The 126,285-nt window shown below is 47.5% G+C and overlaps 2 protein-coding genes across 3 annotated transcripts; both read left to right on the top strand.

The window, feature by feature from the left end:
* The first annotated feature begins 863 nt into the window (after positions 1-863).
* Positions 864-48,726, top strand: LOC144174602 (adenosine deaminase-like). Of its 2 annotated transcripts, XM_077703373.1 has the most exons (10): positions 864-1,121; positions 25,800-25,926; positions 28,098-28,159; positions 28,739-28,861; positions 34,615-34,874; positions 39,232-39,377; positions 41,765-42,006; positions 43,121-43,174; positions 46,660-46,786; positions 47,943-48,726. In XM_077703373.1, the coding sequence occupies exons 2-10, from the start codon at positions 25,906-25,908 to the stop codon at positions 48,153-48,155; spliced, it is 1,248 nt and encodes a 415-aa protein (XP_077559499.1). In that variant the 5' UTR covers positions 864-1,121; positions 25,800-25,905; the 3' UTR covers positions 48,156-48,726. The 2 variants fall into 2 exon arrangements, with proteins under 2 accessions (XP_077559499.1, XP_077559501.1); XM_077703375.1 differs by lacking the exon at positions 43,121-43,174 and having other exon boundaries at positions 868-1,121.
* A 12,544-nt stretch (positions 48,727-61,270) lies between these two features.
* On the top strand, positions 61,271-84,496 carry Adgf-b (Adenosine deaminase-related growth factor B). Its single transcript, XM_077701770.1, has 6 exons — positions 61,271-61,388; positions 65,702-65,964; positions 71,791-71,936; positions 79,209-79,450; positions 81,641-81,767; positions 83,235-84,496. The coding sequence occupies exons 1-6, from the start codon at positions 61,363-61,365 to the stop codon at positions 83,328-83,330; spliced, it is 900 nt and encodes a 299-aa protein (XP_077557896.1). The 5' UTR covers positions 61,271-61,362; the 3' UTR covers positions 83,331-84,496.
* The last annotated feature ends 41,789 nt before the right edge of the window (positions 84,497-126,285 follow it).

A 126,285-nucleotide genomic window follows, 5' to 3' on the forward strand; every position in this document is an offset into this window, starting at 1 on the left:
CTCGACGTTGTACGCCGAATCCGGCTCGAAGACACGACTGCCATGTCTCTCGCTAATGATAGCCTGCGATGGAGACTTCACGATCTCACCCGGTTGCACGGTTCTTTAGTTGAAGCTCAGCTTGTGGGGAACCACCACTGACAGCGTGAAGGGTTGCCTGGCGGACGCGTAAAAAAAGCATTACAAAGGAATAATAAAAAAATAACAGTTGTAGTCGTTCCAGCGTGCGACGCAATGTATGGCCCGGATGCTCGCAGAACGCAAAAAGAAAACAAATGAAGCCACGAAGAAATAACTGCTATAACCAAATTAAACTAAAATAAACCTTTTTTTTTTTTGTTGTGCGGACCTTGACCATTAGCTTAATGGCACCAAATAGCAGCCGACTCCGCGTGCGTGTTCCAGGGTTTTTAAAAGGACGATCGCAGTGCTCGTACGAAGATGAGCGGAGAGGTGGAGAAAACGTTTGGACGGAGAGAGAGAGAGAGAGAGAGAGAGAGAGAGAGAGAGAGAGAGAGAGAGAGAGAGAGAGAGAGAGAGAGAGAGAGAGAGAGAGAGAGAGAGAGAGAGAGAATGCCCATAACGGCTTCTTCAAAAGGCATTACTGGCTTCACACACGCACGATACGCTGCGGTGTAGTGGGCGAAAAGGCATGCAAAGCTTCACGGAGCAGATGCGCTTTCAGGTCATCGAGATGAATCACCGAAGAAAAGAGCAGAAGACAGAAAAAAAAAAACAGAACAATTGCGCGAAAAAAAATAATACGGAGAAAATAAGACCAAGGAGATGAGAGAGGGAAGAATGGCTGGGATTAGGTTAGGTAACAAAGCTCCAGCTGTCTGGCCGGGAGTCCGTTTTGCGGCGGCGCATCGCTCGCCGCCCGAAGCGCTCCGCATTGAGCGCGCCTGCCATGACATCACGCGGGGCGAAGCAAAACCATGGTAACGGATGGGGAAAGCGTCAGTGCAGGCGCCGTCTAACGCAGACGTCCACAGACGTCGCTGCGGCCGCACACCGTGCTGCACGCTTTCCTGGGGTCTCCCGCGCAGCCGGCTGACGCGACGACGCCGCTACCTCGGCTCCTGCACTTCCGACGGCGCTTAGGCCTTGCCGGCTACGAGGTAAGAACTCTCCGGCTCTGTCGGCGAGCGCGCAAGCTTGACAGGAGCCGGGAAGCGCTACCCTTCATCGCCGATGCAGCGTAGATAACAAAGCCGGCCGGTTGTGGCGGTATCTGTTCGCTCGCGTGCCTTCCTTTTTTATTCCGAACTAGTGCGCCACTTCAAAAGCGGCGTTATTAACCTGAGCGATTTACAAAATCGGCCCCTAAAATGTAGCGTTGCACGGCTCTTTTCTTTGCGTTTTATTTTCCCCTGCATTGTGTTGATATCTCTTTACCGCCTAAAGTGGGCCCTCTACCGTTTTACGATTTACGTGCAGCGTTTTTTTTTTTTTTGGACTTCATGCCAGACGTAGCACGGGCGTCCTCAGAAAATTTTCAGAATGACCGAACGGTTCCTCGGTACCCGGTGTGGAGCACCACCAAACCATCATTTTCAGAAAAAAAAAAAAGAAAAAAAAAAGAAAAAAGAAAAAAAAATGAAATGCGGCAAACCCTCCGATTTATTTAAAATCTGGCTTTATCGGAAGCGTTTCGTGGTCCCTACTTCAGTGTTTTTAAGCAAAGCGTCCCCGCTTTTAACGAATTACCGCTTAGAACGAAGCCAGTTTGCTGTCCCAAAGACTGGGTTATAACGAGGTTTTACTCTCTTAGGAATATTATGACATAAATTTTAGCGGTATTTGTAAACGTAGCAAACCATTCACTTAGCTTCAGCTCGTATATATGCCCCTTACAGCTTCAACCTGTCCCCTCTTGCCTCCCCCTCGCCCACTCCACTTTTTGAGGGCGCACCGGGGTGTTAAAAAAATACTCAGGAAAAAGGGGTTGTGATGGGCGGAATCGTCGACCGATTGAGCGAAATAGAAAGAGGAAAGGAGAGACAGAGTGGAGAGAGGGAAAAAAGAGAAGAATATGGATCGATTGAGTAAGGGAACCGTCGCGACGGTTCAATAGCAGAGGAGTTGTGGTGCCGTGACCGAGGACGTGGGTTAGATCCCTGCTGCGGCGGCCGTTTTTCTGATGAAGGCGAAAAACTGAAACGCCCGTGAGCCCAGATTTCGGCGCCGTTTAAGATCTTCAGAAGGTCTAAATTGATTCTTAGCCCTCCACAACGACGAGCCTTATAGCTCAGGTGTAGCGTCGGCGCGTCAGCTCCCCAGAATTGAATTTTTCTTTTTTTTTTTTTTTGCAGTGAGGAGGAAAAATAATCTGCCCTTTGGAAAAAAGAACGGCCATTTTGGTAGTTTAACGGTCGGCGTCGCGCAACAAGATGGTGCTCTTTTTCGGGATTTTGTGTGTGTTGGATGTCGATCCCGCATTGGTGAAAGCGAATTATTTCAGACTTCATTCACGCCTGCTGAAATTGTTCGGAAGGGTTGCCTTCTGTACACACAACACAACTCTAGATCGAGATTTTAAGGGCACCGACGTCTGTCTCGACATCTGACACTTTTCTCCAGGTGGGCTTCTGCTCACCTGGACGACTATCGCAGGTGTTAGCAGAAATTCGCCCAAGCGAGGGCAAACAGTACTCGGTGCATTCACTACTGGAGGGGGTGTGACAAAACTATTGTCTTAAAAAAAGAACGAATCAACGAAAACATAAAAAAAGTAGGAGTCTGGGCTGGTTGGTATTTGCCTCGGTGGTCCAATGAAGCGCCCACAAAACAGGGGACGAATGAAGAAACCGGTGACAATGTCGTCTGCTAGCGCCGTGTCGTTTTTTTTTTCCCCTTCGTGCCTTTTTTTGTGACCGCTGTTGCGTACGTTGTCATCCCATCGCTGACAACCCGTTGCTGCATCTGGGAAGGCGTACCCGAGACGAACTCCGTCGCCTCCGACATGCGTGTGGTAGCGTGGTGAAGCGAGCGGCCAGCCAATGTTGCTGCCTCGAAGACAAGCGTAACTTGTTTACTTCATGGCGAGAGATGGGCGAAGCCGGACAAGAACAACGCCATACGGTGGGCTGACTCGTAACAGCGCTTTGATCACACAGCTAACAACCAGTCGAGTTATTCGTTTTTTTTTTTTTTTCTTCTGGTTGGTCCATTTTAAACTTGCGGAGACAGCACCACGTACGGGACAAGGAAGGACAACGGAACAGCGCATTGTCCTGTTGTCCTTCCTCGTGCCGTTCATTGAGCTGTTTCCGCCAGTGCGAAAAACATCTGTGCACTTTTAAGGCGTTTCTGAACAATACGAGCAACCAAGTAACTTCGCTATTCTTCGTAACCGCTAAACTAAGGTTCTCGACAGCTTCAAACGTTGCAGCCTGAAGTAGTTATTGAGATACCACGGCGACTCCGCGCCGTGTTTTTGAATGAATTCCCCACGCCAAGGAATTCGCTGTAATACCGCGAAATGTGTTAGGTAATTGGGTGCATTCGTACACGCACAAATGCGCGCGCTCGCAGAACCCATGCGAGTAGGAAAAACCGCCGGAGGATCTCGTTCACAGAAGTTTGAAATTCTACGCTTGCTTTCGTACGCTTGCTTTCAGTACGCTTGCTTTCTTTGGCTTTCTTGCATTACTGCGTCTGCCTCTGCTACAGACTTGGCAGCAATGAATTTACAGTAATTAAATTACACCAATAAATTATTTTTTTGCTGCAATGAGTAATGTAATGAATTACTTTTGAGTGTTGGTAATTTAGTAATGTAATAAATTACTTCAGGCCAGTAATTTCGTAGAAATTACTCACTACTTTTCCAATTACTTTTGACTACTATATAGCCTGTCCGCTTCTCTTACGGCATAAAAAGTTGACCAAGAAAAGTTACCAAGTAGAGTTGTAAATAAAAATATCTAACATATCAATGTATAGCGCTGTACAAACAGTACATAATTTGGTGTATAAACAAATATTTTTGAGATTGCAGTGTATATTTATATGAGTGCAAATAAAGTGTACATAAGTTGTTAGTGTATGAGTGATGTTTTTTTGTTAAAGTAATGACAAAGTAATTTCATTACTTTTGAAAAGTGATAGTAATTTAATGTCATTACTCTCTGCCAGCTGTAATTTCTAATGTAATTTAATTACATTTTGGAAAATTCTAGGAAAGTAAGGAGTAATGTAATTTAATTACTTTTCAGATGAAATTTTGCCATATCTGCTCTGTTATTCTAGGTCGTTTTGAGAAAGGCTCATCATATAGCAGCAAGTTTTCGAACCGCTGTAGCGCTTTCGCCGTCTGCTGTATCTTCTTTTTCCTTTACCGTGTTTGAGTGCTTTTTTATGTAAACTTTTCTCTGCGATTTCACGTTCCGTGTACACTTTATCATTGCGAAGGGACTGTCCTTCCTTGGCATTTGTTGTTACTCTTTCCTTACGAATCCCACCTGCGTGATCTCCCGCAATATACTTGTAAATAAAAGAAGTATAAAATAAAAAAAATGCAATGGCGACTCTGAGAGTACACAAATAAGCCGATTGAGCTGAGAAACAAATTGACGTGACTGACAGAAGTAACCTCGTGTAATGGTTTGTGGCCACGGCGACGCTAGTTGAATGAGGTGACGTCTCGCGAAGCCCGGCGTGCGTCTGCGATTTCACTTTCCGTTTCGGTTTCATTCAAATACTGCGGCTGAATTTCCTACTTGAAGACAAAGTACATCATTGTTCAATAAGAACTAGCCTTTGATAACTCTCCAAGCGCCATTCCAGCCACGAAAGTCGTTTTTTAAACTTAAAAAAAAAAAAGAAACTCAAGAGACATCTTCCACCACATCCCGATCTCACCAAGGAAGAAAGCGTAATCTTTCGTCACCTCCAAACAAGCACATACACACACGGAATAATCATGAACCGCATCTACTCCGCGCTATTTCCGTATCTCTGGCCTTACTGCGATATACTCGACACTTTGGCGCACATGATCCTGGAGTGCCCTTGCGATGACCGCCGCCCAAACCCGCCTGTGGATAGCCACAAGATAACTACAAGATAATGCAAGCGCCCATACAACCGGTCAATACGACATTGCTGAGAGGTGGAAGGCACTGCTCGTCGACGAGGACCCGGAGAACCAGAAGAGTTTGGTGAACCGGGCGAGCACTGCAGCCACCGCCAGAGGTTTCCTGGACTGAGGATCGAAACCCACCACCTCGGACCGGCAAGGACCAAGTCCTAGCTCGTCTTTTCAGCCAATAAACGTTTATTTCTCTCCCCCCTCCCTCCCTCCTTCAAATTTCGCGCTGCAGTGATAGAATATGGGCACAATTGGTGACGTGGCCAGCACAAGAAACATAGTTATCAGTTATTTAACTGCTCGTTAACGTTCAAGTGATACGATCAAACCGAACTAGAGCCCAAGTACATCGCTTAGTGATATTTCTTGGCGGTCACTAGGTCGAAGGTCGCAAATCGCACAAGCAAGATCTCCGACGCCATAAAAAAGCAGAAAATGGCTGTGGGGGTGCCACTGCTTCATCTGGGTTCTGTAATATCTAGGTTATCTGTTTGAAGTTCGCAGCAAAATTGGTATCATTGTTATCGAGACAAAGCAGTATTTTTAATGAACCAAACTTGTTTCAATGAATAGAATTTCGGTCTGTCTGTCTGTGACTCGATTCAGCCAGCTGAAACAGAAACAGATGCTGCGGAAGTGAAACAGATGCTGCGCAATAGTCTTGTATACCCACAACCAAATCTAAACGTCTACGTCCGGTGTCAATGTTCATACTTGTCAGTATTGCTGAACAAGAACAGGAAATTACGCACTTATAGGCAGAAACTCAATAGATAAGTGTTATTTCCACTGCTCTTTATTTAAAAAAAATTCATGGATGCTTGGTTTTTGCGATAGCAAATGAAATACTACATCAACGGCAGAAAACCGTCGCCTGCTGTTGACAGCGCTACCTCCTGGCGGCATTTAAGAAATCAAACGGCAGTAGCAACGAAATGTTCCACTAGATGAAATTCACGTTCCGCTTGGAACGCTCGTGGAGTAGGGCAATGTGGTTCTATAAACGTTGAAGTAGGATGCCTCGATTCACCCGCGTCTCCGCCGCACGGCAGCGCTGGCATTGAGGCACCTGACTTGGAGCAGTGGAACGCGGTAAATTTAAATTTACTTGAGCAAACCTCTAGCGTGTTATCTTGGGAGGAACGAGACGGGAGAGGAACAGCACGAGAGGTGAGCGGGAAAGATACGGGGGGCATGTACTAGGCAGGGTCGCGAGTCGACTATCGTCTTTCGTCGACATTTGCAACGAAAGGAGCAGATACGCGGCCATATTTTTACGGGCGAGACAAATGAGAATCGATATAAATATTACACTCCGAATGGAAGTATTGGAGATTTGATTCATGGACCGAATCGAAGAGGCTGCTCGAAAATTTTAAGTAAACAATGCACTTCTATTTCGCTCAAATCTACGAGGAGTTTGGTGTGCTCCACGCCGCTTTGATCACCATCCGTGCTTCTGATACAAACAGATTTCGCTTTCAAGCAACCGTAGCACTAAGCGCGGATGCAGAAAACTCAAAGCTCAAGTGAATTTTTGGAAACTTAATTCGTCACCAGCTGCGTACTATCGACGCAGATGTCGTGCCAAATCCTAAACACCTGTATACACAACGGGAACGATCGACAGGTCAATCGACATTAAGCGTTTTTCGTACTCCGTTTTTATATCTTTAGCGAAATATTTTCGCGTTGCCGATAAGCATAGTACAGTGGCGCTATGACTGCAATACTTTCGGAGTACGAGAAGGCATTCCTCAAGTTCGCCTATACCTTCATTCATTTCTGCAATAAATTATTTTCGATAGCTGAAAAACAATTAAAATCAAGGACAAATTCCTATACTGAAGCCGACTGTGTGTGAAGACTCACTACTTGCTTTCAATATATCTGAAATTTCCCCGTGAAACAAAAAAATCTCGAATCACGCCTTTTGGGTAGTTAATAAGGTAACGTTCGTGTGCAGTTAGTCAATCGTATCTGCTTGTGCAGTCTTCACCGTGGTGGCAAAAAGAAAATTTGGCCGCGTATCTGCTCCTTTCGTTGCAAATGTCGACGCAAGACCATAGTCGACTGGCGTCTCTGGCAAGTAAACGCATCCCTTCTCTTTCCCGCTCACCTCTCATGCTGTTACTCTCCAGTCTCGTTCCTTCCAAGATAACACGCTGCATGTTCGCTGAAGTCAATTTAAATTTACCGCGTTCCACTGCTCCAAGTCAGGTGCCTCGATGCCAGCGCTGCCGTACGGCGGAGACGCGCGTGATTCGAGGCGCCCGACTGCAACGTTTATAGTACCACGTTGCTCTACTCCGCGAGCGTTCCAAGCGGAACGCGAAACCTATCTAGTGGAACCTTTCGTTGCTGCTGCTATTTAATTTTTTTTAAATTCCGCCAGGTAGCGCGGACAACAGCAGGTGACGGTTTTCTGTAGTTGATGTAGTATTTTATTTGCTGCAGCTAAAAGCAGGCATACGTATTTTTTTAAAATAAAGGAACACTGAAAATATCAATCATGTATTGATTTTCTGCCTTATATTTGCGTAATGGCTTGTTCTTGTTCAACAATACTGACAAGTATGAACATTGACACCGAACTTAGTCGTTTAGATTTGGCTTTGAGTTTTTAAGACTATTGCGCAGCATCTGTGTTTCTTTGACAGGCTGGCAAAATCGAGTGACAGAGAGACAGACATATAGACAGACCAAAATTTTCCCGTTCAAGTAACCCAAGAAAGACTATCGTCTTTAAAGTGCATTCCAGTTTCCGTCTCATCTGAATCGCCGCAGTTCACTTGCACACTTACGGTCAGTGGCTAATTGCTACGCGAACCGACTGCAGATGTACGTGTGCCTTTCCGCTAAGCTCTAACAAAAAAAAGAAGAGAAAGGTAGTGGGATGCTGCGTTCGCAGCGTTTGATGTTTCGCGGAAGAATGCAACTTTAAGGTCGAGTTCACTCCCGCCTGCTCAGCATCCGGTTGCATCAGTTTCCTTGTGGAGTACGCGGCCACCTATACATTATTTGTGAAGGCAGGATTATGAGTCAAGTGCGACTCTGTTGACGGAAGAAAGCTCCACTGCGCTTTCGTTAGCACGCGGATGCTGACGCTAGAAAGGCTGCTGGCAGACTCGCCGTGATAGACATACCTGGCTTCCTTCCAGGCAAGCCTTTTTCTACAAACTATTCTCGAAGACCACAGCGGTGCTGCAGTCTTGTTATGTAACCAGAAACGAATGCTTCAAAATTTAAGGAGAGAGAGAGAGAGAGAGAGAGAGAGAGAGAGAGAGAGAGAGAGAGAGAGAGAGAGAGAGAGAGAGAGAGAGAGAGAGAGAGAGAGAGAGAGAGAGAGAGAGAATTCTTTAATGTTAACTGGAGAGGTCAGCTCAACAAGCAGTGCTTGCTACGCTAGATGGGGGTGATTACAATGCAGTGAGGTGACTGGGAGGCTTCTTAACGAACGGTTTACGCAAGCTGGTGCAACGGTCTGAGCAGACTCCCTTGGATATGCTTGGATACAGCTATAAGGCTAGGTTGAAAATTTCTACAAATTTTAGGTGTCTATACGACGAAGCTACCTACATCTGGGATATGTATCAGGCGAGCCGTAGTGAAGGGTTCCTGGTTAAGTTTGACCGCCTGGGGATATTTACGTGCGCCGAAATTTCAACACGCGGGCGTTTTCGTACTTCGCCTACATCTGAAAAGAGGTGAAGTGCCCTTTCGGTGCCCTTGGTCATCCAGTGGTCGTTTTTATCGTGTTTATCAACCATTTTATGAAACATAACAGCAGTTTATAATACACAAAAGAAAATTCTGTATTAATACGCGAACGCAAGCGTTCCTCACCAGAGCAAAATCTGGCAGTGCCGGCGCAGTTCTGTTCCGCAATAAGAATTTGTCTGACATTTGTTCCGGAGGTTTTGAGAGCACGAGCCATTAGAAAGCGACGTGAGGCTTTCAAAAAAGCCAAGTTTTCTCGACGCTCAAAAAAAAAAAAAATTTGCTTCAGCGCCAGCAAGTGTCGTTTGAAATCCTTCCTCGTCACTTAAAGCAAAAAATAAATGGCTGAGGTTGAACACTTGAAAACATAGTTGCCACGAGCGAAAACAAGGACTGCGCACACAGTGTTTCGGGAAAGTCTGACTTGGTTTGGCTTGGCTTGTCGCAGTATTCCGTCTCGCTATATCTACTGGATGATTGGATTCATCATTTCGCTTGACCTGAAGCGTACGCACAGACGGCCCACGCCGGCGCTCAGCGATTAAAGGGGCCCTGTAACACTTTCGATAAGCGCTCTCACTGTTTCCTTCGCGTCTGGAACCACTGCGAAAGCTATAGTTATCGCCAGCACGGAGCGGCACTGCGTGATTTGCCCGTCGCACCAGATACGCCTTCCATTTCCACTTTGTTTTTGTGGCTTTTTTTAAGTTGCTATCGAAAAGCGCTCATTGCTGCAACTGAAGGAAAACCGACCAACAGCCGCTACATGGCCTCAGGGACGTAATGCGAGCCGTTGAAGAACGTCAAGACCGGGAAATAGAGAAATATTTTTTGAGCGAGTTTACAGGTTATCTGATCAGTGTAGAGCAGTAGTCTTTGGCTGCGGTGCTTTGCGACCCCCTAATCCAGGTACTGGGCGTGTTGGGTGACTACGTTCTGCAAGCATGTTAAGATTTCAAAAAAAGTTGAAGAAAGTGTTGCAGGGTCCCTTTAAGCGCAGGCGAAGCAGTCGTTTCACCTTTGCCTAGTCACGTGGTACCGCAATGGCGACGCGGCTTCCAGCGAGCGAATTCTGCACAGCTTGTACGCCGGGGCTGAAGGTCACTTGCGACGCGACGAGTGACCTTGAAAGATGTAGCGTAGTAGAGTTTTGCCCCTGAAGAAATAAAAGGTTTTGCTAAGTAGCGTACGTACCGACAAGGCCATTGAAACACTCCTGTTCGATGTTAGCGCAAGCGGCGCTAAGTGTGGTTTAGAAATCCCTTCTTCACAATTTTTGGCAGCTACATATAAAGCGGCCTTAATCACCCTGCTTACGAATCAGGCAGTTGAAATGCTGAAGCGCCGCGTTCGCTTCAGCGGCATCAGTCGCCGTTTGGAAATCCCTGCATCGTCATTCATGTATAGATATAATGTGACCCCAAGCACCCACACGTCCCAAGAAGGCCGTTAAAATGTAGGTGTTGTTTGGAAATCGTTTCCATTGCGTCTTCACTACGCACTTGGCATTCAGCGTCTAACAAGCTCTCCGTACATACTGTATTTATATAGTACCTCTAAATATAGAATAACGGCGCAGTTCTTGTATTAGTAGACATTTCAAAAATAGCTGCACCAGATTTCTTGTGTAAAATAAGCAGGCACCAAGAGGATAGGAATGCGGTAGTTTGCGACGCAGTAGGAAATAAATGGGAGAATACAACACAGATCGCTTTCAGCAGCACTTGTGCAAGTTAACAAAAAGTGAATATGCAAAAGCACACATGCCACGCCGCTTTCTGAGAATTCGCGTTGCAAGAGACGCAAAATTGTATGCTGTGACACTTGCGGAATGGTATGGAGAGACAAGGAGAGAATGGTGCAATACCTCTGACATTAGAAATTTAAAAGCAAGCTGCGTCAGAAGCATTCAGTCAGGAAAATGGAAATAATAATATGCGAGCGACAGGAACTGTCCAAGTTGAATATATATATATATATATATATATATATATATATATATATATATATATATATATATATATATATATATATCGCACCAGACCGGTATTCTGGAGGTCGTGGGTTCGGATCCCACCCGGCGGGCATTTTTTCACCACTTTCTTTGCGACTCAAAAAATTCTTCACCTCTTTCTATCACTCACCACAACCTCCCCTTTGCTTTCCGAGGTTTTCTTGACTGCCAACCCTTATTTTCTATATATATATATATATATATATATATATATATATATATATATATATATATATATATATATATAGCGCTTCTCAATAAGTCACGAAGTCCAGATATCGTTACAACATTTATGTATATTCGAAAATAACGGAGGGGCGTACAATATAAATTTTGGCCGTAAATCGCATGCGGAACAGTGTAAAGATCGATATTTTATACTTTGCTCGATCGTTCATGCGTCATGCTTGATTGAAGTAGTTCAAACGCGACGTAAACAAACAAATCTGCAGCAGAAATTACATTTCGGCTGGGGGTAAGCAACAACAGCGACCAACTTTTCTATAGTTCCAGAAAGTTTTTTTCGTTCTTGTCCGTATATTACCGTCCCAATCCTGTTTGTTAATAACGGTTATCCGACGAACCGTGTTATTCGGTGAGGGGTCAAGGACGTTTCGGCGCTATAACCTATTCATTTAAGCATAACATAACGGTTCTTCTTTTTCTCCACGCTTTTTCTCGGCTGGTTATTAAGCGGTCTGGCCCTGAACTGTCCTACCGTGTCATTAGCTTTTGCAATGCTGTCCCCTACTGCTGGAGGACCGCATCATAGCACTTGCGAAATTATAGTACTACACTGCCTATTTTCCGTACGATACGATTACGATACTGGCAAACCCCGCGCACTTTTTACCTTGGCAAATCGCCTGTAGGTAGCCGTTCATTACATTGTTCACAGGAGCTTGGAGACAGGCGACGAGGAAGCTCACCTTAACGGTGCGACACATGTATATATGCATTAAGATGTAAAGAAGCACTTTCTCTACATGTACAGTCTTGATCAGAAGTTCTCAGGACACCCTCACAAAGTTCAATAACAGAACGAAACATGGGCCTGCTGCAAAATCTTGCACACTCACCATTCCAAGGTTTCTTACCGAACACGTAGAAGATAATGACGTTCTTCATCCCTAACGCCACGGCTTCCGCCGCGGTGTGTCTGCTGTTGGGCAATTAGTTAAACCTCGCATGACCACCCAATAACATTTATGATCAAGCGCAGGTTGATTATTTTTTAGACATTTCGGGGGCGTTTGACCGTGGTTCACATCGCACTGATTTTGAAGCTCACAAGTATACTGACCGATGGACATATATCACCGAGTTGGTTAAAAGTGATTAGACCGACCGTTACCATTCCGTGCAATATTGTACCCATGTAATATTGTACCCTGCCTAAGACGCGGGTCGCGGTCCCTTCCTGCGACGCACTTCGCGCCGCGACGCAAAGGCTCATCATCGCTGCCGCCGAGAGAACCCAAGAGAGAGTGCTGCCTCAGCGCACTGCTGCTGCGCCCAAATATCGCGTTAGGGAGCATCGTAATCGCCAGCCATTTTTTTTTCTTGAACGAACTCATCGCCATGCGACACCAGAGCCCAAACTTCTTGCGTACATCATCATTATCCTTCCCATCCTGGAATACGCTAATGTGGCATGGCTCGTTTTCACGAACAAAAATATACTGGCGCTCGACAAATTAAACCTAGTTCCACCCGGTGTGAAATCTGCTGAAACAGCAGAGATATGGCTCTCTTGTGTCGGCGCGAACGTCAAGGGATGCTTGCCGAAGAACGGCAGCGCAGTCGCCGCGCAAACTCTATATATGGTTCGCGCAAAGTAATGGGCAGTTAAATGTCAGCAACTTGAGGGTAGCTCAAAGTTCAAAGAAAGTTCAAAGGAAAGCCATACGACTCATACATAACAAACTTAAACATGAACAGTCTCCCACTAACCTTTTAGCTATTTATAGACTTCTTGCGCTAGAAGCACGAGCGAAACCGGCACGCTGAAAATTTCTTTGTCAACTCCTGCATAATTATTACAAAATTGACATTTCAAAGTACATTTCTTATTTACAAACACGAGCTACCAGGCACAGACATACAAACACTTTATTAGAGTATAAATGTAATAGCGATGCCTTTAGATGCTCTTTTTTTCCGGTAGCCATCCATGAATGGAATATGCTAGACCCTCTCACAACTAACGCTAAAGCGGGAGACACGTGTCCGTCTGAGCAATCCGGTTTTCGACGCGGCGCGGCAAAATATCTATAGTTCTTTCCGCAAGCTGCGTGCGGCACTGTGGAGGCTACATTGTTGTCAACAGTCCGCCCACCGAGGGCGCCTAACTCACGGTGAAGGCCTTGCGGTTCCACCTGCCCAGAGGGGAGAAGGAAATATCGTTCCAAATCCCCCGTTGAAAACAATGTAGCCTCCACAGTGCTGCACGCAGCTTGCGGAAAGAACTATAGCAGATCAAATGCGCGCGGGAGCGGCCGACGTGGCGGGCCATCCGGCAGCTAAACCGGTTCTCGAGGCGCAGACGCGTGCGGGGACGCGTGCCTTTCCGCTCATGCATTCGACCCTTAAGTCGCTATCTGCTTTCGAGAAAAGAAAATAGAAAAGAAACTAGTGATCTTCTGTGGATAGCCAAATACCGACTGCCGTACAACAAGATAATGCAAGCGCCCACAACGCGACTGTGACGAAAAGTGGGATGCATTGCTCGTCGACGAGAACCCGTGGAACCAGAAGAATTTAATGAACCGGACGAAGACGGCAGCCACCGCCAGAGGTTTCCTGGACTGATGAGACCTACCACCTCGGACCGGCAAGGACCAAGTCCTAGCTACCCTTTTCAGCTAATAAACGTCTCTCTCTCTCTCTCTCTCTCTCTCTCTCTCTCTCTCTCTCTCTCTCTCTCTCTCTCTCTCTCTCGTCATATAAAATCTTATCGTGTTTACGTACGTTTTAAAAGGACTTTCATAATAAACACGTGAAAGATTTTAAAAATAGGTTCAGTTGTGTAAAACGTCTTTAAAAAAGCTGCGCAAACCCCAATCCAAAGCCCGCCTGCAGCGGATGCACGTCACAATAAAACGGACGCGAAACGGACATTTTCAAAACGAACAGACTCAGAATACCACCCCAGGACTGCCTTATCCTGTTCTGGCGACAAAAGCTTGCGTTGGCGAACTTACAAAACACTGTTTGGCATTACTGGGACGCAAACATTTCAGCCACCAGCCACAAGGCTAGTGGGGGGAATGCCGACCATCCCCTTGGAACGCACCTATTTCAGACAGCAGTGTTTCTAGAGAACAGTCGCGGCAAGAGGTGAACACGCCCGTGGCGAGATGATGCGACGGTCTGGTGGGATTGATGCGACAGTTGCACAAGGAGCCCGTAAATGGGCGATGCATCCGCATGCATTGTTTCCTCTTCTTATGTCGTATATTTGCGGGCACTGTGCGCGCACTGGTATGGGGCGTCCGGGATTTTCCTGGTCTTCGCCGCGTTAGAACGTGAAGCAGTTTTGCCTTCGTTCCTGTGTTTGCAGCAAGGTTTAAAAAACTCAGCAGAAATTCAGAGAATTATGTCCTAATGCGTAGCATTCTTATGGCGCCTGTCTTGATTGTGAGTTTTTTCCAGGCAATTTCCTGCTTTTTTTTTCTAAATCCTGTCCGACCAATTATCTCCAATTACCCTAATATAACGATTACAGATGAAACTTTCGCGAAATCTTCAATATTGTGAAAGTGCCATGCGTTATACGTTTTGCCATTTTCCGTAATAGTTTTTTTATTTTTTATTTTTTCAAAATTTCGCTCGACCAACCATCTCAATTTACGTTAGTGTAAGGATTACATTTGGAACCTTCGCGAAATCTGCATTATTGTGGAAATGCACAGCGTTACACGGTTCGCCGTTTCCCGTAATTATTTTACATTTTTCTTATTTTTTTAGTTTTTCAAAATTTGGTCCAACCAATTATCTCAATTTACGCTACTATAACGATTCCAGGTGGAACTTTTGCAAAATCTGCATTATTGTGGAAAAGCTATGCGGTATACGTTTTCACATTTTCCGCATGTTTTTATATTTTTTATATTTTTTAGTTTTTCAAAATTTTGCTCAACCGATTATTCCCATTGACGTTATTCTACCGATTACTTTGGGAACTTTCGCGAAATCTTCATTTTTATGGAAATGCAGGGCGTTACACGCTCCTGGCTGGGGAGGTACTCGGAACAGGATGCTGCCCATTAAAAAATCCCTTTTATTCCCGGCTCACGACGGCTCAGACAGTGCGACAGTAGACCGATGCCGAAGACGATTTTGTAAGACCGAGAAGTAACTGCACAGCGGTCGTTGGCGGTAGGTTTTAGCCGTCGCTAGTGCTCTGTGTATGTGGTATAGTCCGCTCGATCCTTAGGAAGCGTGCCTGAAAAATTCCCATAGCAGGCGCACTTTACTAAGCGCAAACTGCCGAGCGCAGCTACAACGAGTGACTTGGCTGTAATAAGTGGGTTTGAAAAGGTACGCACATAGAGCTTCTTACTATGTACACTAGAGAGAAATCTGGCGATATAGCGTCTATGCGGCTCATATCAAGGCCGTCTGTGTCGTCATGGGCCGCCATTATACCGTGCGCTCGCCTTAGTTTTGTCATTGGCTTGGATTGAAACGTTTTAGTGGCCGTATATTCGAACACAGTGTCACAAAAACGCAAAGGATTGTGTGTTAACTTATTATATAAGAGGAAAATAAAACAGGCTAGTTGTAAAGCTAAGAAAAAAAGACGTATAGCGTATTTTTGCGGAACGGTTGTGCCTACTATTCAACAGACCAAGCTGGTGGTTAACAAAAATGCTAATATTTTGCGGGAAACTCATTAGAGTCTCTTATTTTATTATTTACTATTATTTAAAAAAATCAGTTGTTTGAAGAGCTTGGATATGTTTTTGAGCGTGCACATGCCTGCGGAAACGTCGCCTTCGTGGTGAACCGGTGCACCGACCGTCAGCTACAGCAAGTACACTTGTTGCTGAGCGAGTTGGTTTATACTTGAAGAAAAAAGAAAACGTGGCGTTAAACAGTCGTGGTCGGAAGACAAGACAGGGCGGATACAGGCGCCCGTATCTGTCGAATCTTGTCTTCAACGAAGTACGTTTGGTTTCTTTTTTTTTTTTCGTCAGCTACAAGTTTCGCGGCGGTATATCACCCGCTCGGTCATACGTTCCTTCACTCCGGCATGACTAACGTTAGGTACAATCACGCACTGCCTGCTCTTTCACCGAACACGCAGTTGCCACGGCTCAATGCAACCGCAAAACAGGGAGGATTTCCGCTACCTCGTAGCTCATAGACGTGTTCATGCATGGTGAAGAAAGCAAATCCCCAAAGCCGCTTAAGATTACGATTGTCACGCCAAGCCCAAGCCAGAAGCGGTGGTCTTCCTATAACCCCGCACGACGGCATGGATTCCCAGGGGCAGTTTCCTCTCTAGTATACTTACTATGAAACTCTATGGGTAGGCGCCGCGGTAAATAATCATGGACCGTGCGTATGGTTAACGATGCGCGTGGCCGTGTACATGTTGACGGCAGAATGAAAGCATTCGTTGATGCCAATGTATGTGATTTTCCGCGTGCAGGAAGAAGAAAGGGGGCTGGAGGGAAAAGGAGCATGTTTGTGGATCTTGGTGGGTTCCACGGCGCTTGTCCTCCTCGTACATGGACGCCCGAGCAGATGGCTAGTCTCCGAATGGACTCCCGTAGTGGGGCTTAACGCCACGAGCGGGAGTGACCCCTTCTTTTGCCGTTCATTTGCGAATCCAGGGCAGTTCTATATGGGGCGAAGAAGAGTGAGTTGGTCGGCACGAAATGATACAGGGGTGAACAGGTGAGATGCTTAGGGGTCGTTTCCTCTGTTTCCTGTGGTATCATGAGTGTCAAAGTCCTCTGTGACTGCGAAGCTGCAGCCTGGTTTGTGCAGGGCTTTGCCTGGTATGTCGCGCGGTATCGGAGGGGGGGGGGGGGGTGTAGAGACTCCCTGTGGCCTTTTTTTTTGTGTCATCACCTCCTGAAAAGGGGGCAGGGCATCGGATCCAGTCTTTCAGGACCATCACTAAAGTTCCTTGTCCGTCCATCCTTCCGTCCGTCCATTCTTCCGTCCATCTGTCTGTCTGTCTGTCTGTCTGTCTGTCTGTCTGTCTGTCTGTCTGTCTGTCTGTCTGTCTGTCTGTCTGTCTGTCTGTCTGTATAGCCTTGTAGCCGGCGGCAGCGTCTCGTTTCGCGGGTGCGGCGGTCGACGACACCGATGAGGTGGATCAATACCGGTGAGGAGGCGTACGCAGAAACTATGCAATGAGCCGTCTCGTTGTCAGGGTTGGGCTGGGGTCCGGGTGTACACGCGATCGCATGCATTAGCAGTCTACCTAGTACGAAGGCACGTTATGAACGTTAGCAGGTAATAATGATTCACAAAACTGCTCTATCACATCAAGGTACGAGAAGTACGTCTCCGTATCGCCTAGGTATGAAGAATTGTGGAAGGAAAGATGGCGGGTAACGTTGAAGTGCAGAAAGAACCTGAATTATGGATTAAAGAGTGAACTAGTCCGGATGTCATTCTGGGGTCTTAAATGAAGAACAAAGAAGGAAAGTTTGGCTGGGCGTGTAACACAGAGAGTGGACGACAGGTGGACTGCCGAGGTAACATGGTGGCTACCGAGGGATGTAAGAGCAGCCGAGAGAGGTAAATTACTGCACATGAAGCGATGGCATAAGAGATCAGGTGACAAGGGGCGGACCCGGATAAATTTGGCTTCCATGATATACAACCGTTAATACATATCGTTGGAAAACTCATTTGCTCTGCAGTGGACGACGATGACGAAAATACTTCTTCTTATTCAGCTATCAATCCAGCCGACGACTAACAAAGGAAAGTTTCGTCTTCAGAAATACTTCAGTTAACTAAAATTTATTTCACAAAAGCCTCTTTCGGCGATTTTGTTGTGGAAGTCTTTTTTTTTCGTCGTTTAGAATGATCCAAGGTGTCGTTGCAGTTCTCAACTGTAGAACCGTCATCTATATCAAATTTATAAATTGTACAAGCTAAATCCGTATAAACTGAATCTGTATAAACTGAAACTGGATACCCACTGAGGTAATTCTTTTTCTCGTTTTAATTTTGTCCTGGTGCTGATTTTCACAAGTTTAAGAAGTTCAATTATAATTTTTCTATGCATCCGCGGGTTAATTCTAATCGTGTGTGCGCACAAGTAAAAGAAAAGAAATACGAACGTTTTTACAAAATAAGGAAATCAACGCACTTTTATTAAACTTTTCAAAAACAGCGAGGGCTCGGTAATCAGCAAGTGACAGATTCCCACGCTGTTCCGAAGCATTTTATATTGCTTTTTGTGAAGAGTTTCTAAAAGAAGTTCTTCAGATGCTCCGCAGACACTCCACTCACAGTAATGCAAAGATTGTCATCATTTTATTTACGGGGGGAGGGTGGGGGAGGCGGGGGTTTAATTAAGAAGAGAAGGAAGAGAAAACGACTGGGAATATTATTGAGCTCCACGGGGAGTTCACCCTCGTACAACCCAGGCGTCTCAAGTACGACATATCTGTCGCTTCCACCGTGTGCTATAGCAAACCTGAATACCAGTGTTCGCAGGCTCCTGTCCCCCATCAAACCCCACCGATAAAGTAGACCCTTTAAGCGGAGAAAGCCATAAAATATTGAAAACGGGCGTCTTTGTCGCGCTGGATGCCAAGACACGGAAAAAAAGAGAACAATGCAAAAAGAAATCCCCAAGATCTGTCAATGAAAAGAATAATTATGAGTTCCGGGGCATAAGTTCAAATTGCTTAATTGAGGATATAATTCGACATATTTACCACACACACAAAAAAACCCTCTACACGCCGACCTTCAAACTCATACGCCCCACCACCGGCGCAGTCCGCTGAAATGTAGGAGGGAACGGGAACGCGCGTGAAGGCAATCGTGAGGAATGGGTGTATCGAGTCACCTGTACTTTTTGAAACTCCTGAAAAGCTGAGTGGACATGAAGCAGGAGCTCCGACTTCTTGTTTCGTACTTCCGAATCAAAAGTGTAGCAATTAAATTAGTTTTCGATATGCCACCCACTAGCCTCTCTCGACTACTCTTTTTGTTTTGGCCGCCATTACCCGACTTACCGTATTTATTCGATTCTAAGCACCCCCCTTTTTTCCAGGATCGCGGTACCCAAGGTGAGGGGCGGGGGTAACCCCTCCCTCCCCCCCTACACACAAACACTATTTCGCGGTGGTATCTCCACAAGGCGGGAGAAAGAGATCGTGTTTCATTTCGCAAACATTCAAAAGAAATTGTACAGAAAGTGTACCCTCTGCTTACATCTGATACCCAGTCACCATCACTTCCACTCGAGTACGTTACACCGTTTCAGCCGCCACTTTCTGTATCCCACAGCAGGTCGTCTTCTGTTCCGTCGAAGTGGTTTGTAATTAAACGCACCGTAAATTACTGGGTCACAGCATCAACTTGGACGTGCTAGCATGCGTCCCAAATCCACCTTGCGATGGTTGCTTCGAAACGGGGGTGCTAAGGATCGCATAGAAACTTTTTCCCATTTTTTTTTCTGAAAGTAGGGGAGGGTGCTTAGAATCGCGAAAAATACAGCCCCGATACGCGCAGTGTTGAGGTCGGCTGCACATGTCTTTTCCTCATCCCCTGGTTCTGTATTCCGTATTCCAATTCTTATTCTTACTCCTCTGTTTTGTGTTTTTTCTTTATTCCGCTGATTTCTCCACGCCTGCCCCGACTGCATGGCATATTCACGACACGGAAGTTTTATAAAACTCTTTCTCCGGCACAGCCGCCGCTAGAAAAAAAAAAAACAAAAACAAACCTGCTTTGTGCCTAAGCTAAATACCGAAACAAAGAAAAATAGAAACCAGGCGTGATTGGCATAGGAAAAAGAACTGACGACAAGAGAAAAATGCGGATGCCGAGGCAAGACGGGAAAGGAAAAGACGCACGAGTTGCTGACATTTGCCTCGCAATAGCCGCGCGAAGACACTCTTGAGCAACAAGCTAGTTTTGCGCCCGTCGTCGCCGTCGTCGCATAACCAGCTCTGAAATTTTTTTCCATTTCCTGCCCGGCAGTAGATGCCATAAGCAGGAAAATAAAACACGGAACACGGGTGCTCTCGCGGCGGACTACCCTTGCCGCACAGCTTTCTCACATGTGCGCGGAGAGAGCATATATATATATATATATATATATATATATATATATATATATATATATATATATATATATATATATATATATATATATATATATATATATATATATATATATATATATATATATATATATATATATATATATAAGGGTTGGCCGTCAAGAAAACCCCGGAAAGCAAAGGGGAGAATGCGGTAGGTCATAGAAACAGATGAAGAATTTTTTTTTGAGACAGAAAGAAAGTGGTGGAAAAATGCTCGCCGGGTGGGAGCCGAACCCACGACCTCCAGAATACGCGTCTGGTGTGATAACCACTACGCTACCGGCGGGGCTGTTTGCCCACCACTTTCTCGGTTATTTATGTTAAGGTATTTTTGTTTCCTGAAGCACCACTCGGACTACTCGGGGTGAAGGAGACTCGGGGATATATATATATATATATATATATATATATATATATATATATATATATATATATATATATATATATATATATATATTGAGAGACAGAGAGATCTTAAAGTTTGATTCAATCTGTAATGCTGCTGGTGGCACATAACCCGGTTACCAAGAAGAACACAACAGCGGGAACTAAATTTTTATTTTATTGTGTTCTTTTTAACTTTTAATGAATAATTGCTCGAATTACCATGTTGGAATATTTAAAAAGGCGGGAATCGAGTATGAAGTCGCAGTTTTGAAAAGTATACCCGTTTAGTGTATCACAAGCTTTAGGTCCCCTGGCATAGAGCCGATTTTCATGCAGCTTAATCATACATTTTTGAGCTGTAGGTGCAAAACTAACTGCGGTTGATATACATTGTTAATCGTAGTTTAGAACAATATAATAATAAGGAAACTAACCATAAGGAGTTAAGAAATCTTGCCACGACGTCCTATTTGCGTGCATAATTTTGAGAATTTTACTTTATAATTACAATTACGTGACACTAAATACCTTTTGCTGTAATTTGGAAGGAGATAAGTAATGATCCCCAGTCGGAAAAGAAATAAGTGATTCGACCGATTGAAAAGGAGTAAAGGAATACGCACACTACCATACAATGGCGCGAAATTGAAAAGGCGAAATTCGTTAGCATTTGTTAAGTTACGCTTTCTAATGAAATCCTGCACTAGAAAGTTTTGTGCAGTAAGACAGTAAATTTCAGTTCGTTGTCGAAGTAGGGTGGTGTCGCCGCGAAGGGGTGTGAGGTACGCCGTGACGAGACAAGGATGGTAGATGATGAAGGAAAAATCTATTTACAGAGCTTACAAGTGTTTACAAAAGACATTGAAGCACGATACAAGACAAAAGGATAACTGGGTTACAATTAATATGTGCGCAGCGCACGAGGGTATCGCGGCAGGATTCCTGACGTGAGGTCCCCAGGCCAAAAGGGTGCCGAACCGCCGTACGGTTGGCGGAAAGTTTCGTGGGGTTCTGGCACCCACGTGAGCGCCAGAACCCCACGCAACCGCTCGCAGCCGGAGCTCTCGACAGGCTCGTTGAATATTGAGCGTGCGGTCGCAAGCGAAGCTGCCTCCCCACATCAGCGCACATACCAAATAGGGTTTTGACCTCCGCTCCCAGCTGTTTGCCTCTGCCCGTCAGGAGGAAAGGAAAGCGCTCCCCGACGCCGCGTCAAAAGCCCCTAGTTGCGACTCGCCGTCGCATGCGGTGGCCGCACATCCCTCCCGCCGACGGAGGGGGACACAACAAAGCCACGCCACTGCACGTGAGCAAGGCGACGGGAAGGGGACAGAGAGAGAGAGAGAGACAACTTTATTGGCTAGCCTGCAGAACGAGAGGATCGCCTCCTAGAGGGGCACCCTATCGTGACGCGGCCTGGACGTCCTCGTGGTGTGCGCCGCAGGCGTCGACTGGCTCGGCTGACGGGCAGTGAGGGGGTGGATCCCTCGGCCTCGCCGCCTCCCCGAGTCTCTGCCGTGCGAGAGCTGCCTCGAGCTGCTGGACGGCCTGGAGTTGGGTCGTGTATTCGGACGAAATCATGGCACTCGTGAAACTGTCCGGCAGCCGCGTCGGGGCGGCCGCCTCGTCTGGGTTGCGTTCACAATCCCACAATATGTGGGCCAGAGTCGCGTTTGCTCTCGCGCACACACAGCACTGCACGCTGTCGTAGGCACCCGGACACACGTATTGCGCCAACACGGGTGTGATCACAGAGTTTGTCTGCAGCTGTCTGTAGAGCACGGCCTCGGCCCTTGTGAGCCGAGGAAGGGGACATCGTCCGTCCCCGATGGGCTGCCATCGTTACAAAGACGATATTGTGTGCGAAAAGCCGCTCTATATAGTATACTTGCTTCTCCTTTTTGGACAAAAATTCTTTTGCGTTTTTTTGCGAGATTCTGGACTAGACAAAACTTTGTATTTCTTCCATTGTGCGCATTACTACACCTGTACGTGTTTGCGTCGTCACCTACGCTTTGACTCCTTTTTCTTGTTAGGTGCTCAGCGCTTCGTGGGCTCCATTAGCTCTATTTTTTTTCTTTAACTTTATTTCGAGTTTTTTCCTCGAATTTCATTGCGTCCCATTTCTATTTAACTTTTGTTTTATCTCTACTGTTGCTGTCCCGATCTCTCACATTCGATTGATTGATTGTGAGGTTTAACGCGCCGACGCAACGCAGGCGATGAGGCGCGCCGTAGTGGAGGGCTCCGGATTAATTTTGACCACCTGGGGATCTTTATCGTGCGCCGAAATCTCGTACACACGGGCGTTTTTGCTTTTCGCCTCCATCAGAAAAGCGGCCGCCGCGGCCGGGAATCGAACCCGCGACCTCGTGCTCAGCAACGCAACGCCTTAGCCACTGAGCCACCGCGGCGGGTTGATCTCTCACATTCACTTCACTGCATTGTAATCACCCCCATCTGGCGTAGCAAGCACTGCCGATAGCACAGCTGATCTCTCCAGCCCACATTAGTCTCTCTCTCTCTCTCTCTCTCTCTCTCTCTCTCTCTCTCTCTCTCTCTCTTCTCTCCTTTTGGCATAAAGTAAACAAATGAGACAGAGAAAGAGAGAGAAGCCCATCGTACAAGTTTTTTGCTCTTTCACCCTACCACCATTATTGCTGCCTAAAAAATTTGTCCTGCTGCATGGGCCAATGCTTTGCCCATGAACACTTATAAAGACTTAATAAATAATATTAACGGCAACAGTCGTTCCTCTCAATGCGCACGGCTATCCTCGTAATTATTCAGGTTTTGTAATCTCTGAGGCGGTGTTTTTTACGCTCTAAACCGTAAAATGAAGAAAGGGTACAGCTCTAGTAGAATTTTCGAGTACTCATCCCTTCAACATTCATTTCCGGGTTCTTTTTTAAGATGGAGGTTTGATTGATCAAAATATCTTTATTCGTCAGAAAAAAAAAAAACAGGGAGGAAAGAAGATGGCTATTCTAATTCCAGGATTCCACTGGCCCCCGACGCCTCTGCGGCTCTTTCTATCAGCAGTCACTGGCAGACAGGGTCATCGCTGCGCAGGGTGGCCTCGCACTGCTCCCTCTACGTGTTTGTGGTTGGGTGTACTGTTGGTGTGTACTGGCAGGCTCATAACGTGTGGTAATCGTCCCCCCTCTCCCGGCAGTGCGGGAAAAAAGGAGAATGTAGCGTAGGGTACCAGAAGTGTAGTCTAGCCAGTGTGGGTAGTGTGTAAGTCTGTTATCTCCTGAGAGTGCGCTCTTCTTTTTTAGTGAGGATTTTGTCCGGTGGGGGATAGGTTCTTCTGCTAAGTCTCAGTATGCTTAAATATTCGGTGAAGGTTACGATCATCATGTCTAAGGACAGGGATTGGTACAAGGGGGCCGGGATAAGAGGACCTCAGGCTGTGACATCGGCAGCCTCGTTCCCCTCTTGACCCGCGTGTCCTGGCGTCCATATGATGAGCACATTTTCCGGTGGGTGTTTGCAAAGAATTTGGGGAATGAGTCTGAAGACATTGCCCTGTACAAAGTGACTGCAGGCCGCTTGCGAATCAGTTAAAACAATTCCCCTGGGGTTGGAAGCGATGACCAGGGCGGTAGCTGCCTCTTCCCCTTGGGTGGCGATTTTTGTCTTTAGGGTAGCCGAGATGGTATCCGGCGTCGTAACTGCCGCTACCGTCTTTCTCATTGGAGGTCCGGCGGCGTCCACATTTCTGGTGTTCCGGTTGCTGTCCCATAGTCGACCCAGAGACTCGGCCCTGGCTCTTCTTCTCTCGGCATTATGTAGGGGGTGCATCATCTTAGGTATCATCCGACTGATTATAATTTTTGGTCTTATGTCTAGGGTAATATCTAGCGGCTCTGTCTGCCCGCCGGGCATGGTGATATACCTAGCTGCCCCAATAGCCACTTCTCATTGGATGTTTTGTTTAGCCGCTTAATTTGGGATATCTTCTGAGCTTCCTACAGCTCCTCCACTGTGTTATGAACCCCGAGCTCCAGAAGTCTGATGGCAGATGTCAAGTGCGGAATCCCCAGGACTGTCGTATCCTTTTCTAATTTGAATGTTTAGTTTTTCTACGTCGCCCTTGTCGAGTCGCAGGTACGCCGTCCCGTTGATGATACGCGATACTACAAAAGCTTGTACTAGTCGTGCAGCCTCCCGCTCAATAAGTCCTTGGCGTTTATTCCTGATTCTTCTGATCATCCCGAGGACTTGTTCTGTTGCTGCCCCGGATCTTTTGAGTGCAGCCCCATTTCCCATGCCTCGTGGAATGTGTTGTCCCGGGATTTTGATGCAGTTGGGTCGAGGGACCTGCTCGCCATTGATGTGAACTTAGATGATGTCGCTTGTTTCTCTTCTGGGGTTCTTCAAGATTAGTAAAGCAGACTTCTCCGAGGCGCACTGCTAACCCCGGCTTCTAGCATAGACATCAACTACATCGGCGGCCCTTTACAAGCACTCCTCCACTTCTGCGTCGCTCCCTGTTCTGTACCATACCGTAATATCGCCCGTATATATGGCGTGACCAGTCCCGGGAATGTTGTCCAGTGCAGCCGGGTGATCTCTCATCGCCAAGTTGAAGAGAAGGAGCGAGAGAACCGCTCCTTGCGGAGTACTTCTGGAACTTAGAGTTATCGGCTCCCGTTTGATGTTTCCTGGGGATATAGTAGCTTGTCGCGTTGTAAGAAAACTTCTGATGTACCGGTAAGTCTTCTGCTCGCATCCAATGTCGGTTAGCTCCTTAAGTATACTGCTGTGCAGCAGATTATCGAACGCTCCCATCAAGCCGAGAGGTGGGATGCACCTAGTCTGGGCCCAGGTTGGCTTCTGGAGGAGATCTTTGTACACCCGCAGCAGTATGTCTTAGGTGAACATGTGTGGCCGGAATCCGAATTGGGTGTTTGCCAATAGCGAATTCTTCCCAATAAAGTTATTGAGCCTCGTGTTTGTTACCTTTTCGAATAGCTTCCCTAGACACGAGGTAAGCGATATTGGTCTCAGGTTTTCTAGCTTTAGTGCTTTGTTGGGTTTCGAAATAAATCTGATTTCGGCTTTCTTCCAGCTTGGTGGTGTGATTCCCAGATCCCAATATTCTCGATTAAAGTGTTTCACGAGTTGGCAGTTCAGCGTTTCTTAGGCGTAACATTTGACCACGATTGAAGTACGTCCGATTAAAACAAAGCGCGTTTGTTTTACACGTTGCATTCATATAAGCTTCGGGTTAAACTGACCCCACCCCGAATTTATTTTTCAGGACTAACCACGTCCAGCCCAGAGAACATCTAGTGGCTGAAATACATATATAAAAAAGGGAAAGCCGACGCTGTTTGGATCTCTTTCATTTCCCTCTTTCTACAAACATGGGACTGCCGAAATTTAAGGTAAGTTTCTAATACACTTTGTGCTTAAGTTGGGTAATGCTCTTCCGCACGTTTAATTCTGTGTAGATTGCAGACCATAACCTATAGGCATGCAGGCGTAGTAAAAAAATGTAAAATGAACGTACTTGTACTTGCAGTTCGGTTAACAATCCTAAAGCTTATAATTCTTAATTGCCGGTGAGTAAACGCGGTAGCGAATTAAAATGCCTGGAAACGGATCGATTGGGACTATTTTGCTTGACCTCCCGACAAGCGAACGACCCCCGATTTCAAAAAAAAAAGAAAAAAAGCTTACATGTCTCTTTAAAACGTCGTGTAACCATTTGCACGTTACGTGAGCAAATCTACACACAGGTTCACTGAGGCCAAACCAAAATTTTATTGCTAGAGACACTGGTATCATGACTACGTCACCTAGCGAGGTCTTAGCGTAGAGACGTACCCTAGGGTTTAAAAAGGAATTCTTCTGCCAGTCTTTAGGGCTTGGGTACGCAATATCGAGATTACTTCCCGGCATAGATGTGCTGGTGGCTGGGGTGTGATGATGATGGTGTGGTTTAATGGCGAAAGGGCTACGAAGCCAAAGAGCGCCAGGAGAAGTGCTGGTGTTTCAGTTAGAGGTGCTTGTCTAAAATTGGTGGCCGATTGCTCAGTGAGGCGATGAACCTTATGACATGAGGTTAGTTACCTTCAAGGGAGTCTTTAAAATGTAAGACTCAAGGTGCTGCGCCGACAATGTCACCTTACTCATTTTTTCTTTTCTTTTTTATTTGAGGTCAGAGGCTTTTTATTGGGAAGAGCGTAAATGCTGAGCATGCATTCAGGAGTGCGGGAATGAACGGGCTTTCCAATGGTAACAATGATATAAAAACTGCATACTTCCCTCTCAACGTGCGAAGTAGTCATAGTGGAGCGTCGGTGACATAAATTCGCGCAATGTGGGCGACTTGACCCGTCTGCCACCAAGATATATGATAGTGACCAAAGGGTACGAAATACTTAATTGAATTAAGGTCGTTTTGAATGGTAATTCAGTGCACATATCGCGTCATTTGCTCTCAGTGAAACTTCTTGATACGGCTATAACGCACAGTCGACCGTTAACGTGCTGCTTCCAAAAATCTATATGCGTGAAGCAAATGCACGGGGACCGGAGGTCACTGACTGCCTAGTCGCACAGCAACAGATTTTCAGGTGAGTCAGGCAAGGCTGGGACACGGGACGTTGCAGCTGGCGGAAAAACTCCGTGTCATTCCAACCCGTGCATGTAGATGACTAGCGGAGCTGTTTGTGGGTTATTGGTTGGCCACAAACTCCCGCTCAAACCGTGCCGTCGCTCCGGGGAAGCGTTCAGCGGAATTGTGAGTGGGCTTCACTGTGGGGAGCCTTCACAATGTGGGAAAGGCGCCTTACGAAGACCAAGCTTACACCGATCTCTTTAAGGTCGGGTTCACTTTTTACAAATGCGTTGTGGAGAAGACATTTTTCAGGCGTGGTATACGTAGTCTTTGGCAGGAATTCTCAGATAATGAATGGCAGCCTACCATTGTCCCTGAAGAAGAAAGTGTATGACAGCTGCATCTTACCGGTGCCCACCTACGGGGCAGAAACTTGGAGGCTTACTAAGAGGATTACTCAGCGAGCAATGGAACGGAAGATGATAGGTGTAACATCAAGGGAAAAGAAGAGAGCGGAGTGGGTCAGTGAACCAACGCGTGTTAAGGACGTATTAGTAGAAATTAAGAAGAGGAAACGGGCGTGGTCAGGGCATGTAATGCGAAGGAAAGATAACCGTTGGTCATTAAGGGTGACAGAGTGGATATCTAGAGAAGGCAAGCGTGGCAGGGGGCGGCAGAAAGTTAGATGAGCAGATGAGGTCAAGAAGTTTGCGGGGATAAATTGGCGGCAGTTAGCGCACGACCGGGATATTTGGAAAGTCATGGGAGAGTCCTTTGCCCTGAAGTGGGTTTAGATAGACTGATGATGATGATACGAAGCCTTGTATCGACATATGAAGCACCGGATGCGAAGAGGTAGCCGAAGGGAGAGGGTGTGCAAAGTGAGGGGGAGGGAAGCGGCTTTTCTCAGTCTACGCAAGCAGCGAGACCGAGTCCGCCTTTCTCTCTCACACCTGAAACCCGGTTTTTTTTCTTGTCTTTCCCCTCCTGCAGATAATGCTGCACAGCCACCTCGAGGGCCACCTACGACACTCCACCATCTGGGAGCTGGCGCAGTTGAGTACACCATTTCCTCTCGCGGGTGCTGCAATAAAAACGACTCGTCCAGAGCTGCCCTCCTCGCTCCCTCCGAGCTCCTTACTCTTTGAAACACTGCAGGCGACTGCTTTGACAGCACGACACTGCGTCATCGACAAATTTTCAGGCGAATCAATTTCAAAGTGATGAGGCCGCAGATTATTTAACCCTAGCCAAATTTTCCCTAAACTGCTTTATTCGTATGTATTTCGCTGCTATATCAGAAGCGCAGCCGTCGTTCCTTTCAGGGCAAAGTTAAGGACCGAGTAAAGCATCCGCATGGAAAAGAGAATGTATTTTACTCTGCTCTAAGTAATTTGCGCCTTAAAGCTTACTGCAATGAGCATGCTATAAACGTGTGCTTATCTTTATTTACGCCGTAACCTGAGAACCCCTCAAACATTCGTTGGAGGTTGCACATGTTAAATAAATGTTAACCGGAAATGAGATTAGGCTTTAATCAGTGAAAATGAAAAAAAAAATTAACCGTGTTTTTGCCAGCACGCAAACATGACGCAATACTCCGCAACAGTGTAATAGCCCTTCTGTCTCTATAGGGCAAAGAAAATCGACCTAGGTTACTCCAGCCTCCAAGACATCCTCCTCAAAACCAAGCCGGACACAGGGAGCTCTCTTCAAAACTACCTCAAGGAGATGCCCAACTTCCTCAGGGTCGTGGCGTAAGTACGTCGAACTCTTGGTGAAAAGACAAAAAAACTGCTTCTTTACTGTGATGAACATGCGCATTGGTTCACCGAAACACTATGTTTAATTCTTTAATGCATGAAACGGGAGCCTTAACCCGAATGAAGACGAAAAAACGCACACACGACAAATGATAGTTTTGCCCATTTATATACACATACCCACGACCCCTACACCCCTCCCTCCCCACCACCCCAACCCACACACACGCCCACACTCTCGCGCGAACGTGAGCGCACGATGACACATGCTCATCTCGTAAAACACAGCGGTGTCATTTTGGTGTAAAAATTTTCGGTGCCGTTCATGTTGTCACCACTGTGGTCACGAAACACACACAAGCACGCGTACACGAACTCACACGCACATAACAAACACACACCCTCACAAACACGCACAAACACAAACACGTGCGCGCGCACACACGCGCGCAGTTGTCCTCAATCCGCATTTCACTGACGTAAGTAGCAGTCTTGAAATCCACACCGCAAACAAGAAACAAGGACAATAGGGAGAGCACAACACACAGGCACTGCGTGTCGTGCTCTTCCCATCGTCCTTGTTTCGTGTTTGCGCTGTGGATTTCAAGACTATGGAACTCCAACTCGCCCTAGCATCAACGTTCACCAGGTAAGTAGCAGGCGACGCGTAATACTCCACGCTTCACTTCACTCAGTTCCAGCTCAAGCGCCGCAGACAATGCCGATAAGCTTCACGGCCCTCGACGCTATGTCGCCCCTGCGCGTAGAGCAAGTCATGCGATAAACTGATACAAAAAAAAAAAAAAACGCATGCTTCAGATCTGCCTACTTCGGATGACACGTCAACAGATTTCATTACCCCACAACCAATATTTTTACAGGGTTGTCAACAGCTCAGTGCGATTCCTCAGGAATGTTTATTCCGTCAGCTGGCCAAGTACAGTCACAGACTTGAGCAAACGAGACCGCCGGCGTTGGTTAAGTTTATAAATGAGAGAAACCATCCGATACATCCTTCGCCATCCGCCGACACGGTCGACTATTTTTTCCGATCCAAAAGCAGCTCTCTAGAGCCTGTGATGCGCAAGCTGCTTCAGGATTCACGAACATGCCCAATTCTGAACTTCACTGTCGGCATCATCATCCCGCATGCGTCGCTGGAAATCGCGTAACAGGACAGTGGCTGCCAGGATAGTGTGGCATCTTGGGAAACCAGAGAGCGGATGAGGTTGCTCAGAGGAGCCTACAAACAAGGAACATCGGTTAGATATTTTTCACAACGAATGATGCTTGAGCTAGAATCAAGGCTGTAGCTTCTGCCAACACAACGTCACCAAACCATATTTTTTGCTTTGTACTAAATGTATATGCATTTTTGCGGCTTCCGTCGGGCTCTTTGCCAGAACATGATTTCGTTTCCATAGCAGGTGCAGTCACTCTAAACCAGTTTTTATTGCTGTTTTGAGTATAAAGTTGCCCAACCCAGGTCATCTGCTAGTACAACGTCGCCAAACCATTTTTTTTTTGCTTTGTACTAAATGTATATGCATTTTTGCGGCTTCCGTCCAGCTCTTTGCCAGAACGTGATTTCGTTTCCGTAGCAGGTGCAGTCGCTCTAAGCCAGTTTTTATTGCGGCTTTGATGATTAAGTTGCCCCACCCAGGTAGTTTAAGGTAACTCACTAAAGGCAGCTACCAATGGAAATTCACATGTAATCACCCGCCGTGGCAGCTTTGGCTAAGGCGTTGAGCTGCTGAGCCCGAAGTCGCGGGCTCAATCCCGGCCGCTGTGCCTGGTTCCCGATGAAGGCCTGGTACCCGACGCGAAACCAGGGCTGGGACCAGGCCTGGTGCCTGGTTCCCGATGCGAAAACGCCCGTGTGTTGAGGTTTCAGCACACGTTAAAGATCCCCCTGTGGTCAAAATTAATCCGGAGCCCTCCACTACGGCGCGCCTCACGGCCTAGGAGCAGCTTCGGCGTGTTATACCTGCAATCATTCAATCAAATTCACAATCTGCATGCTAATGCGACGCTTGCATTTTGTGCAAATGCTTGTAAATTGGGACGACATTACGTATGAGGGTATGAAAAAGGGCGTATACAAAGCAGCGGACACCAGAGTGAAGAAAAAAAACAAAAAACGGACGCAACAGATGCGCGACGTCAGTGTGGCAAAAAACGTACAAGTGTACCTGAGTTTGACGGTGCTCCTGTTTATGTAGCATTAACGCCATTTGTAGCACGCCTGAACGGAGAGAGACAGAGAGAGAGAGACCGATCAATGATGGTCTTCTAGACCAGAGAAGCTCGACGCTGCTTTCCATAGCTCCGGGGAATTGACTTAGGGGAAGAATCCATATAGACAGGCCCCGTATTCCCCGAAGAGATCATATGTGATGTTTACCGTGGCCTTGTCTCCGTATAGTGGGCAGAAAGGTGAGGGATATACCGATACCGAGAGATGGATATGAAGAGCCCTATTGGGAATGGATTACGTTTGTGTGAGGCTCCATAGTCCCTCTTCCGTTTAAGTCAGTGAGGGGTGGGCCGGGGGGGGGGGGGGGGGGGGTATTTGAGGCGAGAGGCGATAACGCGTAATAATTTCGTTGTAGCTCGGTAGGTTATCTGGGGCTGATCTGGCTACGTAAGAGGCCACAGAGGTGGGGCACGCCTGGGAGGGGAGTGAGGTGACTGCCGCCTCGTTACCCGCAGACTAGAAAGGGATGACTTTAAAATAGAACGCCAGAGATAAATGTCGTTTGGCACTATTCTAATGAATGCTGACTACGCCTATACTTTCGACAGCATTTCTACAGAAATGCTTTCGACTATCGTTGCATAGCGCTATAAAACGGAAAACAGCAAATTAGGCTTTGGGAGCCGAGGCTACGCCAGGTCTTTGAAGGGGCGCCTTTGTGGAAGGTACAGATTATTTTATGCCACATAGAATTCTCCTAATGTGCACAGGAAACTTGTACGCAGGTGAGTCTTTGTGGCCCCGCATGGAAGCATCCGCAGCCGAGGGCGGAGCCCTCTATGAGTGCGGTCGGCAAACTTGAAAACGGGTGAAAGATCGAAAGAAGCGCCGGATATTTATGCCTCCATAAAAGTGGCGGACACAGTGGCACCGAAGTAAATTGAGATCGTTTTGTTCAGACATGGCCCAACGGAATGAAAAAAAAAAATGGTGTTCTTCTGCGAAAAATAGTAGGGGGTTAGTAACATACCGATAAAGACATTGCGCAAACGTTGTAGATAAACTAATAAAGTTAACGGAACTGAAAACACACGGGTCTTAATTTCAGGTCGCCGCTTCAAGTACAGTGGTATATCAGCGATACAAAGCTGGAAATGTGGCGCGTAATCTGTTCCGTTAGGATGGCCATACCAAAATGCGGCGTTGGATGTCAACAGAGCTTGTGTACGAGCACGGCCCAATGCATCGATACAATCAAGGCAGCGTCTAAAACGTAGCGTACGTTAAGACTGATATTTTATTAAGTTCTTGTGGATGCTGTACGCTAAGAAATGGAATGCGCCTTACATATACTAATGCAACTCACACGTATACACGCGCGCACATGCACACAAACGCGAGCGCACGCGCATACGCACTCACTCACACATGCACCGACACATACACATACACGCACACACTCGCGCACACGAACATGCATGTATGCATACACGCATGCACGCACAGATGCACGCACACGCACTCCCTTGCGCATACACGCACAAGCCCACGCGCACACGCACGTACAGATACACGGGCTTACATGCAGAAGCACGCACGCAGGTACGCACACACGGGTAGTTTTTGTTTTCTAGAATTTCTGCAAAAAAGCTACGAAAGCGACCGAAATGCGTTTTTCAGGTAGCTATGGCTACCCAGACATTTTTTCCAAATTGGTTAATTACCAGAAGTTAATCATTAGTTTTTAATTTTTCAGTGGCGAAATTTTTGTTGTTGTGGAATCGTGGTGAAAAAGCGTCAGGAAACGCTTGTATCTGCAAAATGACCCAACGCACATGTACTATCCAACTCTCTTAGCCTCAACACGCGAGCGCGTTGCAAAACATAGTATACCGCCTGGCAATGTCCCCCAGAAGCTCCGCGCGTACAAACTGCATTACGGATGAAGTAATACCCTCAGCCAAAACACAAACATTTGCTCCATGAATACATTCCGCATGAGCTCAGTCGGGGAAGTGCCATTGTGCCGCTAAACCGGCCAGCAGCACTTCGCCTGCCCGGAACAGCCCCCACTCGACAAGTCCACGTAGCATGGGCAAGACAGGTCCTGTTTAATTTAGCCATAGCACGTTTCTCATTGGTTGACTGCACGAAAATTGCTCGAAATAGAGAGGCGGATAGAGCGAGAGGGTGAGAGAGATATAAAACTTTATTGTGTAAAAACAAAACAAAAAAATGGTTCCGGCTTAGCACAGCTAACCTTGGATATGCAAAGCAAAAGCTTGGCTTAGTCTGGTTGACTCTTGGTTTCGCTTGGTTAACCTTTGATGTAGCTGTATTGCCGACCACGGCTCAAAGCCGTTCGATCCCGTGCAACGCGCACAGGAGGAGGCCCGGCCTCGCTTTCATTATTGGCGAACGCGGCGCAGTATGAGTCACATACACAAGACGACTCAGCGGCGCATGCGTGGGAGGCAGCGGGTTCGGTCGGGTGCCGATCAGCTGAGCGGCCGCTCCCGTCGCCGCCGCCGGCGCTAGTCGCAGAACGACTTAAAACGGGGCCTTGTGCGCAGCGCCTACAGCGGGCACAGCGAATGACGGGACGCGCTTCGAGGGGTGTGTCGCCGGGGTCAAAAGGTCAACTTGCGCATCCTCCGCGAAACCGCTGAACGAAAGTATACTCGGTTACAACTCAAGAACGGCACCACCTCATGTAGTGTATCACTCCGCCAAAGCGCCGGACCCGTGACTTCAGTGCGCGCGCGTTTTGAAAGGGGTTTGCTATGAATGCGTGATATCGTCTGCCTTGTCTCACGCAGTTTGTTTGTCGTCACTGGAGTCGTTTATAAGCATATTAAGTCCAAAAAATCACGGGAACGGCTCACGCCATGTTCAAAATATTCCCAGTAACGCCCTACTTGCGCCGCGCGGAGAAACATCTCGCTACGGTGATAAGGCACAGCGGCAACTTCCGGTGCCGTTCTTAAGTTGTCACCGAGTATAGTAAAGCTTTGCTTAAAAAAACCTGCACGCGGTTAAAATTTTTCGTCTTAGGATCCAGTTGGAGCTATCTGTCCTCTCCCCTCCTTCCTCCAGCCGAAGCTGAGTACCGTGGCTGGCGCTGCCAATCTGGTCGATTTCGTTTAGTTCTAAATCGGAGGCTGTCTTCTGTAGTAATTAAGAATCGCAAGGCACAATTCGTCGTAGCAGGTCCCCCTCCGGAGTAATACAACTTTGCTTTCCCGGAACTCCTACGAAGCTTGTTTTTGGCGTCTGTACGTTAGTAAAGTTTACGAATACAAAAAAAAAATGTAACCAGAATTTCCTTCTCGAATCTCAATTTTTCCGTCCCCTCAGCATTAGAAGCACAGTGAGGTGTTCATTGCTGATAACAACAACAACAAAAAAAAAGAACAAGTTGCGAAAGGATATGGAGGAAAGTAAAGGAAATGAAGGACACCTTAACGGGCAAAATAATACCAACAAGATAGAAGTTACCTGCGCGTGTGCGCCCGGGATTCACTGTTGCCCTCCCCGACGTTGCTTTCAGGGGCGACCGGGCGGCGCTGGAGCGCGCAGCGTACGAAGTGGCCACGGACCAGGCGAACCAGGGCGTGCTGTACAGCGAGATGCGCCTCTTCCCGCACATCATGGCCAGCCGCCACACGCTGCTCGACATCGGCCCCGGACCGCACACGCTCGAGACGGCCGCCGACGCCGTGGAGGCCGCGCTGCGGGGCTTCCAGAGGGCCGAGCGAGAGACCGGCATCATGGTCCGCCTGGTGCTGGCATGCTTCAGGGACAAGCCGGGTACGTCCGCAGTGCTCATGCGCTGAATAGTCGTGGTAATCTGGGCATGGCATTTCCAGGATCGACGACTCTTGTGGTCTCCTAGATTTGCTAATCCGAAATAGTCCCGAGGCAGTTCGTGGGCACTCATGGGACTGCTCTTGCGGTAGAAATTCCATGGTCGAAACAAAATGCGGAGTGGCTCTTGAGTAGTCCTAACCATTACAAAATGACAAATCGAAGAGACCCTTGGGCTAACTAAGGGAGCAGAGGCCGCGTGCGTGAAGGTCAACGTTTATTTATTTATTTATTTATTTTTACATACTGCAGCCCCTCTTGGGGCTATAGCAGGAGTGTGTACATCGCACAAAACCATGCATCGAACAAGTTCAACAATGAAACAAAAGCAAAAAGAAAGAAAGAAAACACGGTAATGACGAAACCAGGTGTTCGAAACGCAACATAGAAGGAATTATACAGTTTTAGCGGCATGGTAAAGGGTTACAGTAGATCGACCTATTATACACATCTAAGTACAAAAGTGCACTCGTACAAAGGGGGAGAGGAAACAAAGCGGTACATGTGCGTAGCTTACAATAGTTGTATTTTAGGAGGAAATGCACGCAAGTCTAGAGAGCGCACGTGGCCAGGCAACGAATTCCAACGCTCAATTGTTCGCGGAAAAAAGCTATATTTGAACGTGTCTGTGCGGGGATGATACGGGGAAACGTTAAGGGTGTGATTGCTTCTGGTCTGAGTGGGGTTTGCATATGTGACATATTTGTTAGATGACAGGCGATATGAACAGTGAATGATGCGGTGAAAAAAGGTTAGTGATTCTAATTCACGACGGGCAGTTAAGGTGGTTAGCTCTAGAGATACGAGGGCTGTGGTTGGTGAAAAAGTACAGTCATACCTGCGACAGATGAATCGGATGGCTTTCTTTTGAACGTTCTTGCCCGCTGTAATAGTTTTGCTTCATGGAACATTTTCTGCTGTACACCAGCTAGCACAGTATTAGGAATAAGATGTTTACTATGTCTTTCAAATGAAGTCTAAAGGAATGTAAATGAATCAACACAGTAGGATTCTACCTTTACGTTTTGGGAGCTGGCTGGTGATGCCTGCGGAGCCCTGTAATGTAATTTGAAAATCATCTTTTCAATAGAGCTGTGTTTGCGCGTAAGTCATGGTGCTTTTTATCTTTTTTTCATGGTAATGCACGTGCAGCCTCGGCGGAATAAAACAGAAGTAAAATGGCAATTTTTTATATTTTTTGTCATCAGTTATATAATTTTAGCGCCCGCAGTGAGGTACCAGGACAGCGACCAGAGAAAAATGCGTTTCGATGGCACCCTAAAAAATACGTCTTCCCTTCCTTAATCCGCTATTCGGTGTACTTCTTGTTGAGAATACTTACCACACTGTCAAACCATCAGAAGCTTTTCTTAGGTTAGCAGTATCTACTTAACACTTCAGGTGGTCACTGAGACTTCAGCAAACTGAATCAAAGGACAAATGAGAAAAACGGATTAGTATACTGTGGCCTTCCTGTTCACTCTAAATGCTTATATAATTTATCCGCACTAAAATTAGGAATAAATTGATGTATAGCGCTTATCGCATGTTTTAACCCGGTCTACTATAAATAAGCCGCGCCCGACAAAAAGAAATTCTGATGAATTTATGCTCCGAAGGAAAGCCGCCCCCATGCCTCGTCTAAATAATCATATACTCGAACGGACGGTGGATTCTTGGGCGAGGACAGTTTCGCCTAGTCCTCCAGCTCTTGAAGTACACAGACTTTTGTGCCTTTTTCTGGTTTTCCTGGAACAGTTATAACAAAGTACAGTTAAGGCAAAGCAGTGGCCGGCACATTTTACAAGAATACGTTCGCCTGACGTCAACAAATCGCCCACTCACATAGCATGATAGTGAGCAGCATACCAGCAAACAACAGCGAATGCCCAATCTTAGCTCTTCAGTGCGAAGTCTATTGGCGGTGAGATCTTTGAGTGGCGCCCCCTAGCTCTGACGTCGGCTTAGGGATTCGCGCCGCTGTCGTCTGCTACACTCCGCTTGTGAGGGGCAACAGTTCCTGGGCTAGAAATCGCCCGCTTCGTTGCTGTGGTGCGTTAAAAAGCATATTTCTAGCGACTCAGTTATTTTGCCAGCCTCTGACGCATCTGAATAATTTGAAGCTGTATCCCCCACAAGTTTGCAACACACGAAGAGATAGAGAACAACTTTTTTCAGAGTATCAGTCAGAAGATCGTGTTTAACTCGTCCTTTCTTTCTTATTCGCGAGGATCAGCGATCAGAGCTTCTCGATAAGTATTCAAAATGCGTAGGCTTCCCTGCAGTATTTTTGAGATGCTTCTATGAAGACTCAACAGTCTAATACTACGTACCCAGCAGCGGCCTCTACACGCTCATCGCACAGCAGGAAATAAAGCGGCTTTCTTCTGTTTCTTTCGTTGTTGTCTTGTATCGGATTAATGTTTCTTGCTTTTTTTTTCTGCCCAACGCATTAATTTTTCTGCGCCGTCACCAACTTCTTATTAGGAGGTTTCGGGATGTTTGGGAGCCTCACAAAGGTCGTGTGGATATTTCCTTCATTTTGTATGGCATACATTCCCTTCTTCACAAATTGGCTTTCATTACGGCTGCGTGCAAGAAGGTGCATATCCGCAGCGTGCTTTGTTTATTCACATGCAAATACAATGAGAAGGTTTGTGCTACGCCACCGCGATCGCGCCCTAAACAACATAGTCCACAGAACTCGAAGGCGGCTTTTGTGCTCCGAATTTCTATCGTAATTATATCGTTATCATAACGAACTGACTCTCAACTCGAACAATAATGACATGATTACGGTGTTGAAGGCATGATATACTCGTTAACTAGCGTAATAAATAGTATACCTGCATATATTACAAGACTCAAAACCGAAGAAGAATTCCAAGTAGCTCTTTATTGCTTTTCAACCCTTCCAGGCGCGAAGAACAAATCCTATTCTACTCGGGGTGGCGTTCTATGATTTGAAGAAAATTACTTTTACTCTCTTGTCCTGGACTGAGGACCCGGCCCACTAACCAGATCGATTTAATTGTTAAACAAAGTTTTCCCCTCCTCCCCTTACTCCTCCTCCTCCTCTTGACTGCAGTTTTCCTATAACGCATATCCGAATATCGGGAAGATATGGCTGTGCAAAATGTTCCGAACTATACCTCCAGGTCTTAACAAACAATATGTGTTACTATAAATTTAACGAAGACGTGACCCGTTTTGCTCAATAAACCTCCGTACTGGTTAGATGCCTGGTATAGAACCAGCACGCGCGTATATACACACTGGGTTATTTGGAACTCAACCTACAGTTTTTGCAGTCTATAGTGCATGTCGGCAAACTTTCATGCCTTGACAACGTAAAGCGATGTGACAAAACGCGTTCGAGCGTTCGGCAAGGTTGCAAAAACTGTTTTACCTTACATATGATTACCGGGAATCGTGATGCCTTCTGCCAAAGACGACAGCCCTGAATGCCTAGAATTTGTTTTGGTCTTCCATTTTCGCTGTTGTCGGTTATTAGCAGCTGACTGTTCCTTTTGTTCGAATGCTTACATGAGAAGCTGACGCCTAGCTCCGACTCTTCGCGCTCCGCACAGGACCGGCTTCGCAAGGAATGGGGTGGCGCTGGCAATGTTTCTCCCGTAGTGGTATTCAAAACTATACTTTAATTGACACCATGAGCTAGTGTATGCGATTTTAAGCGTATTATTATGATAAAAAGTTACCCACACGCCAATTCTGGTGCGGACAAGCATCAGACGTTGACCGAGCGCAAAGAAACAGCAGGGAGAGCGATCCTGAGTGAAGCAGACGACAAATGCGAGAATACCTAAGCTGACGTCACGGAGGCGCGCTTCGCAGCGCCGCCTGTGTTCGCGCTCACCGCCAATAGGGGCTTTTAGGAATTAACATGTTTCAAGCCAGCCCTGGCAAACCATTCAAATACCGAAATACTTACATCAATGGAGAGTTTTAGCATACCGTGTATTCCGTACGTTCCGTATGTATCGTGCGTACCGGGACCCGACTGCGCCTGCGCGCGGCCCCTCAGCGTAACTAAGCCATTCACTGGAACGAATGCGCACGTGCCCAGTGGGGTCCTGGTACATAAGGTACGCAGGGAACGTATGAAACACATGGGTATGCTAAAACTCTCTAATAACCTTACCAACGACGTGCAGCTGCCTAGCGTTGGGAAGGAAATCTGCACGGCATTGCTTTCCGTAGCAGTAGTGCAGCTGCGTGTAGAGGAAGGGCGCAAGCGTATACCCGTGAGTGACGGCAACCTCTGTGCGTTCCCTCGCAGAGTGGGCGGACGAAGTGGTGAGCCTGTGTCAAGAGTACCGTGGCAAAGGGGTCGTCGGAATGGACGTGTGCGGCGTGTTCGTGCCCAAGAGGACCGCGACTGAAGGGGAGGAGATCCTCCACCCAGACGTCATCAAGGCCTTCCAGGTACTACAGCTCGACTGCTTTCTGCGGCACTGTCTTCTAACGTATATGCCTCAACGAATACGAAGTCCGTATTCAGACAGAACATAATTCCCCTGAGGAAAGTCTTGTATTGGAATGGGCAAGCGTTGGTAACTGAATTAGGGGCGGTGGAGAGGTGGAGTGATGAAAAGAAGACACTTTCCGCCCCTTTCCCATCTACTCTACTCGCACCTTCACACAAGACTACAAGCCCGCAAAAACGTATACGGCACACGGCATAAATAAAGGTTTACTGAGCCCATCAGACCATAAATTTCAACTTCGTTACCTATGTCTGCAAGGTCTACCCTGCCGACCTGCGTGGAACTGGTATCTTGGCGTCACAGAAACTGTGAGCACAGAGTACTTAAGTGTTACTTACAGCCGCCATTCGCATTTTCAGATTTGTGCCAGGCGATTTGGTCACTGAAATATCAGAACCAAGTAGTCGCTAGGTCGGCAGTCTTCCCAACAACCCGTTTTGCGGTAATTCTGGTCGCCAGTATATTAATTTCACTAGTGACCGGGATTGAGTTACTATTATGTTTACATGTGCACGTGTATGCGGAAGGAAATGTGGACTTTCCTGTCTTGACCCAAGACAGGATAACGAGAGCTCCACCTGGGGTTCTACAGGGGTCCCCACCACCGCTTCTTTCTTGCTTTCCTTCGAGAGACGGGAGCAAACCCGAAATTTCTCATTTATGCAAAATGGCATAATAACGCACTAAAAAAGGGCCCTATGGCGTTACTCCATGCGGTGCAAATGAGTCTCACAGTTGGTAATAAAATGCAGACGCTATTTGCTGCTGACTGGGCGAAACAAGGATGCCGAGTGTTGCTTCTGAGGCACTGTGGCCTTGCTATATACCTTGAATAGCGATGGTACTCGACGATGCCCAGTTGTGACAGTATGACAACGGGCACTTGCCCCCAGATATGGTTTCGCCCGATTAGTATTACTTGGGACAATCGCTGTAATTGTTTTGTAGACATAGAAAAGCATTACACGTAGGAACGAAAACCCGTTTAATGTATTTGCTCAGGCTTGCGACATAGTGAAGAATTTCTGAAACATCCCAACATTTTTCAGCGAAGCTGTATGCTTATACGCCCACACCCTTCCAATGGTTCACTCCGTAGACGTCCGTAGACGAAAGTAGACAAAATGCGCTCTGTTCAAAGCCAACGTTCTCGCGAATTCTCCGTAACTCTCAACCCATAGGCACATTTTCTTCACTTTCCGTACAGTGTAAAAGATGAACGCTTATTTAGCTCCTTCTACACAGTAGGAATGCACTCTTTAAATGTTCAAACTCTCGGTTAATTCACACCTTACCTGCATTGACTTCCTCAGGATTGTTATTTTTATATCCCGCTCTCCCTTCTACAGGTTTGTTAGGAGACAATACCGCAATAGGTTTTTCGGCATTTGCATCGGTAACTTTTTAAAGCAAAAAGCAATCTACATTTACAAAGAAAAGGGACAAACCGACCGAGCGACTTTTAAAGCAAAGCTCTTTACCTTTAACCCCCCTCCCCCCCGCCCCCCCCCTCCCAGGGTTCTGTCGCGACCTTTGTGTCAACAGTAGACTCCCGCAACAAATAAAAGAAGTTACTGGCACCGCCAGGAATCTAACCTGGAACGAATAGACAAACAGAGCGAGAGCCCGTTGTCTTACCGATTCAGCTACGAGCCCAACGGAGGGGGGGCAGACAGATCACTCACCGAGCATATTTGCGGGCTTAACCCCTGCGTTCTCTCTGAATGCCACGTGATAGCGTCACGCGACCTCTCGCGCCGCTGTGCGCTCCCTCCGCCCACGGCGAGTGTAGCGGCCACGTGCGCGCCTCCCGCATTCGCTAGAAGGTATCAAAAAGTGAAGCTCACACCAACGTATGATATCTCACTTCTCCTCCGTCTCTGCCGCCGATCTCGCCGCCCTCGTCGGCGGGGGCAGAGGCGGAGGCGAAGTGAGAGCGTCTAACACCGGGTTTGAGCTTCTTTTCATTTTATGAAAAGTTTCCGCTCATGTGCCTTACCAATACAACTCAACCAACCACTATCCATGGATCATGCACTAATTTAACCTTAGCAAAAAATATCTCTTTGAAGTAATAAAGAGTGTGGTTAAGTGCATTTCACTTGACTCTGGTTTCCCTTTTTGTAGAGCCACGTGTTTGAATTCAAGTGACGCCGCATGTGTAATCGTGGTGGGTGCCGTTTGCAGAGCTTTCCAAGAACCCTGCACAGGGTGGATTGGCGCGCATTTTTTCAGTCGCATTTTTCGGTTAACGTTGCAATATTAAACGTTTCAACAAGTTATTTAACTGCTTCATTCCAGTAAATCACATTTTCGCTTTTCCAGAGGGCGGCTTCCCTGGGCGTGCACCGGACGGCGCACGCTGGCGAGGCGGGTCCGGCCGCTAACGTGGCTCGCGCCATCGAGGAACTGCGCACGGAGCGCATCGGGCACGGGTACAGCGCCATGCGCGATGGAGGCGCCCCTTTGAAGCTGGCGCTGGATCGGGGCATCCACTTCGAACTTTGCCCCAACAGCAGCTACCTGACGGGTGCAGTGAGTCCGGGGGAGAAGCACCCCATGCTCGTGTACGTACGCCCCTCCCTTGTTTTACTCTCGATCATCATCATATCCACATCATCATCATCATCATTACATCATCAGGATCAGCATCATTATCATCGTCCCTATAATCATCATCATCCTAAAAGGAACTTGCTGCTGGGCGAGTTGGTGTGAACTTTGAGACATGGTTGAAGCGCTAAAAAAAATTTCCCCGCATTTCCCCGAGGGGAAGAATGTGGAAGTGCGAATGCACGAGTTGAATTTGCGCGGTTCGGTAATGTTCGCGAAAGAGAGATCACACACACACACACACAACTACAAAGAAAGAAAGATGCATTTATTCACAAACACCTATTTGTGTTGTCGTTGTACTTGATTGCTAGAGCGGATCTCAGCTTTGAAATTTCGTGTCAGTACTCTAGCCCTTCTCACGCCCGATTCCTGGCCAATCCCCCACGTGGGTATGTGCCATGTCAGCGGCCAGGCAGCGCGCGCCCATCTCCCCCCGTTGCCAAGGAAGACGAGGAGCGCGCGCACCCGCAGCTGTTGCTATGTGGACGGACGGCGGTCGCCGGAATTCAGGGTCGCTTATAAAGTGCATTCGCACTTAAAAGACAAACACGAGGACGACGACAGGTAGCGCCTGTCCTAGCTGTCATATTTCTCGTGTTCGTCTATTTTTTAGCTCTCCAACCACGTATCACCATCACAGTCCCTGCTACAATCATCATAATAATATTCACCCGTTCGGTCCGCCTTTTTTGCTCACTGCAGGACGATGACGTCGCCTACAAACATCCAACCACTCGCATCCTGCGCTATACCAATCCATTTCTTGCCCCAGAATTTTCTTACCTTATCCCTCCATCAGTTTTCTGTTTTCTACTTGTAGTTTCACTCTGTCGTTAGCCCTGGTGTTACGAAAGTGGCACACCTGTTGTGAGTTCTGAGCACTACAAACTTTGCCAAACTAACTTGTTCTTAATAGAAAGGCCTCCAGCCAAGTTTGATGTCCAATCTACGGTGCTCGTTTTCGATTCCTAAACTTTACTCTTATCGTCATTCTATCAATGGCTCATCGTGCTTATCTATATTTCGTTTTAAGGTGTTTAATAAGTCCCCATGTTCCTGCTTCAGAAAACCTAACCGGAAATACGCATTGGTTGCGCATCATTCTTTGTATGGATGGAGGTGGGCCATTGTTAATTACTTGCGAGTGCTTCCCGAATTCACCCGGCCAATACTTTTCGCCTGATTTCTTTTTTGGCGATGAACTCGATTTAATTTTTATTTTTTCTGCTGGAGATGTAAATTTATTATTTTTTGTGAAAAAAAAAGAAAACATGTATTGAATATCCTCAATTTAGTTGTCTACGCAAATGCAACGAGTGCATCACTTCCGCTAATTCGACTGCATGTTCCAAAGTTTCCCACCGAATGTTCACCTACCTGCTCCTCTGCCATTTTGGCGCCAGTTTCCCATATCTCGCGTGCACTGAAGGTTCACGTTGTCCATTACCTATTCGGAATTTTCGCAGAAACTGTTAACCGATTCTTCCTCTTGGATGGATGTTGGTGCCTAGGCTTGTACTATTTATATCTTTAGAGCGCCTCTGAATAAGTCTTTGCCTGGTACACAACGCGAGCAGTTTTCTGCCTTGTATCGTATCTGCACAAACATCGGTACAGACATCCGTAAAAAAAATTAACTGGTTTTCATTAAGTCATGTCTCGGGTCTCAGGAGGATATTGACACTTTTGGGGTTAAAAGTGGCCTCACGCGAGTAATCTAGTTGGCACCAACTCCGCTGAGGACTTACGCGTTCTCCACCGATAAACTCTTCCTTTTGTCCCCATTACCAATCTTTTGGCACATGCCTTCAAATCAAATCTTCACTCACTCATCCCTATTCGTAACAAGCTGTACACCGGCGAGGAGCGTGCGCTCCTTTTGTGTTTCATTTTTACCCGTGTCGTGATTTCGTTCATATTTAAAGCACACCAAAAGACGTATATATGTGTCGCCTTCGTAGAGTAGTGCTTAGTTAAATCACTAGACTCGCACTGCGTGTCCTTGGGTTTGGTTTCCTTGCCTCCCTACCACGAGCGCGCGGCACGTGGATTTGTCCAGCCATCTGAAGTGGACAACGCCGGGTGTTTCTTCTCTTCGAAAGAGATGTGTAATGCTCTCGCAATAATAGAACAGCCGAAGGGTGGGAATGAAAGGAGTAGGAAATACTTCTATAGAGATTTCTAAACGGCCCAGAGGGCCCAGAGGAGTGGTTTCTTCTTCACTGGAGCGCACTGCGAAAGGGCACTCACGCCAGAGCTATCTAACCACAATCGATTGCTTCAAGAGGCAGGTTGCCGTACAAGTAGGGAAGGAAACAAACAAGTATTAAACAAAAATTATGATTGATGACAAAGCGGTGAATGTGACACGTGAAGCTAACAATATACTTCGTTTGAATGCAAGAATGGAGAAGGTGGGATCACACTTCACATACCCCGACACTTTACCCATCTACAAAGCCTCAGTTTATGGCTTCTTGATCACTGTCGGCGAAAAGCACAACGTGCTTGTGCACTATGTTCCTGCACGATTTGCAGGCGTACAGACAGCGTGACAGCGCACAGACAGTGTCAGGGGGTGAGTCAACTCGCCTCATAGGGTCGGCACTTCTCGTGACCTTTTGTTCACGGTGCGCTCATTTCAATTGTTTTCTCTCGGGAGTCGTAAATCGTTGCGCTGGCTGTCATGATTCACATGCGCATACCGCTGTATGGAATAGAATATCGACCTACCGTCAACGAAAGACTGCATGTCCGTCGTATTGGAGTGTTTTATACCCAGCTGTAACTAGATGTACTGCGTGCGTACACGTATCACGTTGAAGCCCCTCTTAACACGCGAAGAACTAGCAACACTTGAGGTGAACAATTTTTCCAATCTTCCAATCTTAAAGTTGTAGGAGTAGTGAGACTGAACTTTAATTGGAGGGAGGGCGAATAACCTTGTCCCCGTATGCAGGGTGATGTTCATTTTTGAATAGCCGGAATCATTGTGAAAAACTCGGAGACAGCGAAGCCTGGGTTCACATCGCTATCGCACCCCGTATTTGCATCGGGCGGCATCTTCTGCTATACTTCCCAGAAATTTCGCACATGTTTTGCATATATCGGTAAATGTGAAACGTGAAACATTCACGACGTTTGTGGATCTTCTGTACGCCCGCTTTTCTGATGGAGGCAAAAAAGCAAAAACGCTCGTGTGTTCGAGATTTCGGCGCGCGTTAACGATCCTCAGGTGGCCAAAATTAACCCGGAGTCCCCCTTTGGCGCGCCCCATCGCCTAGGAAGCGTCGGCGCGTTAAACCCTACAATCAATCAATCATCAATCAACCTTCTGTACGTTATGTAATGTTCAGAAAGACTGCATATCGTTCAGATCCGGCTACCGCGCTTATCACTCTCCTCCTGGTACATGCACATGATAGAAAACGTTCCATCTTGCGCTCCTTCTTCATCCTGAAGTTGCAGGCTCCATTGTAAAAGTGACTGGTGACCAGTGCCGTCGTCATGGTACAACAAAGAGAGCTCGCGCTGCTTCGGCTAGACGGGGCAGCGTCTTTACTGTACGGTAACGGGTGCGAACCCGGCTGCGGAATCGATACAGGTGCGCGCGCCTCAAGCGACGCGTCGATTGCTCCTCGAATGAGACCTGCCGATTTGGAGATGCGTGAGCGGAGACATGCTCGTGACTTAGAGAGAAGAAAGGATCCTGCAGCAATCCTCAGCCTATTTATGTACACTGTAAGATGAAGGACTCACCCATTACATTTCAATCGCACCCGGTATCCTGCGGTGTCCGAAGGAGTTCGCTGCCCCCCTTCCCCCCTCTCACCCCTCTTATCTTTTTCTTCTTTCATCCCCCCTTTTTAAAAATTCGATTGTCTTCCCCTAATTCTATTCCCGTCCCTTGATAGTTAGCCCGCAATAGCCTCACAAGTAAGGAGAAAGAGAACACCAAAGTACAGCGCAGAGAAACAGAAACTTAGCGCAGACGTCGGCAAGCAAACCCAGTGCTCGTGATATGGGCTGCTTTTAAGGAGGCGGAAAAAGGGAGGCGGGTCAGTCGCTTGAAGTTTGAAGAAAAACTGTTTGTTTTTGAAAGGCTGTGAAAGAATGAAGCTTGAAGAAAAACGTTTTTGCATTTGGCGGAGCACACATACTCAATACACGTTTTAAAGCGTGTAATGTTAAAACGTGTGAAGTTAAAAGATTCCACAACCTCGTTGAGAAATCCCCATGGCAGCTTCGTGTTAACTTCGCCCGTACATATTAGCAACAAAGGATCTGGGCGCGCAGCATTACCTTTGTGTTCGTAGCGCGGGCGTTGGCTTTTGACTTGGCCGCGGGTTTTAGCGCGTGTTAACGCGATCCACTTTGTCAGAGATGTGAAAGGCCGCGGACAAAAGAAATCCGGGCCTAGCAGTCGTGGAGAAGTTTCAGGGGTAAACGTTCGGAAGTCTATCTAAGGTGCAACAGCCCAGTCTCCGACTAAGGGAAAGGGTCCGCTAGCTCTGCTATTCTCCAGCATTGCACCACTATTTCAAGCTGCGCCAATATTTTCTGTCCCTATCCTTCTTTCTAAACGCTCGTTCTCTTTTTTGCAGGTTGAAGGAACACTGCGCCAGCTACTCCCTCAATACAGACGACCCGACCATAACGCATACTCGAATCTCAGATGAATACCAGCTCGCCCTCAAACTGGGATTTCTGCCCGACGATATCCTTGAGTCGGTGAGAACAAACGTTGTTCTATTCATCGCTAACGTCACTACTCTCCTGCTTTGTTGGCACTCGCCAGTGCGCCTTCTTCAGAGTGCGTGACATGGTGATTATTATTATACGAATGCGACAAGCAAGCGATTGCCTCTGGTTCCCAAAAAGAGTAGGACAAACGAGTTTGTATGCCTCGAATGCAGGAGCTCCCGGCCACCGACTAAGATAAAAAAATGGCAGCATCTCCACTCCGTGGATGATGGCGAGGTTGCGGAGTACGGGAACTCGAAATGACATCCAAGTTGCGCCCCGAGTGACATCCGATTTGCGCCCCTACCGTCATTTGATTTGAGCCGTCAGTTGCACCTTCATTATTCCCTAAATGCAACTGCAACTCACGGCGCAAATCAAATTTCGCTTGATTTTCGATTGATGCTGGTGTGCGCACGGATGGACGCGGACGAACATTGGGAGGTCCTAAGGTGCTTCGCACCATTACAGGCGAGGGAGTAAGCCGTTTGACTCTCGGGTGCTAACTCACGGTTTTAGACCAATGAATAAGACGACTAACACTAACTCTGTCTGGTCTACCAGACACAGGCTCTAAACCTGCCGGTGCCCATGTGATTTTGTACGATTGTAAATGCTATGCGCACAGACGTGCACGGACATTGTGCGGTCCTAAGGTACTCCGCACCTAAAAAAAGGAACAGAGAGAAGCACTATACCACAATTTTTAGTCAGGAACGTGCAGTGATAAAAGAGACGGGGGTAAGCTTGAAGTTTCTTGGTTGAAAACACAAAGGAAATATGATTTTTGTAAGTGGATGCTCACGACGCCATGCCTGCGTTGCCTTCCAGTGACGCAGCGTTTGCGCGTCCTTTGAGGTCCATAGTAATGCCGTCGCTCCACTTAAAAAATTACATTCACCAAGTACCCCATGAAATTGTGGAGGCATTAAGTATTGTATTATGTTGTTTGAGGCTGAAGTACGAGGATCGTCCTCCAAAGTTACTGCTTTCGAGTCGGAGGATCCCAGAGAATTGTAATATTGGCTAGAAATACGTGCGTCTATAAGGGCGTGAAGTTGGCCATGATGCGTAGCCTCTTCCCAAAGGGTGCCTGATTTATTTCTTTCTTTCTGTGTTTCTCGTTTCCTCTCGTCCCATCCAGAACCGGGCGGCCATCGAGGCGTCCTTCCTCTCCCAGGAGGAGAAGCAAAATCTGCGGCACAAGTTCGAGCGACTCAATGCCTCCTGCTGCGCCAACCGCTGCGTTTACGACACCAGCCCCAAAAACAATGTGCAAAATGGAAAGAAACCGGCGGGCATACATGACCTGGACGAGAGGAGGACGGGCAGCCACCCACAAACGGTTTCTTCGTAAGCAATGCGAAAGAGAATGGAAAAAAGCGTTAAAGGGACCCTGCAGCACTTTCGATAAACGCTTTCACTCTTTCCTTCGCGTCCGGAAGCACTGCGAAAGCTAAAGTTGTCGCCAGCACGGAGCGGCACTGCGTGATGTGCTCGTCGCAGCAGATACGCCTTCCGCTTCTGCTTTGTTTTTGTGGCTTTATTTGTAAAGTTGCTATCGAATACGTTCATTGCTGCAACTGAAGGAAAACCGGCCAACAGCCGCTGCACGGCCTTAATCACGTAATTCGGGCCGTCGAAGAATGTCAAGACCGGGAAAGAAATAAAAATCTTTTGAGCGAGTTTCCAAGTTATCTGATGGGCCTAGAGCAGTAATTTTTGGCTGAGCTACTTTACGACCTCCTAATCTAAGTACTGGGTGTATCGGGTGACCACGTTCTGCAAGCATTTAGGATTTCAAAAAAAATATTGAAAAAAAGTGTCTCACACTAGTTTCCGTCGTTATTCCCTAACCCGTTTTGTTTTCATCGTGTCACACACTGGTGATAGGTTTGTCGAATAAAATTTTCCGGTCTTGAGCACTTCACATAGGGGATACGTGTCATTTCTGCCTCTAGAATCACCACAACCACAACCACCGTTGCTACAAGTCTTGCTTATTCCAAATCTTTCCTCCCATCTTCTCCTTTCCTTGCTGTGGATGAACCTGATGACGAACCAGCGCTCTCCTGGGCGCCTAGTAATTTCTGGTCTCCAGGGTAAAGGCTGCCAAGTCGTCACTTGGGCTCCAGGAATAAGGACTCACAACACTTCTGCGCTAAATGAAGTTATTTACTACTACTACTACTACTACTACTACTACTACTACTACTACTACTACTACTACTACTACTACTACTGCTGCTGCTGGTGCTGCTGCTACTGCTACTACTACTACTACTACTACTACTACTACTACTACTACTACTACTACTACTACTACTACTACCACCACCGCCATCACCACCACCACCACCACTACTACTACCACCACAACCACGAGTACTACTACTACTACTACTACTACTACTACTATTACTACAACAGCAACTTCTAATACTACCACCACCACTACTACTACGACTACTGCTACTACCACCACTACCACTACCACGAGTACATACTACTACTACTACTACTACTACTACTACTACAACTACTACTACTACGACTACTTAAGACGCCCATCATTTGGAGCTAAGTGCTTTTGTAGAGCACGTGTTGAGCGGCGTCGACGTCGCCCTTGGCGTACCCGAGTAAACTAAAGCGAACGCGGTGCGCAGTCAAGAGTGAGTGACGGTGATAGTGAAGAGAGCCTCACGAGGAAAGCGGAGTACCGGGGACGGTATGGGGATTAGTAGTAGAAGAATAAGTTGTTTAGTACGACGGCGTGAGGGCTAGTTTGGAAAGGGGAGGTTGGAAGGACTAAAGTGTGGCTGACCATGGAAGCCCCGCAGGCGAAACTCCGTAGTGAGCGGAGAGTCTCTTCGGCGTCGGTTCGCGGCCGTATCCGGTCGACGCGCCTTTCACTTGAAAGAAATAAAGTCCTCGCCATCGCCATCCAGTGTTTCTGGGCCACCACCACCACTGGCCAATACTCGTTGCGAATCGCCTTTAGATTCTCACATTTACAGGATGGGGACATCCCGTCCGCCGCTCACTATCGCTATTAACAGGCCTTAAGCAAACAAGGCTGTTTTTCGGCGCATATAGAAATCCTTCACGGACGTGAATGGAAACCAGAATGCCAGCAAAGCTGGAGCACCCACGTTTTTAATCTCGGAACGCGCATGGAGACGTATCGCACTGCGTTAGGAAGCAGCCGAGCATGGGGTAAGTAAACATGAAGCCGAACCGTACGCCCTTAAAGCTAGGACATGAAACTAGTTCTTCTTACAGGTAAGCGCTGTCTGTTCGTAAACTAGGGCGTATTGTTGGCCCCGTCAGCATAAGCGACACGCCCTACTCTAAAACTGACCAACTGAAGATCCCGCGTTTTTTTTATTAAGGGGACCCTGCAACACTGTCGATAAGCGCTTACCTGTAAGCGCTTACCTCCGTGCGGTTTCCAGCACGGAGCGGAGCTGCGTGATTGGCACCAGATACGCCTTCAATTCCTGCTTTGTTTTTGTGACTTTTTTAAAAAAAGTTGCTATCGAAAAGCGTTCATGGCTGCAACTGCAGGAAAACCGGCCAACAGCCACTACATGGCCTCAGTGACGTAATTCGAGCCGTCGAAGAACGTCAAGTCTGGGAAAGAGAAAAAATCTTCTGAGCGAGTTCACGAGTTATCTGATGGGCCGAAAGCAGTAATTTTTGGCTGAGGTACTTTACGACCCCCTAATCTAAGTACTGGATGTGTTGGGTGACTACGTTCTGCAAGCATTTAAGGTTTCAAAAAAAAAAAAACTAAAAAAAAGTGTTGCAGGGCCCATTTAAAACAGACTTAGCGGATTGAGTGTTCAGCTAAGATGCTTTACGCAGAATTATATTTCATACACGGGGGTAAATAACCGCTTATATCACCATGTTTTTCAGCGCACAAAGTGGGGTGAACAGACGACGGGAATGAAGGGAGGGGTTGGAATAATAAAATGTCATTCTTCATCAGCATCGTTGGTAGCGAGGCCTGGTGCGTCGAGTGCTCGCGCTATCATCGGAATCAACAGGTAGTTAGATGAGGTTCCTGGTGTTACGCGAAAGCGGATTACGGAAAATTACATACGAGGGCAAGGCTGGAGGCTGTCGGCGTGTTTGAAACAAGGCTGGCTTTACAAGCCGTCCTGGTTTGGAATGCAGGACACTGTCATCTCCTTGAATTGCTTAAAAGGTTTCAGAAGCACCAAAAATTAAGTGACCGTTGAAAAACAAAGATGAGAAAGAGAGGCTCGCATTGGATGGCGAGAGGTCTTGTCCTGAATTTCGCAGCACGACGTGATGAGGAAATAATTTGCCGATGTGACGGAGGCGAGAAGTGAAAACGCAATCTGTCGATATTTTGGCGCTCGTTAAAGATCCTCAGGCGGTCAAAATAAAATCGGAGAACGCGGCGCGTCTCGTAGCCCAGGTATAGCTTTGTCGCGTTAAACATCCAAAATTTTGTGCACCAGTACGGTTAGGACACCCCGCCCAGATTTTAGTCGAAATTCTAGTACTGACCGTGCAAGAAAACACGCGGAATGACAAGTTGCAAATATTCCTAGACATTCACTCAAGTCGCACGAATGTTCCGACCATCTCCAGACGCCACCGGATCGATCGAAATATCCAGATCTCACGAAACTGGTTTTCCCATTTCAAGTGTTACGTCTAACCCTTCCTCATTCCCCTTAAAGAAGACTTGGACACCCTCGACAGGCTCACACGCAAGCCACTCGAAGCATTTTCTTCTTTAAAAGCCAGGCGCCCGAACCGACATTTTATTACACTACCGCCTACACTACCTACACTACCGCCCTTTTCTTAACCCTTTTTCACCTCCCCAAGACCTAATTGCCCATGACCACCTGGTCGCCCACCGACCCATGGACTCCTGGTCGTACAGCGCGTTTAAAACAAATTTGGCCGAGGTGAAATTTCTGTGCAGTTGGCCACTAAGCTTCGCTTTTAAGCGAGGAACGCCATAGTACTATTGGGCCCAATTTGCACTGCATGAAAAGTTTCCGAGCGGTGAAAACTTTCCTCTGCTGCTCGCACGCCATCTGTTGGGGCATCGCAGTACGATCCCGGTAGTGTCAGTGGGTGCCGAAGGGTGGCGCCACGGGATCTTTCGCTGGCGCCATTTTTTCTCTCACGTTCAACGACGCTGACAACGCTGGCTTGTTGCTACACGGGGCTCGTAAAGACACACTGAAGTGATTTGTAAACATTGCGGGATTACTAGCGCGAATTGTAGTCTGGAGTCTCTAGGCCATGCTTCGAGCACTCTCGCTGCGTTCAGTAAAAAGTCAATTCGAAAATGCTGTCCTTCTCTCTGCATCCTCCTTGCCGATTTCCTATGACGTTTCGTATGACGTCAAAACAAGATGGCTTGGCTTGACTGCGCTACTGCACTGCTCGCCGACCCTCCGACAGAATCAGTCGGGCCAGCGTTTGCCGGCCTGCCACCGGCGGGTCGTCGCAGTTCATTCGCTCAGTGGAAACTAAGCCGCGACGTGTTCGTGCCTGGAAGAATGTGCCTTTAGTTTGTTAGTTGCAGACTGTATCAGTCTCCAACTCCAAGTAGCTCCACACAAGCGCTCATGTGACGCTTCGCTCACTGGTACGCTAGCAGAAAAATCTAAGGCCAGTTGAAGGCGGCAGAAAAGTGTATAGGTACTAAGGAATTAAAATCAACCGAAACTTTTATATACAGCGTAACACTAAGGCGCGGGAAGCACTTCTTGCGCCGGGTGAACTAGCACAGCGGTCAGCCGCACGACCAAACACCTGCGAACGCTTTTCCACCTATGGTATCCAGCCGCTACAGTTGAGATATTTGTGAAAATTTGAGGGACGCTTACTGCCCGAACGTCATTCAAGAAATAGTCATATACGCTGCTCGGAATGCTAAAACCAAATGAAAATGTGGACAGATTATACGGTATCTACTTTATATTTCCAGTCGGGACAGCGCTGGCTTATCGTCGAGTGTGTCTGGCGCATCAGGTCTGTTGTTTTGCAATTCGTAAGTTCGAATCCATGGTTGAGCACCCTTCTCTAAACCCAGACTGCCCTCTGGGTTGTTGGGAATCCAGGATGTGACCTATGCGGCTAACTATAACTTTGGCAAACAGCTTGTAAACAACTGAGAGTAGGCTGATGGTATTTCTTGAAATCCTTGGGATCTCCCTTCTTATGAAACAGAATAATGTTGTCGTTTTTCCAGGCTATGGGCACTTTTTGAGTCTTCAAGTATTCCGAAAACAGTGCAGCAAGCTTTTTCAATACAATATCTCCTCCCCCATTCAACATATCCACGGTTATTCCGTCGTCACCTGCAGCTTTTCCTCTTCATGTTTTTGGGAGCCTTTCCGACTTCCTCTTTCGTTACTAATGGGACATCGCAAGTTGAGCTTGTACTTTCAGTAGTTTCCCCTCGTCTAACGTCGCTGGCATACAGCCTGGTGTAGAAACGCTCTGATACCCTAACTCTCTCGCCCAAGTTGTGAGTAATGTTTCCCTGCTTATCTCTGAGTGCATACATCCTGTCTTTGCCGGCGGCCCCCTTTCTCTAAGCTGCTTTCAAGAACGAATGTCGTTTGTTTTACTTTTGTTAATCAGTTCCGAAAGCTCGGCTAATTCAATCCGATCCGCCGTACTTGACATTTTCATGTTCTTTTCATGCGCGCGGAAGCGCCGTCACGAGGTATTTTTCGTATTTCGCAGGTTTTCTTTATCAGTCAGAATAAATGTGTACGCAGTTAGTTCGTCGCTGAAAATACCGCAGTTAGATGCCCCTCGTGGGTACCTACAAATGCCTCATTGACACTTCAGTGATTTGGACAGTAATTCTCGAGTTGGATAAATAATTAAAATTAATTAGTTAGGTCTCATTAACAGAAAAAAATGTTGCCCGCTTCTCCACAGTACTGAAAACATTATGCACTAGGTTTTCTTCGAGTAACGCCATTGCTCTTTTTTTAAATCTTGGTGCATGATAGCTCGAACACCCTGTAGAATAAACATCGCCTTATCGACCGGCAAAACTATGAAGAGTGTGTTTATTTGGTCTACGCAATGCAGGCAAGAACAAAAGCTTGACAAATTCACTTCGGTGTCCCTATAACGCTACCCATTCTCATCATGCGCCTACTCATGTCCAGTGCAGGAGGACGAACGACCCTCCCATACATTTCGATCCGCTCCTATCCTGCGAGGCCCGAATCCAATCTTTGCGCGCGAAAGTTCTTGCTTCAGTAAAACGGTGTCCATTCCGCAAAAAATCAATCAATCAATCAATCAATCAATCAATCAATCAATCAATCAATCAATCAATCAATCAATCAATCAATCAATCAATCAATCAACCAATTAATCAATCAATCAATCAATCAATCAATCAATCAATAAAATGTCATAGCCACCAATAAACAAATAAATAATAAGTAAATAAATAAATAGACAAATATATCAATAAATCATTCATTCATTCATTCATTCAGTCAGTCAGTCAGTCAGTCAGTCAGTCAGTCAGTCAGTCAGTCAGTCAGTCAGTCAGTCATTCAGTCAGTCAGTCAGTCAGTCAGTCAGTCAGTCAGTCAGTCAGTCAGTCAGTCAGTCAGAATCGGAACTCGTTGCCACCTCTAGAGCGCTCATTATTATCGTCAGCCGCCAGGCAGGCATTTCAAAACATAACGGCAGCACACACGCAGATGACGATGATAATAGACACTATCGGCATGATGACGGTTTCCACTAGAATTTATTTCGAGCCACCTTTAATTTCACTCCATAATGACCTTTGCTGAAATTCGCATCCCTGCTGCGCAGCTACCTTTGAAATAGTTGAATGCCGTTATTGTCACGCCACGTAGAATTACTAAACAAGGGGACACGGCTTTAAGACTGCCCATAATAAGAAACATCCCAGCTTGAAGTCACGTCAATTTCTTTTTGCATTTGTTGGAGGCTCCCTTAATCGTGGCTCTTCTTTGTTCGTGCAATTCTTGATTTTCCAGTAATTAAAGATTTCCTCGACTTAGTACTCGACCTCAGAGCATTTTACGCGCCAGTTTCGCCAGAAGACGAAGAGGAGAATCGCTCGCGCTTTCCCCTCGAGCGACCTGGAATGCTCACACCGGCCGGCTGCTGAGGGACCCTCGATCCAAGGTAATTCTTCGCCCTACTCGCTTGCACCGCTACGCTGAAGCGATTTCCGCCGTACTCGGGTGACGGGACTCAGGTGATTGTACCACTGAGGCGCCTGATTCGCAACCAAGCACATGCTCAGGTTGCACCTGCTCGCGTTCCTTTCCTTAGTGCACCATGCAGGAGGTCGTGATCACTTCTTCGCCACATTTCGCCCCTGTCTTTAGCGCTCAGAAGTGTAGTTAGTGTATCGGTGTGTGTATCTAGTCAACGATCAGGGGCCATTAGGAGTCCACGGATATAAAGTTCCCATGCTGAAATTTTATACGCACAGGTACGACCCAACCTCTTCCGGTCTTGTACTTTACGCGGAGCATGTGAAACCATTGAGCCGTTGCTTTGCCGGATACCCATGCGACAGCGATACCTAGTTGGCCCAATTTTCAGAGTTTCCTAGCTTTCGCCTGCCATTACTTTCGTTCGCGGGTGCACATACTGCCACCGGCCTCTGCTGTAGGGGGGCATTTGAAGCCGTAAATTTCTATTACATCACGCACCATCGGCGATTGCTGCATGAAATTTTGAATTGTGGAGGCTTTCCTTCATAAACGACTTCAGCCGCCGCCAGATTCTTCCCTTGGAGATCACAGGGCAGCGACGAGTACGAGGCTTCCCGCGCTTACAAAGGGTACCGTGGATAAACGTGGCGCATTATTAAACCGCTCTTGAGAGACGACTATGCCGCGTTGGCCCAGGGCCAACATTTATGCGGTTTCCTCGTGATATCGGTACAAAATCATGAAGGGATCTACTTTTTTATATTTCTATTACGGCGGAGGAAGATGAAACCTGCCAGAGGAAGAGCGATGATAAACGAATATAGGAAGAGGTGTATATGGGGTTTCCCCACAACAGTTTCTAGAGGAATTTAATGCATTTTTCTTGTGCTTTTTATATGCACCAATGCGTAAATGAATTATTGGGGTTTGCAGGGTAACTGGAGTAGCCGCGATATTTTCTAGGGAAACGTTCCTCGCATTTCGAGCAAACCTTGGTCCTGGCGACATGCACACGCGGCGTAAGGTCGCTCGTTCACTCACTCACTCACTCACTCACTCACTCACTCACTCACTCACTCACTCACTCACTCACTCACTCACTCACTCACTCACTCACTCACTCACTCACTCACTCACTCACTCACTCACTCACTCACTCACTCACTCACTCACTCACTCACTCACTCACTCACTCACTCACTCACTCACTCACTCACTCACTCACTCACTCACTCACTCAGTTTCCGCTCCTTACAGCCGAAACAACAAAGATAATCGGTAATCAGCCATACTAAATCAGTTGTAATGTACACCTTCACTTAGAGGAACTAGAAACAAAATGTGCCCGCGCTGTGTTGTTTTATTGCATGACTACTCTATCGCTGCCGTCACTATACCAATGTTATCCATGTGAGTGGTGTGCTGTAGGGGATCTTTGTTCACTGGCTGTTCGTTCCTTGCAGTTTTGCGATTTAAGGATTGGGAGAAGCCTCTCCTTTAGCCCGGATCTCGAAGGCGGTCCTTTTGAACAGACGCGCCACTTCTGAGCCCAACCAGGATCAACCACGATGGCGATAGTTCCGAAATTCAAGGTGCGTTGCCAAAGCGCCAGACGAAAGGGCGCATCGGATAATGCGTGCTAAGGATGATCACATGCACGTGCGACGCTGATGACTCGAAATTATGGGCAGTCGTGTGTAACCTTCCAGCCGAGGATGTTTTTTTAAGCGAAGCCTTCTATGTTTCACTTGTGGCGGTGTGAGAAAAAATGCAGTAGCAACGGCAGCTTTAAACAATGGGTTTTCACGAAGGGCGCATCAATCACACACCGCATAAACAGTGGGACGTCTTGAGATGCATTACGAGTTCCAGTTCCATTGTGGTAGAGGAATGCAGTTTAGCGTCATACGCTTGAGCGACGACTACAACGACCGTGATGATGATGAAAGCATTCTCTAATAGGCGCGCAGATGACACGTTGATCACGCCACACGCGCAACCAACGGGAAGCCAGAATCAACGACAACTCTGAGCTAACCCAATCACCGCATTGAAATGACCCAAGCATAATTTAATAGATATAAAATAATAACGTCACATTCGCTTAGCTCAGCGTTATCGTAGATTTGTACTTTGGCTGATTGGATTATCGACTTTATATTTGTTAGAAGAAAGCTTCGCGTTTAAACCATTCTTCATCCAGAAAGGGGCGTTTTTCTTTTGCCTACTCACGTCGCAATCATTGGAGACGGTTGAAAATTCGTAGGTCGTCTTCACCTTTGCCAATTTTTCAGCACCTTGCTGTATACTTGAAGAAGATACTGAGATGAGTTTTTTTTTTGTTAGAAGCCACATGTTTCTTTACGAAGAATTTAGTAGTAATTACAGGTAAGCGGAGCTGCAGTGTGTTCATTCCGGGGTGCTTTGATCCTCATTCGGAAGAAATTGAAAGCGCAGCTATAAAAAGAGCCTTTCAGTTTGATCATATGCAAATGTCGTTTCAAATCGCGCGCCATCAGCCGCAAAGGGTTCGCACAACATCCGACAGATGGCGACGAGTGTACTGGCCAGTAGGAAGACGCATTGAAACATCCCCCTCGCGAGGGGCACGATCAAATGCAGAGCATTTCCGGGGGCGCACGACGTTAAGTAGTTTGCGTTACGGTAATGCTGTTGCACTTGTGGCAACTGCTGACGAGAGAGCGCTCGTCAGCAGTAATTTGAATGAGCAAGGATATAAGGCGCGTCCGTAGCCTCCAATTCTGTGTTGGCTTTGTGGCGCAGTGGTTAGAGCACAATGTACATTGCGTTTCGCCCGCAGGGTCGAGGGATCGAAACCTGGCGCCGGATAGTATTTCTTTTTTTTATATAGTAGGGAGGGGTGCGGTGCGGACTACGGACGCCAACGCGGGTGACATCGTGAGTTACTGAAATGCTCTGCATTTAAAACTGTGCTTGATTCCTGTCATAGGAATCGGTAAAACACGAAAGTGAAATGGGAAGAGAAATCCGCAACTGAGCTTGATTTGCGGGTCGGCGGCTGTCTTGTGGGTGTGCTTCACGAACGACGTCCTGCTGGCGGGACGCTTCGGCAAAGGTGTGCTGGCGCCATTTCCGTGACGGATATGACGTCAGTGAAATTTTGGTGTATCCCGGCATAAAACACTTTCGTGTTAAAATGTAAAACCCCAAAACGAACAGCCCTAAGTATAACGTGCTCTTTAGTACTAAAGGTTGCTTCACCGCAAGAAGACCCTGTGTGCAGGGGTGCACCCTTTACAGGCCGCTTGCTTCGTTGTACTGGCGTCATTTCCGTGACGGATATAACGTCAGTGAAATCCGTGTATCCCGGAATAAAATACTTTCGTGTAAAAAAACGTCCGCCCGCAACATGTAGTCCTCCCCAGACGAAAGAAGCCAGATTTCCCCCATCAAGCTGTGACGAAGATTTGGTGAATGCGTCGATATTTCTACGCCTATGCTCTATCCACGGAAAATGAAGAAAAATACTAGAAATTCACATGACGGACGCTCAAGCGGCGTTAAAGGGACACTAAAGGCAACCAGAGAGTTATTTTCAAACGAAAGTCCGACATTCCCATAGCCATTTTAGCATTGATTCGGTTCGTAAAGATTGCTGAGAAATCGTTAATCAAATGCTGATCAAACTAGACGCAAACAGCGACTGCAGCCGCTGTTTCTGTCATGATAGACCGGAAGCAAGTGAGGCAGCGGTGATTTATAGCCGTATAGAAGCAACCGAATACAAAGCTGTCACGTACCGAGCGGTTTAGTCAGTTTCAGTCAAATAAGCCGTGCTTTCCCAAACTCACACGTCCATCGTAGCTCCGGACCACTAAGCGAAATGCTCGTTCATGGGACATGTGATCAGTGCTGACGCTTTGTTGAAGAAAAAAAATCCCTGGGCCATCTCCACTAACTTGAAACCTGGGGAGGGGCGAAGCATGCAGTGTATATGGGTATTCTTGGCGCCTTGGCGTTTTTTCCAACGGAGATGAAACCGTTTGGGGGTTAGTGGTATACAGCTTTGCTTTAAAAGTCTGTCCTTGAAGCACAAAGCTCTCTAACGCGAGGCGTAAAAGAGTGTCCCGGTGTTTTTTAGTACAGGTTACGAAGCGCTCCAGCGCGAGGCGTAAGCGAGTGGCCATGCGGTTTTTTAGTATGTGTTACGTTCTAGCGCGAGGTGTAAACGAGTTACCAGGTGTTTTAGTACCGTGACTACATGAGACGACGATTACGACAACGAAAGGAGACACCAACAACCCCAGCCCCTAAGGGGCTTAGCCCCTAAAATACATTGCCGTTTTGAGGCTCCCTGAATGTTGGAGTAGAACCAACCACTCGTCCGCAGCTCGCACATCTCGTAAAACGTTACTGTCGCGCCATGATGATGATGATAAGTAGGGGCTTTTTTTTTTTTTAATCGGGACGTTGGTAGTCAGAAACCGACTTGCCTGTTTTATTTTTCTTACTTGCCCTACTCTTAGTTAACCTAATAAATTTGCCTCACCCCAGCCCCCCCCCCTCCCCACCACCACCACCCATGTTTTAAACATCTCATCGCCCCCTCCCCCCTTTTCCTCCTTCCGCTGTTCTAAATTCTCATCCGTATGATTACTCCCCCTGCGTGCTGATTTTTTTTCTCTACTTTTCCCCCACCACCATTCCAGCCGCCTCTTCGTCCCCTCTGTGGCCCTGAAGTTGAGGCTCCCTCTCGCCTCAAATCCCAAAGCCTCCGCCAACGGCGTTTCCCCCTCGCCCCAAGTGTGGACGAGCAGCGACATCCAGCGCGGCAGCCAGGAAAGACGTTGTGCACGCCAGATGTTTTAACCATTTCCGATGCAAGTTGTGCGACATAGCCAGTTTCGGCGGCACCTGTCTTCACATTTCCGCTATTTTCTACATCACTTTTTTTTAAAAAAAGCTACGCGTAGGAGTAGTATATTCGTGTTCTCGGTAAGCTAATCTATCGATCTAGCGCAACTTGTATTCCGACTTCACTGTACCTTTAAGCATACGCAGTGGTAGCGTTGGTATACTAAGGTTGCATGAGCTGTAGTTAGTAAAGCGTGTCGGAACAAGCAACATTACTATGATTACTCGATATGCCGGGTGTAAAGGCAGGCGCGTCGTGGAGTCAGAGCCTTGCGCACGTTTGGTTCTGCCCAAACAATAGTACGATACGAAAGTTCAAGTCTATACTTACGCGCAACCCCAATACAAAAAAGAAAATGCGATCAGCTAACTAAGCTTTTATCGAGGCTTACCGTAAATCTAGTAAAATGCGAAAATTGGACCACCATTTTCGAAGCACGTGTATACATGTTTTGCATTAATCGCTCTTTTTTTCCCCAGATCATGCTGCATACTCACCTGGATGGCCACCTGCGCCACTCGACAATCATGGAGTATTCACGGTTCGTGCGTGTGCGTGTGGGCCTGTGCGTGTGTGTGTCGTTTTTAGGAGAATGGACTAGGTACGGAGTCATATGTTATGGAGCGGTATGTGACTGAGTGTTATGACCGAAGTGACGGAGTTGTATGTTATGGAATGGTATTTATGGAATGGTATTTGACGGAGCGGTATGACGGAATTGACGTGTTGCTATGTTATGGAGTATTATGTGACGGAGTGGTATGATCGAAGTGACGGAGTGGGTTATGGAGTGGTATGTGACGGAGTGGTATGACCGAAGTGACGGACTGGGTTATGGAGTGGTATGTGACGGAGTGATATGTAACGGAGTGTTATGACGGAAGTGTGACAGAGTTGTATGTTGGTATGGCTCGTGCAGAATTTCAAAATCAATCTTCACAATACTTTGTATAGATTTGATCGATCAATATACATTTTGCATACAAGACAGCCGGCGTATGCGTCGGAAAATAACAGCTGAAAAAAAAATTAAACGGCAACTGCAGAAACCTTCCAATGATTCGCCTCCTTGGAAAAGAAAGCTACGCTAGAGGCTTTTGTTTTTCACTGTATGCTGTCGTTTTTCCGCTGTCAGCAAAACACTTCCACCCCACCCCCCCTCATCTCGAAACAGGCGTTCTCTCTATGCCTCCTTCGCCCTGCCTGTCTATCGCTGTCTCTACGAAAAAGTGCCAAAATGATAAGAATTTTGCTAAACAGCTGCTGCCACGGGAACCTCGCCACAACGACCATATAACTGCAACAAGAGCGCCTGTTTTCTTTTTTTCTCTTTTTACAGAGTGAAGGGGATCGACCTCGGCTATACCAGCCTTCAGGACTGCCTGAAGAAAACGAAGCCGGCCAATCCGAGCACACTTCAGAATTACCTCAAGGAGATGCCCAACTATCTCAAGGTTATAGTGTGAGTCACCGCTTATTCCTCGCTTTTCCTAGATTATTGAAGTGAAAGCTTGCTCAGTGGGGCCGATGGCGTCCTGTCAAAAGACTAATGCATTTCCCCATAGACCACCGGTTGGTTGCCAGAAAAGCTCCGATAAGATTTCTGGACACACGGCGCGTGTGTGAAACCGGGCTTATCTTGTGTCAGAACTGTTACTTGAAAATCGCGGAAAAGGAGCGGCTGTAGACAAGACAATATACGCACCAATCATGAAGCAGGAGTACGATAGTATATCATTATCTCATAAACCACGTATCAGTATACATTTATATCGTTCATAGATGCGTTTTTCTAGTGCGGGAAAAGTCGTCGCACAAGTTCGTTCTTCCTTCAGAATTCGGATCTTAAAAGATTTGATGTTTAGTTAGAAGCACCTTCAACGAAGGTTGGACGTTAGATCTATGGATGGTAAATTTTTGTCAAGCTCCGCGGCTCCCATGCAGCACGGGGTGCGTGGGCCTCGTGGCGTCGAAAACGGGAAGCCAATTCGTGGAAATGCGGCACACTTCCCCGTTTCTGCACTAGCTCTATTGGCGTCTTGGTTTTGATCATTGAAGTGCAAGGACGCTAAGGTAGCCCTGTTAAAGAAATTGCAGAAATTTCTACCTGGCAATTGGAGCATAAACGCTTAAGCTGTTCTGTTATTCACGGGGCTGTTTCAAAGTCGACTTTACTTACCAATAGATTTCTGGAAAGAATTTTTTTGAGGCAATATAAGCGGTCTGAAGGTCATGGAGCCATAATGAATACCTTGTTGCACCCCTTGTAACCCTACAACAAAGATATAATATACACCGGCCACTTTAAAGTCAGTTTCACATGTGTACATAATTGCATTACTTAAAAGGCAAATTTTCAGTCGCAATATAAGCAGTCAAATCAAACGACGAAGGCCCAAGTCCTATTAAATATAAAGACCTGCTTACGCAATTAAAACACTATACAGCAATCTCCTCAAATCGGATGCCTATAAACACAAATACATTGCTGGGAATACTTTTTGGCGAAATATATTCGGTTCATGTGAAAATATTGAGGCAGTTGGCTGTTTTATTAGCATTTTCTTGCGCCGCGAAAGGTTGGCAGATCAAGCGTTACAGCCGTACATACGGGTTTTCTCTTTGAGTACACACGCACACGCACGCGCACACGCATTAACACACGCGCGCGGCTAACTCATAGGTAATTTAAATATCATGTGTAGGACGTGATAGTTCTGTTTAGCCAATCGTTAACTATGGGAAACATGGGAAATTCCACCGGCTAACAAAGTCGTTCATTCTCTCCGTTCTGTGTTTCCCAGCATCTTTTGACGAGCGCCAGCAACGAAGTTCCCTAAACAACTACGGACAATACATAGCTTCGCACGCAGTTGTGCTCTGCCCGTGTTCGAAAAAGAGATGGACTTCTGCAGGAAGAAGTCGGCCCTTGTCGTGTACCCCCTGTCAAAATAATTTTGCATGACACTAACAGAAGATCTTAAATTACAAAATGTTGTAGAACTTACCACAGCAGGATTCGATGGGGCGTCGGCGACGATGTGCGGACTCGAAATGTACGTTGGCGTGTTTGGCTTGCGCGGGAACGGGCGTACTGCTGCCATTTTTTAATTCCTCCCCAAACATTGCCGTCGCAGCGGCTAGATGGCGGCACCAATCCGTGAAATTGGCGGAAGACGAGAGGATCCCGCGAAGACAAGCATTGAAAACAGCCGGTTGATAGGATAGAAAAGCAATGGAACTGCTTCGGCAGTCACTTCAATAAAGGGTGACCGAAGTTTCGCTGATGCTTCATGTATAAACCGCACCAGCTGGCTGAGCCATCCCATCCGTAAAACCAATGATGTTAAGTCATTCCGCTTAATCCTCCTTGCTTGAATAAAATTCCAATCAAAGTCGCCAACGAAAAAGTTAATCATAGAAGACACGGTGTAGTGAAAACAAGTTGTGACAGCAAGGCAACTTGGTATATACAGTAGACTTCCGTTAATACGAACTCAAGGGAACTGTAAAAATTTGTTCGTATTATCAGAAATTCGTTTTAAGCGGAATTTTTATTTGCGTTGTGTGCGTTATAAGAGAGCAAGAATGTTGTTCGTCTTAACCATGGTGTTCGTCTTAACAGAGTTCGTCTTAACGGGAGTGCACGTATGTCCAGAAACCCAACAGTTAAGCACGGCAATTCGGCCACAAGAAGTATTTAGGCTACTTTTTTGCTCAAAAATAATAAATTTCGCAATGGTAGGAAGGAAAGACAAATGGTAGTAAATTACGTGAAATGGGAGAAATGAGAAAAAGATTGTGGGTTCGGAGGGATCCGATCCGACAGCCTTCGGATAACGCGTTCGATGGTCTACCAATTGAGCTACAGGAGCGACTGAGTTTCCCTTCATTTTCGTTTTTACCTAATTGTATGTAAGTATTTCCTTCGTTCAGGAGTGGTAGCCAGCTCCGCTCCGGCAACTTCTCTGTAAAGGGTACCTTCCTTTCAGCCCCCGCGGCACTAACTCGCTCGAGCATATATGCCATGTCAGGAACAGCGGATCCACTGGCCGCGAACTCTCGGGCGCAGCCTGTGGCATCGTGACTGCTGGAACCGAGACCCCCACCATTCGTGTAGCTTATTTATGATAAGTTGAAGCGCGGGACTCGTGAATGCACATGGCAAGGAAAGCCAGCTGTTAAGAACACCAACGAGGGCACAGGGAAAGCAGTTTTGTCGCTTCATTTTTTGAGCGAGAATGGAAAGTTTGGAATGATAACTTTTACTCTCTGGTAGGGGTTCGAACAAACAGCCTTTGGTTCATAGGTCTTTCGGAGCCGAATTGTCTCAGAAAAAAAAGTGCGAATTAGGAGCGCATGCATCGATGTGGTACTTCTGTCTTGTTGAGAGGAGAAATTTAATATTTAGATAAATTTCCTCGCACCTGTTGGGCGCCTCAACATATTTATTTATTTATTTATTTATTCAGGATACCCTTATGGCCCCAAGGGCATTAATACTGAGGGAGTGGAACATGAGCAGCACAACAAAAACGAAAATAACAAACATAACGCATAACTTGTCAACGCGTGTACAAGAAGAGGTAGTAATACAGCCAAATCTGGAAGCGTGTTCATACTCGCACGAAAACACATAAAAACACACACACAAAACAAATATAAGGTTATATTCTGGTTGATTAGTTTTATTAGGCATCTTTATGCATTTTTATGCCACGTAAAAGAACCGCAGTTGAATTCTTTGGGCACAATCGTTGAGTATGAACACGATTTCGCAGGGTATTTTTAAGGGGAATAGTAGTAACAGTAGTGCCACTTTGGAGTTGCCTGTCTGGCCGGAAATGGGTAAGGGATAGAAACGCAAATTCTCACGATTACGTCGTCTGCTCCCGCTCCTTTCGGTTGGAGTGGCCTCCTGGCCTCCCGTCCACCGGAGGCTTTCACGTGCGTGTGTGCGTGTATGCTGTCACAAAGTGCTTACCTTTCAGAGAAGCCCCTTGTAGCATCCGCCGTGATTAATCGTAGAAGGCGCAATACTTGACCGTTTCCTTTCGGTGTCAACAGACAAACTACACTCACGCATGCACTTGAAAGCTCCCGTCGGACGGGAGGCCAGGAGAGGTCTCAAACGGAAGGGGCGGGAGCAGACGACGAACCCGCGGACACACAAACTGCGGATTCACAGAACAGGGACCACCCCGTGGTCCTTATTTGGTGTTCGCTATTTCCAAGAGGCGCAAGTAATCGCTCAGTTAAGCCTGGCTAGCACGCGACGTGCTAAACGCGGCGCCAAGAGGCCAAGCACGTCAAGAGCTGCAAGGGATGCTGCGCTATTATCCGCTGTGAGGTAAGAGGTAATTACGGATAGCGTCAGATGCCCCCACCACCGCATCCACGAGTGCGCGGCACCACTAGAAAGCCACGTGGGCGCATCCAAAGGCTTGGGCTTGGCCCAGATGATCGGCTGTGCTGTATTGTTTTTTACGGGCGAACCTTGGATTCCTGCCGTAAGTACAGCGGTTACATGGTAAACGTGTCTGGAGCTGACGTAATGGCCTATGTTGAAGAGCGGGCTACGTTGCCGAAGGAACACTTCTCACAGCATGTAGTACGTGCGGACAAATGTTTACTAGCCCCGAGGCCTACATCAGTCTAAAAACGCGCAGACCGCTCCCTGCCACGTGATTTTGTTTCCTGTGGGTTGCCGGCATTTACTCTGCTTGTTTACCGTTTATTTATTTTTTTTGTTTTGTTTTACTCGTGCATGCGCAGCGGTGACCGGGATGCCCTCACTCGCGTCGCCTACGAGGCCGCCGTGGACCAGGCCAACGCCGGGGTGATCTACAGCGAGGTCCGCATGTTCGCTCAAATGATGAGCAGCACCACAACCAGCCTGCCGAAGCCCCATGGGTTCCACATGACCCTGAACTCGACCCGGGACGTCATCGAGGCCGTGCTGACCGGCTTCCACAAGGCCGAGCAGCTTTTCGGAATCAAGGCGAGGCTCGTCCTGGCTTGCTTCAGGGACAAGCCCGGTATGTCGCAAACGCGAGGCGACGGCCGGCTTTCCCCCTGATACCTCCGCGCTACTGATTGATTGATTGATTGATTGTGAGGTTTAACGCGCCGACGCAACGCAGGCGATGAGGCGCGCCGTAGTGGAGGGCTCCGGATTAATTTTGACCACCTGGGGATCTTTACCGGCGCAGAAATCTTGTACACACGGGCGTTTTTGCTTTTCGCCTCCATCAGAAAAGCGGCCGCCGCGGCCGGGAATCGAACCCGCGACCTCGTGCTCAGCAGCGCAACGCCTTAACCACTGAGCCACCGCGGCGGGTTCTCCACACTACTGAGAAAGCTGCATCGGATACTTCCGCAGCCTCTAGATTATTGTAAGCCTGTAGCTACAGCGACTGAACAATTAGTTTATACGACTTGGGAAACGCCTTTGGTACATCTCCTTACTCCTAGTTAGGCCTATAACTCCCAAAATGCCTGTACGAGCGTTAGTACATCTCTGCACCTTCAAGCAGACAAATCACGAATCGTCGCATCTGCATGCAAAAAATCTCCATACCCGTCATGTTGCTCAATACTAGCTTAGACGACGCGACATCGGAAGAGGAAATCGACTTTGTTCCAAATCGAGCACCGATTTGGCTGATGTTAGTAGGGTAGTTTCAGAGGGAGCGTCGGTCACGAGGCCCGTTAGAATTCCCGCAGTATACTTAACCGTACAACATGTCGTTCCAATTTTCGCGAAGACGAGAAAGCAGACACCTCGAGAACCTCCTAGAAGCCAACATTAAAAGGGCGCACCCATGTCGTTTGCGTTACAGTTCACTTTGCAAGAACGACGCCATTGGACCATTTGCGTGCATTTCTTAAAGGAGTACTGACACGAAATTCCAAAGCTGAGATAACTATGTATAGAACGCTTCGTTTTTATCAGGAGATATCTCCCAGCAAGTTTCAACAGCAACCGTTCAGCGAAGCATATTTAAAATCCATTTTAATCTTCGCCCGCACGAGAAAGCCCAGAGCGGACCGACATGACATCTGCTTGCCCCAAACTACCGACGTCGGGGCTACCGTGACGAAGCCGACGCCCTGGCTGTGGTGGGCGCGCGCTGCTCGGGCGCACGTCATGTTTACACATGGTTACGCACGTCGGGCTACACGTCATGGTTTCGGGACTGACGTCATGCTGCCCGGACCTGTGGGGACGGCGGTCTGGGCCGGTCTGGGCGCGCGCGTGAGCTCGCTCGCGCGCGCTTTCAGAGCGACAGCAATACGGCAAGAATGGTGACGTCACGGGATAACTCCTGTCATGGCGGCCGCTCGGCGTTCGTTTTGTCGAAACCGAAACTGACCCGAATAAACGACGCCGTAAATGAATGTTTACGCTGCGCTCGACCGTCTAATTTGTCATTCTATGATTAGTGGGCTGGTAGGCACGCATAGCAGCGAAAAAAACGTAACACCAAAATTTTGTGTCAGTACTCCTTTAAAACTCAGCGCAGCAGCCTTTGTGTGCTCTTTCCCGTATGTGATGCAAGTTTTAAATTATGGGTAACCTATTTATAGCTGCAAGAAAGTTCGTATTTCTTGTTCTATAAATAGCCGTGGCTAATTTCTACGACTTCCGTAAAATTTAAGGAATATTAAAGCTAGGAAACCGCTCCCGCGATGGGTCCGCAGTGTCTATACAGGTCGCTATTATAGGCTGTTTACTTCGACGTCTAAGAGTAACGTTTGCTGCGATGTTTATGAAGAGACGAGAACTCAGGCATCGTTTGGGTGTATAAGGTCGTAGGAGCGCCTGTTAAGTCGGTGCGCACACCCACCGCAGTGGCTCAATGGCTAAGGCGTTGCGCGGTTGAGCACGAGGTCGCGGATTCGATTCCCGGCCGCGGCGGCCGCTTTTCTGATGGAGGCGAAAAGCGAAAACGCCGTGTGTACGAGTTTTCGGCGCACGTTAAAGATGCCCAGTGGCGCGTTAAACCTTACAATCAATCAAGTCGGTGCGCACGAAGCTTTTGCACAAAACTCTATATCCGACTGCACACGCTTGCCAAACTTTGCTGAGTTATCCATTAATTGGCTTTACAGCTGAGTGACCATAATTCCGCCTAATTACTATATCGACGCTAATTTTCTTATTACATTAAAGCTGGGTAAAAATTCCAGACCCGCAAAAGGGGTGCGTGCACGTTAGAACCGACGACGCACTGGTGACTTGAGCAGGAGCAAAGTGAAATTGCTCTTGCGTTATTTCGCACGATCGCCAGTCCCGCGACATTCCGTTCCCGCGAGGGTGCAAGCCAGGCACTTCCGGTTGCCATGCAGGACATTAATTGAACGGGGTCACAGGCTGCGCCCCGTAACTAAAGCGACCTAAACTCTAACAAATCAGCGTTGTTAACGTAAACAACGCGTAGAATTGAACTTAGAAAACGTTTTTTTACAATACAAAATTGGCTGCGTATCTGCTCCTTCCGTTACAAATGCCACCGAAAGACGGTAGTCGACTGGCGCCTCTGGCGAGTAAATGCATCCCTTCTCTTTCCCGCTCACCTCTCATGCTTTTCCTCTCCAGTCTAGTTCCTTCCAAGATAACACGCTGCAGGTTCGCTGAAGTCAATTTAAATTTACCGCGTTTTACTGTTCCAAGTCGGGTGTCTCTATGCCAGTGGCGCCGTACGGCGGAGACGCGCGTGAATTGCAGCACCTACTACAACATTTGTAGAACCACGATGCCATACTACGTTCCAAGAGGAACGTAGATCCCATCTAGTGGAACCTTTCGTTGCTACTGCTGTTTGATTTCTTAAATACCGCCAGGAGGTAGCGCTGGCAACAGTAGGCGACGGTTTTCTGCCGTTGGTGTAGTATTATTCGCTATCGCAAGAACCAAGCATTCATAAAATGTTTAATGAAGGAACACTGTAAATATCACTTATGTATTGATTTTCTGCCTTATATTTGCTGTATGTCTTGTTCTTGTTCAACAATGTTGGCAAGCATGAACAGTGACAGCGCACTTAGACGTTTGGATTTGGCTGTGAGTATATAAGACTATTGCGCAAGCCTTTATTTCACTTTGACTAGGTGGCTGAATCGAGTCAGTCAGACAGACAGACAGACAGACAGACAGACAGGCAGACAGACAGACAGACAGACAGACAGACAAATTTCTGCGTTTTAGTAGCCCACGAAAGACTCTCGTCTTTAAAAAATGACCAAATGTGACTGGAAACCACGTCGTCTGCGTGAGAACCGAGAACCCTACCTCGAGGCTGCGGAAGCTGAACAGCGGCCTCGTTTCAGTAGTATCTCAAGAGAACAGCGAAAAGGTTAAAGCGAAAAAAAAAAAATAGATAGCGCCAGGTTATACCGGAAGTTCGGGTTTCTATTGATAAGGGAACGGAATATAGCGTTCCTCCCGCCAACAGCTCCCCCCAAGGATGTAACTATTGTTTCTATTGTTTTGTAAGCCTACGAGATAGCCCCGATACCTTAGTGTCGGGCTAGGCACAATTAACATTTGCTGTACGTAGCCCGCATTTTAAATTCCTTCGCCTAATGTAGGCTTTCTTTATTAAAAAGCGCGTTCAGAAAAATGTTTTGTTTACAAAACCTTCCGTATCGCCGATTAGATAACGTCAACTGCGGAGACACGGGGGGTTCGTTTACAGTGCGTGTTTGGACTTTAACAAACGCAAATGGAGAATTAAAGGACGCGGAAGCAGATTGGCCGCGGTCCCATTTGTGGCTGTATTGTGAAGTTTACCGCTCGCAATCTATTATTTGACTTCTTGGCGGAAGTCGGCAGCCTTAGTTTATCGGCAATGGGCGGCAGATGAGAAAACACCAGCGCCGTTTACGGTCGCCGCCAAAACTATACCCCAATGCCGTCACAGTGGTTTGCAACGTGTTTTCACGCTATCTGAGCCTTCGAAATTTTGGTTTCTCGACTTTTTATTCCTTCCTATAACTCTTTGCTCACGCACGGGTCGCACGGGTTAAACATGTATCCAGGCCATACAGTTTAGCCCCGTGGGCTTAACAGTGTGTTGTCACAGCCGACGTCATCAAATCGACGAGGAAGGTGGCGCAAGGGGGATGATACTTTTTTGGAACTCACTTTTGATGCCAAATGTACGTGTAAATCAACCAGAAACACACAACGCACGGATTCCGTATCCTGAACTTCGATATGGTAAGATAGTTAGACAACGTTTCCCGACTCAGTTAGAGTCCCTTTAAAGCTTTATACAAGCTGGTACGTCGTGAAACCACATCGAAAAACCACGACACTTCACCACCGTGGTTAGAGCGGTTTCCTTTCGCCGTATGAGGAACGAGATTAGGATCTCTGCTTGCACAGTGTGGAGCATTTAACGACGATAGTCTTTCTTGGGCTGCTTGAATGCAGAAACTTTGGTCTGTCTGTCTGTCTGGCTGTCTGTCTGTCTGTCTTCTGTCTGTCTGTCTGTCTGTCTGTCTGTCGGTCTGTCTGTTGTCTGTGACTCGATTCAGCCACCCGGCCAAAGTGAAACAAACTGCGCAATAGTCTTAGAGTGTGAATTAAGACGGGTTCGTTGGTTCTCGTCGCCCGTTCAGTTTCTTTGCGCTGTTTTTGCAATAGTCTTATACACCCACAACCAAATCTAAAGTCTAATTCTGGTATAATTGTTCGTACTTGTCCACATTGTTGAACAAGAACTAGACACTACGCGAATATGAGGCAGGAAATCAATACATGAGTGATATTTGCATGTTCCTTTATTAAAAAAATTCACGGATGCTTCGTTTTTGCGATAACAAATAAAATACTACATCAACTGCACAAAACCATCGCCTGCTGTTGCGCGTGCTACCTGGCGGAATTAAAAAAAAATTAGGCGGCAACAGCCACAAAAGATTCCACTAGATAGTTTCCACGTTCGGCTTAAAACGCCCCTGGAGTAGGGCAACGTGGTTCTATAAACGTTGTAGTAGGGCGCCTCAATTCACCCGCGTCTCCGCCATACGGCAGCGCTGGCTTCGAGACACGCGACTTGGAGCCGTAGAACGCGGTAAATTTAAATAGGCTTGAGCAAACCTCTAGCGTGTTATCTTGGGAGGAACGAGACGGGAGAGGTGAGCGGGAAAGAGAAGGGAGGCATTTACTTGCCAGGGGCGCCAGTCGACTGCCGTCTTTAGTCGACATTCGCAACAAAAGGATCAGATACGCGGCCAATTTTAGGTGAGGAGTACCTTACCACCGCACAACGTCCGTCCGCGTCCGTGCGCATAGCATTTACAATGGCAAAAGAAAAATCACACAGGCACCGGCAGGATACGAGCCTGTGTCTGGTAGACCAGACAGAGTTAGTGTTAGTCGTCTTACCTATTGGGCTACGACCGCGAGTTAGTACGCGAGAGTCAAACGGCTTACTCCCTCGCCTGTAACGGTGCGGAGTACCTTAGGACCTCCCAATGTCCGTCCGCGTCCATCCGTGCGCGCACCGCCATCAAGCGAAAATCAAGCGAAATTTGATTTGAGCTAAGAGTCGCAGTTTCATTTAGGGAATGATCAAGGTGCAACTCACGGCTCAAATCGAATGAAGGTCAGGGCGCAACTTGGATGCCATTTCGAGTTCCCGTACTCCGCACCCTCGCCATCATCCACGGAGTGGAGATGCTGCCATTTTTGTTACTACGCGTTATACTGGCATACAAAGCGCGCGTTGGAGGAGTTTTAGACGTGGTGGTTCGAACGTGAGGCGTGTATATCAGTCGTTGAAAGAGACTGCTGGAAATGGCATCGATGATCTACGCTGCCGATTGCATCATCGCCTCGCTTGCTACCGCAGAGTGGGCTGCCGAGGTGCTGGCCATGTGCCAGGAGTACCACAACAAAGGCGTGGTCGGCATGGACGTGTGCGGCGTGTTTGCGCCCAAGCAGACCGCCAGCGAAGGCGAAGAAATCCTTCACCCAGCCGTCATCGATGCCTTCAAGGTACGCCCAGTAACGCGCCTCTATACTCTCGCCGTTGAGGTTTCGCTGTTTCACGCAGTCCGGGCAGTGTTTTAAGGGCCGTAAAGACAACGTGTAACTGGTTAATTAAAGCGACTGCTTTGTGCCCGTATTAATGGAAATAATTTTATCGCAAACTTCGAACAAATCATGAAGATATTAAACAAAACACGCGGAGCAGCGGCGACTTCCCATAAACTTTTATATGACGTCACAGAATCTTGTTTGTGTGATTGGCGGCCACCGACGTCGGTCGCTGATAAGAAACATGCTGGGAAATTGTAGTGGGGCATTTCGCATCACTTGAATGCTAACGGGCAGTTAACACACTGATATTTTTCAGTGCTTGCCCAGAACAAGTTACTCCTGCCAATAACACGTCACTGTAGCGCGAAATTTGAAAGATTTTCAATACTACTTACGTTTTTTTTGGTTAAAAATGGCCTCGTATCTGCTCCTTTCGTTGCAAAAGCCAGCGAAAGACGGTTGTCGACTGGCGCCCGTGGCAAGTAAATGCATCCCTTCTCTTTTTACCGCTAAACTCTCATGCCACTTTTCTCCCGTACCGTTCCTCCCAAGACGATACGCTGGAAGTATGCTCAAGCCAATTTAAATTTACCGCGTTCTACTGCTCCAGGCAGGGTGCCTCGATGCCAGCGCTTCCGTACGGCGGAGACGCGTGTGATTCGAGCCACCCTACTACAATGTTTATAGAAACATGTTGCCCTGCTCCACGTGCATTCCAAGCGGAACGTGTGACCTTTCCTTACTCTGGCCCTTTGATTTCTGAAACTTCCGCCAGTAGCTATATTGGCGCGGGCAACAGCAGGCGAAATTGTCTACAGTTGATGTAGTATTTCATTCGATATCGCAAAAAGCAAGCATTTACAAATTTCCTAATAAAGAAGCACTGCAAATATCACTTATGAATTGATTTTCTGCCTCAGTTCAGCGTAATGTCTTGTTCTTGTTCAACAATGTTGACAAGTATGAACATTGCCACCGGGCTTAGGCGTTTAGGTTGGGCTGTGGATATATAAGACTATTGCGCAGGTTCAGTTTCACTTTGACCGGGTGGATGAATCTAGTCACAGACAGACAGACAGACAGGCATACAGTAATACCAAAATTTCTTCGTTTAAGTAGCCCAAGAAAGGCCCTCGTCTTTCGTGGCTAGAATGCAGCTGAGTGAGGTACTGTAGCATAGTTGCTTCAAATTAAACAAAGTTGTATTTTGTTTTCATGGCCATTTTAAAAGCGCTTACGGTTCTATACACTCGCAGTTCGTCACGGTAAATGCCAGAGTCGCTTATGACATGGAACCAAGACTGCGCACCACTTATATACATGGGGCGCTATCCGGGGCGTGACTATAGGAGTGGACGCGAGGACGCATGCGAGGGTTTATTCGCAGTGCTTACATGTTTATTTATTTATTTGTTACATATACCCCGGAGGCACTGTGCTGGAGATAAAGGGGGGGGGGATTCCGTGAAGACGGGCAGTGAGTTCAAACGCGGTCTTTCGCGGACCGAATAAATCCATATTTGAAGCGTGTCAAGCCGGCGAAATACTTAGCTGAGCAATAAACACAGATTCAGTTAGTTAGACAAAAGCTTGGGATGGGCGGTTTTTAGAAAACAAGCTCGAGTTACGGAACGGGAGGCGAGTCACGAAACAACGCTGGCCGGCGTAAAGATTCACTGTTACATAAACGTGTTGCGATTCGGTTACGTTGTGTCAGACATTCGTGTGGAACCAACCGGTGTGTGAGACAATATAGTCGTACAGGATGGGTTTTATCGTGGGAATCACGCTGCCTCTAGGAGATATGACCGAGCGTATTTTGTTTGAAAATTTACACAAGTCACTGTTCTTTCATCCTGGCTATTTTGTCTTTAGAAGCGAAGGCATGACGTCACTCGTTTCAAAATCTGACTTCGCTGAGCCTAGCCGTATACAGTCGCCGACCGTTTTTTCGGACTCGACGGGACCCGCCGATAAGTCCGAATAATCGGTAGTCCGAAAAAAAAAGGATCCACTGAAAAAAAAAAAAAAAAACCTTTATTGGCCGAACGGCTGGGAAAACGTACGTATGCGCGTCTGTACACCCACGCCTACGCGCGACTAAGTCCGCCTCTATTTCCGCCAGCGTTTGTCCATCACTGTAGGCAGACAATAGCACTGTTAGGGCTCGCGCTAGATCAGTATTTGATGCCTCTGGCGTTGATGACACGTCATCATCGGAATCGCTGTCCACTTGCGCCGGTTCGAGGACCTGGCGTACGATTTCATCGTCATCGAACTCGGCCCACGGCAGGACGGCACTATCGATGTTGGCGAATTCTTCAAACGTAGCCGCTCCCACATCGACATCGCTAGCACGGAGGTCATTGAAAATGTCGGATGCTGCGGCAGGCGGCATCTAAGCTGTGGGGTTCTGTACTGTGTGACTATCCTCGTCCTCAGTGCCAACCACAAATCCCGCATGCTGAAAGCAGTTGCGGATAGTGTCCTGCGTCACTGCCCTCCAAGCATCAGACAGGATGCTGATAGCCGACAGCACATCCACAGCGTAGCTTTTGTCAATATCCAGACGCAGCAGCATGCACACGACTCAGAAGGCACGATCGGTAGTGCAGCTTCAAGTTCTTCATGACACCTTGGTCCATGGGCTGCAACACACTTGTGGTATTCGGCGGCAAAAATTCAAAGGTGATCACTGGACCTGGCGACACAGGTCCCGTAAGAGCACCGTGAAGCACCGAAGCTGGAGTCCGAAAAATCGAACGGCGGGCTGTGCGGCGTCCGAAATATTGGTCGTGGATATACATGTACTTCAGTAGGACAAGTGGCCGTGCCGCGAAGGTGTCCGAATAAACAAGCGTGTCGGAATTTTCGGCGTCCGAACAAACGGTCGGCGACTGTATATGCACTGTGCTCCGTTGAGCGAGTTGACGCTTGTCGCATCGTATGTCTTGTCTTAGCTCCCCTTCTCCCGGTAGTAACTAGGCCACCATTTTATCCGTAAGGCTCCTTCGAGATATCTAACCTTCTGGAACGACGAAGGAGCAATGTTAAATTCGACCCTACCAGTTTGTTGATTAAAAAAAACTGTGGTTGATTCCTCTGTCATAGAAATCGGTAAAGCACGACAGTGAAATGTGCAGCGAAGTGTTCAGCGAAAGGAGCATGATTTTCGGGATAGGCCTCCTGCGCTGCCCAGGGGGCGCTGCGCAAGCGGCTTCCGGGCAGTACTTCCGGGTAGTACAAAGCTGCGCGGGTCCCATAGGATCCCGTGTTGACAGAAGCAAAATGAGCTCGACGCTCCCGATTATTTTGCGACGTGGTCACCGGCTCATCCCCGACGCGTCCGATCCATTTCAGCGATCAACTTGGCATTAGGGGAATAAGCTTTGCAGCGCTAAACACGTTTACAGCGCCGACGAAAGTGCCGGTACCGTGACGGCGTCTGCTACTCATAGGTTCACCGATCGATGGTCGTACGAAGTGAAATTTTAAGTGAAATTTACAGTTTAAACTAATACTCTAGGTGACAAATACTTCTCAAAAACAGCCTATCAAAAAAGAAGAGTGACGTAATCGGCGATGATCGCACTTTAAAAAGCCAGCGAGTCCGGCGGATCGCAGGCTCGCCTGCTGCTGTGCGCCGCTCTTTTGCGTACCTGCACACTATGCGTGCACCTTCATTAAACAGTGCTTGTTTGCGTCGCCGTTACGAATACACGGTGCAGCGTTAGCTTGCCGTTTTGTTGCGTGTCTCAGTGACAAAATGGCGCGACCGTCAGAAGCGTGAAATCTGTTTTGCGATTCCGAAATTAGTGGCCGTAAAACAAAGTGGTCGGGCGAACTAAGACGCCGCTCGCTTTCCTTGTTTGCTCTCACTTTACTTAATTACGCCCTTGCAGCATACATTCCCAGTTCGCACTTAATAGTCTAGAATGAGGGTCAGCAACGGCCGAGTTCCATGCAGCCGACACGGCGGAGGGCTGGACGGCAAATCGGGTGGGAGGAGGAGGGGGGCTTTGAATGCAAACATAAAAAAATCAGCGAATTTATAATAATATTTGACAATAATATGTCGAAGTGTGAAGATTAGTGGGGGGGGGGGGGCAATTCAACTGGAGGACGCCAATTCTCTGTTCATTGTATTGCTGTCTAACTCCATTTGAAGTCAAAACTGGCGTGTTGGCGTTCAGATTCGACGACCCCTGCACTAGAAAACCAACACAGTCAGTGATGATCGTATATGTAAATATTCGGGGCCCCGCGCCGTGTATGCGGCTGTGTTATGTTATGCTGTGTTATGTGATGTTATAGAAGTACACATCTCTGCAGGCAGCGGGCGTGTGATTCGGTGCATGTTTTGCGTCCTTTAATAGCGCTTCATTTGTTTATTTGGCGCTATTGCCCCACCTACTCGCTAGTATACATGTACCCTGCCGTTCGTAAATCGCGCGGCGTAAAACGTTATGCAAGAATAATTTAGTTTGCGAAAATACGAAACAAAATTTCCACTCGTTTCAAAGGTGGTGCCAAGCCGGCAGTGTCAGCTGAGTCGGCTGCGCAATTCTTGCGTTCGCTTGCATGCTCCCGCTGAAGCAACCTTTTGCAGTTACCTCAGGATATAGCATGAGGAGCGTTCCGTGTTTATGCTACTCGTGAACTTTCCTTTGTCGACCGCACGCAAGAAGAAAAAACTTAACTGTCGTCAAACAGTTAAACCACCCGTCCTGGCGATACTGTCCCACGCCGCGACCACCGCGACAGCTCGCTCAAAAGAAAGCCGACAAATCGGCTTCTTTTAGCGGATATTATTTTGTTTAGCCTCTGCCACTACTTTAAGGGCTATTTCATACAGTATGCAGTCATTTAAACACGCCACAAAGCGCCACAACCAACTTTCACTCTGGCTTGTAATTGAAAACACATGGAGGGCGGCGAGGGTCGTCTGCTTTTGTACTACCCAGAGGCGTCGGCCGCTAGGGGCGCTGCATGTCGCCAAAACTCCAGCGCAGGAGGCCTATGGCGGCTGTCTTGTCGCTGTGCTTGGTGAGCGACGTCCTGCTAGCAGGTATCTTCAGGAAAAGTGCGACAACTTCGCTCCTGTTCCTGGTGTAAACGGCAGACGGTTGCGTTGCGACGAGCTCAGCTTGTGGAACGTGAGAGGTTGATTTTGTAGCTTGAACCGTGCACGCCCGAACGCGTTCCGCTACCCGCTGGGGTTTCTCTTCGCGTCATATCTGTTGGCGTTCGCGCCATTCGCCCGTCGGCGTCGCTACGACGCAGCTTACGCCAACTGTCGGCGCTTGTTAGCATCATGATGCACTACTCCGCTTCACACCTCTTAGAGGGCAGCATCATCCGCGTCAATGAACCTTTTCTGGCGTTTCTCCTGTGTTCGTTGTGCTGGCGTCATTTCCGTGAGGGATATGACGTCATCGAAATCTTGGTGTCTCCGGGAATACAACACTTTCGTGTTAAAAGTAATCAGAGTTTTGAGGTGGTGGTTTGAGAAGACTCCGAGATGCGATTTCGGAGCCTTCTCCACTGCTGAAGGACCAGCAGCAAAGACAGAGGCGGTGACAGGAAACCACTATCAATGATGTGGGCATGTATGAGACATGCCAAGAGATTTAGTATATGGAACGGTCCTTCAAATATAACATACGTGTTGAAGCATTCTTTCAACTGTTTCGTGGCGGGTTGTTGAATGGAGTGACACAAACAGACCAAACATTTTGGGTTCATCTAGCCCCCCATTCTACCCAATTTTTTAAAAAATTAGCAGTGGATTAGCGCGGCTATGCCAGGATATGCGTAGCGTGAGCTAAGGTTCAGCAATCCAATCCAATCTAATTTAATTCAATCCAGTCCAGTCCAGTACAGTAATTGCTCCTCGCGCATGCGCAGCACGGCTGTCCAAGAGCCACGCGAAATGGCTATCAAGCGGCTCCGGCGCAGCGTCAGACTTGGCTACTGCGCAACGGAGGCGCACAGCTGGGCACGTGCCGGCGCCAGTGCGTCTGCCGCGGCTATGACGTCATTCCTCTGGAATACGCAGACTGGCGAATGTGCAGACCCAATTCTCTACACACCCTCGCTATAACTGGATTGGATTTCAAATACAATCCAATTTAATCCAATCCAATCCAAATCTAATCCAATCCAGTCCAATCCAATGCTCCTCGCGCTTGCGCAGCACAGCCCTTCAAGGTCCACGCGGCACTGCTCAACCACGGCCAGTGTAGCTCACGCTACAAAAACGCGCTCATGCACTCCAGCAAAGCTGTAACGGCCTACCGATTTCGAAGTAACGTGTGACCGGTATTTGCCGTTGCCACGCTGACACTGCTGCGCCCGCACCACCGCCGCCCCTACCCGCCTTTATCCATTTATTTGTGCCTCACGCAGGAGCTCGCTGCGCACGGGAGCTGTTGCGAGAGAGCTAAACCCAGCCGATATCTCTCCCCTTACTTCAAACTCCTCTCCGACCTGGTTTTCTCGCGTATGCGCACAGGGTTGCGCCCGAGGAGTTCCTGCATGTACGGGACCACCAGATTTTAATTTCGCCTGTCCATATAAAGCTTCGCTTTAAAATCCAATTGGGAGTCACTGCTTGCGTCCTTTTTATAATATTGTCCTGTCCGGTTTATGCTGTTGTTTTATAATCAGTTATTCTCTTTCATTAGTTCTACTTTTATTAATCCGAACTGTGATTGTGCCCCCTTCGAATTAATTTAACGATGAGCGGTCGGTGGAGAGTGGTGGACAATCCGTCGAAAGAAAGGCGCAGCGCCTGCGCGCGCGGGTCCACACGCTTAACCAGGTAAAGGTTCGCTTTAAATGGGGTTGAACGCGGTTAAACCAAGTTTTCTAGCGAAACCTCGGTTTTCGCGCTGAGAGTGCTCAGTGAACGCGCTTACAACTGCACCGCAAGGCGAAACACAGACGCTATTCGGCGCAGTCGGCACTGTAAAAGTGCAGTAAACTTCGATGCAGCCAGTGCCTCCTTGCGTCATTTTCTGATGGAGCGCCACCTTACTCTTTCCTCCCGTCCACTTGGAGCGAACGAGAGATTAGACGTCTTCACTCCGCACAAGCGCGCACGGTGCTGGCTTGACCTTGGCTGAGCTTGAAGGTCAGATGGACGTTACGAGCCGTTTTCTGCTAATAGAGCTTTCGCTCTAAAAGGCTATCGTCTTTGAAAGCTGCCTGCATGCCTCGTTGCAGAAAGCGGCCACTCTGGGCGTGCACCGCACTGCGCACGCCGGCGAGGCGGGTCCTCCGAGCAACATCTCGCGCGCTATCGAGGAGCTGTGCGCGGAGCGCATCGGACATGGCTACGCCGCCATGCGCGACGGCGGCGCCCCATTCCGTATGGCCCTGCAGAAGGGCATCCACTTCGAGGTCTGCCCGAACAGCAGCTACCTGACCGGAGCCGTCAAGCCCAGTGAGGAGCACCCGATCCTCATGTAAGCGCATGCACCCTTTTACATGCGCCACATAACAGAATTTCTCGGGAATCAAGCTGCAGACACATTTGCGTCCGAGCTATCCGGTTTTCTGACGCAGTGCGATAAAATATCTAGCGGGTTGAACGAGCGCAGGAGCGGCCGAGCTGGGATGTTTTGGCAGCCAAACCAGTTTTTAGGGTAGTAAGACACGTGCGCAAGCGCGTCCTTTTGCGCTCATGTGTTTCTCCCTGCCTGCATTGAATTGCCTGCCATTCACTCCCTCCTGACCACGCGCTAATATCCCCCCTCGCACACCTCGACATCCCGGAGTTCGCTGTTTAGGTACCAGTTTCCTTTACGGGCGGTAAAAACTTCACTTTATCGAACGTCAGGGGAACGAAACTTTCGCTTTCTTTTAAACCCTCCAAGGTGTCAATTATTCCTGTTCCAGCGAGTGCTGGCGGAAAGAATTTTTTAATTCACAGCTTTGAATTCTACGAGCTTGCTCAATGACTTGGCTAGGCCCTCTTGGGGCAGTTGGAACGTCTAACGACACCCGAAACATTTGCCTGGCGCAGCGCGTTCGCGGCTGAGTTATTGCGGTAACGCATGAGAACAGTGGCCGCGGTAAAGTTCCCAGGCTTCATATCGGTTTCTGCCAGTTTACGTTTTCGGGCGCACGTACCTTTCATCGATGTTCACACGTTTCAGCTTGTGACATGCAGACCCGACAAGTACACCGGACGTTTTTGAAACATAAGGATGCTTGGAGGTATGGGTTGGAGGGATACCTCGCTACAGTTGTGTCGGGCAGAAAACGATCCTTTCGTTGCACAGAGGGAATTGGAATTTAAATGAACAGATTTAAGATTGTCTGCAATCATTATTGCGGGATAAAATAAACACGGAAAGACAGTAGGGTGACATATGAAGGGGCGCTGTCCGGCCGGCAAAACCAAAAATAAGCCTGTGTGGATATAACCTCGTAAGACCCCCATGGGAAGTTCCACTAATGTGACGGTGAAGCAGCGAATGTCATGCTTGCATCGTGTGTTAAACGTCGACCTTAGGTTTCTATGTGACCAGACTCGGACAACTAGAGGCCAATTGAACTCCGTATGTTGACACGAGAAAACGATCGAGCCCATTTTCTTAATTCTTCCGATTCCGGCAGCTGCTCACGGCTTTCATGTCACTCCATCATAAATGCCACAAAAAGATGGAACCATGCCCTTGTCAATCCTGCATTGTTTTGCATTAAAATCTTGCATAAAAATATGCACAATGTACGCGTGCCCGCCGGCATTGCGGTGAAGTTCCAAGAGTAGCGGAGGGCGCAGCGGGAAGAGCGTTTGCTCAACATTTTTGAACTGGTTCAGTGGCCACCGTTCGGCTTTTGTGGTCTGGAGTACGTTTAGAAGTTGATCATTCTTATTGCTTATCGGCTTTTTGGCTTTTTTCGTTTTGCCATGAATTCTTCTCTTTGCACCGTCAAAACTGCACCACTCGTCGCAACAAGCGATAAAGCGAGCCACTCCGCGACGCATTTCCAAAGCCGTGCTGGTAGCAGTTGTATCGAGCCTCCGACAGGTGGCGGCACGAGTCGCACCCGAGAGAGAGAGAGAGAGAGAGAGAGAGAGAGAGAGAAAGAGAGAGAGAGAGAGAGAGAGAGAGAGAGAGAGAGAGAGAGTAAACTTCGTTCTGCAAAAAAAAAGAGCACGTGCATGGTTGGATTCTTCATTTCAGGATCCTGTTAGAGCTTGCTGCCTTCTTCACGCGCTGCTGGAGCGGGCCAGTTCTCTCTCCCACTGCTCAAGGGAAGCTGCGGTGCCGTCACGCGATGACGTCATCGCTCGACTAGGTTTTCTTGCGCACGTCGCCCGCCCAACCAACCGTTCAAACTGCATCGCTATTAAAAGAACGTATTCTGGCCAGCTTTCTGGCATGAAGCATTTCAGTTTCACTGGAGGCGTAAGCTTGTATGTTGCAGTTCTTGAGTTCTTGTCTCCTATGCAACGGCTCAGAAACCTTTGACAAGCACTGTACGTAACGTCGCCAGGGGCTCGCGAGCGGAGAAGGGCGGTGTCCCGGACATGAGTTACGGGTGCGTTCCACAGCTTGGGATGTCTCAGCGACAGAGGAGGAGGAGGAGGAGGAGGGAGGAGGAGTGACCTGGCTAAAGCGCCTGGCTGTGGTGTGCGGACGCAGGTGCAAGAAGCGCGGTGCGAGCTTCTCGATGAGCACCGACGACCCCACCATCACGCACACCAGGATCGACGACGAGTACCAGCTGGCGCTCAAGCTCGGATTCACGCCAAAGGACATCCTCGAGTCGGTACGTGCGACCATTCTCTCAATAATACTTTCGACCTTTAGTCATGAGGCCTTTTTACACCGTCCACGGCCGAGTCCGGGACTCCTGCATTCTCCATGCTTTGTGTCCGCGTACATCAAGCCACCTACGGGGCAGAACCTTGGAGGTTCACTAAAAGAGTTCAACTTGAATTGTGGACTACTCAGCGAGCAATGTAACGGAAGATGAAAGGTGTAACGTTAAGGGACAAGGAGAGAGCGGAGTGGGTCAAGGAACAAACTCGTGTTAAGGACATATTAGTAGAAATTAAGAAGAAGAAATGGGCATGGGCAGGGCATGTAATGCGAAGGCAAGATAACCGTTCGTCATTAAGGGTGACAGAGTGGATCCCTAGAGAAGGCAAGTGTTGTCGGGGGCGGCAGAAAGTTAGATGGGCAGATGAGATCAAGACGTTTGCGGGGATAAGTTGGTCGCAGTTAGCGCAGGACAGGGATAATTTGGAGATCTATAGGAGAGGCTTTTGCCCTGCAGTTATCTTAGATAGGCTTATGATGATGACGATGATTATGATGATGACGACGATGCCTTCTATTCCCAGCTCCTACTTTTCTGGATGGTCTCAGGTTTATAGAATATGCCCACTATTCAACATAAAGATTCCTCAACTACGTTCTGCCATGTGATGTATCATTTAATTGTGGATACCACAGCTAAGTTGCCTGCGCTCGACATAGCTCTAGCGTTTAACGCCGGCTGGCGTATAGTGGAGCCTATCCAGGGCTAGAGATTTGTAGCACGTCCTGCTGTGTCGTCCGCTAATAGAGGTGGTGGCCCAATTTTAGGGAGAAACTTTGAGCTTTTCGCTATCTTTGCATTCGTGGAACGGCATCTACTGTGCAGGAGCATTCGGAAAATATGGCACGCTGCGACCTTCGCCGAACAGGCTGCACAGTTGGTGCTACACTGCCAGAGTGAATTCTTTCGAGAATGAGGGATGGTGAAACAGGACCAGAATATATATATATATATATATATATATATATATATATATATATATATATATATATATATATATATGTTTCTGGGTTGTGGACATTTTATGTCAGGCGGTACCATACAGTAACAGAATAGCTTTTTACCACCAGAGTTATCCGACTGTACATGCTTTGATCGCCTTCCTGTACCCACCAAGCACCAAACATAAAACAATACGACTGCATCGGGGGAAGTGACGGGAATGCCGTGAAACTACATCTATAAGTTGATTCCTGGTTGATTGGTTTATTTACTGACTGGCTGAAGAGTCACAATGCGCAAACAGCATCAAGAGGATGGAATACAGCGCGAGTCCCGCCTCTCCCTTTTTCTAAATTCGCTGTCGTCACGCTGTTGGAACACGATGTACCAGTACAAATTTGCCGAATTGACAGTCCTGCAATTCATGGCTAAAGCAGCGACTGATTTGTTTGCTCGTTGGAACATTTCCAGAACCGCAACGCCATTCAGGCCTGCTTCCTGCCCCCGGGTGAAAAACAAGCTCTGCGCAAGTGGTTCGACGAGCTCAATGGAACCACCAACGTGTAGGAAGTCGGACCACGCTTCGTCATTGGCTGCCCTGCCGGCCCAGGATGCTGCTCCCTGACTTCCTCACCTGACTGGACGCAGTGACTCACCGTCTGTGCGCTGGGCCGAGAAAATTTGTCCCGGGAGTCACACTTCTCGCGTTGGGAAATGAAGAACATTGGTCACTAACTCTTTAAAATGGTCATTTTTTGATGCACCTCTTCTAACAAAGATAAAAATTCCCGCCGTTGATGAATGTTTTTGTAGCGTGAGCTACACTGGCCGAGGTTGAGCAGTTTTGCGTCTCCTGGAGAGCCGGGCTGCGCATGCGCAAGGAGAAGTAACGTCTCACGGCGCACACGCTGGCGCGCCAGAGCCGCCGCTGCTGCGACAGGATTGGATTGGATTGGATTAAATTGGATTGGAAATTGTTTAGCAGCCGTAAGCATGATAATCAACAAATCCTAGAAACCAGGAAACCTAAGAATAACCAGCTGAACCTTAGCTCACGCTACGTATATCCTGGCATAGCCGAGCTAAGCCACTGCTAATTTTTGCTTTGCACTTTTTGGTTATTTTTGTTGCTGCTTAAAACGTCTGCAATTTTTAAAGTTCTGGTCGTGGTTTTACCGCGACGCGCTAGTTATGATTTTTTCCAGGAGTGGTTACATGTTCCGTGCCAGGCTGTTGGCAAGGCGCCCCTGATCCTGATTAAATGTAAGAAGACATGCAAGTAGTAACAGCGTTGCTCCCACAAAGCAGATGTCTTGGCGAGGGTAAAAATTCGTGGCTATTGGGAACATGCCAACAAAATGAAAGCTACGTTTTCTGTCACTACTTCTACAAAAGGCATTTTGAACAAGGATACCCTCAACGGGTTTTACGTCAAGGCAGGTGTTTATGATTGAAAATACCCACAGTTTAGCAACCTTGGTAAACCACCTGGGTGGTTGAGAACGTCTTCAGGTTCGTCAAAAAATAGTTTTCAGTGTCTCGTCAACCCAGTATTTATGAATAACAGTGCCATCAGCGCTCGTGTAACAGATTGTACGTTCACCTGTGCACGTTTAAGGTTCCCAAATATATCTGTTGTCCTCCTCCACGGCCCTTCTCATAGCTGAGGTGTAGCTTAGGGGCATTGAACGTCGAAATCTGAGTTATTTGTTCAGATGTGCTTCTCATGGATTTGTTCTTTCCGCACAGGTTTTCAACGAGAGCTATACTGCGACTGTTATGCTCAGAAATCGTTTGCTTGTGTGCTGTTCTCTTTTGATCATGAACCGATATCGTCCGCTCATTCAGAAAAAAATAAATAAGAAAACAACAACAAAAAAAGAAAACGCGTATTCCCGCCAAAGCAATCGGTCTTAAAGCAAAACTTTTGTTTACGCTGATTATTTTTGCCTTGACTTTGACTTTCGCGCCATACCTTGTCTCCTTCTAGATCTTGCTGAAATACGACGCTATATCCGGCCGAAGTCAGTCCAAACAACGCCGCCTGTATAACATTGCCTATCGCGTCAGCTGATAATGGTGAAGCGGCGCCTTTCCTGTTGCTCTCTCCTGACCTTCCCCGCTTGTTAACTTTCCCTCTTGCTGCCGGCCAGAGTACTGTCGGGCGGGCGGCGCTTCACGGAAACTAAGAAGCGATTTTCAGGGTTTGAACAGCCTTGCGGTACTACGCCCGGACGCTTAGAGACCCTAGGACGCCAAGTTTCCCCTCTGATATGTGTTGTGGCGCGTGCCGGCGGACATGCCTCGGGCGTCCCTCCTCCTCCGATTGGAAAGCGACTCATGATCATGCGACAGGAAATGTTACACAGGGGGCTTTGGTCTAACCCATGCACTGCAAAACAAACCAAGCGTGTTTTGCAAAGTACTTGTGCGCCTCCACTGTCCACTTCGGCTACTGTATCACCGCCACCGCGACACGACGTTGATGCACTTTTTGTTATGTACATAGCTATTATCGCCACGTGTTGATAATACGCGCAATTTCAACTGATGGACCGAAGGAGTGCTGCACTATATGGGCTTCAACGGGGTATATACCCTTAGCTGTAGTATCACGCCGTGCGCGATACCACAGAACATTTTGCTGTACGTATGTCCTAGATTCCCCGCTGCGCGAGCAACAACGGCTAGCTCCCTGCCTCGTGTACGTTGTGGAGGCACGCTTGAGAGCTCTCACTTCCTTGATCCTGGGCTTATAGTGATTATTTATCTTTAGAGACTAAACCTTTGCTGCGTTTACTACTTGACTCTAGAAATGAAATAAGTGCGTAAACCGTATGAACCACTCTCGAAGCGCATTCATTCGCATTGTCCTGTAAACATTTCTTTAAAGCGAAGCCGTTCTCACTGATGTCGTTGTACGCCACTACGTTCTGCAGGGAAGCCAGCTTTTTATGATGATGATGAAAGGTCGTGGGTTAAGTGAAAGAAAAAAAAACACTTCCCGTGGCCGGAATCAAACCTGGGTCCCTTGCATCAGGAAACCAGAGTCTAACTGAATGCTCCCTTTCGGCCTGGTCGTAGCGAACTCCAAGTAGAAGGTACCGATTCGCGCCGTACACCTCAAACCAAATCGTTAGGCCCAAGGATTGCACTCTCGGGAGTTGCTGTGGGTATTCAAGAAAAGGAGTAACGAGGGTAACGAGGGTAACGATTGTAACGAGGGTAATGAACAAATGCAATACACGCAACATGCCATCCAGACATCGGGGTATGTGCCTCACCAGCAGAGCCCATGTAGGATGCCGGATCCCCACACGGGGATATGCTCCAAAGAGGTGTCAGGGAAGACGATGAACCGCAGGACGTGCATGCGCCAGAAAACGCGCTTGGTGATCGCAACGCTCAGATCTGCGTTATCCATCGGCTTCTCTCCTGCAATTAAACAGCCTGAACCGGCTACCGGCGTGTCGGCTGTCTTCATTAACGAAAAAATTACTTTCCGATTCCTCACAGTACTGCAAACATTATGCACAAGGTTTTCTTCGAGTTACGCAATTTCTCTTTTTTTAAATCTTGGTGCATGATAGCTGGGACACCCTGTATATATCCAGCAAAGAGGAGGTGCATCGCGCGTTGTCGATTAAAGGACACTGAAGTGAATATGGTTTGCTTGCACTGCGTAGACTGGATCAAATTAACACACTTTTCATCGTTTATCCGATTGACAAGTCGGTAATTACTTTATAAAGCTCGAAAGAAGAAAAAACTACCATGCGCGGTCTGCGGCGGCCGCACCAACTAAAACGCTGTGACGACGGGAGGCGGTGCACCGTGATTGGACGATGACCGCGATTAGCATTCAAACAAGTTTCGGTTTCAGTTCTGTAAAACAACATGTTTGATATCTTACGTTATCTGACGGTCATTCTCGATATCTCAATAATCGTCATACCGCGCTTCTGCCATGTTGTTGGCTGTAAAATGCCTAAGATAAGCCTCCCAGGACGGCTTGGAATCGTAGCAATCACTAGCTGAGGCCTACGCAGTGGACGAACGCCCCCCGCGTCCCCGCAGACGCTCAAATGCCATGCGATTTTCCCACATATTTGGAGCTTGCCTCACTCATGCCTGTATCGTAAAAAGCGTGTTCGCACCATGCCAAGGGTCTGCTGATTCTGGCCTGTGCACACTGCCCCCAAGCAGTCGGTACTTATGGCAACACCCCACCAACGAGAATTGGCTAGTGCGTCAGTGTCAGTCTGCGCGCGTTCTGCGAACTCGCTCGTGGAGCAGTGAGCGTTACAGCCCAAAAATGGTGAACTCAGTATAGAAAACATCGGCCGAAAACAGAAAAAATCAGCTTACAAAAACATTTCACCATCTTCCCGTAGGAGAACCCTGAGTAGTATGCGAAGCAGCCATGGGGTCGACTCAAGTTCCCATTAGTTTTGAGTTCGATCGCGGCGTTGCGGGAGGAGAATGAGGAGAGCGGAGCGCGCGCGCGTTATTTATACAGTGGAGTTACAGTGGTGCCTCCAGCGGAGTGTACCGTCGCGTCTCTAACCCTAAGCTGCTTCGCATTATCGCGCGCGGAGCCGCAGGTGTTGCCATTCGTTGCGCAATCCCGGAGAGGAGAGGAGAGGAGGAGAGGAGGAGAGGAGGAGAGGAGAGGAGGAATGCCTCGCATACTACTCAGGGTTCCCCTACGGGAGGATGACGACGGTAGTTGAACGCGAAGCTATCTCGTGATGGATTCTTTGGTTGGCCAATTCCTAGGGGCATCCTGCCACAATCATCATCAGTGGTGCCTGGCCAAGCATGCGCAATGGGGGTGTGGTACTCAGGGTTACGGGAAGATGACGATGGTGGTTCAACGCGAAGCTATCTTGTGACGGATTCTCTGCTTCGCCAATCCCTAAGGGCATCCTGCCACGATCATCATCAGCGGTGCCTGTCCAGGCATGCGCAGGGGGGGTGTGGACGCCGCACAACGGCGCCCACACAATGGCGGAGGGAACAGGCTCGACCATAAGCTGCTTCGCATCTAAGAAAATAAAAGTACCCTAGGGAATTCGAACTTGCGACTTGCAAAATATCATACCTAGCGCTCGAGACCAGTCTGCCACGGGCCAGCGCTGTCAACTGCGGAAATATAAGGTATATAATGTATAACGGGTTTACACTTTTATTTACTTTTGGAGTTTTAAGCAACTTAGGTGACTATTTGTTGTATAGCGCTCGTGGAGTAAGCGTCCACCAAATTTCCACAACATCTCACGTCTAGCAATTGTATTTCGTAGACGAAAAAGCGTTCGCAGATGCGTAGTTGTGCTGCTGACCGCTGTGCTTGTCCACCCAGCGCTAAAAAGTGCTTCCTGCTCCCTAGTTTTACGCTGTACGGTAAAAGTTCCAGCTGATTTTGTTTCCTTAGTACCTATACTAGCTTCGCTGACTTCTACCGCCTTAAAATGACCTTAGATTGTCCTACTAGTGTACCAGTCAGCGAAGCGTCGCATGTGCGCTTGTGCAGCGCTTGTGTGGAGAGACCTGGACTTGGAGCTTGATACAGTGTTAAAACTAACAAACTAAAAAAACGCTCATTCGTCCATTCACAAACGTGTCATGGCTTAGTTTCAACTGAGTGAACGAATTGCGACGACCCGTCGGCGGCCACGGCGGAATAAAAAACGCTGTACCATAAACGCTGGGCCGACTGACTCTGCCGGAAGGTCGGCGAGCCATGCAGTAGCGCAGTCAAGCCAAGTCATCTCCTCCTGACGTCACAAGAAAACGCCACAGAAAACGGTGGAGGATGCAAAGAGGAGGGCAGCATTTTCGAATTGATTTTTCACTAAATAAATTTGCGTAAACGCACTCAGACAGATGGAAACATGGCCTGTGGACTCCGGATTATAATTTGCGCTAGTAATCCCGCAATGTTTACAAATCACTTCAGTGTCCCTTCAATACCTTGTGGTCTTAGCAGATGAGCCGTTTGGTGGCTTAGTGTTTACTTATCGCACAGCTTATGCGAGAAATGTAAGAAATCTAGGACGGTATTTTTTAATCTCTATTGTTTCATGACTACCTTCTTTTTTTATTGGAAAAAGAAGAAATGTACTACTCCTATTATTATTGCGTTTATATAAAAAAGATGCCATGTGTACCGTGCGGCTCTCTTGAGGCTATCCCGCTTTCAAAGCGCACCCGAAAAGCAGGCGATATTTTTTGAACCCGCATGAAATTGCGAGCGTGTGTGACGAGCGAAACAACAACAAAAAAAAAAATTTTAATTTGCTACAGCCTAGGTGCTATCTGATAAAGACAATAACGTATCCAAATTCTGTATGACAGGCAAACATCCGTTCGTTTGCAAAACCAGTTTATTTAGCGACGAAAAAAAAGCGCCGTGCGACCGCCACTTCCGTTCTCGCAACGCGACCATGAAGATAGACTCGCCGTGTTTAACTTGCGCAGATGTGGAAACAAGCTCTGTGTCCACTACCAGCTGCGTTGTCTTCTTAACGTAAGGCGCCCGCCAACCCTACACGAGCGCGAGGTGTCAAACAAACGGTGCTTAATGAATTCTCTACATCCAGTGAGTAGCATTAATTACCTTCCAGATCCGAACAACGTTTTCTTGAAATCAATGCGCGCGCCTCGCTGCTGATCTCTTTATTTCTGCCCTCCAGCCGGAAATTGCGATGAATGACGGCCCTACATAAAAGGCTGCCCTATCTTCTACTCCCCTTATCGGAACGTTAGCATCCAGGCTGCTATTTGGCGCTAACAGAAGGGTCGTCGGCCTAGAAGCTTACTTTTCTGCTCCACCTCCCAACCTTCAAATTTTTGTGCGTGCTCTAGTTGCGTTTGAGTTTTATTTGAAATTTGCTTTCGTGGCCAACAGTCGGGGGCATAGAACTGCTCCTTTGGGGCCGCCTTGCTCGTTCGACGTGGGCTCGGTTTGTACTTGCCTGGCCAAGCGCGCAACGCCTCCTTAGACGGCGTCTTTAATAGGATCCTCGTTGGTAATGAAGCAAATCCATTTAACGATCTTTTCTGAGCTTTCCTGCCGATAGCTTTGTCCGAGCAGAGTGTTTAATAACCTGTCTCACTGTGATTACGCGATACGTTCGTTCAGTCACAATTTCAGTAGTTTCATCGAAGCATGTTTTAAGGATGTGAACTCAAGTTTGCTTTTTTCTTGAGTGACGGAGGAGGTAGAGAAGCGTAGGTGGCGGCAGGTCTTTCAAGTCTTTATTATATGTGGCCCTGCCCGTTATCCGACTCTGTAGTTATTATTTTACTTCTTTCTTCGTGACAAGATACGAGATCCACAGAAAGCTCCGTTATCGAGGAAAAAAGGTTTTTACCAGATCTATTACCTCTTTAATGAGAGAAACAGCAACACGTGCGACACGCAGTCTCACCTTAAGATAATTTTAATTACCGATCTTGTGGTCAAGTTACCCTACCTTACAGGAACACTGAAGTGAATTTGTTGAAGTCTTATTTGTGAATGCACTGTGCATTTTAACCACTGAGATTATTTTCACACTATTTAACGGAAACTTCGCCCCTTAGTTTAGCTGTAAAGACCTCAAGCGCTGTTAGCGGTCCCCGAGCCAGTGACGTCTCACTGTATCGCAATAAGTCTCTATGCTGTCTCAGCATTCGGAAGTTTGATTTTCTGTTATGTCATAATTAACATCAACTTTTTGTTTGTTGAAACTCGGCTAGTGCAAGTTAAGCAGGCTAGCGAACCGGTAAGTTTAACCCTGGGCGCTGACAATCGTGTCGTCACAGCCGACGTCAGCTAAGGAGATGAGGCAAAGAAAATGACCCTTTAAAACCACGTTTTTTTGTTAAAAATGCGAGTAAATCTGCCTAAGAAACTGGGAACATAGCCTACGCGCGTTTTGTACTTCATTTTGGTAACAAAATTTACCAGTTACATGAAGATAACAGTGTCGTTTACACGATCTTCCTTGTTTCTAATAAACATTCCTCCTCTTTCGTTTTCATGCTTTCTTGGCGCACACAACGCTCGCGACATCCACTGATGAAACGCCCTAAGGCACGGGGCAACCTCTACCGCGTAACGACTCGAGCCTCTGACCAACCCTTACGCGCAAAACAAAAGCTCGCCCATTCTGTGTTTTTGCGCTTTGAGAGACCCACCCACAGAAGCGCCTGCGTTCGGAAAAAAAGAAAAGAAAAAAGAACTCCAGTGTCGGACACCTACAAACTTGAAGCAAGATGTTAGCGAAACAGACCACCGCGGGGTCCGTTTCGCGACTCTTAAAAGACGCCGTTCGCCGGCCCAGTTGTTCGCGAGCATTTTGTCGGTGCGTCATCTGCCTCCTGTGCTCCTCCAAGTTGTTCGCCTCCCTTCCCCCCCTTTTCCCCTTCTCCAAATTCCCGCTACAAACACGCGTGCGCTGTTTCCTTCGTTTCCAGCTCGCCTTTCTCTTTTGCAGCGCGAGGTGCAGTAGGAGTGGCCTCCCGTCTGCCCAGTGCGCACAACGCGCGCCTCCTCCTTTTACCACTCGACACACTGCGGGACACGAGCGACGAGGAGGGGGGTGGGAAGAGGCGGTTGGAAGGAGGCAAAAGCAGCTTTACGTCTCGGAGAACTAATTAGTTTTCACCACTCCTCGTTAATTAGTTAAAATATTTCTCCATTCTACCGGGAGCGTGGGGCCAGTGATATGCCCGGCGAACGAGCCTTTTGTTTGGCAATGCGCTCGCGAGCAGGCGCAACACTTCTTTTGTTGAGCTCCGGGAGGGGGTGGTCTCTCTGCCTCTTTTTTGTTTCTATCTCGCGACACACGCAAGAAAGAACCGTTTTTCTTTTGTTTGTTTGTTCGATAGCCTTTTTTTAAGTGCGTTCCCGTTGATTTCTAGCCACCTCTGGCGTTCTATTCTTTCTTTTTCTCGCTTTCGGGAGGCTTTGTAGTCCTATTTTCACAGCGTTGGCGCGCCGAGGCCCCGGAGGCTCAGAGCGGATGAGTTCTTTTTGACGGGCTCTTCGAGGGCAGCCAGGTTTTAATTAATTTTACAAAAAGTCTTCACGACGTGTCCTACGGGTTCGCGAATGCAACTGGCATTAAGCCAGCTCCCATTAAACCTGCATTGTGTTGTTTGGGTAAACAGTCTAAACTCTGCGCGTATACGCCAGTGAGTACTTGTTATGCATCGGAACGAGATAAGGAGTAAACGACATACAGAAGCAATTTAATTAGTCTTCTAGCCTACCTTTATGTCTTTTTAAACATAATACTGTGATTCTTAAAAACACGACAGGCTAAAAAAATCGTATACACTTAGTGCCTAAGACATGATTTGCTAGCAAAGCTGTAGTGGTGTCTAATCCGGTAGTGATTAGTTAATGAGGATGATTACAGTGAGAACTTTCCCGTTCATTTTGGTATCCGTATTCAGCCTCGGTTTCTACCAGTTCCGCACCAACTGATGGATCACTTTGATGACAGCCCTGAGTGGTGATGTCACTGGAATTTGTTTATGCCGAATCTGGTATAGAATTCCGAAACAGGAAATTGGTCTATATGAGCGAAGGGTGCCTGATAGAATCCCTTAACGGCCGGCGGAACGTCGCGACCGTCAGATAGGTCGTTTCAGTCATGACCAGAAGTGACGCTACTTCCGGTTTGCATGTCACACCTACTACTGGTGACGTCATTGGCCATCACGTCTATGCAATGTAGGGCAGTGGCGCGGGTGCAGAACTAGGGGATCTGGAGGCGGAAAAAACGACTAAAACCAGCTAAGTATGAATCAGGATTGCAGTGTTGATTTTATACAAAGTTAATGTAGTATTTCGGAGTAATCTGTGAAATCACTCCTTTTATATAACCACACTTCCATGTGTCGCATATTCATTGTTCATAAACATTGTTTGCTCGGGTAAATAATGCTGCTAAAATAGTAACCTAGTCTGTCTTTATATCTTTTTTTTACTCAATTTTCGGGCGCTGAATTTTTCCAGCTATGCTACAACTGCTGTTGCCAAAAACACCTCGCTCAACATAATTAAAGCTTTAATTTCTTCCTTCTTATTTTCGACAATGCAGTCTAATTATCATCGCCTCTTCCTTCTCTTCGCCTATCGTTATTTTACGACTGATTGTGTCGAGATATTCGGGCGCACCACCCTCGACTTCCCGCCCTCGGGGAGCGTAATTAAGACCCCACGTGTCGTCGATATAAAAATCCGACTGAACCCTCCCAGAGAAACGTTTGCCGTTGGTCATAACCCGGGTGGCACAAAGAGTAGCAAAACATACGGTCGGGAAAGGGGATCGTTTTATTTGGGTCCCTATTCGAAATAATGAACTGCGATTTAAAGCGCTCCGCCGACCTTGCTCGGCTCGAATGAGTCCAAGCTGCCGTTCTAGACCTCTCCATAATCAAACCGAAGTTCCCCTTGGGTCCCCAGCGCCAATGGCGAGGCAGCTGTGGAGAACGGTGCGCCGGGTGGAAGAAGGAGCGAGACGTCGAAATAGCGGAAAGATCGCTGTTAATTGTTTTAATCGGTCAGCCGGAAATTGCGCGAGTTTGATTTAGCCCCTATGGTTTCGAATGCGTTTGCTCTTCTGGGGAATACTACGACGGAAAAGCAATTCTCTCCTTAATGAACAGTGAGACGAGAAATACTTTTTAGCACGACTTTTCTTTTTCTTTTCTTTTTCTCTGCTTCAACAGTTTCGTTCACTCATTCGCCCTTACCATTTCATTTCGCATGCTTCATGAAACGTGGGAAATTATTAGGGCCATGAATGCAATCGTTTCGCAATAAATTCGAGAAGTAAAAACCTCTAAACAGGGCTCGTATATTCTTTTTCCGGAGGCAGAATCAACGACCTGTATTTCTTTTCTGCGTAAGAAGCAGATTTGCAAGACCTCTGCCTGCTGACGCCTGCCGTAACCCACAGCCGCATGGCTAGAATCGGATAGAAGGACAAGAAAGGTGTAAAAGCAGCAATGGGCCAATTTCAACATCCATTGGGCGACTTTCCGGCAGAGCCTGCGAGGAAGTGTCGCGTGAAAGCATTTGCATTTATCTACGCACAAGCTTCGAAAGCGCGTTAGTGTAGCACCTAAGTAGAGACAATATGTAACATAATTGCAATCAGGTATTATAATAACGTGAACAACGCCGTGAAAAACATTAACATTGTCGGAATGAAAGCTAAATGCCCTCACAATAATAACATAATATTACCTAGAAGTTGATGTGACGTCATCAAAATGTCACCGCGGTTTACCGACGACGTCGAAATGTCGTCGGATTATCGGACAGTTATTCCGAATTTTCATATTGCCAGATCAAATACCCCTTCCCAATTTTTTTTTTTGGCATCGTTTATCCTAACGTATACCAATTCATCAGCACCGTTACAACCGCGGATGCAGCACCAAACCGTAACTAATTTACTCCGGTTCCTATATTTACATTCGTTTACCTGTTACGTACCGTGTTTTCGTTCGTATAACCCGCGCCTGCATATAATCCGCGCCCACACTTTCAGCCGACCAAAAAAGAAAAAAAAAAATCCTCGCTTATTGCCCGCACATTTTATACAGGAAAGGCTGCACCAAAGCTTCCCGGCACAACGCGTATTGCCGTGAAGCTGCACTAAAGAAAAAAACCCGCGTATTATCCGCACCCGTAAATCATCATCATCAGCCTATCCACACACACTGTAGGGCAAAGGCCTCTCCCATAAATCTCCAATTATCCTGGTTTTGTGCTAACTGCGACCAATACTGCACCCCTACATTGCCACTAAAATTTTCGAATTTTTGGTGCAGGTTATACGCGCGAAAATACAGTACTAACTGACAACTCTTCACCGAGAGCAATTATTACCGAACAAACTGCGGGAGGGAAACGCAATATCCTTCCACAGACTACGTGTATTCCCGGCACCATACTTGATGGCGTTTGGTTCACGGAGTGCGTGTTTTGCTCTGGGAGTCGATCGAAGCCGAAGCCGAAGCCGATAGGCCCGCGTGCGCCGACAGTACGCTCGGCAACCTGCCAAGGTTGATGATCGGTCTGAGCTATGAGTAGCAGAACGCAGGGTGACGTTACCCCGGGGTTTGTTCTCCGACCAGCTCCAGCAGCCGCCGGCGGTACGCCCCACCTCAAGCGTCAGTGGCTCGACGCAAATTCAGTCCGGTTTTGTAATAAAGGTTTCATTGGGAAGCATTTTTTTTGTTCTTGAGAAGAACATGCGGGGAAATATGACCCGTCAGGGAACTAACCACGTGAGGGAGCTTGGAGAGGAAGCGATACAACAGATCGTAAAGAAGGGATTGTTGATGGTAGTTTTTTTAGGGGCGAAGCCCCTTAGGGGCTCGAGCTGTTGGCGTCTCATGTTGTCGTCGTAACCATCGTATCACGCAGTCACGGTACTAAAACACCTGGACACTCGTTTACGCCCTGCGGTGGAACTCTTCGTAAGAACTCTTCGAAACTCTTCTGGAACTCTTCGTTTACGCCTCGTGCTAGAACGCTCCGTGCTTCAAAAACACGAGACTTTTACAGCACAGCTGTATAGATCTACCACCCAACGGTTTCATCTCCGTTGGAAAAAACGCCAAGGCGCGAAGAATACACTTATACACTGCATGCTTCGCCCCTCCCCAGGTTTCACGTTAGTGGATACGGCCCGGGATTTTGTCACGAGACAACCAATTATTTTTTGCCTTGTCGAAGCTAGTTAAACCCTCTTGCTGAAACCCTGCTCATTGGACTCCTCTTCAGTGCAGTCAATACTTAACAGTTCGGAGCAATAGTGTCATACTACCCGACGCAATCACTCAGAAATGAGATGAAACGGCGATGATTGTTATAAACGGGGTTGAAGAAGAACAGTGTTTCCTTTTCTTTTTTTGCAGGTAGCCTACTTCTAACAGGCTTGAACTTTCAAATAACGTCACGTAAACTGGCAGTAACGTACAAAATGTCAAGTTTTAGAATTTTGAAGTAAACGAAGCCAAGCGTAAGAGTAGAGGGTAATGCCGGTTAAGGCGATATGAGGAAGATTCAGGAGAAGAAGGGTCAGAAGATTGAGGGACAACTGCCCGGTATGCTCTAAAAAAAACAGGCAAATAAAAGAGGAGCAATAAAGAACAAATTCGCTAGTTATTAAAGTGGGACCAACAACATTGCATGTTGTAGAAGCTGTTGCGGAATGGCCACTAAACCGTGAGATCGCGTAGCTTTCCGCATAAAATGATCATCATTATCTTTCTCATAGCCTCCAATTACGAGGGACATGGAGGAAACAACACTGAGGACAGGACAGTGTGCCGTCACTTTTTGTGAAGCCGCTCTCAGCATGTCAAGTTGGCCACTGGGTCCACTACCTTTGTCCACTACGTACTCCCATTCTCCTCTGCCGCGCCTCGCCTTCTCTTCCACACCTCCCGTTCAGAAAGCAGCTGGTAAGGCACGCCGGGTCGTGCGAACACACTGAACACCCCTCCTGACACCACAAAATATGTTGGAAATCCGCCGGGCTCACCTTTTGCGCCACGAATTTTGCTCGTACCCACAATTCTGCCCGAGCGACATCAAAATTTATTTATTTATTTATTTATTTATTTATTTATTTATTTATTTATTTATTTATTTAAGGTACCCTCATGGCCCAGAGGGCATTACTGACGGGAGTGGTACATCAGGATGTTCAAATTGTAGAGAAATTGTATACATATGAAACAATAGACACAAACACTAAACCAATAAGTATGCAGCGGTGCACAGATATACACAAAGGCTTGACACAAATCTACGCAGGTATTGTCAGTACCATACAAAGCTAACAAAACTAACATTTACAATTGCATGCAAATGGGAATACCACATTGAAAGGAAAATAAACACTGTGGCAAAAAAAAAAGGTCACAAAAGAGACAGAAGCGAAGTAATCAGACACGTTATTCGTCAACTGGCTAATGTTGTTAGTAAGCCTTAGGGCCGGTGGCCGGCGATTCCACTCCGATGTAGTTCTACGATGTAGTTCTAGTTCATTGTGCGTGGCATTTCGACAGATTTAGCCGCCTCAAGGTGCAAAAACTAGGCAAACCTGTCCGTGGCCCCCCTTTAAATGCCGTAACTTCCTCCACACTTTCTACATTGCAATGGGGATGCCTGCAGCCTCTCCCGGGTATTCTTATGTCTATGACGTAGGGCGTAGGCCAAGAACCGGAATCTCTGCAGAACTGCATAGCTGTTGTTGCATCCTTGTTACTCGTCGCGTACCGGAAGGCGACAGCGCTTCTTGCTTGAAACGACGCCGTCAGATGAAAAGTCACATCATTACGTTGGACAGTGAGCCTTAATTGGGAGAGCGCCTTGGCCAGCTCTTCCCTCGACGTCCGGCGCAGGTTGGTGGAGAGGGCAGAAGACGGGGCCCATGCTAATGGACTCCTGGAATGAGGAGGCCACGCTAAAGACTCTTTACTAATAAACAATAAATATGCTTAGTCTCTCTCTCTCAGGCAAGTGGATTCGCTTGAACGCAGGTCATCCATCACACAACTTTTACAAATTCTTTCGTCTAGTCCTTGCAAGCTGGCAGAGACTTGGGTGTGATGCGGTAATAACCCCACCTACCCACAAACCCATTTTCATGGTATGGTCAGAGTGTTAGAAAGGCTGTATTCAGAGCATTCACTGTTTTGCATTGCGCTTGCTGAGGGGTGTGCATGTTCGCGCAGACATAAAATAATTGGCTCCGATCCACGCTGTGAAGGCGGTTGGACTACGAAGCTGTAAACGACACCCAGAACGATTACCGATGCGGCGCCATTTGAATTCACACACGTGGCTCTTCCGAACGCAGCAGCGTTGGCAGAAAATAAATGGAGAGGAGCGTCTTTCGAAGGGTGAGGAGGAGGGCTGCACGTGCAGCTATGGCGTCATGTCTCTCATTGCCTCCCCTTCACTCTTGTTTAATGTGTCGCTTCCAAAAAGTGTCCTCTCCATCCACAGACGCTGAATCCTGACCACCGTCTGTCTCCCCATCTCCACGTGCAGACGTACCTTAGTCGGCAAGACCATGGGCTTTCGCTCCGCTTTTCTTCGGGCCAAGGTTCAACCCCTGGCGGTTCCAGTAGTTTGTGTTGCCTGGGTGTAGCCAGTAGTCAGTAGTAGCCTGGGATGTTTCTTTGTGTAGCCAATAGTAACCCGGGAGTTTTCTGCTGACGCGGACACGAAAATTTCCCTGGTTGGTTAGAGGTATCCTGCTTCGCACCAAAAAGAAAGTGCACCCGCATTGTAGACGCCCCGCTTCGTGTCCTTCATTGAATTTTGAAAACTGGGGATTTAGGGGGCCGTGAAGACAATATGCAAGTTTGAATTTTTAAGACGACTGCTTTGTCGCAATAACAGTGACACAAATCTTAATGCGACTTACAACAACACTAAAAAGGACGCATTACGCAGTAGTGACTCGGCAGCTACTTTCACGCTTCGCTCTCACGACACCAAAGGGGCCTTTGTGCAATTTGCAGCCGCCGACCAGTGACCGCCAGGACACGACCGTGCGAATAAAGTGGTGACTATAATTTTGTTGGACCGCGTCACTTGTGTGCTCACGTGCAGTGTATACAGTGACAACTCTGGTGTTACTATTCCCTTTATTGCGTCACTACTGACGGTGTGTTGCGCGAAATTTGAAAGGCTGTCAGCTTTTCTAATCACCCTCCCTCCCTCCATTTCTCCCTTCCTCCCTTCTTTTCTTAAATGTCCGCCTTCCCATCCTCTATGCGCCAGAAGCCAGTGCAAAGCGCACTTATCAACACACACACTCCAAAGTACGCACTTGAGTTGGTGCCAAATATTTTGTATGGACAGACAGACACCCACACACTCGCAGAAAGCATGAACGAACGAAAATATTTACCTCCCCGAGGACAAGCACTCCCTCATGCATTTTAAATATCTTTTCAGCCCCTGTAAAGCGTGCCTGCCTGCAAGTAAACTGTAAATGAGGCGAAGCCAGCTTATAAAGCTAGCTTATTGTAGCGGAAAAGCCAGCTCTGCCCTAAGCAGAGCTAGTATTAAACCAAGAGTATAAAACATGGGTATATTAGTCCTTTTTGGTAAGATGACACGTCATCCCCCCGCTACAAAGGGGAAACCCCACCACCACCACCATCATCATCATCCTCATTATCAATAAAAAGTGTTGTATATTGTATTGTATTATTGTAGTGTATTTTAATTTGTTTATTGTAGTGTGTTGTAAGAAGCAGTGCAGGAGGATATGGGCTGGGCGTCGTTTGAAGTTCGAGAAGCGCAGAGTAAAATCTGGTTTGAGAGGAGGTTGAAAGCAATGGATCGACGTAGGTGGACAGCTAAGGTTTTTACGTAGCTATACTTGAAAATCGTGGGCACGCAGTGGGTAAAGAAAACGATGAAATGCGGAAAGAACAATGAAGAATCCAAGACAGCCAAGGTAACTAAAAAAGAGGCAAGGCTGACAGAAACGAATAAATGGAGAAAAAAAAATGGAAGCTAAAACGTCGTTAGAGATGTACAGGGCTGAGAAATTGGACAACAGAAAGGAAAATGTGTGCGGTCATTCCAAAGGCAGTGCTTTGCTTTTTGAGGCTAGAGCAGGTTGTTTGCGAACAAAGAGCCTTGTGAGGAAGTGTATACGTATGCACGGTCTGCGGAAAAGAAACAGAAACTATGCGGCCCATAGTGTTGGAATGCCAGGGTATCCGTCCAAATCTACATGAGGGAAATATGCGGCTTCCAGAAGCCCTAGTATTTAAGGATATCACAGAGGGAGTTAACTGCAAGGCTGTAGAGGCGATGAAAAGAAAATTAGAATGCTGGTCGACGAAAAGCAGGCAGGGGAACATTGCCTAGGATATGTCTACCACCTGTAACAGAAACAATAAACAGTTTGTGCCTAAGAAGTTTTTTTTGTGCCAGCCCTAAGAGCAGCGCTAGTATTAAACGAAGAGTATAAAACATCGGTATATTAGTTTCTTTCTAGTTTTTTTAGTTGATATGATGCGTCATCACCCCGCAACAAAGGGGATACCATTATAAATCATCAGCATCATCAGAAACTATTGGAGAGATCGATGAGGTTACGGAGCCACTTTAGCATCACCACGTTTCTTTTGGCACACGCGAGGGATACTTTAAAGTGACATATCGGTCAGGAAAAGAGGGTGGAAAGGCAGGAGGCTCCATAAAAACGTTACCTTGGAGCTGTACTGCCGAAACTAACATGTAATACACAAGCGCGAAGTCCGCAAAAACGCTCAAGGAAGTGGCTTCCTATCAGGCGAAACTAGAAGCGCCGCACACCGGAATGTGGAGGAATATTCGTTTCTACCCTGATGACGTGCGTAGCGTGTGGACGTGGAGAACAGTGTAGGATGCCTGTACTCAAGCATTTTTATTCCTCAGGTCTTAAGGCAGGCGCCATGACGCTAGGTGGTGCGCCACAGGTTTTCGTGTTTTGGATGGTTTGACAGCTACAAACAGTGGTACCAGGAGCAGATGCCGGGGACCTTTGGAGTGCTTAGAACAATGGTCCAGTTAGCATACGACATGACGGTATCGACTAAATTACGACTGCCAAAGGACGAAGCATCTCAAGGTCGCTGCGAGGAAATGTCAAAACTGTAGCTCGAGAATTTTCGGCGCGTGTCAGTGGGGTCGTACGCAGTATGCAGGTCGCCCTAGTGGGATGGCAACTAGGGCAATGTGGAAGTTGCAAAATTGGCCTTCCTAGAACACGTCCGCAAGTTATTCTGTTTTTTTTTTTGTGATCATGCTCGTTTCTTTTTGCTTGTTTGTTTTTTAACACGAAAGTGTTAGATTCCCGGATAACCCAAGATTTCGCCGACGTCATTATCGTCATAGAAATGGCGCCATTACAACGAAGCAAGCGTCCTGTAAAGGGTGCACCCCTGCACACAGGGTATTCTTGCGGGGAAGCAGCCTTTAGGAATAAAGAGTACGTTATACCATATTTACTCGCGTTATGATCGCACTTTTTACCCAAAAAATTTGATGCAAATTTAGGAATGCGTTCATTACGCGGGGTAAATTTTTCGCGAAAAACTTTTGAGCACAGAAAACGCAAGCAAGTTGCCGGACAGATTATTTACGATAGGTCTCATGAACATAATAAAAATAATAAAAACATAATGAAAACTCCGCACACCGCCGCCAGCCGCTTTGCAAAGTGACGCAAAATGCAGTGTTTTCATGAATTACCGAACGCGCCGATACGAGTTTGCTGCGAGGTGACAACAGGGCAACCAATAAGTGACTGCAGTTGTCACAGTGCGGGACATCAAAACAGACATGGGGGGCGACGCAGCAAGCTGAGCGCATTTTTTTCTTTGACTTGTGAGTACATTATGTGGATTTAGTGAGAGTTTCTTCCTCATCCATTTTGAACGCATGCTTGCCGATATCGCTAATATCAGCAAGTCTGCGGCAATAAGGTAGCCATGTCTGCTTTGAAAGGGAAGGAAACAGAGGCAAGCACGGTCATCATCAGCTAGACTTGGCACACATACGACATACTGCTGTGGCAAGTTCAGAGTGCGTTCATTGCGGGGGAAATTTTAAAAAATCGAATTTTGACGGCAAACTTCAAAGGTGCGATCATTACGCGAGTGCGATAACTACGCGAGTAAATACGGTACTTAGGGTTGCTCATTTTCTGGTTTTATATTTTAACACGAAGGTATTTTTTTCGGGAATACACCAAGATTTCACCGACGTCATATCCGTCACGAAAATGACCCCAGTACACCTCTGCCGAAGTGACCCGCCAGCAGGACGTCGCTCGCCAAGCACACCCACAAGACAGCCGCCGACCCGCAAATTATGCCAAGCTGCAGATTTCGCTACACATTCCACTTTCATGTTTTACCGATTCCTATGGCAGAGGAGACAACCACAGGTTTTTTATTCCACCCTGGCCCTAGTGCACCAGTTTTATGCAAAGTGGCATTGACGGCCACTCTCTAAGAAATATCTATATCTACGAAATAGCAATATCTCTGGAAGTTCGTAGTTTAAAAACTCTGTCTCTCCGCACTAGATCTACAATCGGCACCACCTATCTTTTCTTAGAGTGTATTTTGCTTCTTATAGAAGGTACTGTTGGAGAATGAACCCCCCTAACGCAAATTGTCTATCAAGAACACGATTCAGTGTATTCGGGAATTGTTTCAAAAAAGTCACAAATGGGAGAATGCGAATTAAAGCTGGTAAAACGCAGAAGTAATGCGCGACCATGAAGGAGTCAGGACAAGCACTGTCGCTGGCAGACCAGCAAAAAAAAAGAAGAAAGGGTACACAGAAAAAAAAAGACGAGAGAGGCGTAGAAAGCAGACAGCTGTCAAGTAAAGGCTATTGCGTGTGCCCCTTTGATAAAAAGTGCAGAGTGTATACACGAGTGAAACTATTTCATCATATAAAAACTTTTAGTTGGTTGGCTGAGCCTCGGATCACCATACAGGTGTATTGGCAAATATTGTTTGGTATTTCGTTTCATATAAAATATATAAGAAAACATAAACTGAGTACGACAGAAGAAAAATAAAATTCGCAGTGGTTATCACATCAACAGGCGACGGTGTTCAAAAGACAACAAAATTGTATTGACAAGCCGTGTTTGCAGCAGTCGATTCTCGTCCGGCCTGTCTGTTGCCAAGGGCTACATTATTCTGTCACCGGACCGTCAGCGTCGAGTACTATCGTTTCGTATATTCGCTACCACAAATATATACGCCCAGTTGACGTTTATTACTCGTGAGAGACCTGACCGCGGGACACTGGAATATTAGATTTGAACGCACCATAGTATTTGTGTCGCACGGTGGCGCGCCTGGGTTGTCGGCGCGTTGCAGGGTGTTTTTTTTATTCGAGTAGCCATTGCCGGGGCTGATTCGTTTTTAATTACGCCTTAAGGATATATTTGTCGCTTCTTTTGACACTACAATTATCAGTATTCCCAAGGTGTTGCTAAATAAAGCCGTAATAAGTAAACATCTTTTAACAGAGTGTGTACTTTTGCAGCTTAATAACCAGTGTCTCTTTATAAGATACCAAAGTCACTGAAGCACTCTTATTTCCTTTTATGATGTACTTTGTTGTCTATCCTTAATTAAGGTTAATATGACATCATGCTGAATTTAGAGATAGATAGATAGATAGATAGATAGATAGATAGATAGATAGATAGATAGATAGATAGATAGATAGATAGATAGATAGATAGATAGATAGATAGATAGATAGATAGATAGATAGATAGATAGATAGATAGATAGATAGATAGATAGATAGATAGATAGATAGATAGATAGATAGATAGATAGATAGACAGACAGACAGACAGACAGACAGACAGACAGACAGACAGACAGACAGATAGATAGATAGATAGATAGATAGATAGATACAGAGAGAGAGAGAGAGAGAGAGAGAGAGAGAGAGAGAGAGAGAGAGAGAGAGAGAGAGAGAGAGAGAGAGAGAGAGAATAACGTTGTTGATTGCCAAGGTAGGGCAAGGCAGTCCTTAAGTCCTTAAGGAGGAAGTCCTTTTCCTCCATATTCGGCTATTGGCAATGAGCACCTGCTCTCTGGAGGCGGCCTCGGCCGTCCGGTCAGCCCGAGACTGAGACCCGGCGTCCGAGGTGTGCAGCACCACCTCCCACTGCTCCGGTGTGGTTGTCATTTTTCTCGTTTCATATGTGGTGATAATAGGCGGGAAGGCCCAGAGCATGTGTGTCAATTCAGCCTGTCCTATTCTGTTATTACATCTGTCGATGTGCAGTTCAGGGTAGTAGTGACCACTCAGTACCGAGTGTGGGTACATCCCTGTCTGTAGTGGTTTCCATGCCACCGATTGCGTTTGTCTAATGTTTTGTGCCTCTGGGTATTTCAGCCACCCCGCATCAACAATGATCTCTCCATAAGTCACCACACGGTCACTACCGGTTCTTCTGGGCGAGGGCTGCTCTGCGCTGCTTTTTGCTCAAGATCAGTAAGCTTCCGTTGGGACTAATTTTGTTAGACGAGGAAGCCTTTCTCAGCTAAGGAACTAAAACCTTCGACATCTGCTCAGCCGTAAGAATGCTACTACAATCCCGTCGACAGTCATCGGAAACGGCTTCTGCCCGATTCTTTTAGATGCGAAGCATCTCATGGTCGGGGCTATGTCCCTCCCTCCATCGTGCGGCGTCTACACCACCACTGCGCATGCTCGGCTTGCTGAACGCACGCTGGTGTCTTCTCCTGGAGCGACAGTGTTGGCGGTTCTTCCTGGCCCGGCACGAGACGAGCCAGCTTCACGCGCTTTCGACGTTTCATCGTCGTCGGCGGTGACGTGCGTCGGCGAGTCCCGGCGGGCCGTGATAACAAGCAGCCCACAACCATCCGGGGAACGCGCATCGTCCTCATCTTCAGCAACTTTAGGGTTCATCCACTACAACAGCCCTTGACTTTACATTTCACTGACCATAAGGCGGTCATAATCAAAGCGGAACGCCAACCACAGCTCGACGTCACCTACGTTGACCATGATGGTGATAATGCCAAAATAAAGACAAACTCATACCACGTGCAACGTCTCTCTATCTCTCTCTTTAATGCCTCTCCACTGTAACACCCCCCCCCCCCCCCTCCAATAAAATTACACCATTTTCCCATAGGGGAACGCTGAGAAGTATGCGAAGCAGGCATGGGGTCAACGCAATTTCCCATTTCGTAGTTCCGGAAAGTGAAAAGTTTGATAGTTACCATGGAAACCAAACGGTAAATATAACGGTAGCTACGTACCTCAACCTAACGGAAACGACGAACTGAAAAATAATGGGCACTTGAATCGACCCCATGGCTGCTTCGCATACTACTTAAGGTTCCCCTACGGGAAGATGGTGTAATTTTATTTCCAGTATGTGGAGCATAAGAAATACTCCCGCGGTTCTGATAAAGAGGCCGAAAATACTTCATTCCGGCACAGTTTTAGTTCAACTTAACGGGAAAATGTAGCGATTTGAAGAGCAGTTAAGACAGTTTGTCGGAAAAAGTTGCACAAGGGAGAGGGGGCGGGATAGAGGGAAAGGGAGAAAGAGGAAAATTGGCAAGAGAAAGAGGGGGGCAGGACAAGAGGAAGCTGTCTTCTACTGAAGCCCATCTTCTGGTGACGTCGAAATTTTACATTTTTTTCGATGTGTCGTTGAGTGCTCGATTTGTGGCGCGGCGCTGAGTGCTAATTCTCACGGAGGCGGATTAAGAAGAGAGAGAGATAGTGTGTATGTGTGCGTGCGTGTGTGCGTGTGGGCCCGTGCGTGTGCGTGTGTGTGCGTGCGCGCGTGCGTGTACGTGTGTGTGCGTGCGCACGTGCGTGTACGTGTGTGTGCGTATACGTGCGTGTGCGTGCGTGTATGTACGCGTAGGTCTAAGTTGTCACCTGCTGTCAGCTAGATGCTACCATTTATCCAGAAAGAAAAATTAACACGAACTGCTTGCTCTTGTTCCATAGTGAACGCCACTTACCAAATCAGGGGATCGGCCAATCATCGGGCGGAAAAAGGAGGAGAAAAGAACATTTGATGGAACGGGGTAAAAAAAAGATTACTTAAATATTTTTTTTCTGGCTTCCACTTTTTCTATCGTCTTCCTCTCCTTCTATTTCCTTTGCAGCAAGTTTCGTTCATCGTTTTTCCTGCCGTCCTCTTCCGTATTCTCTATTCCTACTTTTAATCGCTAGTGTCTGAATGACATCCCCCGAAACACGGTTTTCAGACACTGCGATGCCCCTCAAAAAAGGTTGCACAAGACCGAAACTAACGGGCATCGATAAGAAATGGGGATAACGACAGGATAGCGCCATTTAAGGCAATTTATCTGTTAACTAGTCGGGTTAATTTGGCGCAACATGTCTCTTAGGTTTCACATTTCATGGGGCTAGCTGTAAGCTTCGTTGGTATTGAATTCCTTGATGTCTGAGGTGTTTCCATGTTGCCTTCTTTGCGCTCGCCCACTCCTGCACCGGCTATCATCTTGCACAAATCTACTCCAGAATACTTCCAGAGAGCACGGCCGTCCATTTTTAACCTAATATAAGCAGACATGCTAATAACCGCGAAATTCGTTTTTTGATGTCCTAATATTAGCAGACATGCTAATAACCGCGAAATTCGTTTTTTGATGTGAAGTTACAATGCATTATATATGTAAAAATACAGAGCCAACCGCAAAGTTTTGGAGTAACGGGAGACAGTCCAATTGGGGTTACCACCGCCATAGCCATAAAGGCTTGACGCGAGCTAAAGTAAGGATAGCTTTCAGGCCCCAGAATAGTGAAATCTGTTCTAACACGCCTATCGAATACGTCGCTCTGCTGCCGACTGTACTGAGTAAATCACTTCATCCTTGTTCCCAACTCCTCTCTCTCTGGTTAGAATGTTACCATTCACAGGTACAGACAAGTACAGTTTTCCGTCCACGCTTTCCTCGGTCTGCAATAACAACAACAACAAAATCTCCCCACAAAACGTTTCCCCGCAATCAACGGTCTACGGCGTCGCCCGAGGACCACATTACGCCGTATCGCGATGCAGCGTGCCGGTAAAGGCAGTCTTCCGGAAAGCAGCTCGCGACGCGACCGCAGAAGGACTCGTTGCTTTCTGCACGGCATTCGGCACGAAGGAGGAGCGTTCGTACGCGGAGGGTTCCAACGCCGGAGCGACGCGTATACGGAGCGCGCAATCCTTCCTCCTGTTTTGTTATGGGCGCGCGCATTTAGTTGCGCTCCATTTAACACGTTCCGAACTTAATTAATTTGTCTAACGTCCCTCCGGCGACAGGGCTGACAAAAATTGCACGTCGGCGCCCCGATAAAGGCTCCGCTTCGGCCGGCCCTGAATATGCGCGCGCGCACCGCTCGGTCAACAGTAAACGCTTCTGCTACCCCCCGTCTCCTCCGAAAGACCGGGGACCAACGCGTTGTCGTCTTTTTTCGCACGCATGCCATCGCACCTTGCGCACGTGATATGTGCGTTATGTGTGCTAGCTCTCCGGAAGGCTTGCCGATCAGCGTCCGAACGCGCGTGGCGACGCGGAGGCAGTCGTTAAACTTTATTGATTGCAGTTGGCGGGATTATAGGCTACTCCGAGTTTTATCGAGCCTTCGGTGCGCGTCGCGCTTGGCTTGTTGCTTCCGCCCCTTGGTTTGACTGGCTGGGAGAGGCGCGAACACGCCGGGTGCGTTCTTTTCTACCGCCTGCGTTATCTAAGGTGACTATAACGAATGCGTCTGGTTCCAGCGACGCGCGCGCGCATGCGTGGTTTCTTATCGCGCGCACGGCTTCTGCCGACAGATGCTGCTTTGTTTTCGACTCTGCCTCGCGTTGGCGAAAAGAGGAGCGAAGAGTGATTATTGATGCCTCCGTTCCCTCTAAACCTGCTTGGTTAGTCGCTTATGCTTGTCGCCGAATACCGGTGGTTCTTCGTTGAACAACGATGAACAACGTTGAACAAAAAAAAAGTGCGAGGATTTTCGGCTCAAGTCGGCGATCCAGGATTGTAGAGCACGCACGCGGGGCGGGCAGGTAAAACTGCGGCCTCGGGGTGTCGGGGCTCCGAAACCTGTTTACCTGCACTGTTTCGGCCCTAACGCGGACCGACAACGCTATTCCGATAAGGCCCCTCGGAGCTTTTGACTCCGGCTCCGCGCGCTCGGCTTTCCCTGCGTCGATTGCCGTTGAGTTATAAAACAAAAGCCGAGCACTGGCTGGAACTTCCCTCCTCCTCATCATCCTCCTCCGCCTCTTCTCCGTATCAACGCGTCGTCGTTTGTTTAGCGTTCATTAATAACTCTGGATTGCTGGCGTAAGTTATTGGGAGATAACAGCCCCCCTCCCGCTTCGCTTGCTTCTCCTCCCGTCTCCGCCTTTTATCCTTTTCTCGTCCGTTTCACTTTCTCTCGCTTCTTCGCTCAAAGAAAACGGGCGTGTAGCGTGAAGTGGGCTGTAATGGTTTTTGCTAGGGAGGTGGAGGAGAAGCCGAGAGTCGAACAAGCGGAGAGAATGCGAATCGTTACCCCGGCAAATGTCTCGACCGATCGTATCAAGAGCTGAAACGGGTAAATGCAAGAGTGGCGCGAAAACACGAAAATGGTGAAGGAAGGGGGGTGGAGAGAGAAATCAAGAGCGATATCTCAATTCATTGCGTTCGAGAGGAAAATAAACGTGTTCGTGCAAGTGTAAGTGCTCTTTATTTCTTTGACGCGTTCAAAAAGTTGACAGCGGCGCGTCGGCTGCGTGTTCCTCTCGGTGCAGTTTGATTGTGAGCGCGATACTAGCCTGATAAGAGGTATATTTCGGAAAACATGTACACTTCCATTTTTTTTCCTTGTGGTGTACGAATTGTGCGTGCCAGCCGCGTCTTGAAAATGAGCTTGGACGCTCGAGTTGAGAAACAAGGTAAAGCCGCAGTTTTCATAACGCGTTTTTTTTTATTTTGATAAGATGCATACATAGAGCAAGGGGGGGAAGGGGGTATTGCGAATAATGTTTAAGCGGGGTAAAGAATGGCTCAAAAATTATGCGAAGTACGCCTCAGAGAAAGGAAAGTTTGGAGACACGTGCCCCTCTGTTTGACTTCACCTCAAGCTTCGAGTTTTTGCATTGTGTGCGTGTGTTAGATGAAGAAAAAAGTTGGCGCAGCTTCCACTAGGGGTGCAAGGCCAGTTAAAACAGCAGAGCTGTCGGGAGACCCGGCTGTCGCACCTGACATGGATTTCCGAACATGCCGCTCAAAGTTCTCCATGACTGGCAAGCCCGGATCGTTTTGTCCGAAGCCTTTCCCATCTCTCCCAAAGTGGACCCCGCTAGCACGCGCTAGAACCAGCAGAAACCGGCTTCGCGAACTCGGCGTCTGTAGCGCGAGCTGTTCTGTGCTCGCCACTTCCAGCACGAACGCGCGTGCACTGGCGAGAAAAAGGGCAAGCGAGAGATCACGCCACGAACGCTGGGCGTAGTGTTCTCGAAGGACGAGTTGGACGACTATAGGCACCGGTCACTGCTCAGAGGGCGCGACGAAAAAGTACCCCCAGCGCCGCCCCGCGGAAGCTTGAGCTAACTTCGGGTCGGTGAGCGGCAGACGGCGGCCGCGCGTTCATATATTCGGCACGTCTCGGTTTGTTTTTGCGATTCTGCAATTGTTTTTGAAAGGTGTCTAGACCTTGAAAACTGTTCTGGCAAATAGTTTCCCCGTGTCTCAAGTGCTTCTGTGCGATTTCCGGACAATTACGGGGCTGACCTATTACTGTCGGCCTCGCGTGCGCGAAAAGTTAGAGATTGTACGTTCCCGCGCGCGTGTGCGCCGTCAAAGAAATTGACGGGACAGACATCGTTGCGAAGTCCCATTCACAGCAAGTGTAAGCCGTCTCCGAAGCATCAAATAATTATCGCGCCGGGAATGCTTGCGCCGAGAGGCGAAAACGAAAGCAGACACCGGCGGCCTGCCGAGGGGACCGGGCTCGGATCACGAAGCACTCGAAACCACCGCCGCCGCAGCGACCGCGGCCGGATGTTCACACCACCGAGCGTGTATGGTGCGAGCTTTGGACTCTCGCGTGGTGCGTGTGTGTGCTGTTCGCCCAAGGGAGTCGCCCCACGCCCGAGCAGCGCGTCAGACGTCTTCTTTGAGTGTTCCCCCGTCTATATATGTAATCCCAGTTTTTTCAGTTAATTAAACATCTTTTTAAATTCTCAAACCCCAGTGTTTTCCCACTCAATATGAGCCACGATCAAGCTGACACAAGGGAAGGTTATTTACAGCGCCAATTCAGGTCAGTAGCCAGCGTATACAACGGCGCTCCACGACAGAACCGTGTTTGTGTTATTGTTTCCTCTGTTCGCGCAACCACACTACGGTTACTTTTTCGGTTGCCCTTCTTCAGCTCGGTTGGTGTTGTCACTAATTAACAACGCATTCCAAGCGTTATTAGCTGTTGACAAAAGTAAACGCAGTTCCACACAGTTCGAAATCTGCTGCGGAGTGGCGGTTGTCTTTACGAAGATTCCGTTTAATTTCGGCTTCTATCTTGTTAGTAATGTTAGAGTCGTCTTAGCGGCTAATTGGGATACAGTTTGTTCAGGCCGTTCGGAATTCTCCAAGAAAGCATTTCCTCCTCCTCCTCATCCCCTGCTTAAACAATAATAACCTCAACTTTCAGAGTACGAAAATCGCATTAAAGAATTCTCCTCCCCATCCTCTGCTTAAACAATAATAACCTCAACTTTCAGAGTACGCAAAACGTATTAAAGAAGTCAGTGCGAGTGAATGCAACCTTGCTTTTGATAGCTTTCCACGCTCTCGCTTGGAATGTGTGGCCGAACTATGTACACTTCGGGGAACTAAGTAGGGCAGTAAGCGGGATGCGTATTGACCGTCTTGACATTGCTTTTGGCATCACCCGCGGAGTGCTGTGAATGCATATTCTTGTGTCGCCTTTTGGTGTCCATTCGGTGCCGTGAATGTTGCTACAAAAAGGTTACTGCTGATAAAACAATAGTGGCGGAAGCGGTAATGCCTTGTGTTATGCAACTACTACGACGGCATGCGATTCATCGCAGCGCGTGATGTGTATGAACACTGAAAGCAAACGTTTTAGTTTTACGGCTCTTCCTGTCCGCGCTGCGCACAAACGGTAATCGTACTCATAAGTTTACTCCTTCCACTGACAAAAAATGTCAAGACTTTCTTACTTCCTTGACTTTTCTTACTGCTAAAATCATTTCTTGCGACGCTTATTCTCCCACGGCTGCCGGAGCGCGAAACCTGTACAGAACGATGGCAGGCTGCCTTTCGCGATTGTGGCTGTCCTTCGCGCAGCAGTAGCGGTGCTACCACTAATTCTTTCCTGTAGCCTTTTGATCCTTTCGGACCCTGCAACTTGCAATTATACACAACGTCGAACCGCACGCAGCGCGTGTGTTTTTACTTGCGCTGAACGGCCGGTCGCGACATCCACCGACCCGGAGTTGCTATGCGGGGGCGAGAGGCGGCGCTGGAGTCGCGCGCAAACTGCAGTGTCCGGTGCCTCGCGGTGACGTCACATTTTCTGACCCAGCCATTACTAATGCACGTAAAAGAACCATTAATGTCTCCAGTAACCCTAAACCTTCGGCGCCGGGATACGCAATACTCCTGGCCAGAAGTGATATTGCTTGTAAACAAATCCGTTTAGCTGGTCTTACTTCAAAGCGACATGAGGTGATATTAGTGCATGCTCTTCTTCCATCCGGGAAGCCGATACTGGTGGCATCAGTGTACTACACACCAGTTAACAGTTCTGCATTTCAACCTTCATTCCAATGGCTGACAGATGTCATAAATCGGTATCCTAATGTCCCTATCGTGATAGGAGGTGATTTCAATGCTAGAAACACAGCTTGGGGGTACACTGATTCAAACAAGCGGGGTCGTGAAGTCGAAGAAGTTACGTCTATGAACAACCTCGCTCTCTTGAATGACCTCACGGTGGCTACTCGAGTTGGAGCACGCCCCTAACAACGAGACACGACACCCGACCTCACCTTCGCGTCTCATGGAGTAGCATCAGGGTGGAAAATATACGATACCACGTGGGGCAGCGACCATTTTCCTATTGCGATTACGCTCAAAGGGCGACGGAAAATTCCAAAGAAAACTTTACAAGTTACCAACTGGAACAGCTTCCGTGCAATACTAAATGAATCATCGGAGATGTCCACAGATTTTACGTCCTTCGTTCAGACAATCCGGTCTGCAGCAGAGATGTCGCAGGAAGCGGTCACCTGCTCTGAAGACACACCGGCGCTTGATGGTCACCTTGCCAACTTATGGAAAAGAGCTAAGGACCTGACATGCAGATACCGACAACTTGGCAAAAGACACTGCGACCTGATAAAACTTCGCAAGCAATTTAAAATTATTCGGGATTATCAGAAGCAGCTTGCATATGACAACTGGCAGGAACTGTGCTGCCAAATGGGGAAAGAGCGAGGCCTCTCTCGGCTTTGGGGCATCTATAGAAGCATGGCTGGAAAGGGAAAGAAACGGTCGCCGCTTCTCGCCACCCTAACGCTTAGTGCGCCTCCGAACCACGTAGAAAAAAACATTATTACAACCTTCTTCCCATCAGCTACTTCTACTCCCACTGATTATTTACCTCAAATTACGGTAAATAACTCGGACCCTTCTCTGGACACTCCTTTCACGCCTGCGGAACTTCGGGCTGCAATACGGCAAAGCAAAACGAAATCGGCACCAGGGCATGACGGCATAACGTGGCAACATATACGCAACTTGGATGAACCGCAACTTGAACATCTGTTCAGTTTAATTAACGACTCCTGGAAATCGGGGGATATCACGGAAACCTTTAAGCATACTTTGATCAATCTCATCCCAAAGCCTGGCAAAGACCCCTCAGAAGTAACCAACCTGCGACCGATCTCTCTTACCCCTACGCTGTGTAAATTGATGGAACGACTAATAAACAACCGAATGCAATATTACCTGGAACATGTGAAGGCTTGGTTTCATCCAGCACAAACAGGATTCCGACCGGACCTTGGTACGCATGACTGCCTCTGGCTACTTAGAAGAGTAATCAACCGACAAGCGAATCGCCGTGATCTTCCAGACTATGTCCTCACTGTCGAACTCCGCAAGGCCTTTGACAGAGTCGACCAGGCGGCCATACTGAACGCTCTTGCCCAGGCGTTCCCCAGTGTGCGTGCACAAAACTGGATACGCAGCTTCCTCAAAAATCGGCCGGTTCAGCTCTGTGGCTCACTGCCCGGATGGGCACCAAATACATACTACAACAAGAGGGGAGTCCCACAGGGATCTGTACTGGGCCCCGTACTTTTTAACATAGTTATGGCCCAGCTCGCAAAGGCATTGGAGAAAGAAACGTCAACTCGGTTCGCAATATACGCCGACGATATTACTATTTGGACCGAAGGCAGTGACTACCACACTAAGCAGGACATGATTACAGAACTACAAGCTGCGGTGAACACACTCGAGGATGTTTTCCCCAATCTAGGCCTTGAACTAGCCCCGGAGAAAACCGAGCTTCTGGTTGTGACAAACTCCAAAGCAAACGCGCACACGGAGGATGCCATTCTGCATATCGGCGGAAGGGTCATAGAGGCAGCGAGAGGATCAGTTCGACTCCTTGGCCTTCCCCTCTGTAGCAGTGGCAGTCCCAAGGCTTGGTTGTCACAATTAAGACAAAAATGGAAACAGATGCTCGCACTAATTGTTCGTTTGTCCAATAAGTACGGCGGAGCAAATCAACGGGCATGCCTCTCCATGGCTCGAGCTGTCGCGGTTGGCACAATGACATATGACGCTCCCATTTATGAACTTAACAAGACAAACCTTAAAACTCTCCGTGCTCTACATAGAGCTACTCTAAGAGCAATTACCGGCCTTCCAAAACACACCCAAATCGACGCCCTCGAGCGTGCTGTCCCCATCCCTCCAATAGACACTATTATGCACGGTACGCGATGTCAGGCTGAGGCTAAACGCAGCCTCACAAGACAGGGCATTGAACTTATGGCATGGGACGCCCAGAAGCCTCCCCCGGAAGTGCCTCTGCCGACTGTGTTGGCACCTTGGACGTTCACAGACAATGTCCTAGGACACAGTTCCAGAGCGATACCACAAACCAAGTGCCATGCAAGAAAACGGCGAATTCGGCACCTACAGGACACCAAACTCAAAGGGGAAGTTGACATTTTCACAGATGCAAGCATTACATCGAGTACTGTTGGCACCGCATGGATATGCCCGGAACAAACATCTTTAAATGGCAGCTCTACACTCCACTATAATAATGCCACAAGTCTGGAAGGTGAATTGCACGCTATAAATAATGCACTTAGTCATCTATGCTACGATCTCGACACCCGGCCCCCTGGACACGTGCGTATCCTCACAGATTCGTTTGAGGCTGTACAAGAACTCCGGAAGCCTTTCTCATCCAACCCAATAGTGAACTCTATTTTGCTGCAAATGGAACTCCTCAGAGGACAGGGTGTACAAGGCCGAATTGACTGGACGCCGGGCCATGAAGACACGAACACAGGAAATCGGGCTGCCCACGAGGCAGCGCAGGAGAGCATCGCTCGTTCCTCTCCACCGAACTCCTCGTTGTCCTCTTCCACGCCCCCGGCTCTTCTCCTGCTCCGACTTAAGAAGGCGCGACAACAGGAACAACGGATGGCCTCCCCCACAGGTTACTTGTTCAATGTCGGCACGCAACCAAGAGCGGCTGAAGTGTTCATAAATAAGTTTTGTGCTGACGCTGCGTATACTCCACATATAATTCAGAAATCGACCCGCAGACCTGAAGGACGGGAATATTGCCCTTATTGCAATATGGGCAATATGGGCGTCAAATCTGATTTACACCATCTAATTTGGTCATGCGTATACTTCCAAAAGCATCGAACTCAGCTTCTATCCCGTCACACTCCGTTTACCTTCCCTGATATATCAGACAACATAGACCGCGGTGAGCTTCTTTCGGAGCTTGCTAGCTTCGCAATTAAGAGTGGTCTGGCGCGAGTCGTCTAGCAGGGCGACGCCTAACCCGTCACGCTGACTCAAACTGTGAAGTGTGAATAAGTTTGAAATGTGAATTAAGTGTGAAATGTGAGCTGAGTGTGAACTAAGTGTGAACTGTGAAGTGCGAACTAAGATCATATTCTATATACCGCCCTTCCCATCCCAAGCCCAACCACCCCCTCATGGCCTTCCTTTCAAATAAAAGCTTCAACTAACTAACTAACGCCGGGCGCTCTTCAGAATCACAAGCTCACGTGCGCTAGGTATTTTTAAGGACGATAGTCTTTCTTTCGCTACTTAAACGCAGAAGTTTTGGCCTGTCTGTCTGTCTGTCTGTCTGACTCGATTCAGCCACCCGGCCAAAGGGAAACAGAATCTGCGCAATAGTCTTATATACCCACAGCCAAAGTTAACCGTCCAAGTCGGGTGTTATTGTTCATACTTGTCAACATTGTTGAACAAGGACAAGAAATTATGCAAATATAAGGCAGCAAATCAATACATAAGTGATATTTGCAGTGCTTCCTCATTAAAAAATTAACGGATGCTTGGTTTTGGCGATAGCAAGTGAAATACTACATTAACTACAGAAAACCGTCGCGTGCTGTTGCCAGCGCTCCTGGCGGTATTCTAGAAATAAGATGGCAACGGTAACAAAATGTTCCACTAGGTAGGTTCCACGTTCCGCTGGGAACGCTCGTGGAATTGGGCAACGTGGTTCTACTATAAGCGTTGTAGTAGGGTGCCTCGATTCACGCACGTCTCCACCGTACGGCAGCGCTGACGTCGAGGTACCCGGCCTGGTGCGGTGGAACGCGGTAAATTTAAATTGACTTGAGCAAACCTCTAGTGTGTTATCTTGGGAGAAACGAGACGGGAGAGGAATAGCGTGAGAGGTGAGCGGGAAAGAGAAGGGCGGCATTTACTTGGCAGGGGCGCCAGTCGACTGTCGTCTTTCGTCGACATTTGCGACGATAGGAACAGGTACGCGGCCATTTTTTTTTTCTTTTTTTTGCAAGCGTCACCCGGCCAAGCTCAAGCTTAAACACCTCTACTGTTACAACGTTTTTCGGGTTAACCACTGTATCCATAAAGAGAGAGCGAGATAATTTTATGTTGGTGGCATGATTTTTAACAAAAATAAAACAAAAGCTCAATGCCCCTCCTTTTTTCGAGTGCTAAGTATACTGATGTAGAAGAAGACGCGACGAAAAAGGAATAAAATGACTTAATGAAAACAAAAAACAATTAACTTGTAATCAGTGCTTTTAGGCCCTATTTCTCCACAACAGAATTGGTACCGAGTAATGAAGCTAGTCCTCTAGACAGAAATGTTGACTCTGTCTTTGAGTGTTGTATTATATGTATAAAAAAAGTCCGACACACTGGAAAAACAATAACACGGACATACGTATCGGCAAGAGACTTGCCTTCACCTGAAGGAGGTTACAGATTTAGATTCGATTTCTGCCATACAGACTTAGAGCGGGGAGAAAGAGAGAGGGATGTTTCGAAATGGGAGTGTATGCATACAATCGGGCTGTACTCGTGGGGCAACAAGAGAGCGAATAGGTCTCAATTTCTGCGTTAACAAAACAAATAAATAAGTCTGTCAACAATTAAAATGTATCATGTATGTATGTATGTATGTATGTATGTATGTATGTATGTATGTATGTATGTATGTATGTATGTATGTATGTATGTATGTATGTATGTATGTATGTATGTATGTATGTATGTATGTTTGTATGTATGTATGTATGTATGTATGTGCGTGTATGTGTGTATGTGTGTGTATGTATATATGTATGTATGTATACATATAAAAGAAAAGCTTTTCGATACCCGTGAAAAAGAAATAACGTTTTAACGACATCTCGGGTGAGAGACCTACGTTCGTCGACCAAAACGTCATTAAAAGGTTATTTCTTTTTCACGGCGGTTAAAAAGTTTTTCTTTATCACCAATGGGCATCCAAGAATGCTTCGTTTTGAATATACTATACATAAATATCTTTGACATTCGTATACGTGCATCCAGCCACCGTATTTGTGGAGCCGTCAAAAAAACCCTTGGCGCTCTGGTCAAGAGAGAGTCAGGCACTGAAACAAAAGCAGCCCGTATAGTCAGAGACGGTGAGGGAGCAGTTTGTTATGGCAGCGGTTATCGCGCGCTGAAAAATACCGCGCGGCGTTCTTATTTTTTTCCTTTGCCCTTCGAGCGGGGCGTCTCACCACAGAACGACCGCCACCCCGCCCTACTTCGCCCCAACACTTCTCTCCCTTCTCAACGTCGACATCGGGGTGATTTTAGTTTCTTTACGTATTTTCCTCTTATTTTCCATTTCCCTCGCCCTTCCTCGTTCTTTTTATTTTCGTCTCTGCAGGCGGGGGAGTTCTCTCTGCCCAGCTCGGTCTTTCCTTTTTCTCGTCTGTATTTGAGATCGGTTCTTTCAACTGTCGAGTACCACTGGAGAGCGATAGCACCTTGTGTTTGCTTTGCGGCGCAAACGGCGGGCCGATCTGGGCGGCCAGTCTGTTTTTTTAGTAACCTGTTCGACGGACAAATTGTTCCGAGAGACGGCGACATCTGCGGCGAGGAAAAAGGTAAATAGGAGAGTCGCCGGCCGAGTTTAGCGGCGCGCGAAGATCGCGGCAAGATTTTGCTGTATTCATTTGTGTGTCCGGACTTTAATTGTTCGCGTGTAAATATGATAAGTTCGGTTCCGGTGGTTATGAATCCTTTGTCTTAAAGTGCCACGCGAGCGAAAGAAAAATAAAACTTCCACACTGGAGCGCACTTAGGGACTCGGTGCGAAGCGATTGTCTCCCTCTTTTCTTCTTCCCTTTTTCCTATTATCAGCGCCGAGAGTATTGCGCACCGGAGAGTTTGCTTTGCAAAGCGCCTTTGGTTGAAGAAGCCGTACCACGCTTCTCTGGGCGAGATACCGAAATACGGGCATATCTTTGCCCATTTGTACGTCTTTTAGCCTCTGAAGTACGCCATGTCAAATTTTTCTGTTGTCGGGAGCGCGGCCTACGTTATTTCGCGGTTGCCTGACACCGATTTTATTTTTAATTATGTACTATATACTTTCTCCCTCATAAGCGGCACAAAAGCTAGTTTAGCCGGTCTCTGTAGGCTGAGGAAGCTTTTACCGCACAATTGTGCATAAGCACTGCAAATACATGATATGCAGTACGTGCAGAATGCAGAATGCAGTACGTGTAAGTTTATTACGTTAAGTAATAAAATCATCTCAACGAAAATCACAAACAAAATATCTTGAGAGGAGAGAAGAAAGATTAAATTCAGCGCCTTTCTTAACGCTAAGCAAATAAAAGAAATAACAAGAAAAGTTTACCTGCATATATATATATATATATATATATATATATATATATATATATATATATATATATATATATATATATATATATATATATATATATATATATATATATATATACTTATGCACACATGTCCGACATAAATATGAAGCTTGGAAACGCATACAATTATGCATATAGTAAATGCTCCTTACTTCGAACCGCAAGGGGAAGCCGTTTCAGCTCGAATTATTGAAAGTTTAAACTAACGAAAATTAAGAACAGCACAAAACATTGCGACTGGGGAGCGGTAGTGCATGCCAACAAGTTAATGATTTTTGAAGTCCAAGATTGCTGTCTGCCTCTGGCCCTTGAAGGCGGCAGCCAGCACTTCTCACTCTAAAAAGCGAATGTGCACGTCCTCTTCTTCACCTCCTATGAAACCGAGTAGACGGACGGTATTCAATGCGGCCATCACTTACGCAGCGGAGGGCCGCACTCGTGCTTCGTCCTACTTCTCTTCGTCGCCACTGGCAATGACAGGTCTCATGCTTGTGACCCGAGAACAGATGTCCTCATTTGTCAGCGCACTTCACTCCACGGCACTCGCACCCACATCGATGTAGCCCGCAAATACTTCGGTTTTACCCAGCTTTACCCTGGGTTTTAACCGAAAATCAGGTTTTGCCCGATCTTACCTTCTCTCTCCAGCATTTTCTCTGTGTTTCGGAGGCGACGCAGCCTCGCTTTTATAGAGCGGGTGCGTTTGTCTGGCCGTGTACCAGGCGCAGAGCCCTACTCTCAATTATCCGTGGTGGAAGGTAACCCCGTTCGAATTGACGAGCTTTTTCATATTTTCATACAGAGGCTTCTTTGGAGCTTGGCCGGACCAAATGGTACAGTTTGAATTATCCATGAATTTGAGTTATTGAAGTTTCGATTTTCGAGATTTTACTACATACATACATAAGCACATACATAAAGGGCCTGCGCAACGACAGTCAGTTGCTAACTCCATTCATGGCGCTGTCATTACACGAGGGAATATCCCAAAAAGAAGCGGCTGTAGGGTATTATAGGCTCCTGTCTACGATTTATACGCCTAAAGTGTCCCCTCAGCGTGTTTCTGACGCAGCGCCACCAGCCTGCGTACCTGCCTAGGACCTTCCATTTTATTTAGGCGAGCTGGACGCGGCCAAGTCAAACGTCAAGGAACGGTCATCGCCAGGTTACGACGGCATAACATATGAGGCGATTTCCCACCTCTCTCACAACTCCCGCATACGCCTTCGGGCGTATTATGACTCAACATGGCTGCGTATTACTGTGCCTGCATAATGGAAAACCGCCAAAATTACAGCAATCCTGAAACCCGGAAAACAACCAACACGACACGATTATTTTTGTCCCATAGAGCTACTTAGCTGTATCGGCAAAATCATGGAAAATATCATCGTTCACACAACGACCTGGTACGTCGAAAGCAGGAACCTTGATCTACCTGAATTGAATGTCTTTCGAGAAAAGCGGTCTGCCATCGATAACATCCTTGATCTTGTTGCGTCACTAGAAGAAGATTTACACTGCAAACACATACCAATTGTGGCCTTTCAGGGGCGAAGCACTTTAGGGGCTCGGGCTGTCGTCGTCTCATGTCGTCGTATTCTCATGTATTCACGGTACTAAAACAAAGCGACACTCGTTTTCCAACGCCTCGCGCTAGAACGTAAAGCGTACTAAAAGAACATTCCGGGACACTCGTTTTTCGTTCGCGCTTGCTTGCTTGATTCTAGTTCACTCTGTAATCGCTTTAGCATTAAAATGTTCAGTTCTTCATGTCAAATTTTACTTCTCCTCCTTCTTTTTAATTGGGATGTCGCGTATAGCAGCGCGCGCCATATGGCAAGAGAGAGACTTTCGACCTTTGAATGCACTTATACACTCCATGCTTCTCCCTTCCCAAGGGTTCACGTTAGTGGAGATGGCCGGTTATTTAGACACAAAGGTGGCATTTGATTCGGTGTTTTACAACTTATTCTTGGGCCCCTGTCTGCTCTTGGTCTTGGGGGGAGGTTGTATGCATGGATTTTGAGGTACCTGGAAACCCGATAACTTTTTATGAGTACGCCGGGAGGCCCTACTTCGTGTCACAGTATAGAGAAAGGAGTACCCCAAGGAGCTGTTTTGGGTACTCTGTTGTTCAAAATGACGATAATCAACCTAAAGCGTGCCCTTCCTCCTAGTGTGAAAGTCAAAATTTATGCCGATGACATTTGCATTTGGAGTGCTGTAATACCCAACAGAGGCTCCAGAAAGCTTAAAAAATATATCTGACTGCCTTGCGCCCAAGGGTCTCCGTCTATCGCCTGAAAAAAGCGTAGCCATGGCATTCACCGGCAAACGAATTACTCAGTACCCATCATTCCTTGGGGGTCGTTGCCTGCATTATGTGCGCACTCAAAGATACCTTGGGATAACTAAGAGTAAGGATTAGAACCCCTCGTGGGCCACTGTGGTCCACGAGGTGTTGCGCGCAGTAATTAAAACCTGTGCACCATAGCGAGATGCAACAATTTTTGCAAACACGGTGAGATGCAACTTTTGTTGGGCCAACTGTGCGCAAAAGTCGATCGCTGCATAAACAACAACAACAAAAAAAAACAGGTTATTGCCATGACTGGCTGTACGGTGAAGCATATTCACAGCTATGCACCTTTTCGTACTTCCGTCGTCTATTCCATTCCTCTGCCTTGCAAGTGCATCTATGTAGGGCAGACGGGGCGCTGCCTTACCGTGCGATTAAGAGAACATTACAATTCAATCTAAGGGGCTACAAGTTCCCACTTGTCGGCATACTGCAAGCAGTGCGGTTGGACACCTCGTTTTGCCGACACTTCGATTTTGTTCTTTCATAGAAGCCAGACGGCCGCGGAATCTGGTCAAGGCAGCACACATTATTAAACGGTCGACGGATTGTGTCAGTCAGCCTTCTTTTCTTTTGCATGAAAAAGAGATTTCTTATCTAGGCATAGGTTGAAATGTAACTTTTATAATCTGTACCGCCGGTGTCTGCAGCTGGGGTGTTTCTTCCTCTCTCTTTTATTTTCGCACATGCTTTGTGAGAATGCGGCATATGTATATATTTGTGTTTTTATTTCGAATAAAGTCAGTTAAAAGTCAGCGCTTGTTTGTCTCTCCCTTTTCGTGTTTTCGTTCAGTTTTCGCTCTTTTAGCCGTCATGGAACAGTACCAACTAGCTCAGCTTACAACACTACTGAAGAAATTATTGTCTGCGCACCTGTCTTGTCCTGCCTAAGGCCGCTTCGTGCACTGGTACAGTTGCGGAGGCTGGTTGCTTGCCCTTAGATGTTCTTCGGCTGCAGGGAACAGTTTGAATATACATGAGGCTCCGGTTGCACACAAAAACCAATAACTTGACCCGTATTGTACAGCGCAACAAAAATTCCAGCTTCGCAGAAACGATAAACTCTATAAACATATATGTACCCTCTCAAGCACTACAAACCGTGCCGTCTGATTTCCCACCCTGGATTCTCTCACCCCTGTGCATAAAAAATAGCACATCTGGTCTCAACTCAAAGAAAACTCACCCCTAAATTTGCCTCCAACACTTGCGCTTGCCAACATCAATGCGCGATATTCACATATGGTCCACATTTTACTGACGGCTAATGTACGCCTCACGGTCGTTCATCTGCCGTCTTCATTTCGTGAACCGGCCAAGCGCTGTCCTACCGCCTTGAATGAGCAACAGCTCACCCACGCCTGCTGAGCTCCGTGCACTTACACAAGCCTTCGGCTACATTCTTCGTCAGCCACCAGCAGAATGGGCTATATTCACGGAATCGAAGGTGGTGTTGAAAACCTTGCGCGACGTGCAAGCTGCTTCAGCCTTCACAAGCATGTATCCCGTGACGTCACCTACCGGCACCAACTAGACTACGTCGCCGGGCCCCGCGTGACCCCACAATGAATGCCTGCACATTGCGGCGTTCTCGACAACAAGAGACGTTCAGCTCGCCAAGGGCTACAGCTGCGAAATGTAAGGAATTTTTTTGTAAAAAAGTACGAGGCCGGAGCGCTAGCGAAGGAGCTTGTCTTAGAGGAACGAAGACGCCTCTGGTGTTTCCCTGATACTCGGCACTCTTTCCTGCACCATGAATATAGACTCTGGCCTAAGAATGAGGCTAGCAGAGCGGGTTGAAAAGCGGGTAGGCTTGAAAAAAAAGTTCCTACATTTTTTTCCGCCGTCCCATTCCATAGCTACGATTTCGCGTACAAACCAGGTGAACTTCCCAAGCTTTTAGTCCCACACAAGAGCCCAGCACCACGCCAGGAGTCGCTTGTACTTATTTTACCGGTAGGTTCCCGGCGCCACCAAGGCACACGGATGCACATGGTGACTTCCACAGCCGCAGTGGACGCTCTACTCGGTAGCCGCCAGTGACAGGACATGCCGCCAGAGTGTTTCACCCTCTGCAATGCGGCACATCGGCATGATGACCGAGGGCCACGCCAGGTGGACAACGGTCAGAGGCCCCTCACAAGGGTAAAGGCAGCGTTTCAGGCGTGAGTTCCTCTTTAAGGGTCCGCACTCGAACAGGAACGCATTTTTCCCTTTAAAGAAACCGCTGGGTGCTCGGTAGCACGTGCATTCAAACCCGGTACCTTCGGCATACGAGGCGAGTGCTGTACCTCTGAGCCATCGCTACGGTTTCCACACGCAACCACCGGTTGCGTCTCAGCACACCACTCACGAACTCCTACCGCCATCGTTTTGGTCTAACCGCAAATTCCTATTTTGACAACTATGGATTGCCGGAAACAGTTGAGCACATCTTGCTAGCATGTCCAGCATACAGGCAGGAAAGAAATCCCCTCGCACAAAAGATGGAGCGTTCCAACTACGCATCTATATCTTTGAAAGCTCTTCTTGGACCCTGGCACTTTGTCCATCATCTTAGCGAAAAGTGTCGGTTGCCTTATTTGATTATTTACGCAAAATCGGCGTCGCAGAGACAATCTAGAACGTGATATTCTTACCTGTGAGATCATGTAGAATTTTACGTCGCCCACGCAAAGCTTCATGCTCACTGGTTTTTACCTCTGATTTCTTTCCCTCTCTCATCCGCCCTACTTACTTTAGGGCCTTTATCCCTTCTCCCGAGCATCCCCCGCCCGAGAGTAGCATGCATGGAGGAACATCCCGGCAAATCTCTCTGCTTTCATATAATAAAGAGTCTCTCTCTCTCTCTCTCTCTCTCTCTCTCTCTCTCTCTCTCTCTCTCTCTCTCTCTCTCTCTCTCTCTTCATAGGACGTACATAAATGCACACATATACATACACACATACCTGAATTCAAGAAGTGCAATACTAGTCGAAGGAGATGGCAAAAACAAGGGAGTGAGATTTCTTAAGACGAACTTGTACCTCGGCTACTAAAACAAGGGACTGAGCTACGTAAATTTGGGAAACGACAGAAAAGCGAAGTGCTGCTATTAGCGGAAGGAAGATATGAACCTTGGATATGTTCTCTAAATATCGACATGGTATGATAAGTTGATAAGCGGAGCAGAAAACACTCCCACGAGTGCTCCTTGCAATAAAAAGCCAATTTAAATTGAACGACAACTTGTTGGTACAAGCATAGTATTTCGTGCTTAATATTTTCTATGTATGGCGAATGTTTTTTCCTCATTTATTGATAAGATGGGGTTAAAATAACACGGTAATGAAAAATGAAGCCTCGAATTATTTTTGCAACTATTTATTCAATCTATCCTTATGCTGTGATCAATCTTTAGGGCCGTAAATGGCAAGGGCACATCGAAGCCTCTAGAATAATCGCAAGGAGCAAAAAGTTGATCACAACCGTGCGGTCTAGGCTTCTAGTACGTCAAGCAAAGCCTTGAAGTGACCTTACTTTTTTTTTCTTCTTTTTATTTGCCATTCATGTTCACAAATACAAGAACGTTTCAGGTATGGTCTCCACTTATCAAACGTTAGTTGCACAGCCGTGTCAGCTGCCCACATCCTCTAGACGACAACCTCGAAAGCGGCCTTCGTGGTCTTTGCAGAAGCCGCGTTAACGCGAGTTCTCATTAATCTTACCGTTAACGAGAAGCGTGCATACTTCGTTACCGAACGACGCCCCGTCTTGAGGCGAGATGAGGAGAAAACAACAAGGTGAAGACGAGGTTGAAGCAGTTTGACTGGTTGCCTCCTCGAGGCAATCATTTCCGAACAAGCCGTTCGAGGTTCACGCGCGGAATGCCAACGAGTTCGCCGACGTCAGGAAAGCGGGGCGGGGGGAAGGGCCAGCGGTACCGCGGAGTTTTCTCACCGTTGGCCACATCTCGGCCTTTTCTTTGAAGCCGAGCGAAAGAAAAATAGAGGAGAGAATGTGCGTCCCACTCGAGCGCAGGACAGCTATAGCCGCCTGGACGCACCTAATGAGGCCCGCGCCGACGCAACGAAAGGACGCCGGCCGCCGCCGCCACCGCTCACTTATTTCCGGACGCAGTTTTGTGCACCGGCGCAGCGCGGGAAAGCCACCGCTAAAGGCGACTCTCTTTTTGATGCAAACGGACGGCAACTCGCGCGCGCCGCTCTGGGAGACACCGCGGTGGTGACTGATTAGCGACCGCGGAAGGGGAGTGGAGTGGAGGGAGGGGAGAGAAAGGAACGGGTGGAAAGGAAACATCGTTCAAACTGCTCCCCACCCGAGCGCCCGCTTGCCAACAACCGTCGTCAAACAAATTAAGGGGACTTCATTTGCCGCCGCGCTCCACCCCGTCAGCGCGCGCCGTTGCCTCCGGTTTTCCATTTGCACCTATTGTCCGCTCTTTCAGGCGCTCCCGCAAAAGTCGCCACCTCGAGCGGCGACGCTTTGTTGTGCTGCTGGCCTTGCAGACCGGGTGAGACCTTCAGCTGCGTTGCAGCGTCGAGTAGGGCATATTTTGTGAGAACTGCGAAAACGAGTGGCTTCTATAGCAATTTTTTGTCTTTAAATCAGCGGAGTGTTCAAGGGCGTTTGCTTCTCACAATAAAGCTCAGGTGGAGAGCGGGAATATGAATTAACAACGTGTGGGTTCAAGCTAGTTGGTAATCCATTACACGAATTTCAAGCGCCAAAATTCAGACAGGGGACGAATGGGACAAAGACAAGCGCCTCCAACTGAAATTTTATTTACAAAACGACATATATAAATGCAACAGGGCTAACAAAAACAAAAAAATAAGACTGAGTATGTGCGCAGTGTACTAAACCAGAGTACGGGCGCAGTGTACAGGCGCGTACGCGTTTCCCACCCCTTATGTCATGCACGCACCCAGGAAGGCCAGCTCTTTCGCTGTCAAATATACGGACGTCATACGGACTTCTTCGTCCCCACGATGCATCTCAGCCGCCTCCACAATCCCCCATGTTCACTCATCAGGGTCGCGAAACACAACAGCACATTCGTTGAACAGAGGCGATACTTGCCAATGACTAGCTAGGTTCCCATCTGTGCCTTTTTCCGTTCGATTGGCATGCTCACCGAGGCGTTGATTAAGACACCGTTTTGTTTGACCAATGAAAGCCCTTGACACGACAATGGGAGCTTATACACGACTCCCGCAGTGCAGTCAAAGAAACTGATTTTGGTGCTTGACCCCGCACTTTTAACAGGAAAGTGTTTTATTCCCGTATACATGAAGATTCCGCTAACGTCATATCCGCAACGGAAGTGACGCCAGTACAACAAAGCAAGCGGCCTGTAAAAGGTGCACCTCTGCACACACGATATTCTTGCGGGGAAGCAACCTTTAGTACTAAAGAGTACATTATACAGTGGAACCTCGATAATACTACTTTCAAGAGACCTCGAGAAAGTGTCGTATGACCGAGGTGTCGTACAACCGGGGTGCGAGTTAATGCCGGCCTAGCAGGCAGTCTCACATGATAGGTGGGCAAAGAACATATTTAAACTACTATATTTAGCGCGTTGTCACGTGATTTGCGATCTTTAGCTGAAAACCCCCAAGTTTAAAAGAAAAAGCAAAGCCTATGCTGTGCCCCCTTCCCCTCCATGGCATCCAGCTAGCCTGCAAGCCAGCCAAGCGCCACACGCTACGCGACACCAGCCCCGTGCCTTGCCAGCGCGAGATAAGGCCAACGTGGTCGACGTGGTCGAGCTAATTGAGAGGGGAAAAAGCGAGTGCGAAACTGCCAAGGCCAAGCGAAACGAGCGATAGTACAAGGCGGAGATGAAAAAAACCGGCATTGCCGTACATGGTGGAGCCACTTTTTGAACGGTACTGTGCCGTCGCTATTGAGTGAAATTAAGTGCTCAACACATAGCTGTTTTCGTTTCCCACAAGACCCGGCAACGCGAGATCGATAAGATGATTTAAAGTTCGCGAGTAAACTGCGTTGCGGCGAAAATTATAGCGCGGTATTGCTTACTTCCTGCGGCGGTCAGCGAGTGACCCAAAATGGCGGTGCCAACGTATACGTG

This window comes from Haemaphysalis longicornis, unplaced genomic scaffold (genome assembly GCF_048455015.1).
Source record: "Haemaphysalis longicornis isolate Haplotype H1 unplaced genomic scaffold, Haemaphysalis longicornis Haplotype H1 scaffold_3, whole genome shotgun sequence".
In the NCBI taxonomy this organism is placed as follows: domain Eukaryota; kingdom Metazoa; phylum Arthropoda; class Arachnida; order Ixodida; family Ixodidae; genus Haemaphysalis; species Haemaphysalis longicornis.

Excerpts from the sequence above, each read along its gene's own strand:
- Adgf-b (XM_077701770.1), top strand. The coding sequence starts at position 61,363 with ATGCCCAACTATCTCAAGGTTATAGT. Across the intron at positions 61,389-65,701 it reads AACTATCTCAAGGTTATAGT|CGGTGACCGGGATGCCCTCA; the intron begins GTGAGTCACCGC and ends GTGCATGCGCAG. Across the intron at positions 71,937-79,208 it reads CCGTCATCGATGCCTTCAAG|AAAGCGGCCACTCTGGGCGT; the intron begins GTACGCCCAGTA and ends GCCTCGTTGCAG.
- LOC144174602 (XM_077703373.1), top strand. The coding sequence starts at position 25,906 with ATGGGACTGCCGAAATTTAAG. Across the intron at positions 25,927-28,097 it reads TGGGACTGCCGAAATTTAAG|ATAATGCTGCACAGCCACCT; the intron begins GTAAGTTTCTAA and ends CCCCTCCTGCAG. Across the intron at positions 46,787-47,942 it reads CCGACGATATCCTTGAGTCG|AACCGGGCGGCCATCGAGGC; the intron begins GTGAGAACAAAC and ends CGTCCCATCCAG.